This window comes from Onychostoma macrolepis, chromosome 01 (assembly GCF_012432095.1).
Source record: "Onychostoma macrolepis isolate SWU-2019 chromosome 01, ASM1243209v1, whole genome shotgun sequence".
Classification (NCBI taxonomy): Eukaryota; Metazoa; Chordata; class Actinopteri; order Cypriniformes; family Cyprinidae; genus Onychostoma; species Onychostoma macrolepis.
The window spans coordinates 6557611-6665475 of record NC_081155.1 but is presented as its reverse complement, the minus strand read 5'-3'; the positions used below and the strand labels follow the sequence as shown (position 1 = coordinate 6665475).

Here is a 107865-nt window from a genome sequence, read left to right as displayed (position 1 = left end):
TGATAGCTGTTTTACGGAGTCCTTTCTAGTTTTCCCTGTCTTAGTTCCTAGTCTCAGTTCTTAATTTAGTCTAGTCTTCTTATTGCCCGTTTCCTGATTCCTGCCTGTGTATAAATTCCTGTGCCTGTTTTGAATTAACAATTGATTTGCCGTTCCTCGCCTGGATTATTGCTTGTTTTCTTGGATTACCCCTCTTGTCAAGCCCTCAGAATAACGTTCACTGTCTACTGACTCATGCTTGGTTTGGATTATTCTTGTGTCTCGCATATGCTATACCTGCTTGCTTATGTTTAGACCCGGCCTGTGTTTTTGACCACATCTCCCTCTAATAAAACTTGCAAATGGATCTGCACGTCTCTCATCTTGTTTGTCCAGTTACAGTGTGTGTAATGTGTTATACTGGTATTCCCCTAGTTATGGGGTCGAAATGTCCCAACAGATATTACAATTTTTACTTTTTTTGAATTTTTTTTTGTCCCTATTAGGAAACAAGCATATTAATCATACAGATTTATATTTTCTGAAAATTTTATATTTGGGTAGAAAGGTAGGGTTAATGTAATGTAGTGGGGCATAATATACAGCTTGGAATGTATACCTATGAATATCCCCATAATACCGGTGTGTGTTAAAATCGACTTACACGTAAGACCTTATTTCAAAATAGTATTTTCATTTTTTGTTCAGTAGATCCCAGTGGTATTGTACATATCTGGTGACAATATTGATGATGACTAGGTAGACAAGCGGAGTCGAATCAGAGTATTTCACCACTCAAGTCAGAGTAAAAAATTGGCCAAGTCGGACTCAAATCCAACCAAACAATACTGTTTGTCATTTTAAGCTTTTTTTAACCTTTACAACTGGAAAACGAAATGTCAGTTTAAATTTAACAAAAGAAAATCTCTTGCATGTTGTCATTTTGATTTGTAATGTTGCATCATCTCATTCCATTTAATGTAGCAAAATTTATAGCTGACTTGTTTTATGTAGCCTAAGGACCTGAAATACTGAAATCATTTGGCGTAGTCTAATGGATATGTAATGCAGTAAAGATGATAACTTGTACACCTTACAATGTTCATCAACCAGTCAGATTCAAGATGTAACAGCCCTGTAGTATAATGGCAGTTTATTGCATGTATTTATGTTTTCAAAATGATTAATATTTTGGTCTGTCTTTTGCTGTCCCCCTCTATTGATTGACACTATTCTCATTTCTCTATCTTCCTGCTGACCAAGTTATTACAAAAAGAATGTTAATTTTGACATGCAATTCTCTAATCAGCCACTAGGGGTAAAATGGAAGGTTGTGAAAAATGTCCACTGTCCCCGTCTATTGATTGACACTGTTCTCATGTCTCTATCTTCCTGCTGACCAAAGTTATTACAAAAAGAATGTTAATTTTGACATGCAATTCCGTAATCAGCCACTAGGGGTAAAATGAAAGGTTGTGAAAGATGTCCACTGTCCCCCTCTATTGATTGACACTGGTCTCATGTCTCTATCTTCCTGCTGACCAAGTTATTACAAAAGAATGTTAATTTTGACATGCAATTCTCTAATCAGCCACTAGGGGTAAAATGAAGGTTGTGAAAGATGTCCACTGTCCCCTCTATTGATTGACACTGGTCTCATGTCTCTGTCTCCTGATGTAAAAGTTATTACAAAAGAATGTTAATTTTGGACATGCAATTCCTAATCAGCCACTAGGGGTAAAATGAAAGGTTGTGAAAGATGTCCACTGTCCCCTCTATTGATTGACACTATTCTCATTTCTCTATCTTCCTGCTGACCAAGTTATTACAAAAGAAGGTTAATTTTGACATGCAATTCTCGTAATCAGCCACTAGGGGTAAAATGGAAGGTTGTGAAAGATGTCCACTGTCCCCTCTATTGATTGACACTGGTCTCATGTCTCTGTCTCCTGATGTAAAAGTTATTACAAAAGAATGTTAATTTTGGACATGCAATTCTAATCAGCCACTAGGGGTAAAATGAAAGGTTGTGAAAGATGTCCACTGTCCCCTCTATTGATTGACACTGTTCTCATGTCTCTGTCTCCTGATGTAAAAGTTATTACAAAAGAATGTTAATTTTGGACATGCAATTCCTAATCAGCCACTAGGGGTAAAATGAAAGGTTGTGAAAGATGTCCACTGTCCCCTCTATTGATTGACACTGGTCTCATGTCACTATCTTTCTGCTGACTAAAGTTATTACAAAAAGAAGGTTAATTTTGGACATGCAATTCCGTAATCAGCCACTAGGGGTAAAATGAAAGGTTGTGAAAGATGTCCACTGTCCCCCTCTATTGATTGACACTGGTCTCATGTCACTATCTTTCTGCTGACTAAAGTTATTACAAAAAGAAGGTTAATTTTGGACATGCAATTCCGTAATCAGCCACTAGGGGTAAAATGAAAGGTTGTGAAAGATGTCCACTGTCCCCCTCTATTGATTGACACTGTTCTCATGTCTATAGGCCCTTTAACTACGAAGCTATTACAAAAACAGCGCCCACTGAGCTATAGCAAAAAACGAAGAAAACGTGCACTTTCCCCACGGTCCCTTACTGAAAGCTCCGCTGAGAGCGAGCTTTCCCGGCTTAATGCACATTGCGCGGCTTGTGCGGGACAGTGCTTATTATATAGAGCGAAAATACTGAAAAAGAAGGCTGTGAAACATGATCAGCTTTGCCCTTTTGTCGGTCACGCCATTTAGACTTTTTTAGGGCAAGTCGTTTTGAAGTTATTGGCGTTTATCGCTGAATGTGTCACGAATATCGAAAACAAAACCAACTTAACCCCGCTCAGAAGAAGTGAGTGTAACGTTTAATTAACCTCTATATTAATCTTTATATTAATCTTTGCAAATCGCTTGCAGGCTTCACGATGTATGTGGCTAATGTTTACATTCAGGGTACATGCATGTTTTCTATTTACGACGTTCTCAATATACTTAATAATCCCACGTTTATAATGAACAAAACGTTATGGTTATTGTGTTATTACAAACTGTGTACGCAGATATTAAAGTTAACATTATAACACTACACTAAGCTTACTTTTGTAGATGGTTTATAACGGTGTCTGTTAAGAAGTAATGTAAAAATGTAAATAAATAAAAAACAGTTATAACTGCATGAAAATTAATGGTAACACAATACCTGCAAAATACTGTTTACATCCTGCAAATGCATATGATCCAAGCCTATAAATACTCTAATTGATGTTTTTCAATATTATGCCAGAATAAGTTATGTTATCTGATCACATATTTACTTTTGTATAGGCAAGCACATCTTACCCTCAACTGTTGTCAAGGCAACACTCCACCTGTGTTGTGTCAAAAACGCCCCACAGAACAGAGGGCGGGCGAGCAAAGCTCATTAGCATTTAAAACACACGCACTAAAACCGTGTGCTGAAAACAGAGCTGTTTTGAGCAGGTAAAATGAGTGTTTTCTTACAATACTAATGAGAATTTTTAATTAAAGTATATTACAAACTTTCAATTTAGACCCTAAAGAATCATATTAGCTTGTACAAAAATGGCATTATATGACCCCTTTAAACTGCAAGTACACTCGTAAGTTTTCTTTAAGTGAACTTTACATCATACTTTAAGTATACTACTATGTCCCTATTTAGGTATTTGTATATATTTCGTTATATGAATATATGAACATGCAAAACATCAAAAGAAAGAACACCCAGTCAACAATTTGATCTCACAGTGATGTCACCATGATCTCACGGGATACTCATGATGAGGTCACAATGTGAGGTAACAGTGAGCTAAAAGTGTAACCTCACAGTGCCCTCACTGTGTGCTCATACTAATGTGAGGTCAAAGTGCACTCACTGCACAGAGACTAAGTACCCAGCATGCATTGCAGCATGAAGCTTTTGATTGTCACCATTGCTGAGATTCATACACTGATTCTTGATGTCTCTCTTTGTGTATAAACGACACAATAGTTCAAAATGTTTGTGTCTAATCATGTTTTTAAAATGCTTCATAAATGATTGTGACACTGCTGGGTCCTATAATGTATACTTGCAGAGCTATTATTATTAAAAAGTTTAGGTTATAATTCCTCACAAACACTGCATACTGAATCTAGATAATGTTTGTGCTGTTATCATCAGTAATAAACCAGTATCACCTGGTTGCAGTCTCGTTAATCCTTTCCATAAGAAAAGTGCTTTACAAACAGTTACAGCAGCCCCCAAAAACATAATGTTATAAAGTCAAGTGTCAAGAGCCCCAAACACTACTTACATTGATGGTAATGTCAAACAAAACAATAAAACATCATCATCTAAATCTCTGTTAATTCTCAATAAGCGCTTTTGTAGATGTCTGACAGAAATAAGAAATCCCCACCTCGTGCAATATTTTGAACTCACAATGAGCTCACATATTACTCACACGGTGAGTATGGTGATGATGTCACTGTGATCGTCGCGTGATCTCACGTGTTGACTGGGCAGGGTATATGCTTGTAAACAAAATCATTTTATTCTAGCTTCATGCATTCTTTTTTAAACACTTGAATGTGAGTACATTTCATAAATGAAAATAAAGAAATAAACAATATTTTGAACAAAAAGATGAAAAAAAACACTATGAATTGGATTCAGAATGATAATCAAAACATAGATGGAGTCGATCAACACCCCAAAGCTTGACAGTCATTATTACCTCTTCATTGGACGACATTTTATTCCATAACTTTACACAGTTTTGATGCTGTTTTATGTCAGACAATCGTGTTAGATTGCATATGGGAGTATCTGTTGTTTCTTTTTCTTCTTCACTTGTGTTTTGTTTTTGGAAAAGATGTGTACTAGTGCCACCTACCATATAACAATGAAAACACGGATTCTCAGAGCACAAGTATAGCTAAATATGATATATTTAGACTTTTTTGAAGTATAAGTCAAGTATACTTAATTGTAATTGTAAGTATATTTCTGAGAAGTACATTAAAAAGTAGACTAAAAGTATACTTTCCTATTATTTTTTTTTTTTAGTTTAAAAGAAGTATACTAATAGCACACTTGAATAAACTACTTTTTCGTAAGGGTTATTTTCTATTAGTGCCACTTAGTGCAAAATATATCAAATGCAAAATCAAGCCATTATTTTCTTAGTTCCCCAGGAACAGATAAATAACTGAAAACATTACGAGGAACGTCTCTAGAGACTTATGTTTTTTTTCAGTTGAAGTTTTATTTCTTGACTTAAGTCTGATGTATCTCTGATGACACTCAGTTTCCTTGATAAACCTCTTCTGCTATATGCTGTTAAGTTTCATATCCTCCTGCTAAAATATAAGGTGTTGACAACATCAAAACCCCATTACTGGTTTCTTCCTGATCATTTCTAGTGCTGTCACTGGTCATGAGTTTTGGTGAAACGGGTAAGAACATGATTTTATAATCATTCTGTAGGCTGATTATCATCAAATATCTTGTTTTGTGTGTGTGTGTGTGTGTGTGTGTGTGTGTGTGTGTGTGTGTGTGTGTGTGTGTGTGTGTGTATGTGTGCATGCTTGACTGGGGCTAGTTGTCACATATATAAGCGCTATATAAAGCGCTATATAAATGCCTCATTCATTCACATGTATCAGTTTTCAATAACTAGGTTCAAAACTTAGGAAGTGGTTTTGCATGTTGGCAGAAATCACCTAGTATTATCGATAATGGTAATTCAAACAAAACTAAAACATCAACATCTAAAGTCAATCTGGTTAGTAACGTGTGAAGCAGGTGATACTGTTTGTGGAGTTGTTTAATCATCCTCTGCTGAGATCTTGAGAGATTTAATGTCTTCTTTTATCTTGTGTTGATTTCATTTAAGGCCGTGGTTGAAGTCAGTTGTAGATCTTGTTTTTCTGCTCGTTTCGTCTCTTTTTTTCAATGGTTCAGTTTGTTAACAGCAGGTGTTCTTCATTAATGCTCAATCATCATTCAATTACTAAACTAATTATCTCATTAACTTTAACACTGCTTCAGTGTTACTTTTTTAACACTATGAGTGTGGATTATATATACACTGGGAGTGTTGATTTACACTGGAGGTTTTACTGTGTATCAGCTTGTTTTTTTGTTTTTTTTTTGTTTTCTGTTTTTGAGTGGTTGCATGAAAGTGGCTTGTTTTTTAGGTTTAAGAGAGAAATTGTAAATGTTGACTGCCTGACCAATGAACAGAACATGATTGTGTGTGTATTTACTGTGTTTAAGATCTAGAGCTGGTATTTTATTCTCTTTCTGTGTTTACTTGCGAGTCTCTGTGTTATAGATGGTGCTTGATTCACACTTTACAGAAAGAGAAAGATATCTTTAGTTCATACATTCTTAACTACAGTATGTTAACCTCATAGTTTTTTTTTTTTTTTTAACCCATACCAATGAGTCTGGCGAGGCATTAATGACATTATATACGGAAGAACTTTTCATGCACCAGCAACTATAAAGTTTATAAGGCATTGTCCTATAAAATATTACAATGAGAGTTTAAAACAAACCGCTGATTTATAAGGCACTGTGCATTTGTTGTAGGTGTTGCTATGATGATGTCAGTCAGAATGGCTCCTCATCTTCCTCTGATCTTTATGCTCATGATTCACGGTGAGTTTCTGCAGCATTTCAGAAACAATCAAGAGATTTGCATGCAGTTTTCCCACCAACTTCATTTTTGCACAAGCTGTTGCTATTTGTTTCTATATGAATTGTGTGTTTCAGGGGTTTCTGGTACTGGTTGGGGTGTGAGTTACAGTCATTCACACATCTGTGCACTAAAGAACTCATCAGTGATAATGAACTGCACTTATACATACCCTACTGGACATCAGATCATGAAAGTGTTCTGGACCAAAAACCCTGTAAAAGTGGGTGAAGAGTATCCAGATCTGTCTGAGAATCCTGAATACAGTCAGAGGCTTCAGTATCTGGGAGATAAACAGCAGAACTGCACCATCAGACTGAGTCATGTGACACAGAAGGATTCACACGAGTACTGTTTCAGATTCACTACAAATGTAACAAAAGGAAGATGGATTGGTAAACCAGGAGTGACTCTTACTGTCACAGGTGACTTTCATTTCACTCTTCTTCTGTGCATTATGTTGAATAATAACCAGTGTATGACAGCAGCACTAGATATAATGTGTGTGTTGTGTTCAGATCTTCAGGTGGAGTCTCCTGAGAGAGTGACAGAGGGAGATTCAGTCCGTCTGACATGTAAAAGCAGCTGCGCTCTGACTGACGGAGCAACATTCATCTGGTACAGAAACTCACAGCCATTAACTGAGAGAAGAGACAGAAACAATCAACTCCTGCTGCAGTCAGTCAGAAGAGAGGATGCAGGCAGATATAGCTGTGCTCTACATGGACACATTTACATCTCTCCTGCTGTTTATCTCAGTGTCACGTGTGAGTACAGATTCCTTTTTTTTTTTTTTTGAATGGTTGAGTCTATGTTTGTAATGATACACTTGATTTTTGTCTGTTTTAGACCCACCCCGGAATGTCTCAGTGTCCATCAGTCCATCTGGTGAAATAGTGGAGGGTGATTCAGTGACTCTGATCTGCAGCAGTGATTCAAACCCACCTGCAGAAATCAGCTGGTTTAAGGAGGATCAAAGCTCAGCTGTTGGATCTGGACAGAGTTTCAGTGCTCTACAGAGTGGACGCTTCTACTGTGAGGCTCACAATCAACATGGATCTCAGAGATCAGACTCTGTTACTGTCACTGTTAAAGGTAGAACAGCTCATTTACTTACATTGCTCCTTCTAAAGTGAATCAAAATAATCTGTTACCCAGTCAACACGTGACATCACACCATTCTCATACGGTGATCCTCACAGTGTGAGTAATATTGAGCTCATTGTGAACTCAAAATGTTGAGCAGGTTGAGAGGAGGCAGTTCAAATATCAGTCACCGGGGGACATTCTACTTCCTGTTTCTCAACACTATCACAGAGATATCACAGTGCTCTCACATGATGAGCTCATGAGTGCACGCCCAGCTAACAGATTTCTGTTATAAGAACCTTCTCCGAACATACAACTGACTTCCAGACACAGCCTTCGATGAAATCAACTGAAATAAAAGAATACATTAAATCTCTCATGATCTCAGCAGAGAAAGATTAAACAACTCCTCAAACAGCATCACCTGCTCCACTCATTACTAACCAGACTGACTTTATTTATGATATCTACAAAAGTGTTTATTGAGAATTAGATGTTTTATTGTTTCGTTTGTTGTTACCATCAAAGTGATTAGTGTTTGCTTTAGTTGGGCTCTTGACCCTTGACTTTATAACATTGTTTTTCTGAGGCTGCTGTCACTGTTTGTTAAGCACATTTGTTATGGCAAAAAGAGATTTGTTGTTAACATCAAAATCATCACCTATATTCAGTATGCAGTCTTTGTGTTATTAATCTGAATGTTTTAATTATAATAGCTTTTAGAGTCAAACTGTGTAATAATTTATGAATTACTTTAAAAGCATAAGTCACAAACATTTTGAACTATGGTGTCAATTAAAAACAAAGAGAGACATCAATAATCGGTGTATGAATCTCAACAATGGTGACAATCAAAAGCTTCATGCTGCAATGCATGCTGGGTATCTCTGTGCAGTGAGTGCACTTTGACCTCACATTGTGACCATAGTATGAGCACACAGTGAGGGCGCTGTGAGGTTACACTTTTAGCTCACTGTTACCTCACATTGTGACCTCATCACGAGTATCCTGGGAGATCATGGTGACATCACTGTGAGATCAAATTGTTGACTGAGTTATGTGTTTTACTTGTTTGTCTCTGTTGTAGGACGTCTGGTGATATTATACATATCCATTGGAATGGTTTGTGTAGCAGCAGCTATCATCGCAATGGCGCTGATTTGGTAAGATGTGTGTAGTATTTGATCACAAACAGAGCAATGTCTTTATTTTTTTTTGAAATATCCAGTGTAGAGGAAAGATTTGTTGACAGACTGATTTGAAGACTGATCTGATCAGAAATACTAAATGTTATTGAACAGTTTAGACAAACAGAGTTTCAGCTAAAAATGATCATACTCAATATCTTTAAGGAGGAGCAGGATGAAAAAGAGAAATGACACTCAGGAGTCTCAGGTGAGAAATGTGTTTGGCTATCTAGTGTACCGATCAGGTCAATAAATCAAGCACTGAATGCCTGAATGTAGTTGTGAATTTATAATTGTTCATCAGTATTTTTATTTTTTTTTTAATCTCGATTGTGCTTTTATTCCATGTCAAAGATGAATCATTCCAGAAGTCATCATGACAAACATGAAGCTTGTGATGCTAAGATGAATGAACCTGTTTATGAGAATGTAGGGGTACGTTTTGCTGATTTACAAAATACTAAAATCTCCTCATGAATTAAATCCTCTTCAATGTCAGTGTGAGAATATGAAATGTCTATTGACTAAATATATTGTCATTTTAAACAACAGAGAACAAGCATAAAAAGTTTTCAGATAAAGCACCATTAGCTCAGGGGGGCAGGGCTTAGCAGTGATTGGTCAACACACTAGTCTGCGGATGATACAAAGAATATAATTTACTGTTAAAGATTAAATAACAAAGGCATTGTATAACTAAGTGATTCCATACACAATTTGAAGAGTATTATTTATTAATGTTTTTTTATTAACCTGTCTTCTTTCAGCTTGATAAGAAGAGACCATAGTGTTTGGGAAACCTGGTGAAACATTTTATAGCATTTTTGTATCTCTTATGTGTGGAGCGAAAGTATGTGGAGGAGCCCTGAAAAGCTCTGAAAGTTTATATACAAGTATATGTTATTGTAAGTCTGTTTTTTTTTTTTTTTTTTTTTTTACAGTTTGTATTTTATATTTTGTTTGCTTCATTTAAATGTTTTCAGATGCTTTTTTTTTTTTAACCTTATTACATTGTTTGTGTTTTCAAGGCAGAAAATAAAGATCTGATCTGAAAGATCTGACCACAATAGTTTGCAATCTTCTGTCATTCAATTCCTCAGTATAACAGCATAAATAGCAATACAGTACATTAAGAGATTGTTAGAAGTACATACATTGTACTGTACTATGACCTACAGTACTGTTTACTGGTTAGTTGGTACTAATCTGAGGTGCATTTCCTAAAAGCAACTATGGTTGCTACTTCTGTCTTTACCAATAGAGTTCAATGGAACTTGCTACCAGCTAACAATTATTTTGGGAATGCACCCCTGGTTTGTCTCATTGAAGATGCCATATTTGCGTGTTCTTTGCACCACCTGCTGGTGACATTATTCCAAAGCAGCATAATTAACTTTCTTTCTAAAATACAAATGTTTCTGTGATACCATGCATGGCAACTGCTGTAAGTTCACAAGATCATATGCACAAGAGTTATTATTATTATTTTTTTTTTGAGAACATGAAGTCCACAAGTCAGGCTCATATATTAGTACGCTGAGCACAGAGTAAAAATGTTATTTTATTTGGGGATAAAAGGGAAACAAATAGTTTAAAAGAGAACAAAAAAACAAAATCAAAGATTTTAGTGCAAATGTCGTTCATACTGAGCAGATATAGTATTTACATAACTCTAGTTCAAATATTTAATAGTTACATTTTACAGTAAACAGTGATGTAAACAGAGCCGTCTGTAGTCAGTCCTGGTCTTATTTTCCTACATTCATGTAGAGGATCATGGAAACAACCATTGCTGCAATCTGTAAAGAAAGAAATGATGTGCAATAATATATAAAATAGATCATTTGCAGTAATAAGAATTTTAATTAGTTGTTTTTTTGGGGGGTTTTTTTCACTACCTTTTTATTTTTGTAACTAAAATGTATTTAGTTTAACCAGATTGACCGTCTTTGTGGTAAATTTTGCTTATACATTTGTGCATGCAAACCTCAATATCTCATTTTGGTCTGTGGATCAAAAATTGGTGAACTTTTATGAAATATGAGGTGGACCTTTCCTAAAATAATTCAGACCATTGGTTCTATTGTATCGCATACTACAATGTTGATCATCATGATTTTTGTCTTTTGTCATTAAGACGACTTAATCTGCACAGAGGATCTTGCATGTGTTGAATTCCTCAAGTGGAAAGTACCTTTAAAGCAGTGATTCCCAAAGCCACACCAGCGAGCAGTGCATGCTTATACAGTATCTTTACATGAAAGCCTGTTTTTCATCACATGGCATCCTTGGCATACCCAGGTGAAAAACAAGTGCACTTGAGTGTTCTAGTGTATGAAAGACAGTTCAAGTGTACTACAAGTGTTAACTAAATGCTTTTTTTTTTCTTTTCTTTTTTTCATACAGAGATAGTATGTTAAAAGTGCATTTTAGTTCATATTAATGGTGTCTCAAAATAGCACAGTTGGGTACACTTAGATGATCTTAAGTTTATCTTAAGAAGTACTAAATAACCGTTTTTAGTGTATTAAAATCATGTTACAAAATATTTTCATTCATGAATTATAAAAAATTAAGTTTGGATAGTGCACTATAATGTCTCTGTTCAAAACTGTGGGTGACAGTTAAGGGGTTAAGTACAAAATTAGTGCGCAAAAATAGAGCACTTTAAGTACATTATGGAAGTGCACTTGTTTTTCACCTGGGTAGTCACAGTTCATGATGTTACTATAGAACAACAAGTCTGTGAACAAACATGTCTTAAGAATGTTAATGTCTTAAGACATTCTTAACAGAGCTAAGAATCAATGAGTCACCACGGAAGCAGACGCTACAAAAGAAGCATGCTTTCTACTTCTTTTGTTCACTGGCCATATACATAGTGTCTTTTCATTTAATCCTTAATCACTGAAAACAGAATTATAATGTTTGTTTGATGTTAATTATATATTATTAACAGCAGGTGTTATCTATAAGGAGAGTAAATATTTAACTGAACTGTATTATTTTGGACAAGAGAGATCTAATTTAGTTTTGTGGGTCATTGTGGTACAGAGCCTGTGCTTCAGTCAATTTGACAGTGTAGTTAGCTTTGTTCATCAGACACACTCCAATACAAACACAACTGAAAAGGCACGGAGGGCTGCACTTCTGCGGCTGTTTGTCTGTCTGTGATGTGTATGAGCTGATCAATGTGTGTTGTGTTGCAGAGAGAACTCGACACTTGAGTCTCAACACTTCCTGACCCAACCCACAATATGTTCAGAATTAGAAAACCCAATATATAAATAAATAAAAATCTAGAAAAAAAGGCACTTTCTCTTGAGTTAGAAATCTTGGTGCTCAAGCCCTTGATGTCTATGTGTGCACGTGCCTGTATGTGTGTGTGTATATATATACATACAGGCATATTGCACTATTACAAGAAGATATTATTTCATTCCAACATATTTTATATTTTTATTTTATTGTCATCCACATCATCTGCATTCAAACTTTTTTGCAACAGAATGATAATGTATTTCTATGATAAAATACATGTGATATGTCTTAACAAGCAGAATCACTGAATGAAAGAGAAACAAGAACCAACTGACTTCAGCCACAGCCTTAGATGAAAATACAAGACATCATTAAATCTCTGATCTGAAAACAACTCCAAACAGCACAGCTTCACACATTACAATCTGACTTTATTTCTGTCACATGTCTATAAAAATAATTGAGAATTAGAAGTTTATTGTTATTGAACGTTTAGTGACCTCACCATTGTGCTTTTTGCTAGGGACTCTTGACCATCAAATTTTAATCTTAGTTTTTTCTGGCTGCTGTAACTGTGTTTGTAAAGCGCATTTGTTATAGTGTCCAGAAAAATGTGTGTTTTTGCTTTTTTGATTGACTGTTGATAAATGATGTGATCATTATCAGTGGCTTGATTCACTGATCTCAATCAGAGGCTGATCTTTAAAGACATGTTGGATTTTTTTTATTTGTTAGTTTGATGTATAGCTGCTATACACCCTGAATGAGATGACAACTGCTACTGAAATGACTTAAAAATGTCTATGCACAAACTTTTAGTACTAACAACTAGACACACACAGACATCAAGAATCAGTGTATGAATCTCAACAACGGTACCAGCACAGTACAAAACTCACCCATGAATCCAGTATCATTGAATAAATAACAATAAATTATGCCGCTGAATTGTCCAATTTATTGTCTTTAATTTACTATGTGCTTTCATTTTTATTTTTTTGTTGAGTTTAGTAGCATGTTTTGTGATGTTCAGAGTTGATCTGTTTATTTTTTGTTGATTGTCACCGTTGTTGAGATTCATACGCTGACTCTTGATGTCTGTGTGTGTCTAGCTGGTAGTACTAAAAGTTTTGTATTTTATTATTTTGTAGCTAAGTCATCTCATGCAGGGTCACACAGCAGCTGTACACACACACACACACACACAAAAAAGAAGATATCCACAACTTGTCTTTAAAGATCAGCCTCTGAATGAGATCAGTGAGTCAGCCACTGATAATGATCATATCATTGTCAACAATCAATCAAAAGCACACACAGTTTTTTCTGTTTTTTTTTTTTTTCATAACAAATGTGCTCTACAAACACAGTTACAACAGCAGAAAAAGCTAAGATTAAAATTTGATGATCAAGAGCCCAACTAAAGCAAACCCTGACCGCCACAATGGTGAGGTCAAACACGTTTTCAATAAAACAACTAAACTTCTGTTAATTCAAATATTTTTATAGACATATGACAGAAATAAAGTCAAAAGTTGGTAATGCTGTTTGTGGAGTTGTTTAATCAGATCTGAGAGATTTAATGAATTCAGTTGAGTTCATGGCTGTGAAGTCAGTTGTGTTCTTGTTTCTCTCATTCAGTGATTCTGCTTGTTAACAGCAGGTGTTATCTATAAGGAGAGTAAATGTTTAACTGAACTGTATTATTTTGCACAAGAGAGATCTAATTGGTTGTGGATCACCATTGTGGAGAGTAGAGCCTGTGCTTCAGTCAATGATGAGCCGCAAACTGATGTTCTGCTGCTTTATTTAAAGACAGTAACTGTAGAGTTGATAGTGATGAGCTCTTTGTTGTACTTTACCACATGCATGTGAAACTTTTGTGGACAAACTGTTTAGAAACCCTTTGTTAACTGACTGTAACAAACACTTTTACTGTAGTCAATGCAACATTCATTTAACCAGAGATTGGACACATAACCAGTACGTATCAAAATCAGTTCACTTATAGATGATTGTCATTATAAATATGACAACCAACTACAGATCATTTCTCTGTTTGAGTTAATATGAAACGAGGAACACATGGTTACAACAACCAAAGAAAAAAAACCCATCTAACACATAAGTCAAGGGTCAAGAGCCCAACTAAAGCAGACACTGATCTCTGGTTTTCAATTGAAACAATAAATCAACATCTAAACCTTAGTTAATTCTCAATAAGATGTTCTAGATGTCTGACTGAAATAAGTTCAGCACTCATAATTGTTAGTTTTAAAACTTAAATGTTTTAAGGCAATCAGTTTACTCAAACGGTTTGTTACCCTAACTGTTTTACAGTGATGAACTGTACTAACAATAGAGTTAATGTTACTCAATTTTTATAAGTAATTAGTTATGTAATTTAATGAAAATATTAGGTAGACATTACTTAATTTCTTTTAGTTTGTCATAGCTGTAAAATTTAGATTTACTCAATATATAGGATGAATCTAAAACAGATCAATTTTATTGAGTACCCAGTCAACACTGAGATCAGCGATGATCACAGTGACATCACATTATTCTCATACGGTGATCTCACAGTGTGAGTAATATGAGCTCATTGAATTCAAATGTTGAGCAGGTTGAGAGGATTCAAATATCAGTCACTGACATTCTACTTCCTGTTTCTCAACACTATCACAGAGATATCACAGTGTCATGATGAGCTCATGAGTGCACAGTTAACAGATTTCTGTTATAAGAACCTTCTAAACATACAACTGACTTCCAGACACAGCCTTCGAAAATCAACTTAAATAAACAACCACAGCTTCATATTATTCACTCATGATGTTTTATTGTTTTGTTTGATGTCACCATCATAGTGATTAGTGTTTGCTTTAGTTTTGACCCTTACTTTAACATTATATTTTGGGGCTGCTGTAACTGTGTTTGTAAGCATTGTTATGGCAAGGAAACCCAAAGAGACTGCAACCAGGTGATATTGGTTTGTTATTGATGATAACAACACAGTCATCACCTAGATTCCATATGCAGTCTTGGGAAGTTGTGGCCTAATGGTTAGAGTCAGGCTCTTAATCCAAAGGTTGCTTTGTCTCAGGCAAGGATTGTATAGAGAGATGCACAGCTCTATCATAATGACTGAGAAGCAAGGTACAGAACCCCAACTGCTACTGCAACATAATGGCTGACTGTGGGTCACTTATGGGTTAATTGCAGAGCACAAATTCTGAGTCACGTCATTTCAAATCATTTATGGAGAATTATAAAGCATAAGACACAAACATTATTAACACTCTGTCATTTAAACACAAAGAAACATCAAGAATCAGTGTATGAATCTCAACAATGGTGACAAAAAAGTTTCATGCTGCAATGCATGCTGGTATAGTCTACATGCACTGACTCACATTAGTATGAGCACAGTGCTGATTACACTTTAGCTCACTGTCACATTGTGACATCACAGTATCAGAGATCATGGTGACATGTGAGATCAAATTGTTGACTGAAATATAGAATTACTCAATTTTATTTATATTGCTAATGTTTACAAGCTGTTTGAACAAACAACTTATATACATCTCGTTGTGTCTCATTATTTAAATAATTATGTTCACTGATATGGTAGTTGTGTTAAAACAATTATGCACAGTTTGGTGGAGCAGCATCTCTGACGGATGTGAGCATTTATTCACTTGGGTATAGTTTTTATATTCACACATTCATTGGATAACTTTCTAATTATATGTGCACAAAGTTATTTGCAAATTTAATCAGCGACATCATTGTCAACATACACATTTTTTTCACAATCATCAAAATGAAGTATTGTTGTAATGTCATACTTACTTAATAATGTCAATGTAGTTAACACTATTTGCTCAATTGTCATGAATGCAGTCAATGTGTGAATATGAAACCAACTTTAAAGTAGTCAACACACATATAATTTTGTTTAATCAAGAAAACAGTCTCACTAGGCTCTTGTATCATGTTGAACTGCATCATGTATGATAATGTTACGGTATGAAATGATAATTACTTGTTTGAAGCAGATGCATCTGTGAAGTTGTCTTCAGTTGCACAACAATATATATATATATATATATATATATATATATATATATATATATATATATATATAAAACATATATATCTTCCAGATCACCTGCAGATGTGTAAAAGTCCAAATTTTTACTCATAAGTACAAGTATCTGGCAAAACATACTTGAGTAACAGTAAAAAGTAATAAAGTTTTTTTAAATTTATTTATTTTTTTCTAATGATATGCAGGAGTTTTGTTGAGAATAATAAAACAAAATGCACAGGTCAAACATGTACATCTAGTGCAACAACATTTAAATTGCAGCACAGTAACACATAAAGAAATGCATTAAAAGGAAACTGTCTGTCTTGAAACAATAAATACAAAAAATACAAACCAATATTTTAACCTCTTAACTGTCACCGTCCACCCTGTGGACACCTACTTCACTATTTTACAATTAAACCTAATCTAATCATGACAAACTATATCGTTGGAAAGGACTAAGACTAAATAGGTATTTTACCACTTTTTCTGTTAAAAATTATGTAGGAAAAGTAATAGATTAATTTATGACCAGAGGTGTCAAATCCAGGGTCAGAAAGTAAAGTCCTGCCATGTGTTTATTCCACCCATGAACTCAGCAGCTGATTTCACCAGAGGAGGAACCAACTCATTCCTTTCAAGTCACAAGCAAGTTTCGAGTCAATCCCAAGACCTCAACGAGTTGAGGTAATTAAGAGATATTGAGAGACTAATTAAATGTTGATTGTGCATTAGTGATGAACACCTGCTGTTATTGAGAATTACAGAATCAGATGTTGATGTTTTATTGGTTAAAATGATGCCACCATCATGGAGATCAGTGTTTGCTTTGGGCTCTTGACCCTTTTAGTAACTAAGAATGGATTGCTTTTGCAATTGCAACACAACAAACATTTGCACATTGCTGAATTAAAAGCTTGAGGAAGCAGATGAGCTTACACTTTTGGCTTTTATGTCACTTGAATGAACATCATGAAGGTGTCTCTTTGGTTTATTTACTGACGTCAGCTGTTACAGAACTGCAGTTTACTATTAAACAAATGCCATCGTAATATTAAATATTGGAAAAATTAAGAATTATATTGCTCAGGCTTTTAGACATGAACACTTATCATAATCCTCAACAGTGGTGACAATAATTATTCATACTGTAGTGTTACCCAGCATGCATTGCAGCATGAAGCATTTTGTTGATTGTCACCATTGTTGAGATTCACGCTGGTTCTTGATGTCTGTGTGTGTCTGAGTAGGACTGGAGTTTAAATATTTAAATGCATTAGATTTAAAATTTTTCTCTATAACACTACAGCAGTAAATTCATTGTTACTGTGGTTTCACAGAGTTGTTTATTCAAAAGCAGAACATAAATTAAAAAATGAAAATGTTGTATGTATATATATATATATATATACACACAGTATATTGGATGCAAACAGGTAAGCACCTGATGATTACCTCATCATATGAAAACAAAGTGCTCACTGCAAGCACTGATCTCTCCGCTTACAACAGCACATGCATTGCTACAGAGAATCAACACAGGAGTCAAGGGTCAAGAGCCCAACTAAAGCAAACACTGATCTACATGATGGTGGTATCATTTTAACCAATAAAACATCAACATCTGATCCTCTGTGATTCACAGTAACAGCAGGTGTTCATCACTAATGCACAATCATCATTAATTAGTCTAGAACAATCACCAGAAGAGACAACTCTAAGTGTTTTAATACTCATTCTTAGCTCTGTTGAAATTGAAAAGAATAGTGTTCCTCCTATTTCAGTCTGCTGTGGTTTATATTATTGATTTACTGATCATTATAACTGTTTAGCAAACTCCTTCCTGCACAAGTGCAATTATTTCGATTTGACCATTGTGCGATTATTGGTGGTTGTGCTAATTAAAGACCACAGCGACTGTAAATATTTAAACTGTTACTGTTAGAGAGAAATTAGTCACCAGAAGAGACAATTCATCAATGTTAAAAACTCATTCTTAGCTCTGTTGTTTAAATTAATTTTGAGGAAAAATAGTTTGTTTCACCTATTTCTAAAGTCTGCTTTTGTGTGGTTTATATTTTTGATCACACTGATGTTATAATAACTGTTAGCTTAAATTTATTAAGTGCAAGTGTTAGTTTCGATTTAAGCCATGTCGATTGTGGAAAAGATAAAAGCAACAGCTTTTTTTACTCTAGACTGTCTCAGCACTGTTCAATTGTGAGAAACAAGTGTAAAGATCATGACTTTTTCCTGTATTGAAATAAATAAGAGCTAATTAAGTATCTTTTTTCCTTTCACTCTGTTTGTCCTCTTTTCTACCTCTATCATATGTCTAAACTGTTGTAGATTGAGACCAAGTATTTACTGCTATGTAAAGATTTACATCTACTACATGGCTTTCTGTGGGTCTCTGAATTGTCATGTAACAAAGCATTCATTTGTTTTCTTTAAAAATCCATTAGCATCTTGGGCTTGACTGAGACCTGATTGAGTTCAGAAATGTTTTACTATTATTTAATGTTGTGATGGTGCTGTTACACAATTGAAAAAAATCTATTTGATACAACTCATTTGAATGTTGCCATTACTGAACATTAAAACAGATTGGTAATCAGTGACAAATTTTAATTCCTAGAATGATGTCCTCTTTGTAGGATGGCATTACTTAGTATTTGGTGATTTTTGTTCAAGACAATATACAGACTTCATGTACTAGCTTCATTTGATCTCAATATTTACCACTACTAGCACAAAATCAGGTAACCAACTTGATTTAATTTACAAGAGTACTGTTGATAACATTCTGGTACAAGCTACATATCTGGACCATTTCTTCATTACATTTACACTACATTTGCTATGTGTGACAACTTGACAAGTTACTTTTGAGAAATGGTTTTCTCCTTATCTTTCCTCTGTAGTATCCTTTTCATAATTTCTCATCTCTGAAAACGAGCTACAAACTTTATGCTCTACCTTAACTTCTGTCAGATTTGTTTGTCTTTAGGTCAGAATGAACTTCTAATCTGGTTATCTGATGTTTCGTGAACATCGGACTAAACTCAGACGGCAGAGAAAAATGGAAATCAAACAAATTTGACCTGAAGGTGTCTCTGCTCTCATCTTCTGCTGATGTCCACACTGAAATCTCACATTTAACAAGATCAACAGAGACATGCGTATTCAGAACATTTAATTCTCTCCTCTGTTTAATACCACTTCTATTACAGCTGATGACTTTGTTTTTTACAGACAAAACTAGATCGATCAGTGATGTCAAGCACACAGGAAAACCAAATTACTGCTAAATATTTTCTCCTTCTGTTATAGGCTGAAGATAAACTTCTTTAAAATACAACATGTCCTCTGAAATGCATTCTGAAAGCAATCTTTATGATTTCACACTCACATCATAACAAATCCTCACAGGCATCTTTACATTCAAGCAGGTGAAACACTCAAAAAATACATTAAACACTTTCTTATGAAAACTATAGACCTGTCTCTCTTCCATTTATTATCTAAAACATTGAATGTTGTCAACCAGGTCTCATTGTTTTTCACAGAACAAACTGACGCTAAACAGTCAGGTCAGATGGCCATTCAACTGAGACTGATTCTGGTCAAAAATTGCAAAAAGCCATTAAATCATCAGTTCATTCTGCTGGATCTATTGGGTTGAAGTCAATCATCAGATATATTTCTCATCACTGATGCTGAATTCAGCTGGTTTGAATTAACTGGTAATCTTTCAGTATTGAAAAACATACACTGGTCACTGGGGTTCAGATGTTGACTTCTTTTACTACATCACTGATCAGCATGGATTTTACCACTGCTATGCTGATGACAACAGCTCTATCTCTCTTTTCAACCAGATGATCAAGGTAAGGATCTCAGGTGTGGCAGAATGCATGATGAAAGAACATCATAGATGAAAGACTGAGCTTTTGTCTTTCCTGGAACTCTACAGCATGACATCAGATCCAAGGTTCATCACAATCAACTTGGTAATCTAAAATCTTGATGACCAGCTGATTCAAAGACCATGCAAGACTGTTATCTTGCAGGTTTTGATGAAAAGATCAGTTCTGTGAGCATGTTGCATAAACTTCTGTATGTCATTTTATTATTACTGAATTTTCTTCAGCTGACTTATCAAACACAGTCAAACCTCTACAAATGATTCAGAATCACACTGGTCTTCAAGAAAAAAGAGCATGTTACATCTCTTTATCTCATTAATATACAATTGTCAGCTGTTCAAGACACTGATGTTTGCTCAAATAACCATTAGGCTCAGCATAACATGCATTATTAAGAATTATATCAGAAGTCTGAGATCTGTTAGTGACACTGTACCATCACAAAGATCAAAATCATTAGAACATTTAACCATTCTTAAATGATTAATATTCATACTGGATGTAATCTTCAAGCAACAGCTGAAAACTCATCTCTTTGACATAGATTCAACCCACATAAAAAAAAATAAAAAATCTTCTTACTTTCTCTTGCTAGCTCAAAATTTATTTAACAATGCCTGAGACTTATGTTGCTGGCATTCATTGTCTTCAAGACAATCGCTCATGTTCAATTGTATCGCCATAAGCATTTCATGACAAATGTAAATGTAAATGTAATTAGTCTCAATTATCTCTTAATTACCTCAACTCATTGAGGTCTTGGGATTTGACTCAAACTTGCTTGTGACTTGAAAGGAATGAGTTGGTTCCTCCTCTGGTGAAATCAGCTGCTGAGTTCATGGGTGGAATAAACACATGGCAGGACTTTACTTTCTGACCCTGGATTTGACACCTGTTTATGACAAGAGTGCACCTGAAAAAATCTACATCATGACATGAATTGACCTTTGTCACAGAAAGTCTTCTTAGTTGCCTTTTTCTATCACGAATTAGAAATCATAAGAAATTATTTATCAGTAGAAAACTTAAAATTTCAAAATTCATCCTTTGAAACCCATTTTAAAATCAGACATTGCATTACCATGTAAATGGTACATTAAAATCATGTTACAAAATATTTTCATTCATGAATTATAAAAATTAAGTTTGGATAGTGCACTATAATGTCTCTGTTCAAAACTGTGGGTGACAGTTAAAAGAATGTTCACTTTGTGATTTCTGACTTAACTTGCATTATACAGATTAAAAATATTTTCATCTGAAAAAGAAAGTCATAAACATCTGATGACATAAAATTTTCATGTGAACTATTCCTTTAAATAGCCAGATGTGAATAGAAAACACAGACAGAATACAAGAATGACCATTAGACATGCAGCTCATAGAACTGCTGAATTCTGACTAGAACCAGAAAATCTGAGCATATCACACCAGTCCTCAGGTCATTACACTGCTTCCAGTTACATTTAGATGAATTTAAATTACTTTTACTCATTTATAAATCACCAATGACTGTTAAGAAAATGTTCTATAGAATTAAAATAATCTATCAGATGTATTTAATAAAAGTTCTATATAAACATTCTTTTTACCAAATGGTTCATATAGAATGGTTTTCATCATGATCATTTTTTGGATTACATTTTTGTTTTATTTTAATTACATTTTAAGACTTTAACAGCTCATATGTTTATATCACTAGAAAACTGAAATACTATAAGCAAGACATCAAGGAGTTGTGATCATTTAAGACACTTTTATTAGCAAATGACAAGCAATATATAACACAGCAATTTTGTTCAACAGTTACATGATAACATAAACCATTGTTTACAGTTATACTTAAAAATATATATATATTTTATGTCAATAAAATGTCTCCATTTTAGAAATTGTTTTTTCAATATTATAATCAACATGTCAAAATATATGTTGTTTGAAAACCACCTAAATAAACAATAATTGAATGTTAACAATCACATAATGAAAGACATTAAAAAATTATTTTAATGCATGCTGTACCAGATAGTACAAAACTCATCCATGGCAGCATGCATTGCACATATTATTTTTTTAATGGTCACCATTGTTGAGGTTCCTGCTGATTGTTGATGTATGTGTGAGTCTAATTTCACCATAGATTAAACTTTTTGGACAAACTGTTTAGAAAGTCCTTTCATTGACTGACTGTCACTGAACCTGTTTAGAATGCACTATAATCTGTTCATTCAACAAATTAGACACAATGAGTCTATGTTCATCTCTATGAGATCATCACTAATAGATGATTGTCATTATAAATATATAACAACCAACTTGATCATTTTCTGCTTTGAGAACAAACATGTTCAAGAACACATGGTTACAACAGCAGAGAAAACAAAATACTAACACAGAAGTCAAGGGTCAAGAGCCCAACTAAAGCAGACACTGATCTCTAACATGGTTACTGATTGAAACAATAAATCAACATCTAAACCTTAGTTAATTCTCAATAAGATCTTCTGTAGATGTCTGACAGAAATAAAGTCATTCTGGTTATTAATAAATGAACTGGTGATGCTGTTTGTGGGGTTGTTTAATCAGATTTTGAGATATTTAAGTATTTTATTTCAGTTGATTTCATTTAAGCATGTGTCTAAAGTCAGTTGTTGTTCTTGTGTTTCTCTTGTCAGTGATTCTGTTTGTTAACAGCAGGTGTTCATCACTAATGCTCAATCAGCACAAAATCATTAATTACTTAACTGCAATGTATATCTTATTTTAGTGAACTCAACTGTTAAGTTCAGACACTCATAATTGTTAGATTTAAAACTTAAAAGTTTTAAGACAATTAGTTTCATCAAATGGTTTGAGTTATCATGTTTTTAAGCATTTTAATTAAACTTGAGTTACTGTGACTTGTTGGGCATATATCTTATTTAATGAACTCAACTGAAATAAGTTCAGAGTACTCATAACTATTAGTTTTAAAAACTGAAATATTTTAAGACAATAAGTTTCCTCAACGGTTTGAGTTAACCTAACTTGTCAGTTTTTCAATGTTACTCAAACTTTGAGTTACAACTTGCTTTTACAGTGTACATAAAAGATATGCACTGAATATAAATATGACAAATCTAGTATTGAGTCAGTTAGAAATACTAAGGGTTCAAACAAAACAAAATCCGCTTAGCTATTATGCCACAGAAAGTTAGAACCAGCTTCCAGAAGAGATATGTGAAAACATTAGCCACATTTAAAAGACTCAAAACTAATCTGTTTAGCTGTGCATTTGTTGAATGAGCACTGTGCTACGTCCGAACTGATTGCACTGTATAATAGTTTTCTATTATTAACTGTTTTAAATTCTTCTTAAATCAATTTTTATATTTTTAATGACTATTTCACTTCCTTTTATGTAAAGCACTTTGTATTACCACTGTGTATGAAATGTGCTATATAAATAAACTTGCCTTTTATGTTTCATAAGCAATAAAATAAGCATGTATTTGACCGAAATTCCAGAATTGTCAGCAAACTGCATGTATAGCGTTTATAGAATGTTTATATGATTGTCAACCAATAGGATGCTACACTGTATTCTTTCTGACATTAAAGCACTTGAATACAACATGCTTGTAATCATGACTTCATAAGTGGGAAATAGGACATTTCTGATAGCACATGAAGGCAGCATTATTCACACTTTTTTTAAGCATCCTGTTACTATTGTGTCTGTTTTTTTAGAAAAGATTAATAAACTATTTTGAAATGTAAATAACACCAAGCAATCAGTGAAAATGAGTGTAAGAATATTAAGGTACATAAAATATAATTACAGCATATAATATCATCTTTTGAGTAATGAATCAACTGCATAAATGAAAGAAAAAATAAATAAAACAGTTGTTACAAATGTCAATTTCAAATGTTAGTTTCTTAAGTTAACTAGAGATCATGCCAACTCTAGCTTGTATCCTCTTATGAATACTTCACATGATCCACCACCTTTGAATAGATGACACCTACCCCTTCAAGGACTCCAGAACATCAACTCTGGATGATTATACAAAATGATCAATTTGTCATTGCTTTAAAATGCATATTCGTTTTGCTTAAATGCATATATGATATTTGTAAATACTGTAATTTGTAGCATCTCCAACTGTACTTTCTGATATCATGTCATAAAAGACAGCTGTGGTGTTGTAACATAGAAACCTCTGCCTTAACTACAGATACCAGAACAACAGGTCTGTGAGGTCAGCACTCGTCTGTCTGTCTCTAATTGGGGTCACATGATCACACAATAAGCAACACTAGAGAAATGCTGCAGTGAGTTTGGGCACGTCTTGTTTTGTCACCTCCTTCACTACAGAGGAAACTGTATTTATAGCCATATTTAGAGTTTCACAAGATAACCAGTGACAATAGAGAAGTGATACAAGGCCAGAGTAAGAATAAAAAGCTTAGAATATCTCAAAAGATGAGAACATTTCAAAAGAAGCAACTGTTACATAAATAAACAATATAACACATTTATTTATTTATTTATAAATTGCTATTAATTAGCCAAAGTATATCAAATGCAAAATCAATGTTTTTTTTTTGTTTTGTTTTTTTTTCAGTTGAAGTTTTACTTCTTGACTTAATTTCTGATGACTGACTCATCTCTGAGGACACTTCTGCTGTATGTTGTGAAGTATCATATCCTCCTGCTAAAATATAAGGTGTTGACCACATAAAAACCCCATTACTGGTTTCTTTCCGATCATTTGTAGTGCTGTCACTGGTCATGAGCTTTGGTGAAACGGGTAAGAATATGATTTTATAATCATTCTGTAGACTGATTATCCTCAAATATATTGTGTTTTGGATGTTGATGCCATACCAGGCTTCTTCTCCACTCCTGAGGCCTCATGTAAAAAGCATGTGTACGCTCAGGTTTGATCTTAGAGTGTGTGTATGCTTAAATCCACGCCAGCGCTCATATTTGTAAAAACTGCCTTTGACATGGAAAAGTGCTTAGCGTCACGTCAGTGTCTGAGCAGACATATGCACTTTTTCTTGTCGGAGTACTGCAGGTTTTTGGAAATTCTAAATTAAAATTAGTTCTAAATTAAATTAGTTCTAAATTAAAGAATTTGGATGATGACTGGCGATCTTTTACATGTTAATGACATTAATTAGGAGTCGTTTACAAGCAGAGAGCTGAAACCATTAATGTGCGTGCAAGTTCAAGATCATTTGCAATTCATAGATTTCACGTCTGAAAGAGACTCGTACGTGCATTTTCTGTATGTTCATTTTATGAATCACAGTACGCATCTTTGTGCGTACGCTTTAAGCTTAGTGGAACCGTAGTTACATGGGATTCAAACCGGTGCTTCTCGTCTCCTAAGTCTGTCTCTGTACTCCGTGAGCTACCGAACAAACTTATCATCTACACAGTAAAACCTCCAGTGTTAAATCAACACTCCCAGTGTATATATAATCCACACTCAGAGTGTTAAAAAAGTAACACTGAAGCAGTGTTAAAGTTAATGAGATTATTAGTTTAGTAATTGAGTGATGATTGAGCATTAATGAAGAACACCTGCTGTTAACAAACTGAATCACTGAAAGAAAGAGAAAAAAAGAGACAAGACGAGCAGAAATACAAGAACTACAACTGACTTCAGCCACGGCCTTAGATGAAATCAACACAAGATAAAAGAAGACATTAAATCTCTCAAAATCTCAGCAGAGGATGATTAAACAACTCCACAAACAGCATCACCAGCTTCACACGTTACTAACCAGACTGACTTTAGATGTTGATGTTTTAGTTTTGTTTGAATTACCATTATCGAGGTCAGTGTTTGCTTAAGTTGGGCTCTTGACCCTTGACTTAAAATATTACAATTCCATTGGCTGCCATAACTGCGTGTTTGTTTAGACGTGTTAGTTATGGCGTTCGGGTACTGATGGTTAGACTTCTATAAAGAAATCACCAGCACTTTCCAAAACTGATTTCACTCAGAGCATTGCCATTGATCAATTAATTTTTTTTGTTTTATTCATGTAAGATATAAAGCTCGATCCATCAGTTTTAAGATTAATCTGAAAGGCTTTTAAAAGTAAATCGGCACAAAAAAAGTTAAAACTGTATTATCATACAGACATCAAGACTCAGCGTATGAATCTCAACAATGGTGACAATCAACATATTCAGATAAACAGATCCTCTGTGAACATTACAAAACACGCTACTAAAAGTCACAACAAAATAGCAAAACAAAAGGAAATGGTAAGACAGCTGCATAATTTATTCATGTCGCATTGCATGCTGGGAGTCATGGATTAGTTTTGATTGGTGCTCCCAGAATGCACTGCGAAATGGAGCTTTATGTTGATTGTCACCATCGTTGAGATTCATATGCTAAATTCTTGAAGTCTGTTTGATGAAGAAAAGTACACCTTTAATACACAAGTTTCAAAAGTCTTTCAGATTAAACTTGTCTGTGTATATAATCTCAAAAACAAAATTAACTAATAAATTTAACAATGACTATACTCCAAATTAATTCAATTACTCAAGCTAACTAACTCATGATCACATTTTCTCTTGGCTTTTTTTAATTTCGCCCTAACTAACATGTTTAAACAAACACGCAGTTATGGCAGCCAAAGTAACTGTAAAGTTTTAAGTCCAGGGACAAGAGCCCAACTAAAGCAAACACTGACCTCGATAATGGTAATTCAAACAAAACTAAAACATCAACATCTAAAGTCAGTCTGGTTAGTAACGTGTGAAGCTGGTGATGCTGTTTGTGGAGTTGTTTAATTATTCTCAGCCGAGATCTTGAGAGATTTAATGTCTTCTTTTATCTTGTGTTGATTTCATCTAAGGCTGTGGCCAGTTGTAGTTCTTGTATTTCTGCTCGTCTCGTCTCTTTTTTTCTGTTCTTCTTTCTCTTTCTTTCAGTGATTCAGTTTGTTAACAGCAGGTGTTCTTCATTAATGCTCAATCATCACTCAATTACTACACTAATTATCTCATTAACTTTAACAATGCTTCAGTGTTACTTTTTTAACACTCTGAGTGTGGATTATATATACACTGGGAGTGTTGATTTAACACTGGAGGTTTTACTGTGTATGAAAACCCATAGATATGAAGCTATTCATGTAAGTCAAAAGATCAGTTTTCAAATCTCCCAGCATATTAATATTGTTTTGAAGTCATAGCATGATATTCTTCAAGTAATTGTGCGAAAATTACGCTTTATTAATCGCAACTCTCTAAATTTGTGCACAGTAAAACCTCCAGTGTTAAATCAACACTCCCAGTGTATATATAATCCACACTCAGAGTGTTAAAAAAGAAACACTGAGTCAGTGTTAAAGTTAATGAGATAATTAGTGTAGTAATTGAGTGATGATTGAGCAATGAGCATTAATGAAGAACACCTGCTGTTAACAAACTGAATCACTGAAAGAAAGAGAAAAAGAGACAAGACGAGCAGAAATACAAGAACTACAACTGACTTCAGCCACAGCCTCAGATGAAATCAACACAAGATGAAAGCAATTAAATCTCTCAAGATCTCAGCAGAGGATGATTAAACAACTCCATAAACAGCATCACCAGCGTCACACGTTACTAACTAGATTGACTTTAGATGTTGATGTTTTAGTTTTGTTTGAATTACCATTATCGAGGTCAGTGTTTGCTTTAGTTGGGCTCTTGACCCTTGACTTAAAACTTTACAATTACTTTGGCTGCTGTAACTGCGTGTTTGTTTAGACATGATAGTTATGGCGAAAAGAAAAAAAGCCAAGCGAAAGTGTGATCAGGAGTTGGTTATGTTACTAAAGACATAATCAGTGTATAGTGGCTAGAATAACTGGTTTTACTCAGAGTATAGTCACTGGTAGATTTATTAATTAATTTTGAGATTGTGTAGTTTAAGACCTGACAGTTTTAATATTAATCTAAAAGACTTGAAACTTATTCTGCACTGGAAGTTTACTTTTCTTCATCAAACAGACTTCAAGAATCAGCATATGAATCTCAACAATGGTGACAATCAACATAAAGCTCCATGTTGCAGTGCATTCTGGGAGCACCAATCAAAACTCATCCATGGCTCCCAGCATGCAATGCGACATGAATAAATTATGCAGCTGTCTTAGTATTTTCTTTTATTCTTACTATTTCCTTTTGTTTTGCTATTTTGTTGTGACTTTTAGTAGCGTGTTTTGTGATGTTCACAGATGATCTTTTTATCTGAATTTGTTGATTGTCACCATTGTTGAGATTCATACGCTGAGTCTTGATGCCTGTATGATAATGCAGTTTGGACTTTTTAGTGCTGATTTACTTTAAAAGTTTTTCAAATTAATCTTAAAACTGATGGATGAAGCTTTATATTTTATGCGATCAAAATAAAAAAAAGTAATCAATCAATGACATGCTCTGAATGAAGTCAGTTACAGAAATCACTAAATGTTGGTAATTTCTTTATAGAAGTCTAACCATCAACACCTGAATGCCATAACTAACAAGTCTAAACAAACATGCAGTTATAGCAGCCAAAGAAATTGTAATGTTTTAAGTCAAGGGTCAAGAGCCCAACTAAAGCAAACACTGACCTCGAAAATGGTAATTTAAACAAAACTAAAGCATCAACATCTAAAGTCAATCTGGTTAGTAACGTGTGAAGCTGGTGATGCTGTTTATGGAGTTGTTTAATAATCCTCTGCTGAGATCTTGAGAGATTTAATGTCTTCTTTTATCTTGTGTTGATTTCATCTAAGGCTGTGGCTGAAGTCAGTAGTAGTTCTTGTTTTTCTGCTCATCTCGTCTCTTTTTTTTTCTGTTCTTCTTTCTCTTTCTTTCAACGGTTCAGTTTGTTAACAGCAGGTGTTCTTCACTAATGCTCAATCATCACTCAATTACTAAACTAATTATCTCATTAACTTTAACACTGTTTCAGTGTTACTTTTTTAACACTCTGAGTGTGGATTATATATACACTGGGAGTGTTGATTTAACACTGGAGGTTTTACTGTGTGTGAAAGTGTTCATTTATTTTGGAAACTGCAGTGATATGTACTTATTTATGTACATGTCAAAAATCATCAAATGCCATGAGACCAGGTAGAATTGGTAAGTTTCATCAGGTTGCGAAGAAATATAGCTGAGTATCATCAGCATAACAGTGAAAGCTAACACCATTGTGTGTGCATTTACTGTGTATAAGGCAGGTATATACCCAGCTAACAGAATTTTGTTACAGAAAGTTCTCCAAATATTGTCAACTTTTCTTGACGTTAGAGGAACATTTTTAAAAGGTATCATGTTCCTCAAATATTCTTTCAACTTAATTTTGATTTAAAATTCAGCATTCTAGGAACATTGATTTGTAACATTCCAAGAACATAAAAAAATCCAGTTCCTTTAAATAGAATGTTATTTAACCCCTTAACTGTCACCGTCCACCCTGTGGGACGCCTACCTTTACTTCACTATTTTACAATTAAATCCTAATCTAATCATGACAAACTATATATCGTTGGAAAGGTCTAAGACTCCTAAATAGGTATTTTACCACTTTTCTGTTAAAAATTATGTAGGAAAAGTAATAGATTAATTTATGACCAGAGGTGTCAAATCCAGGGTCAGAAAGTAAAAGTCCTGCCATGTGTTTATTCCACCCATGAACTCAGCAGCTGATTTCACCAGAGGAGGAACCAACTCATTCCTTTCAAGTCACAAGCAAGTTTCGAGTCAAATCCCAAGACCTCAACGAGTTGAGGTAATTAAGAGATAATTGAGAGACTAATTAAATGTTGATTGTGCATTAGTGATGAACACCTGCTGTTATTGAGAATTACAGAGGATCAGATGTTGATGTTTTATTGGTTAAAATGATGCCACCATCATGGAGATCAGTGTTTGCTTTAGTTGGGCTCTTGACCCTTTTAGTAACTGAGAATGGATTGCTTTTAAGCAATTGAAATATTGCTTCACAACAAACATTTGCACATTGCTGAATTAAAAGCTTGAGGAAGCAGATGAGCTTACACTTTTGGCTTTTATGTCACTTGAATGAACATCATGAAGGTGTCTCTCTTTGGTTTATTTACTGACGTTCAGCTGTTACAGAACTGCAGGAATTTACTATTAAACAAATGCCATCGTAATATTAAATATTGGAAAAATTAAGAATTATATTGCTCAGGCTTTTAGACATGAACACTTATCATACGATCCTCAACAGTGGTGACAATAATTATTCATACTGTGGTGTTACCCAGCATGCATTGCAGCATGAAGCATTTTGTTGATTGTCACCATTGTTGAGATTCATACGCTGGTTCTTGATGTCTGTGTGTGTCTGAGTAGGACTGGAGTTTAAATATTTAAATGCATTAGATTTAAAATTCTTTCTCTATAACTGCTACAGCAGTAAATTCATTGCGCACTGTGGTTTCACAGAGTTGTTTATTCAAAAGCAGAACATAAATTAAAAAAATGAAAATGTTGTATGTGTATATATATATATACACACAGTATATTGATGCAAACAGGTAAGCACCTGATGATTACCTCATCATATGAAAACAACTAACAGTTGCTCACTGCACAGCACTGATCTCTCCGCTTTACAACAGCACATGCATTGCTACAGAGAGATCTAACACAGGAGTCAAGGGTCAAGAGCCCAACTAAAGCAAACACTGATCTACATGATGGTGGTATCATTTTAACCAATAAAACATCAACATCTGATCCTCTGTGATTCACAGTAACAGCAGGTGTTCATCACTAATGCACAATCATCATTTAATTAGTCTCTCAATTATCTCTTAATTACCTCAACTCATTGAGGTCTTGGGATTTGACTCGAAACTTGCTTGTGACTTGAAAGGAATGAGTTGGTTCCTCCTCTGGTGAAATCAGCTGCTGAGTTCATGGGTGGAATAAACACATGGCAGGACTTTACTTTCTGACCCTGGATTTGACACCTCTGTTTATGACAAGAGTGCACCTGAAAAAAATCTACATCATGACATGAATTCTGACCTTTGTCACAGAAAGTCTTCTTAGTTGCCTTTTTCTCTATCACGAATTAGAAATCATAAGAAATTATTTATCAGTAGAAAACTTAAAATTTCAAAATTCATCCTTTGAAACCCATTTTAAAATCAGACATTGCATTACCATGTAAATGGTACATTAAAATCATGTTACAAAATATTTTCATTCATGAATTATAAAAAATTAAGTTTGGATAGTGCACTATAATGTCTCTGTTCAAAACTGTGGGTGACAGTTAAGGGGTTAAAGGTTAGTATGATGTTCCTTGAACATTATTTAAATCCTTCAAACACCTGCTGTGAACAAGCACTGAAAGAAATAGACATAAGAACATAAACTATCAGAGGGGGAACTTTCAAGTCACAGGCAAGTCTTCAAGTCAAATCTCAAGTTAATGAGATAATTAAGTAACTAATTAAATGATAATTGTGCATTAGTGATGAACACCTGCTGTTATTGAGAAATATAGAGGATCAGATGTTGATGTTTTGTTGGTTAAAATGATGCCACCATCATGGAGATAAGTGTTTGCTTTAGTTGGGCTCCCGACCCTTGACCTCCTGCGTTAGATTTCTCTATGCAGCAATACATGTGGTGTTTTAAAGCAGAGAGATCAGTGGTCTACAGTGAGCAGCTACTTGTCACGAATATGGTCTGCACTCCCGTTCATTCACCACTAGAGGTCACCTGCTCACCACATGGACTTTTACACCACACATCACATGGACTGCATTTCCCATCAGCCATCTCACCAATCACACACACACACAGCTGTCACCAATCATTCATTGCACTAATCACATGCACACCTGATCACATAGCATCACTGATCACACACACTATTTAAACCCTGGACATTTTCTCTCTCGTTGCCGAGTATTGCATGCATTATCGCTGCCCTACAGAGCTCCGTTAGTTTTCCTAGTCTTGCCTTGCCTTGCCTAGCCCTGCCTTTGTTTAATCGTGTTTTCCCCTGCCTAGGCTATCGCTAACGTTTTGGATTACCTCTCCTGTCTCGCCCCTTTGGATTCTGTACGTTGATCGTCGACCCACGCTTGTCTCTGGTTACTCTTTGTCTCGTCCATATTATACCTGTTTGCCATTGTTTGACCCTGCCTGTACGACCACGTCTCTGCCTAATAAAGTCTGCATATGGATCCGTACGTCTCACGTCTCGTCAGCCCCGTAACAGAATACTCGGCCACACAAGGATCCAGCGGCTGTTCAAGTGGATCATGGCCAGGTATGGACACAGCGATCTTGTTGCTAGCCCTCAAGCAGGGCACCCGATCACTTGAGGGTTACATTGTGGAGTATTTGGCTTTGGCGAATGGCTCGGAATTACCAGACAGCATGTTGATAGACTTTTTCTGTGATGGCCTTAATCAGCCTTTAAGAACAGAAGTAATTCATGACGGTCCACGTTCATCATTGAGTAATTTCTTGGATTATGTTCTGTGGTCTGTTGGTTCAGCTTTCACTGTGGGTGTCGCGGAGGAACGCGACACCGCACTCTCTCGTTGGATAGCAGCCACACTGGAGCAGACTCACAAAATGGCGGCCACAAATTCACCCCTTCATGTCATTGCTGCCATTCACGAGTCAAGCCATGTCAAAGCTGATCTTCATGTATCAAGCCAAGACACAGCTGATCTTCATGAGTCAAGCCAAGTCAAAGCTGATCTTCATAAGCTAAGTCAAGTTACCGTTGATCACCACGAATCAAGCCAAGTCACAGCTGATCTTCACAAGCTAAGTCAAGTCACCGTTGATCGTCACGAATCAAGCCAAGTCAAAGCTAATCTTCATGAGTCAAGCCAAGTCAGAGCTGATCTTCACAAGCTAAGTCAAGTCGCCGTTGATCGTCAAGAATCAAGCCAAGTCAAAGCTAATCTTCATGAGTCAAGCCAAGTCAGAGCTGATCTTCATGAGCTAAGTCAAGTCACCATTGATCGTCATGAATCAGGCCAAGTCACAGCTGATCTTCACAAGCTAAGTCAAGTTACAGTTGCTGTTAAAGAGCCCAGTCCAATCACAGTTGGTCGTTATCAACCGACTCACGTCTCAGCTGACCCCCTAAGGTCAAGTCACCTCTCAGCTGTCCATCCAGAGTCACAGCACGTCACAGCTGTCCGTCCAGAGTCACAGCACGTCTCAGCTGATCTCCTAAAGTCAAGTCACGACACAGCTGCTCATCCAGAGTCACTTCATGTCTCAGCTGATCTCCTAAAGTCAAGTCACGTCACAGCTGCTCGTCCAGAGTCACAGCAGCATGACACAGCTGCTTGTCCAGAGTCACTTCACGTCTCAGCTGATCTCCTAAAGTCAAGTCACGTCACAGCTGCTCGTCCAGAGTCACAGCAGCATGACACAGCTGCTTGTCCAGAGTCACAGCACGTCTCAGCTGATCTCCTAAAGTCAAGTCACGACACAGCTGCTCATCCAGAGTCACTTCATGTCTCAGCTGATCTCCTAAAGTCAAGTCACGTCACAGCTGCTCGTCCAGAGTCATAGCAGCACGACACAGCTGCTCATCCAGAGTCACTTCATGTCTCAGCTGATCTCCTAAAGTCAAGTCACGTCACAGCTGCTCGTCCAGAGTCACAGCAGCATGACACAGCTGCTTGTCCAGAGTCACTTCACGTCTCAGCTGATCTCCTAAAGTCAAGTCACGTCACAGCTGCTCGTCCAGAGTCACAGCAGCACGTCACCATTGCTCGTCCAGAGTCACAGCGTCACGTCTCCGCTGACCTTCCAGAGTCACAGCGTCACGTCTCCGCTGACCTTCCAGAGTCGGGTCACGTCCGGGCTGACACACTCAGATCATCAAGGTCAGTCTTTCATTTTCCCAGTCTGATATCCAGTGTGAGGGATTCACCGCTGGTGTCTGCACGCACAGCTGGTATCCCCAAACTCACTCACTCTAACCCTCCTGTTCCTGAACTGATTCCCCTGTCTGAAACGCTTCCCCTGATGGGGATCGCATTTTGGTGTGTTTGGGCTGCATACACCACCACAGAACTCCCAGAGGTGGCGGCGTCCACTATGATGTCTCTAGAGGTGGCGGCTGATGCTGCAGAACCTCCTGAGGTAGTGGCGCTCACTGCTGTGTTCCCTGAAGTTCTCTGCAGTTTCTCCAGAGGTGGCGGTACATGCTGCAGAACCTTCTGACGCAGCGGTGCTCACTTCAGCTCCTCGTATGGTGGTAGCGCCCAGCAATGAACTCTCAGCCTGTTGTGTTACGGTCAAAGAGACCATTACTGAACTCTCCCTGTGTCCTGTGTTTACCACTGTAGAACCTCCAGAGGTGGCGGCAACCGCCGCAGAACCTCCAGAGGTGTCAGCGGTATCAGTCAATGAACTCTCGTTCTGTCCTGTCACAGCTATGGAGGCCGTCAAAGAACTCTCGTTCTGTCCTGTCACGGCTATGGAGGCCGTCAAAGAACTCTCGTTCTGTCCTGTCACGGCTATGGAGGCCGTCAATGAACTCTCGTTCTGTCCTGTCACGGCTATGGAGGTCGTCAAAGAACTCTCGTTCTGTCCTGTCACGGCTATGGAGGCCGTCAAAGAACTCTCGTTCTGTCCTGTCACAGCTATGGAGGCGGTCAAAGAACTCTTGTTCTGTCCTGTCACTGCTACAAGAACTAACTATGAACTTCCTGTGTTCCCTACCCCAGTCCTTGTGTCTGTGCATGTTCTGTCTTCTCCTTGTGTCTCCGTCCTCCCTAGGTCCCAGGCTCTGCTGTGGGTTCCTGATCCGTCGTGGTGGGCTCCTGCTCTATCTGCTCCACCGTGGTGGTCTTCTGCTCCAACTGTTCCACCCGCTCCGCTGTGGTGGTCCACTATCTGGCTCTGGTAGTCTTCTGCGCTACCCTGGTGGGCTCCTGCTCCATCTGCGCCGCCGTGGTGATCTGCTGTCTGGCTCTGGTGGTCTTCTGCACCGCCATGGAGATCTTCAGTCCCGTCTGGTCCGCCCTGGTGGGCTCCTGCTCTGCCCTGGTGGGCCCCAGTCCCGCCTGCTCCGCCCTGGTGGGATCCAGTCTCGTCCACTCTGCGCTGGCTTCCTGCTCTTCCGGCTCTACCTCGGTCCCAGATCACTCCGCTGCCACAAGGACCTGGCCCTCCATCCCTCCCCCTGTTCCGCCTCCGCTCCACCTCCCTCCTGATTATAGACTGTGTGGAGCGTCTGGAAGCCGCTCTTTGGGGGGGGGGGCTCTGTCACAAATCTGGTCTGCACTCCCGTTCATTCACCACTAGAGGTCACCCGCTCACCACATGGACTTTTACACCACACATCACATGGACTGCATTTCCCATCAGCCATCTCACCAATCACACACACACAGCTGTCACCAATCATTCATTGCACTAATCACATGCACACCTGATCACACAGCATCACTGATCACACACACTATTTCAACCCTGGACATTCTCTCCCTCGTTGCCGAGTATTGCATGCATTATCGCTGCCCTACAGAGCCCCCTTAGTTTTCCTAGTCTTGCCTTGCCTAGCCCTGCCTTTGTTTAATCGTGTTTTCCCCTGCCTAGACTATCGCTAACGTTTTGGATTACCTCTCCTGTCTCGCCCCTTTGGATTCTGTACGCTGATCGTCGACCCACGCTTGTCTCTGGTTACTCTTTGTCTCGTCCATATTATACCTGTCTATCCATATTATAGCCTGATCCATATTATACCTGCCATTGTTTGACCCTGCCTGTACGACCACGTCTCTGCCTAATAAAGTCTGCATATGGATCCGTATGTCTCACGTCTCGTCAGCCCCGTAACACTACTAGCTTTTTTTTTATATGGTGAGACAGTCATCATGAGCTGGCATAATTACAGTCAAAATAACTTCTATTTCATTTATATGTTTAGGTCTTGAATAACTAACCCTGTGAAACTACAGTATGCAATGAAATTACTGCTGTAATAGCTATAGTGAGCAAATGTTAAATCTATGTAATGTATAAAAATATTTAAACTTCAGTATTATTTAGGCACACAGACATCAAGAACTAGCATATGAATCTCAACAATGGTGACAATCAACAAAATTATACGCAGAAAGCATAAGTTGCATTTGTAGGCTGCATATGTCATGAAGAAGATCTTAATACTAACAGTTATTAATTTGACCATTATTCTTAGTTAAGCGTAAATTGTTGTAATATGCTTATGATTCGCGAATGTAATGCTCAGTTAAATGAAATAAACCAGGCTTGATGACGTATGCAGCCTGCAAATGCGACCTCCGGAGGATGCAGCCTTCCGTTTGAGAAATGGTCCTTGCGTTTCTATTTTCTTCAGTGATGTTGATTGTTAACAGCAGGTGTTCATCACTAATGCTCAATCATCATTTAATTAGTCATTTAATTATCTCATTAACTTTAACTCTTTGAGAACTTGGTATATGACTTGAAGACTTGCTTGTGACTTGAAAGTCCCTCGTCTGGTAATAACTGAAGCTGGTAATGCTGTTTGTGGAGTTGTTTAATCAGATCTTGAGAGATTTAATGTCTTTTATCTTCAGTTCATCTAAGGCTGTGTCTGAAGAAAGTTGTAGTTTGTGTTCTTATTTCTCTTTCTTTCAGTGCTTGTTCACAGCAGGTGTTTAAATGATTGAGAGAATGTTTCAGGAACATCATACTAACCTTTAAATAACATTCTACTAACATTAAGGAAACTGGATATTTTCATGTTCCTGGAATGTTACAAATCAACGTTCCTAGAATGTTGAATTTTAAATAAAAAATAAGTTGAAAGAACGTTTGACGAACATCATACCTTTTAAAAATGTTTCTCTGACGTCAAGAAAACTGGACATGTTCCCAGAATCAACACTCAATATTTGGAGAATGTTCTTGTAACATAATTCTGTTAGTTGGGTAAAAACTAGCTGGTATTTTATTCTCTTTCTGTGTTTACTTTCGTGTCTCGTTGTTATAGATGGTGCTTGATTCACACTTTACAGAAAAAGAAAGATATCTTACATTCTTAACTATCTTAAGTATGGTAACCTTTTTTTTTTAACCCATACTAATGAGTTTGACGAGGCATTAATTAAATTATATACGGAAGACCTTTTCATGTAGCCTAGCAGCAACTGAAGTTTATAAGGCATTGTCCTATAAAATATTACAATGAGAGTTTAAAACAAACCGTTAATTTATAAGGCACTGTGCATTTGTTGTAGGTGTTGCTATGGTGACGTCAGTCAGAATGGCTCCTCATCTTCCTCTGATCTTTCTGTTCATGATTCACGGTGAGTTTCTGCAGCATTTTAGAAACAATCAAGAGATTTGCATGCAGTTTTCCCACCAACTTCATTTTTGCACAAGGTGATGCTATTTTGTTTCAATATGAATTGTGTGTTTCAGGGGTTTCTGGTGCTGGTTGGGGTGTGCGTTACAGTCATCCACACATCTGTGCACTAAAGAACTCATCAGTGATAATGAGCTGCATTTATACATACCCTACTGGACATCAGATCACGAAAGTGTTTTGGAGTAAATTGTTAATACATGGTGAAGAGCCTCGAGATCTGTCTGAGGACCCTGAATACAGTCAGAGGCTTCAGTATTTGGGAGATAAACAGCAGAGCTGCACCATCAGACTGAGTCATGTGACACAGAAAGATGAACACGAGTACTATTTCAGATTCACTACTGATAACCCTAGTGTGAAATGGCTTGGTCGTCCAGGAGTGACTCTTACTGTGACAGGTGACTTTGATGAGGTTTCACTCTTCTTCTGTGCATTATGTTGAATAATAACCAGTGTATGACAGCAGCAGTAGATATAATGTGTGTGTTGTGTTCAGATCTTCAGGTGGAGTCTCCTGAGAGAGTGACAGAGGGAGATTCAGTCCGTCTGACATGTAAAAGCAGCTGCGCTCTGACTGACGGAGCAACATTCATCTGGTACAGAAACTCACAGCCATTAACTGAGAGAAGAGACAGAAACAATCAACTACTGCTGCAGTCAGTCAGAAGAGAGGATGCAGGCAGATATAGCTGTGCTCTACATGGACACACTTACATCTCTCCTGCTGTTTATCTCAGTGTCACGTGTGAGTACAGATTGAGTTTATTTATTAACTTATTGAGTTTTGTTTGAAACCACACATGTTATTTTTTGTCCTCTTTAGATGCACCAAAGAGCGTCTCAGTGTCCATCAGTCCATCTGGTGAAATAGTGGAGGGAGATTCAGTGACTCTGAGCTGCAGCAGTGATTCAAACCCACCTGCAGAAATCAGCTGGTTTAAAGGAGGAACGTTTGTAGGATCTGGAAGAATCTACAGCATCTCAAAGATCAGCTCTGATCACAGTGGAGAATACAAGTGCAAGTCCAGAAATGAACACGGAGAGAAATACTCTGATGCTGTGACTCTAAACGTCATGTGTGAGTTAATGATGGTTCAGTAGCTGTGACATTAAATTTCATTTTTTTAATATGCTTGTTATTGATTTAAATGTTTTGTTTGTTTTAGACCCACCCAGGAACGCCTCAGTGTCTATAACTGGATCTGGTGAAATAGTGGAGGGAGATTCAGTGACTCTGATCTGCAGCAGTGATTCAAACCCACCTGCTCTGAACTTCATCTGGTTTAAGGAGAATCAAAGCTCAGGTGTTGGATCTGGACAGAGTTTCAGTGCACTACAGAGTGGACGCTTCTACTGTGAGGCTCACAATCAACATGGATCTCAGAGATCAGATGCTGTTACTGTCACTGTTAAAGGTAGAGCAGCTCATTTACTTACATTGCTCCTTCTAAAGTGACGCAAAATAATCTGTTCACATGTTATATTCTTTTGTCTCTGTTGTAGGACGTCTGGTGATATTATACATATCCATTGGAATGGTTTGTGTAGCAGCAGCTATCATCGCAATGGCGCTGATTTGGTAAGATGTGTGTAGTATTTGATCACAAACAGAGCAATGTCTTTATTTTTTTGGAAATATCCAGTGTAGAGGAAAGATTTGTTGACAGACTGATTTGAAGACTGATCTGATCAGAAATACTAAATGTTATTGAACAGTTTAGACAAACAGAGTTTCAGCTAAAAAATTATCATACTCAATATCTTTAAGGAGGAGCAGGATGAAAAAGAGAAATGACACTCAGGAGTCTCAGGTGAGAAATGCGTTTGGCTATCAGTAGTGTGCTGATCAGGTCAATTAATTGGTAAATCAAGCACTGAATGCCTGAATGTAGTTGTGAATTTATATACTGAGTTGTCAATCAGTATTTGTTTTTATCTCGATTGTGCTTTTATTCCATGTCAAAGATGAATCATTCCAGAAGTCATCATGACAAACATGAAGCTTGTGATGCTAAGATGAATGAACCTGTTTATGAGAATGTAGGGGTAAGTTTTGCTGATTTACAAAATACAAAAATCTCCTCATGTTCAGCAAAAATGAATTAAATCCTCTTCAATGTCAGTGTGAGAATATGAAATGTCTATTGACTAAATATATTGTCATTTTAAACAACAGAGAACAAGCATAAAAAGTTTTCAGATAGAGCACCATTAACTAAGGGGGGCAGGGCTTAGCGATGATTGGTCAACACACTAGAAAAGATTAAATGATAAAGTCATTTTATAACTAAGTGATTCCATAAAAAATCTGAAGAGTATTATTTATTAATGTTTTTATTAACCTGTCTTCTTTCAGCTTGATAAGAAGAGACCATAGTGTTTGGGAAACCTGGTGAAACATTTTATAGCATTTTTGTATCTCTTATGTGTGGAGCGAAAGTATGTGGAGGAGTCCTGAAAAGCTCTGAAAGTTTATATACAAGTATATAATCAAATGTGTTATTGTAAGTCTGTCTTTTTTTTTTCTTTTCTTTTTTTTTTTTTGACAGTTTGTATTTTATATTTTGTTTGCTTCATTTAAATGTTTTCAGATGCTTTTTTTTAACCTTATTACATTGTTTGTGTTTTCAAGGCAGAAAATAAAGATCTGATCTGAAAGATCTGACCACAATAGTTTGCGATCTTCTGTCATTCAATTCCTCAGTATAACAGCATAAATAGCAATACAGTACATTAAGAGATTAAGTACATACATTGTACTATATGACCTACAGTACTGTTTACTGGTTAGTTGGTACTAATCTGAGGTGCATTTCCTAAAAGCAACTATGGTTGCTACTTCTGTCTTTACCAATAGAGTTCAATGGAACTTGCTACCAGCTAACAATTATTTTGGGAATGCACCCCTGGTTTGTCTCATTGAAGATGCCATATTTGCGTGTTCTTTGCACCACCTGCTGGTGACATTATTCCAAAGCAGCATAATTAACTTTCTTTCTAAAATACAAATGTTTCTGTGATACCATGCATGGCAACTGCTGTAAGTCCACAAGATCATATGCACAAGAGTTTTATTTTATTTTTTTTTGAGAATATGAATGTCTGCAGGGAGTGCACATGCTTATACAGTATCTTTACATAAAGCTGGTTTTTCATCACATGGCATCCTTGGCATACCCAGGTGAAAAACAAGTCGGTTCAAGACGGTTCAAGTGTACAAGTGTTAACTAATTTTTTTTTTTTTTAATACAGAGATAGTATGTTAAAAGTGCATTTTAGTTCATATTAATGGTGTCTCAAAATAGCACAGTTGGGTACACTTAGATGATCTTAAGTTTATCTTAAGAAGTACTAAATAACCATTTTTAGTATATTAAGTACAAAATTAGTGCACCAAAATAGAGCACTTTAAGTACATTATGGAAGTGCACTTGTTTTTCACCTGGGTAGTTACAGTTTATGATGTTACTATACACTGTAAAAAAAAAACGTAATTTTATGGAAAATAACTGATTTTTTCAGGTTGTTTTCTTTTATTTTGAATTGCATTCAAAACGCTGTAAAATTATCTCTGAATTAACTACTTGGCTATTATTTTAAGCTTATGAAATTAATGACAAATTACAATAATTCACATTTTTAATACAGAAAAACTACTGTATTTTTATACAGTACATTTTCTCTTTTCTTAACCCCTTAACTGTCACCCACAGTTTTGAACAGAGACATTATAGTGCACTATCCAAACTTAATTTTTATAATTCATGAATGAAAATATTTTGTAACATGATTTTAATGTACCATTTACATGGTAATGCAATGTCTGATTTTAAAATGGGTTTCAAAGGATGAATTTTGAAATTTTAAGTTTTCTACTGATAAATAATTTCTTATGATTTCTAATTCGTGATAGAGAAAAGGCAACTAAGAAGACTTTCTGTGACAAAGGTCAGAATTCATGTCATGATGTAGATTTTTTTCAGGTGCACTCTTGTCATAAACAGAGGTGTCAAATCCAGGGTCAGAAAGTAAAAGTCCTGCCATGTGTTTATTCCACCCATGAACTCAGCAGCTGATTTCACCAGAGGAGGAACCAACTCATTCCTTTCAAGTCACAAGCAAGTTTCGAGTCAAATCCCAAGACCTCAACGAGTTGAGGTAATTAAGAGATAATTGAGAGACTAATTAAATGATGATTGTGCATTAGTGATGAACACCTGCTGTTACTGTGAATCACAGAGGATCAGATGTTGATGTTTTATTGGTTAAAATGATACCACCATCATGTAGATCAGTGTTTGCTTTAGTTGGGCTCTTGACCCTTGACTCCTGTGTTAGATCTCTCTGTAGCAATGCATGTGCTGTTGTAAAGCGGAGAGATCAGTGCTGTGCAGTGAGCAACTGTTAGTTGTTTTCATATGATGAGGTAATCATCAGGTGCTTACCTGTTTGCATCCAATATACTGTGTGTATATATATATATATATATATATATGCACATACAACATTTTTCATTTTTTTAATTTATGTTCTGCTTTTGAATAAACAACTCTGTGAAACCACAGTACGCAATGAATTTACTGCTGTAGTAGTTATAGAGAAATAATTTTAAATCTAATGCATTTAAATATTTAAACTCCAGTCCTACTCAGACACACACAGACATCAAGAACCAGCGTATGAATCTCAACAATGGTGACAATCAACAAAATGCTTCATGCTGCAATGCATGCTGGGTAACACCACAGTATGAATAATTATTGTCACCACTGTTGAGGATCGTATGATAAGTGTTCATGTCTAAAAGCCTGAGCAATATAATTCTTAATTTTTCCAATATTTAATATTACGATGGCATTTGTTTAATAGTAAATTCCTGCAGTTCTGTAACGGCTGAGCGTCAGTAAATAAACCAAAGAGACACCTTCATGATGTTCATTCAAGTGACATAAAAGCCAAAAGTGTAAGCTCATCTGCTTCCTCAAGCTTTTAATTCAGCAATGTGCAAATGTTTGTTGTGAAGCAATATTTCAATTGCTTAAAAGCAATCCATTCTCAGTTACTAAAAGGGTCAAGAGCCCAACTAAAGCAAACACTGATCTCCATGATGGTGGCATCATTTTAACCAATAAAACATCAACATCTGATCCTCTGTAATTCTCAATAACAGCAGGTGTTCATCACTAATGCACAATCAACATTTAATTAGTCTCTCAATTATCTCTTAATTACCTCAACTCGTTGAGGTCTTGGGATTTGACTCGAAACTTGCTTGTGACTTGAAAGGAATGAGTTGGTTCCTCCTCTGGTGAAATCAGCTGCTGAGTTCATGGGTGGAATAAACACATGGCAGGACTTTTACTTTCTGACCCTGGATTTGACACCTCTGGTCATAAATTAATCTATTACTTTTCCTACATAATTTTTTAACAGAAAAAGTGGTAAAATACCTATTTAGGAGTCTTAGACCTTTCCAACGATATATAGTTTGTCATGATTAGATTAGGATTTAATTGTAAAATAGTGAAGTAAAGGTAGGCGTCCCACAGGGTGGACGGTGACAGTTAAGAGGTTAAATTACAAACAAATGTATGTAAAATTACAAAAATAATCTGTAATTAATAAAATAACAAAACCGTTAGATGATAAAATGGTCAAATTACTGGCAGCAACAGCTGCCAAACAAAAACCTTAAAATTAAAGTAAAATATCCTTATTTAAATAATCTGACAAACACTGTTATTTTACAGGTATTTCCTGAATTTTTATGATCAAACACCTTCACTGAAAAACAAAAGACAAAAAACGGTCAAATGACTGGCAGCACAGGGTGCCAAACTAAAACCTTTAAATTAAAGTAAAATCTCCTTATTTAAGCAAGCTGACAACACTGTTAATTTACAGGAATTTCATAAATTATTACAATCAAACACCTTCACTGTAAAATTAACTAATTAACTAATTAATTAATTGAACGTCACATGACTGGCAGCAACAGAACATTAAACACTAACAGATCTCTCTAGATCTCAGCATCTTCACTTATTACAAACCAGTCTGACTTTATTTATTTCATACAAAACTTCTTATTGAGAATTAACAGAGGTTTAGATGTCAATGTTTTATTGAAAATAATAAAGTTTGAAATTACCATTGTGGAGATAAGCGTTTGCTTTAGTTGGGCTTCTGACCCTTCACTTTATAATATCATCATTTCGCTGGCTGCTGTGACTTTGCTAACAAGATATTACTCTGGTCATGTAAACCTGGTTCCTCATTGATGATGAGTTAATCATCATGTAGTAGCCTGATCACATCATGAGTATTGTCTCAGAGTATGTTAGCCTTTAATGTTTTTTATTTGTATTTTTTATACAGCGTTTTTGTGATGTTATGATAGTCAGAGATTCATTTTTTTATCATTATATAGAAATTGTTTTGGTTGACAGAAACATCAAGAATCAGCACATGAATCTCAACAATGGTGACAATCAACAAAAAGCTGGTTTTGTGATGATCAGAGATGATCTGAATATTTTGTAGATTGTTACCATTGTTGAGGTTCATATGCAGATTCTTGATGTCTGTGACTCTCTACGTGCTCTCATCTAAGCAATTTCTTCAAAATACTTTGCAACTCTTAAAATATCAAAGCAGGGCCACTTTTCAAGCAATAAAATTGTAACACTACAGCAAAATGAAATTAATAAATTTAACATGTTCAAACATTTCTGATGAGGCTAGTGAGTTAGGCTACTATACGATGACAAAACCATCATCAGTACGTAAACCACTTCATCTGATCAGAATTTTTCTTGCAGATTTTGCTGTAACAAATGTGCTTTAGAAACACACAGTTACAGCAGCCACAGAAAAAAATATTGTTTAAAATTTGAAGGGTCAGAAGCCCAACTAAAGCAAACACTTATCTCCACAACGGTGACTCCAAACTTGATTAATTTCAATAAAACATCAACATCGAAACCTCTGTTAATTCTCAATAAGAAGTTTTGTATGAAATAAATAAAGTCAGACTGGTTTGTAATAAGTGAAGATGCTGAGATCTAGAGAGATCTGTTAGTGTTTAATGTTCTTTTGGGATTTAAAGGGTTTCTGTCGTCTGTGTTTTGTAGGGTCAACATTGTGCTGAAGAGTAGAGTCTGTGCTTCAGTCCAGGAGAAGACCAAGAAACAAGATGTTATGCTGAATGTATCTTTATTTAAAAGCAGTAACTGTGGAGTTGTTGATGTAGCGGTAGTTATGAGTTTTTGCACTTATGTTGTTGTTAGATGATGGTTAACTGCAAAAAAAAGTTTCACAGAGAATGTTTCACAATTATAATCCAGACAATACCTGTAAAGTAAAAAAAAAAAACCTAAGAAAAAAATAGGATGTTGTACCTTAATTTTACAGTTTTTGTTTGGCAGCTGCTTCTGCCATTCATTGACTGTTTTTTTAATAACGTTCTTTAACCGTTATTTCCATTAATGGTAAACGTTTGGCACCCTGTGCTGCCAAGCATTTCACTGTTTTTTTACATTTAATTTTTTTACAGTGTAGAACAATAGGTCTGTGAACAAACATGTCTTAAGAATGTTAATGTCTTAAGACATTCTTAACAGAGCTAAGAATCAATGAATCACCACGGAAACAGACGCTACAAAAAAAGCATGCTTTCTACTTCTTTTGTTCAATGGCCATTTACATACTTAGTGTCTTTTCATTTAATCCTTAATCACCGAAAACAGAATTATAAGGTTTGTTTGATGTTAATTATATATTATTAAGAAATATCACAAATGTATTTTTATCATAGACATTCATTATAGAAGCATTCCATAGCAAAAAAAAGAAAAAAGTTTGAATGCAGATGATGAGTGAGATGACAATAAAATAAAAATATGTTGGAATAAAATAAACAATATCTTCTTATAATAGTGCAATATGCATGTATGTATGTATGTATGTGTATATATATATACACACACATACAGGCACGTGCACACATAGCATCAAAAGGGGCTTGAGCACCTGCCCTTTTTCTAATTCAAGAGAAAGTGCCCTTTTTTTCTGGGGAGATTTTTATTTATTTTTCTAATAAATGAATATATGCATAGGTTGGGTCAGGAAGTGTTGAGACTCGAGTGTCGAGTTCCAATGCCTTTCTCCTCTCCGCTTCTCTACGCAGCACAGCAGTGTAGCACACATTGATCAGCTCATACACATCACAGACAGGCAAAGAGCCGCAGAAGTGCAGGCCTCCGTCCCTTTCCAGTTGTGTTTGTATTGGAGTGTAGGTGAGTGGTGATGAACAAAGACTAAGCTACCTGTGCCTCGAATTTACAGCCAATATTCCAAAAGACAAAAGGCAAATACAGTTAATTTGTCTCACTAACATCCATGACTCAAGAGCTAATAAATCATTCAACTAGACAGAGAAGGACCCCCAGTGTCTGTGATATGATACAATCATGGGATGAATTTAAATTGACATCAAGTGACTTTTTCAAAAGCGTTTCCCGACTTATGCATCATTAATAACATAATTGGTACAGAAGTTTAAAAACATCAGTTTGTTTTATTCATACAAATACAGCTAAATATTACAGGATGTAGGCTTTTTTATTGCATCAAAGATAATGTAGAAAATGTTGTAGTGATCTTTAATGAGCTATAGTATTCAACACGACACTGTTTTATATTAAACCTTTGGAGTCAGGCTCATTTATTAGTACGCTGAGCACAGAGTAAAAATTTTCTTTTACTTGGGGATAAAAGGGAAAAAATAGTTTAAAAGAGAACAAAAAAATATCAAAGATTTTAGTGCAAATGTCGTTCATACTGCAGCAGATATAGTATTTACATAACTCTAGTTCAAATATTTAATAGTTACATTTTACAGTAAACAGTGATGTAAACAGAGCCGTCTGTAGTCGGTCCTGGTCTTATTTTCCTACATTCATGTAGAGGATCATGGAAACAACCATTGCTGCAATCTGTAAAGAAAGAAATGATGTGCAGTAATAAGAATTTGAATGAGTTGGTTAATTGCCTTTTTTTTTTTTTTCTCACTAAAATGTATTTGTATTTTAATTGGTTTAACCAGATTGACCGTCTTTGTGGTAAATTTTGTTTATACATATGTGTATGCAAACCTCAATATCTCATCTTGGTCTGTGGATCAAAAATTGGTGAACTTTTATGAAATATGAGGTGGACCTTTCCTAAAATAATTCAGACCATCGCTTCTATTGTATCGCATACTACAATGTTGATCATCATGATGTTTGTCTTTTGTCATTCTGTGCATAAGACATATTAATCTGCACAGAGGATCTTGCATGTGTTGAATTCCTCAAGTGGAAAGTACCTCTAAAGCAGCGATTCCCAAAGCCACACCAGCGAGCAGAACTGCATTATCCTCGATCAGATTCACTAACGCCTGGAAGCAGCCCACGACAGACTACAACAACAGCAAAAACACACACTGATTAAATACACACATCAATACAATATCTGCATTTGCTTAGACAATTATGCACATGCATTTATTATTTGCAACCCAATGGGCTAAACCAATGTGTCAAAATAATGCAAATAGTAGCTTGCTGTCTTGCTGTATGACAAATTAGTGGTGTGCAGTGAGGCTATGAAATTGTCATACATTCGTTTATGTCAATAATTTCATGCATTTCAGCTTTGGTAGTAAGTTTCAGCACAAATCGTTCTGTAACATACGTCTGATCTTGCTGCATTTTCATTACAGAGTCTTGAACTGTCTGTGCAACACATGATGGGATATAATGATGCTGTAGATTCAAATGGAGAGTCCGTGAAGTCAGTGTAATTATTATATCCGCAGCATTTCAGCTAGGAAAAAAAAAAAAAAACATGCATAGGTTGGGGTTTACAAACAAGGGTCGGAATTATTAGGGATTCTAATATCAGAAAACAGCTATGTACCTCAGACATAGTGCCATTCCAGACTGAAGTGTAACTCTCATCATCGCCATATTTGCGCACAATGCTTTCAACAACTTTCTGTCCAACTTCATCCAGAGCTTTCTGAACCTGGAATGAGGATGAAATTCACTTTCAGCCTCTGATTTTACAGAATCACATGCTACATACTTGTAAAGACAGATTCATTGGAATCATAAACAAATCATATAATAAGGATGTGGATGTTATATGTATTTTTATACAGACAGAATAAACCATTGTGCTTCTTAATGTGCTGTTTCCTGTATTGTGAATATGAACTCATGGACAATGTATTTATTCAAATTAATTTAATGCACACATATTTTCAGGATCAAAGTATTATTTTAAATCCCTTCCATATAATAGCATTACTTTGTAATTTATTATTGTTATTATTATTATTATTATTATTATTATTATTAGTTTGCTGCATAGGTTTTTTGAGTTGCTAAGAAAGTGTTTTGCATTTGTGTTATTTCTATGAGCTTCCACGGTTATGAAATGCTTTGAAATATGAACATTTCTATTAGTTTGTCTAGATATGCTTGAAATATGCTAGATTTTTATTTATTTATTTATTTTTTTGTGAGAGTAATCTTCCCAAAAATCCTTATCCAATAATAATAATAATAATAATAATCCCGAAAATCAATCCAATTGGAAATCCATTGGCCAAAAGGTGTGTGAAACCTGTTAGATTTTTCGACATTGTAAACAAAATAACAATAACGTTTTACAAGAAAATGCTATTTCAGACTTCTACCTCAAAACTTCACATTTAATTCAATGAGTTACTTGCTGTTTCTTTATAATTATTTTTGACATTTGCTAGAAAGTTTTGAGTGGAAATTGTAAATCCTTCACCAATTTTTCAGAGTATACTGTATGTGCTTTTGTTCTGGTGCGGTGCATCAGCTCTCACCAAAGGCTCAAAGACGAAGAGCACTATCGCCGCTGCCACCTCCACGAGGAAGATGATGAGCACGATGCTGAAGAACTAGGAGGAAAGTTGAGAATTTGACCTTTTTGTCTGCATCTGTGGTTAAACTTTGGGAGTGAAATGTTCACAGCAGCTTAAGCTGAACACATTTGACAGAAATGGGTTCACTCACCGAAAGCAGCATGCATTTGCTTTCCTTTATGGCTCCGCAGCATCCCAGGAAGCCCATAAGCGTCAGAAACGATCCCACGCCGATCAGCACGTAGCCAATGTTTGCCAGCTGGGCCAGTTCGGGCGGCGCATCTTCAATATCCTCTAAAATGCCCAGAAGAGAGACTCTGTCCACCGCCACCCAAATGCCTACCCCCAATACGGCAGCACCTGCCAGCTGCAATGAGGAAGAGGAGGACAGAGGAAAACACTGTGTCATTTTACAGTTTAATGATGCAATAAACTGTTTTGCATTTGGAAACATGACTGAAGTGGGTGAAGGAGCTTTTATGATATTCCCTTGATAAGGGTTATTGTAACTCAGTTTAAAAGAGAACTTTACGGTAAAAGTAGTTAAGAGATAAAAGTCATAGATTTGTGCTATGAAATCTATTCTGAAAAAAAAAAAAAAATAGATTTTGGATTAAGAAATCCCGAAAAGGCCAAAACTCAACAACAATCATACTCACAAAGATGACGCCATTGAAGACGAACATCATAACTTTGAGGAAACCCTTGCAGCACATTTTGGCAGATTTCCCTTATTCCTAAAAAAAAAAGTAAAGAAAAGAAAAAAGGCAGATTAATTAATTATTTATTTCTTCATACATACATAACATAGAGGTACAAATGTCTTAACAAAAAAAAAAAAAAAAACAGGGGCATGAAGGTGAACCTCAAGAGCCTGTCATGACAAACTAAGTTTGTAAAGAAAATAACGGTATGTATTATTATTATTACAGAACTATTGAATTTACGTACAGCAATAACTGTAATAGATAATTGTATTATCTTTTATATTATTTCACCATTCAAGTATGGGGTTAGTAATGTTGTTGTTGTTTTTTAATCAATTTATTCAGCAAGGATGCATTAAATGAATCAAAGGTGACAGTAAACCCAACTAACTTTGACTAACATTCTGGCAGATTTATTTTAAACTTCTTCCAGTAACATTAATAGAACATCCAAGTATACTGTTCAAATTCATATGTTCTATAATAATGTTCTAAAAAATGTTCTAAAATGTTTTTTTCTAAAATGTTGACGTCTGTGTAACCTTTTTGTTGTTGTTGTTGTTTAATGTTACTACTTGTTTCAGAAAGTTCAGAGAACATTCAAAAATAAAATTCCCATAATGTTTGGAATTATTAATTATAAATTGAATGTTCCCTTAATGTTTGTATACTGCCAAAAAATAAAAATAAATAAATAAATAAAAATAAATAAATAAATAAAAATAAATAAATAAATAAAAGTAGACATTCTGAACATTCAGAAGAGATTCAGAAATCATGTTCTCAGAAAATCACTGGGAACATTTGCAAAATGGTCTTAGAACATATTTTTGTTAGCTGGGAAGGCATAATGTTAGAAAATAGTTTTCTTTAAAAATGAATTGTGATCATTATAAGTGTAGCTGTGTCATCATCTGCTTCTCTGAAATTACGTCAGAACTGTAAAGAAGTGCACCATTAAAAAAAAATCATAAAAAATGAGGTCAAGCACCACAATACAGGGATAATAGAAACCTGTGTCTGAAGAATTGCTGATGATCACTAGTTAAAGATTAATGGACAGCCGCTCTACTTCCTGCTAAAAGCCACTGGAATGAGTAAATACAACTTTGATATATTTGACTAACAAAGGCGATTCTGAAGTCATCAGGACGGTTTGGTTCCTCTAAATGTGGTGAAGCTCACTGGAGGATGACATTTGTTAAAATTATTTTGTTGGTGTTCTCTATAAATGGGTTTCTGGCTCATCGTGTATGTGTATGTGTATGTGTATGTGTATGTGTGTGTGTGTGTGTGTGTGTGTGTGTTAGAGAGAAGCAGTCAGAGCTATTGAGGTTTTACATTAACACAACTATTAATCTATCTTGCTTTCTGTTAGTTTGGTTGTATAAACATGAATGTATTCCTCGTCTTACAAATCTACAATTATAGAACCTAAACAGTTCGGTAGTTTTAACCCAGAAACCCTTATCATTGTTTGCTCGATGTAAGTCATATAACATCTCTGTTATGTTCTGTGTGTGAAACAGATGAAAGCAGTCTTACCTGTCTGCAGGTGAATGATGCTCTCAGGTGTGTGGGACGAATCTGAAGTCCCAAACTTCGTCAGACTGAAGTATCTGCTGGGGGCGGGGCTTAAACACAAACACGCCTCATGTTTTGTTTTTGTTTTTTCCCAGAAAGACTTCCTCATGGATGAAGCTTTTATGGCATGAGTGGTTTAGATTGAAGTCAGCTGATGATACAGTCAAGGAAATGTCACTTTTATACAATTCTGTTGAAACGGACCTTTGTACCATCTGAAGAGCAGGAAAACTCCTGTAGGCCACCAAACAAAAAACTCCAATGCCATCGACAGATGTTCAATGTTTTATCAAAATACATGTATCTATCTATCTATCTATCTATCTATCTATCTATCTGTATGTCTGTCTGTCTGTCTATCTGTCTGTCAGTCTGTCCATTTGCCTAAAATAAGATATTTCTCATTTTTCGCCACAAACCAAGGGACTCACTCGGAAAGAGGAAGTTAAATCATGTTGGTTTTCAGTACCATGATGTGTTTTAGACTGTGTTTGTGTGTGTGTGTGCCCTGATCTCATTATTTGTCATTCAGGCTTTAAGGAGCACGGTAAGACAGACTTTTGATATCTCTATGTTCTTTTGTCCCAAAGTCTCTGTTTTTGTTAATTTTTCAGTTGTTTTATCAGTTGCTCAGTACGATGCTGTCCAATCATTTAGTAAACATCAGTGTCAACAGAATTGTGAGCTGAGCTAGGTTTTATGTGGGTAACATCTTCAAACATGAAGAAATGTGAATGATAAAAAAGCATCTTACGAAAAAAGCATCATATGAAAAAAAAAAAAAAAAACCATCAGAAAAAAAGTATAAATAATCATTGTTCACTTCTTGATTCAAAGCATATGTTTACGTCATTATTTGGTTAGATTATTAAAGTTGTAAACATACAAAAGTTCAAATTTCTATTTGTATCCTCTATGATTCAAGATCCAGGACAAAGTAAAACAACAAAACCTATGCAAAAAAAAGGAATAATTTAAAATGGTTATTTTTACTAAAAAATAAAAGTGCGTCTATTTAAAGAAACAGGTATATGTTTTATTGTCTGAAGTTTAATGGGTACAGTTGATCACCCAACTTGTCCTGGGTTGATCCTTCTTTAAGAACACAGGGGTTTTCCAGCCATGATGGTAATAATGTCATAAATTATGTCATTTTAAATATCTAATGTATATTTGTTGTAGTTGTTGTATTGCTGAAGTTTGTCAGAATGGCTGCTACTATTTTGATCTTCCTGCTCATGATTCACGGTGAGTCACTGCAACTGTTCACTCTGTAGACACGGCGTAGATTCATTTTGCACTCACTGATAAAAATAAATAAATGTATAAGATATAGATTAGTATTTCATATGAAGTTGAGGATAAAATACATATACAATTATATATTTTGATTATATATCAAAGCCTTAAATTAATATAAGTTGTGCTCAGTATGAATTCTGTGTTTCAGGGGTTTCTGGTGCTGGTTGGGGTGTGAGTTACAGTCCTTCACACATCTGTGCACTAAAGCACTCATCAGTGATAATGAACTGCACTTATACATACCCTACTGGATATAAGATCAAGAAAGTGTTCTGGACCAAAACACTTAAAGATAAAAATAAAGATTCAAGTGAAGAGAAACATGAAGAGCATCCAGATCTGTCTGAGAATCCTGAATACAGTCAGAGGCTTCAGTATCTGGGAGATAAACAGCATAACTGCACCATCAGACTGAGTCATGTGACAAAGAAAGATGAACACAAGTACTATTTCATATTCACAACTAGACGTAATTGCAAATGGACTGGTCATCCAGGAGTGACTCTTGCTGTCACAGGTGACTTTGATGAGGTTTCACTCTTCTTCTGTGCATTATGTTGAATAATAACCAGTGTATGACAGCAGCACTAGATATAATGTGTGTGTTGTGTTCAGATCTTCAGGTGGAGTCTCCTGAGAGAGTGACAGAGGGAGATTCAGTCCGTCTGACATGTAAAAGCAGCTGCGCTCTGACTGACGGAGCAACATTCATCTGGTACAGAAACTCACAGCCATTAACTGAGAGAAGAGACAGAAACAATCAACTCCTGCTGCAGTCAGTCAGAAGAGAGGATGCAGGCAGATATAACTGTGCTCTACATGGACACACTTACATCTCTCCTGCTGTTTATCTCAGTGTCACATGTGAGTACATATTCATTAGTACTTAAATAAATAAATAAATAAAAATAACTAGATATTGTGTTTAAAAAAAAGATCATTTAAATTGTGCCCTCTTTAGATCCACCAAAGAGTGTCTCAGTGTCCATCAGTCCATCTGGTGAAATAGTGGAGGGAGATTCAGTGACTCTGAGCTGCAGCAGTGATTCAAACCCACCTGCTCTGAACTTCAGCTGGTTTAAAGGAAGAACATTTGTAGGATCTGGAAAAAACTACAGCATCTCAAAGATCAGCTCTGATCACAGTGGAGAATACAAGTGCAAGTCCAGAAATGAACATGGAGAGAAATACTCTGATGCTGTGACTTTAAACATCATGTGTGAGTTAATGATGGTTCAGTAACTGTGATATTTAATCCTCTGTCACCTCAAATGTATCATTATTGATAATGACATCTATGCTTTTTTTTTTTTCTTTCTGTTTTAGACCCTCCAAAAACCATCTCAGTGTCTGTATCTGGATCTGCTGAAATAGTGGAGGGAGATTCAGTGACTCTGATCTGCAGCAGTGATTCAAACCCACCTGCAGAAATCAGCTGGTTTAAGGAGAATCAAAGCTCAGCTGTTGGATCTGGACAGAGTTTCAGTGCTCTACAGAGTGGACACTTCTACTGTGAGGCTCACAATCAACATGGATCTCAGAGATCAGATGCTGTTACTGTCATTGTTAAAGGTAGAACAGCTCATTTACTTATATGAATCTTTCTGAACTGAGTTAAACTGATCAATTTCTCTTAATCTTTCATCTTGTCTCAGTACTATACTGGAAGATATCTCATACAGCCGTTGTAGTAACATTTTGTGGAATTGTAGCTGCTGTCATAATTGCATTACTAACCTGGTAAGCGTCAGAGTATTCTTTTTTTCTGTTAGTTATGTGGTTTAATATTGTGTGATAATATAAGTGTTTTTTTTTTCCTTTTCTTATCGAGCATCTGTGTAAAAAGGAACAAACTGCAGTCTGAGGTCAGTCAGTTTCACAACAATATGGGCTCAAATACATGCTTTGCCCAATAGGGGGCGCTGCAAATGAATGAGAAAAATATAGCGAAAAAACATAAAATAAAGGAAACATTTTACTAAAATGGATCTTTATTCAAAACACAATATTTTTTATTTATTTATTTTTAATTTTTTCCCCCTATAGTTGACCCACCTTGCAAACAAAATGCATTTGAGCTGTTTTAAACATTATCGCATGTGCGTTGATATTATATATGCTAGAAAGCAGTGTTGTATCCGAGTCCAATGTCCGAGTCCCACTTAAACTCAACTGATTAAAAACTAGGACTCTACACTGGACTCGGATACAACACCGCTAGAAAGCATTATAATAAAGCCATGAGTAAGAAAGAGTTAACTCAGATCACTCTAAGATGGACTTGACTAAAAGAGGTTTTCGCCGATTCAGTCTGATTTATAAAAGAATCATTCAGCTTGGTTTACTGAGGCCATTTCTCAAACGGAAGGCTGCATCCTCCGGAGGTCGCATTTGTAGGCTGCATACGTCATAAAGAAGATCTTATTTTAGAATATTAACAGTTATAAATTTGACCATTATTCTTAGTTAAGCATAAATTGCTGTAATATGCTTATGACTCTGGAATGTAATGCTCAGTTAACTGAAATAAACCAGGCTTGATGACGTATGCAGCCCACAAATGCATCCTCCGGAGGATGCAGCCTTCCGTTTGAGAAACGGCCTGAACCAGATCACTTGAGTCACTGAAAAGATATGACTCAGATGAATTATTCATTCACAAATAACTCTACACAGCAAAATCCCCGGTGTCAAATTAACACTGACGGGAGTCTATATGTGTCCACACTACAGAGTGTTAAAAGTAACACTGAAGCAGTGTTAAAACCAATGAGGTAATTAAGACATTCATTGAGTGATGATTGACCATTATTGAAGACACCTGATGTTAACAAGCAGAATCACCAAAGAAGAAAATCACAATTTCTTGACCCTTGACCTTTTAATATTACATTTTGTTTGGCTGCTATAACAGAATTACAACAGCCGACAAGCAAAGAGCAAAAGTCATCAGGTGGTGATGATTATGTTCTAGCATAATCGTTATTTGACCTGAATCTCAAAGTTAAATTTCCTTTGTTGATTACAACAGCTTTGTGATTCCACAGCGAAATATTCTATATTTTCTATAAATTTTGGAAGGAATATGGCGTTATTTTACTGCCAAATGTCGAGAGCGCATTATTGTTGTGCGAAAGCACATAAATATAATGCGCGAGCACGAATCTCTCCCAGAGACGGTGTGCGCACTTAAAACATGTCTCTCCTCTCACTCAAAGTGTGCCCTGTACACTTGCAAATCTCTCTATGCTCATGCACTAGATATTAATTATTTTCGCACCTGAATTAAACGTTGCATAAAGTTATCAACCAAGCAGATTTCAAAGACTGATCTGTAATTTCTTTACAATTTAATACTACTTAGTCATAATAATCAATTATTAGAAATCAAGTGTCTGGTTTTGTGCGAGAGCAAAGGAGCAAAGAAACGAGCAAAGAAATTTGCGCTCGCGCATTATATTTATGTGGTTTTGCGCTACAATAACGCACTCTCAACATTTGGCAGTAAAATAACGCCATAGAAGGGTTTCTTACAAGCTGTTCTGATCCCCCCCCCAAACATAAATTTTATATGTTTTCATTTTATTACTCTGATTCTCCATTCTTCTGTCTTGGATTGCTGATGGCAGCACTATTGGATATTTTTATTCTTCTTTTCAGTTCCTCACAAGCAATTCTGATGACATGAGCATAATATATGACCCTAGTCTGTTCTCATATGTGTATGAGAATGTGGTGGTGAGTGTACAGCTTTTTATTCAAGCCTAGACAATATCACTATAGTATTTTCAAGACTAGTTGTGTTTTCCTTTTTCTCCTGGTTCTCATATCTCTCTCTCTCTCTCTCTCTCTCATGAAGGCTGTTCATCCGTACAGTAAAACACCTGATCCTAAAATGAACATCCCTCTGTATGAGAATGTTACAATTTATGAGAATCTTCCAATTGTGAGTCAATAGAGAATATTTTTGTGCTATTAAATATCCTACTCTGTAATCTACACTAATGAGCCATTACATTATGACCACCTACTTAATAACCTGAAGCGGGTGAGGCGTTGATTCAACAAGGTGGCGATAGATCTCCTAGGGCAGTGGTTCCCAACCTGGGGATATGGTTTGTGGTAGGGCTGGGCGCTAATGATAACAGTAATTATAGCGATATAATTTTCCTTGATAAAATGATAACAAGAGTTCAACAAATGTTCGATATAATGTTTATGAGGCAAAAGCGGAACGAAACAGTGCTACTCATTTGAAGCACGCTACACGGACCATTTATACGCTCGGCTCCCTTTACGAAAACTAACCATATTTTGTACTACAAATAAAACCAAAAAAACATGGTTATTATAGTTAAACCAAGGTAACCACAAATTAAACACCCAGTCAACACGTGAGATCACGCGATGATCAAAGTGACATTACACCATTCTCATACAGTGATCCTCACAGTGTGAGTAATATGTGAAGTCATTGTGAATTCAAAATCTTGAGCAGGTTGAGAGGAGGCAGATCAAATATCAGTCACCGGGGGACATTCTACTTCCTGTTTCTCAACACTATCACAGAGATATTACAGTGCTCTCACATGATGAGCTCATGAGTGCACGCCCAGCTAACAGATTTCTGTTATAAGAACCTTCTCCAAACATACAACTGACTTCCAGACACAGCCTTCGATGAAATCAACTGAAATAAACAAATCACCAGCTTCACTCATTATTAACCAGACTGACTTTATTTCTGTCAGACATCTACAAAAGTGCTTATTGAGAATTAGATGTTTTATTGTTTTGTTTGATGTTACCATCAACGTGATTAGTGTTTGCTTTAGTTGGGCTCTTGATCCTTGACTTTATAACATTATGCTTTTGGGGGGCTGCTGTAACTGTGTTAGGAAAGCACATTTGTTATGGCAAGAAATGCCAAAAACAGATTGCAACCAGGTGATATTGGTTTGTTGATGTTAACAAAATTGTCACCAAGATTCAGTGTGCAGTCTTTGCGAGATGTTATATCTAAACTTTTTAATTATAACAGCTTTTTGATTATACAGTATATGATCAGGCAGTGTAATAATTTATGAAGGATTTTAAAAGCATAAGTCAAAAACATTTTGAACTATGGTGTCATTTAAAAACAAAGAGAGACATCAAGAATCATGACTTAATTTAAAAAAATTGATGAAACCTGTTGCATTAAAAACCTGTTGCTCAGCTTTTCCAAGTCAAACCAGAAATATACGACTGGGTTTATGTCAGGTGACATAAATATATATATATATATATATATATATAGGGTACAACGGGGTGAAAGGCACGACTTAAGAAAAAAGGTGCTATTCCCTGCACCTAAAATGTATAATTGCACAAAAAAAATATAAGTTTATATTGAACATTAATGGAGCAACAGATTTTGTGTGAAAATAAATCATGCAAGTCGCTTATTTTGTTTAAAAATCTTATAAATGTATGAGGTGGCAAGGGGTCATCAGCATGGGGATAAAAGGCACACGATATTGATACAAATGCTTCAGATAAAATAATGTAATTTTTTTCTAAATAACGTCTAAATTAATACTTGTTCAAAACAATCATTTTACCAAAGTTTGTACTATTTTCTGCTTATTTTGAAAAATAAAATAGTTATTTTTTGTTACATAAATATACTGTCATTAAAATATGTTAATATATATACATATACATATATATATATATTTTTTTTCTTTTTTTTGAACAGAAACAAAATAATTTTAAAAAGTAAAGATTCTGAAAGCATTGTCCCATAATAATTGAATATAGATTTACAGTAGTAACAACAAATTATATTTTATTATTGTTACGTAAAGAACGAGGATACAATCTGCAAGTAAACTGTTTATTGAAAGTCAAAATGGAATGAGATAGATCCGGGTGATGCAGGCTTTGGCACAGGGACTTTGATGGTCAGGCGTGGCGTGATGGATGAAGTGCAGCGTGCTCTGATGACGGATGACGGGAACCAGACACATAGGCGATCCAACAAGGCGTGAAACCGGAACACAGGAACTGAAGACGGGACACGAAGCACGGAAACAGGCTCAGACAACATAGACTTCATTAAAACGATCTGACAAAGGAGATGAGAAGGTGGTAAGTATTTATAGGAGGTGAGATGAGTGGCAGCTGGTGACGAAGAGTGATTGCAGCTGGATACTGATCAACGGTAACGATCCGGACACACCCACTCACATGTAAACAACAAAGCACGAGACTAGAGAGACATTGGATCTATGAACCGTGACAGTACCCCTCCCTAGGAACGCCTCATGGCGTTCCCAGAACCTACCTGTCGATTGTAATCATCGATAAGGGAGTGATCCAGAATGTCTCTAGCGGGTACCCAACTTCTCTCCTCTGGACCGTAACCTTCCCAGTCCACCAAGTACTGGAATCCGCGTCCCCTCCGCCTTGAGTCCAGCACACGATTGACCGAATAAGTGGGTTCTCCATCTACGAGTCGCGGCGGGGGAGGAACCGGTGTTGGCGGATTAATACGAGAATGAAATACGGGTTTAATTTTGGATACATGAAAGACGGGGTGAATCCTCCTGTACACTGGAGGCAGGTTGAGGCGGACTGCCACCGGACTAATGATCTTGGTGACAGTAAATGGGCCAATGAATTTGGGAGCAAGTTTATTAGACACGGAGGCGGAGAGGAATGTTCTTGGTAGAAAGCCACACTTTTGACCAGCGACGATACGGGAGGCCTAGACCGGTGGCGATCGGCTTTGGCCTTGTGCGCAACCCCACCTGGAGTAGAGTCTCACGGGCTCTAGTCCATGTGCGATGACACCTCTGGACGAAGGCGTGAGCGGAGGGACCGCGACTGGATTCCAGACTAGGAAAAATTGGTGGCTGGTACCCTCGCTACACTCAAGCGGAGATAGGCCCGTAGATGACACTGGCAACGTGTTGTGGGCGTACTCCACCATAGAAAGTTGTTGACTCCATGAGGAAGGATTCTTGGAAACCAAACATCGTAACGTTCTTTCCAAATCCTGGTTGGCTCTCTCAGTTTGGCCATTGCTCTGGGGGTGGAACCCTGAGGACAGACTGACAGTCGCCCCCAGAAGCTTACAAAATTCTCGCCAAAATTTGGACACAAATTGGGGTCCTCTGTCAGAGACCACGTCCGTCGGGAGGCCATGTAACCGAAAGACATGGTCAACGACAATCATCGCTGTCTCCTTGGCTGAGGGTAATTTGGGCAAGGGAATGAAATGAGCCGCCTTCGAGAACCGGTCCACCACGGTCAAAACTACCGTGTGACCCTGAGAGGGGGGGAGGGCGGTAACAAAATCTAGCGCGATGTGGGACCAGGGTCTCGAAGGGACCGGCAGCGGTTGGAGTAACCCATCTGGGGTCGATTGGAAGTCTTACCAGTGGCACAAACTGAGCAAGCCAAAACAAAATTGTGAATGTCACGAGCCATGAGCGCCACCAGAATCGTTGCTTGACTAAAAATCTAGTGCGAGTAACTCCTGGATGACAAGCCACATTGGAAGAATGCCCCCACTGAATGACGCTGGACCTCAGACCCTCAGGCACAAATAAGCGATTCGGTGGGCAACCGACCGGGCGTTACCTTCTAAGGCCTTCTTGACCTTCGATTCGACCTCCCATACAAGTGTGGAGATGAATAGAGTCTCCGGTAAAATGCACTCGGGAGTAGACGGGCGTTGAACGATCAAAAATGCGCGATAAAGAATCGGGTTTGATGTTTTTGGAGCCAGGCGATGCGAGAGAGTAAAATCGAAACGACCGAAAAAAGTGCCCACCGAGCCTGCCTGGAGTTCAATCTTTTAGCCGTCCGAATGTATTCTAAGTTCTTGTGATCGGTCCAAACGATAAAAGGTACCCCCGACCCTTCTAACCAGTGCCGCCACTCCTCCAATGCTAACTTGACTGCCAACAACTCTCTGTTCCCAATGTCATAATTGCGTTCGGCAGGAGATAGACGATGAGACAAAAGCAGCGCAAGGATGCATCTTGTCGTCTGAGAGAGGCGTTGGGATAACACTGCTCCTACCCCACCTCTGATGCATCGACCTCCACCACGAACTGGCGTGATGAATCAGGGGTTATCAGAATGGGGCTGAAGCGAAGCAACCCTTCAGTTTGGCAAAGCGCAGCCTCGGCTGCGTCTGACCACCTGAACGTCGTTCTGGGGGAGGTCAAGGCGGTCAGAGGTGCGGCTAGTTGGCTGAAGTTGCGAATAAAACGCCGGTAGAAATTGGCGAACCCCAGAAATCTCAGTAGGGCCTTACGAGACTCTGGACTTGGCCACTCTACCACAGCCTTGATCTTCTCAGGATCCATGCGCATTCCCTCAACCGACACGATGTACCCTAGGAATGGAACAGACTGTGCATGAAAATCGCATTTCTCCGCCTTGACAAAAAGCCCATTCTCTAGCAACCTCTGAAGCACTCGTCGGACGTGCTGCACGTGTTCCTGGAGAAGAAGAAAAATCAGTATGTCGTCCAGGTAGACATAAATGAACTGATCTATCATATCTCGCAGCACATCATTGACGAGTGCCTGGAAGACCGCTGGACTATTGGAAAGCCCGAAAGGCATAACCAAGTATTCAAAATGTCCTCTGGGGGTGTTAAACGCGGTCTTCCACTCATCCCCCTCCCTGATGCGGACCAAATGATAAGCATTACGTAAGTCTAATTTTGTGAAGATGGATGCTCCTTGCAACCTCTCGAAGGCTGAAGACATCAACGGCAAAGGATAAGTATTCTTTACCGTGATGTTGTTCAACCCCCGGTAGTCAATACAAGGTCGCAGAGATCCGTCCTTCTTCCCCACAAAAAAAAACCCCGCCCCCGCTGGAGAAGAGGAAGGGCGAATGAACCCTGTTGCTAGAGAATCAGAAATATATTTCTCCATAGCCTCCCTCTCTGGTGTCGAGAGTGAATATAACTTGCCCTTGGGCGGGCCGTACCTGGTAATAAATCTATGGCACAGTCATAGGGACGATGCGGAGGAGAGAAGCAGCCGAGACTTACTGAACACCTCCTTCAGTTCCAGGTACTCCGTGGGCACGTTAGACAGATCCACTGCCTCCTCCTGCAACACAGGGACAGAAACAGACGGACAGGCAGACAATAGACAAGACTTATGACACTGGTTACTCCACGAAGACACAGACTTAAGCTGCCAGTCCACTTTAGGGTTGTGACGGGTGAGCCAAGGGTGACCAAGGACAATGGGTGCAAGGGGAGTGTCCAGGATATAGAAAGAGATGATTTCAGTGTGGTTGCCTGATGTGATGAGGGTGATGTCTTCTGTGGCAAAAGTGATGGTGGGAAGTTCTTGTCCATTGAGTGCGTGTACAGCAATCTGATGTGTGAGGGGTTTGAGGGGATCTTGAATTGGCGTGCGAATGAGTGGTCCATGAAATTACCTTCTGCCCCGGAGTCCAAGAGTGCTTGACAGTCGTGAGTGAGTGTTGACCATCTCAGTCTTACCGGGAGAAGGGTAGATGTTGATGAGGTCTTCTCAGCAGAGATCCCACCCGACAGTAGCCTCATACTTACTATCGGGCTTGGCCTTTTACCGGACAGTTGTTAGCATAGTGTCCGGCCCCTCCACAGTATAAGCAAAGGCCCTGGGACCTCCGCCTTTCCCTCTCCTCCCGGGAAAGCCGAGCTCGACCAACCTGCATGGGCTCGTGATCGTCGACGGGGCTGACCGCGTCCCCGCCTCCAAATCGTGGACCCTCGGCACCTGCCAGAGGCGTCTACTCGTGGCGTGACCTCCCACTCGGGCTAGTCGAGCATCAACTCTGAGGGCTAAGGCAATGAGTTCATTAAGAGATTGAGGCAGGTCCAAAGCATAGATCTCTCTCTGGGCCGGTCAGCCAGCCCATGCAGGAACATGTCCCACTGCGCCTCCTCGTTCCATTTGCTCTCCGCTGCTAGGGTCCGGAACTCTATTGAAAAGTCTGACACTGACCTCTCTCCTTGCCGTAAATCAGCCAGCATTCTTGCAGCTTCTCTTCCGCCGGCTGCCCGGTCGAAAACTCTTTTCATCTCAGCGGAGAGCTCCTGGAACGAGACGCAGCACGGATCTTCATTCTCCCACACCGCCGTTCCCCATAACGCCGCTTTCCCAGTCAGGAGGGTGAGTACAAAAGCGACTTTGGATCGCTCGGTCTGGAAAGTCTTGGGTTGGAGAGAAAAATGCATGGAACACCGGGTTAGAAAGGCTCTGCAAAATTTTGGATCACCTGAATAGGGCTCTGGGGTTGGTAGGCGTGGCTCCGACTGGGATGGGCTCTCCGATGGTGTAGGGGGAGCGGCCGGTGTTGGCGGCGCAGTGGGAACTTCGTAGCTGTTGGATCTGCTGGGTGAGCTCGGACACCTGCGCCACTAACGCCTGAACAGCGCGACCAGTATCGTGTAAATTCTTTTCTTGAATGTCCAAACGAGCCATGCTGTTGCTCAAACAGTCCTCCATGGTTGGCGCTGATGTACTCGCTGTATCCATTCTTGGTCAGATCGTTCTGTTACGTAAAGAACGAGGATACAATCTGCAAGTAAACTGTTTATTGAAAGTCAAAATGGAATGAGATAGATCCGGGTGATGCAGGCGGTGGCACAGGGACTTTGATGGTCAGGCGTGGCGTGATGGATGAAGTGCAGCGTGCTCTGATGACGGATGGCGGGAACCAGACACATAGACGATCCAACAAGGCGTGAAACCGGAACACAGGAACTGAAGACGGGACACGAAGCACGGAAACAGGCTCAGACAACATAGACTTCATTAAAACGATCTGACAAAGGAGATGAGAAGGTGGTAAGTATTTATAGGAGGTGAGATGAGTGGCAGCTGGTGACGAAGAGTGATTGCAGCTGGATACTGATCAACGGTAACGATCCGGACACACCCACTCACATGTAAACAACAAAGCACGAGACTAGAGAGAGACATTGGATCTATGAACCGTGACAATTATATGATATGATTAATATCATGTTTTAAATATGATTGTTTCATATACCATATTTCATATACATATTACCATCTGAATCAAGCCATGTCATGTCAACAAACGGAAAAGTCAGCCATCTATTAATTATCATGTTAATAACTGTGCCTTTAGCCCCAACAGCGGGGCGCTTTTTACCCCAAATACCATACTTTTACACATTCTTTCGTTATTTAAAAACTGTTGCTTTAATTATTGTAAACAAATCTGAAAATCGTTAAGAAGACCTTTGTCTCAAAATATATGCATTAATTTTAGCGATTCTCATTTGCTACTTAAATCTACAACATTTAAAAAAAAACATAAAATATTAGATCAAGTTAACACAGAATATGAATATGAAAATGGCAACATGATCGTTTTATAAAGTAGGCTATTTGAGTTCATATGTGCTTCAGTAGATGGGGAACCGATTGCTCCCCCATGATATTTTGTAAACTGTATTTATGACAAAGAACTGCACAGATGGAGATATTATAACAATCTATCGATAAACACACACCTCTGTTTCACACTGCGGTCTGCGGATTGAAAAATAATGCACTGAAAGACGGGGAGGAGCCGATCAAAGTCTGCCTGGCCAGGTTGTTGGCTACACAGGCCCATACGCAGAAGGCTGCAATGAACTGTGTGCTGTGACACATCGCCCTGGTCACCACTGTCGATGATTTGTCACACTGTTGCTCTGCGGTTGCTGTGAACAATGTGCTCCCCTCTGGCATCAATGAGGGAGACACACAGATAGACGACGGTTTGTCTTTTGGCCATCCGTACACCACTTTCAAAAGCGAACTCACTACAGCAAAACGTGAACAACCCACAAGGCACTGAACACTCTACTGACCGAAAGGCAGTCCTTGTGTGATATGTATACTGCTCTGTTAACTGCACCAGTGGCACCATTTGGTCGCCAGGCCAGTTCATTGCTCTAGGCTGGGGGTGCTCATAATGTAACGCTCATCAGTGTACACCACTGCAGTATTCTGATGAACTATAATAAGCACCTTAAAAAAAATCTAAAAAGTTAAACTTTGTAAATGGCTTTGTGAATTTGTAACTTTCTTGTTTTTGTCTCGTTGGCTCAGCCTAACAGGAAAATGCTGTAGTGGATGATGGCACACACCAAAATATTTTACAGCCTTTATGCATCTCTGTGTGGGTGGAGCCCTAGATGATTAACAGAAGTGTGTGATGACGCTTTACTGGAGAATTTTTAAAAGATTGACGGCAGTGGATACAAGTGAAAGTCGAAGGCTTGTTGCCGGCTAGTAATATCATCATGTGAATATATTTTTGCTTTATGCATTGTGACTTGTTTGATTGTTTGTAATCGTTTATTTATTTGTTGGAGTTTTTTTTTTTTTTTTGTAACATTTTGGATTCTTCTTTCATCCAATAAATCAGTGGTATCAATACTAGTAGTGTTATTTGACACACTTATTTAAAACTTTTAGACAAAAAAAAAAAAAAAAAAAATTATCAATCCTGTATGCAATGCTCACTTCTCACAATCCAGTCAATGCCAGTGAATAAAATAAAGTCCCGCTTTATGCTTTATTCTTCTTTGATATGCCGTTTCACTCTGAAATGCATCACAATATGGAAGTGAAGTTGGTCACACCTTCATTTTAATGCCAACATTGAGGTAATCACTGGATCTTTACCTTTTGCTGGTCAGAAAGAATTAAAATCCCTTTCAAGGAAAGTCAGTTCGCTCTGCTGTCATATTTGTAAAACTTCTCAAAAGCTGCTGGCCAAAGTCACATTTCAATAACATTTTAAATCTGCAATAAAAATTAATATTAACTGTCTCATAAATGTTGCTTCTTACACACAAATAGCATTTAAAAAAAAGACAAAAAAACAAAACAAAACAACAACATGTATTTCAGGTTTGTCCAGCTAATGCACGTGTGCAGTCCTGAATGTGTATTTCAGAACTGTTTTTTATGGAAAGCAGAGCTTCTAACAGCAGCTGCAGTAATGCGATGACTTTACCAACTTCTGATTGGCTCTTTTGTTTAGAAGGTGGGACTTCCATATTAGGTATGTGAAAAGGCCTCAAGCCTTAAGGCCTTTCCACACTGAGCGCGAAACGAATATTCGCCTTCTGCTAATTCACACCTGCACGCTAGGTGGCGCCGACCAACAACGCATTTTTCCTCAGATATATCTCATGTATGGATTTAACATCGTCCACTGCTCAATATACAACATTAAATTAATATAGCTAAATAAATAAAATTTGGTTCTACAACTATTATAATGCTTACAAGAAAACATCTTAAACTATAAATAGAAGTATAATTAGCATCAAGCCACATTTGAAAATGTATGTTTTTTTTGTTTGTTTGTTTTTTAATGTATTTGCTTAAAACCCACTTTAAACCATCATCGAGTGCTTGTAATAACTTCCGATTGTGATCTATAGTTGGTTTTGATTCTATAATAGGCAGACATGCACTCTTTGTATGTTTAATAAAGCCACACTGCTTATTGTCATAAACATCCTTAATTGTTATGAAAATATCATGAGCTGTACACAAAACACATTCAGAAAATATATTGTCATAATCATATGTCTATTTGCTTTCATATTTCATGTGTAGAAAAATGTTTCACTCGATTTTTTCGAAGCAAAAGGACAGGGCTCTCCAGATCACATAACTCAGTGGAGAATTAATATAAATTGTATTAGGAACGTGAGAATAAATCTGTTCTCAGATACCAAAGATAACAAGAGCTCAGCATCCACTCTCTTCTCTCTCAGAATACTCTTCTTCTGTGTTTGTTTACACTGGTTTTCGAAACAGTGCCACCACTCTTGCCTTTTTACACGTGACGTAATGCTCAAATTTGATTGGACGGCCCGTATTTTTCGCTTTACGAAACTGAAAACATTCACATTTTCACTGCGCTAATGTTCGCGGCCTATGTGGAAGCATAGCAAACTATTGTTTTACTCCAGCGCGCCATCGTGTCCGAAATTCGTTTTGCTTTTTCACACTCAGTGTGGAAGCTGATAAGACTGAGTTTCTCTTCCTGAGTGTGATGTTCTTCAGCGTCACATGATCACACAGTCCACCAAAGAGTGATGCTGCTATAAAAAGGTTCACACTCAGTACAAAGGGAACTGTATTTGTCATCATATTCAGAGAAAGATGACACTTCAGAGAACAAAACCACTGACAGACTAAGAGTGTACAGACACTATCTAGCTTCTTCATCAGCATATTGTAAGTTCTTTGTTTATTTAATTTCCATTAATTTGAGTTTTATCAAATGCACAGTTATGCACAATGTTGCATGTTGCAGTCACTACCAATGCATTGCTTTCCAGTGTTTTACAATCCTGGTCCATACCATGATAGTCTACTTATGCAAATTAAAGTCAGTTATTCAAGCAGATATATTCTCTGTATTTTAAGAGCAGTTTTCTTGTTATTGTTGTTTGTATGCATCTGGTTAACTGGTTATATTCCCAAGTTTGAAAATATTATGGTCATCTTTATAGACTAATATCAAGTTTCTTATCTGCTAAAATGCTTCTTCTGCTTTATCAGCACTAGCTGAGGTGTTGAAATCATATTAAAATATAAGGTGTTAATCATGTGACATTTAGAGTGTGAAATCACCAATGCTGACTTAATCCTGATCATAAATACTGCTGTGACTGGTCATGAGTGTTGATAACCCAGTCAACACGTGAGATCACGCGATGATCACAGTGACATCACACCATTCTCATACGGTGATGCTCACAGTGTGAGTAATATATGAGATCATTGTGAACTCAGAAAGATGAGCGGGGTTCTTATTTCTGTTAGACATCTACAAAAGCGCTTATTGAGAATAAACAGATTTAGATGATGATGTTTTATTGTTTTGTTTGATGTTACCATCATAGTGATTAGTGTTTGCTTTAGTTGGGCTCTTGACCCTTGACTTTATAACCTTATATTTTTTGGGGCTGCTGTAACTGTGTTTGAAAAGCACATTTGTTATGGCAAGGAAAACCAAAAAAGAGACTGCAACCAGGTAATATTGGTTTGTTACTGATGATAACAGTGCGGCCATCACCTAGATTCAGTATGCAGTCTTTGTGAGGAGTTATTAATCTAAAGTTTTTATAACAGCTCTGTGATTATACAGTATAGGACCCAGCAGTGTCATAATCATTTATGAAAAATTTTAAAAGCATGATAAAACACAAACATTTTGAACTACTGTGTAATTTAAACACAAAGAGAGACATCAAGAATCGGTGTATGAATCTCAACAATGGTGACAATCAAAAGCTTCGTGCTGCAATGCATGCTGGGTACCTAGTCTCTGTGCAGTGAGTGCACTTTGACCTCACATTAGTATGAGCACACAGTGAGGGCGCTGTGAGGTTACACTTTTAGCTCACTGTTACCTCACATTGTGACCTCATCACGAGTATCCTGTGAGCTCATGGTGACATCACTGTGAGATCAAATTGTTGACTGGGAAAACAGGTAAGAACATACTTTTTATATTCATTCTGTCAAATATCTTACGTATTGGAGATTGGAGGATGTTTGGAGCTAGTTGTCACAGGGCTGTATCTCAAAAAAAAAAAAAACTCAATCTGTTACAGAACAATGGGCCTCATTCATGAAACACGAGCAGAATTATAATTTGTGTGTGTGTGTGTGTGTGTGTGTGTAAATTGTCCGTAAAGCTGTTCTGACGTAAATTTCTGGATTCATGAAAATGTTCGTATTTTCAAAATGTTAGTTTTGAAAGAAATGTATACCTGCTCCTTACCACATGTACATGGTGCATAAAACATTCTGTGTTCATTTTGGCAAACTGATGACACTGAATTTTGATGCACTGCCAATTTTGATGCGTTTTATTTATTTATTTATTTTTATTATTATTTTTTTTTTTTTTTTTGTGGCCGACAGTTGATAAATTGTTTAGCTTTGGGTAAAACACAGCGCTTGTCACTGTCACTTACCCAGCCGTCCAATCAATGAAGGAGGGGCATGACAAATACTACACCGACTAATCATCTTGTACAACAACTGAACAACAATAGAGAAGTTAATATTGCTGATTACTGCATTTTTATATTCAGTGATATTCTTCAAAATGAGATGCGTTACTGCCGTGGATATTCTTAATCACAGCAACCAAAGCGTCTCAGCTGGAAAAGGCTGTACCACCAAAGTGTTCTCAAGCGCCACCAGCTGGTCATTCTCAGAAAAGCACCTGGCATTTTTCAGCTGGCTAAATGATTTGATGGACATGTTAATTGAATATTTATTGATAGGCATATGGCGTATTAGTCTTTTTTTCTTTTCTTTTTGCATTTATAAAATAACCTCTGTGAATTTGGCACAAAATATACTGGATTTATGAAATATATTATGAAATATACTGGAGCCAAACCTGAGAAAGTAGACCAGGATATTCCACTGCGTTCCTGGACATGCAATTTGCATAGCTGTAATTCATAGGCGGGATTATGCTAATTGTGAATGAGAGCGCACACGTGCTCCATTTACGAATGATTGGAATTCATTAACATACACATGTTTAACTATCAAATCGGAGTTTACGAAGCGTTTGTGAATCCGGAGGAGAGTTTTCGGAAAGGTCCGTTTTACACGCAAATTACTCAGAATTTGCTCCTATATTTACGAATGTTTCATGATTGAGGCCCAATGACTGTAGATTGAAAGATTCAACTGTGTTCTCAGGACAAGGGCTGGGGCAAGTTTACTGAACTTCTCTGCTGAGCCATAGCAGTGATAATATTCAATAGACTTTTATACCCAAGGCTTTAAATTATGTATCTATACGGAAAGAGGTTTTTGAAGGTGTGACACCTAGCCCCAGTGTATATATTGTATACACTAGCAATGCACTGAACTCAGATGAGGAGCTTAAGAAAGGTTTATGAGTATGAAATTAAAAACTATTCTGGCAGCATTGTACTGTTGTCTATGGCATGCCATCAATCAAAAGTGGGCAGGAAAAGATGTTGGACAGTTACAAATTCATGCAGTAAAAAAAAAAAAAAAAAACGGAAAAAAAGGCTGTTGCAGAGTTACCATCATTTTTATTTGACAAATTAAACAGTGTTGTTTATGTTTCATGCTGACTTTAAAGCTGAAAAATTAACTACTGTGCATTTGTTGTAGGTGTTGCTATGCTGTCAGTCAGAATGGCTCATCCTCTTTCTCTGATCTTTCTGCTCGTGATTCACAGTGAGTCTCTGCAAAAGAAACACTTAAGAGATTTTGCACACTACATGTTTTATGCACAAGCTGCTGCTAATTTATTCATTGTGATTTTATTTAGGGGCTTATAGTGAGAAGGACCATGTGAATTACCCACGCATCTGTGCATTAAAGGACTCATCAGTGATAATGAACTGCACTTTTACATACCCTACTGGACATCAGATCATGAAAGTGTTCTGGACCAAAACAACTGTTAGAAATGCTGATAATGAGTTTCCAGATCTGTCTGAGGACCATCAATACAGTCAGAGGCTTCAGTATCTGGGAGATAAACAGCAGAACTGCACCATCAGAGTCATGTGACACAGAAAGATGAACACATGTACTGTTTCAGATAACCTGTGAAATGGATTGATCGTCCAGGAGTGACTCTTACTGTCACAGGTGACTTTGATGAGGTTTCACTCTTCTTCTGTGCATTATGTTGAATAATAATCAGTGTATGACAGCAGCACTAGATATAATGTGTGTGTTGTGTTCAGATCTTCAGGTGGAGTCTCCTGAGAGAGTGACAGAGGGAGATTCAGTCCGTCTGACATGTAAAAGCAGCTGCGCTCTGACTGACGGAGCAACATTCATCTGGTACAGAAACTCACAGCCATTAACTGAGAGAAGAGACAGAAACAATCAACTCCTGCTGCAGTCAGTCAGAAGAGAGGATGCAGGCAGATATAGCTGTGCTCTACATGGACACATTTACATCTCTCCTGCTGTTCAGCTCAGTGTCACGTGTGAGTACAGATTCATTAGTTCTATTTAATAACTTGAGTTTATGTTTGGAGCTACACTTTTAATTTTTATCCTCTATAGATGCAGCAAAGAGTGTCTCAGTGTCCATCAGTCCATCTGGTGAAATAGTGGAGGGAGATTCAGTGACTCTGAGCTGCAGCAGTGATTCAAACCCACCTGCAGAAATCAGCTGGTTTAAAGGAGGAACGTTTGTAGGATCTGAAAGAATCTACACTGTTAGACATTTCTGTAATTTCCAGTTATTTACTGTATATCACCCAGTATAATACTGCAAATTCCCTTTACAGTAAATAACTGTAATACCCTTTGCATCATGGGAATTTCCTGTGACGTCAGACCCCACATACAGAGACTTACTGTATTTTTTAAAATTGCTGTATACTACTGTAACGGTCTCTTTGGCGCCATTATACTGAGGTCGTTTTATTTTCCTCATTTCTTACATTTGGACTGACACAATTTGCCCTGCACCGTGTCTATAACGCCGCAGCAGCTTGGGACTGACTACACTGGATGTGTTACATCGCTTCTAATGATTGGAAAATCCGTTTGTACTTCGTGTCAGAAACAGCGCGAGTGCTTGTGGTACATCTGTATATCAGAAATATACCGGGGCATCACATTACTGTCCGCATCCACTGTAGATAATATATATAATGGGTTCTATGTTGTTTTTTATCGAGTCGCGCCTCGCCGCGCCACTTGCGTCCGAGGAAGACACGGAAGCAGTGGGCAGCGGGGTTTTCCCGGGGATGAACCCGCGAGAGTGGGAGAGCTCCGGAGAACATCTACGCTGTGTGTCGATGCACCTTACGAGAGAATAAGACCAGCAAGCAAGGTAAAAATATATGTACGTTTGTCTGTGTGTTTGTGTCATATTTTTGCACACCAGTTTACCCAGTCAACAATTTGATCTCACAGCGATGTCACCATGATCTCACAAGATACTCGTGATGAGGTCACAATGTGAGGTAACAGTGAGCTAAAAGTGTAACCTCACAGCGCCCTCACTGTGTGCTCATACTAATGTGAGATCAAAGTGCACTCACTGCACAGAGACTAGGTACCAGCATGCATTGCAGCATGAAGCTTTTGATTGTCACCATTGTTGAGATTCATACACTGTCATTTAAACACAAAGCGAAACATCAAGAATCAGAGTAGTTAATAATGTTTGTGTCTTATGCTTTTATAATTCTCCATAAATGATTATGAAAGTGACGTGACTCAGAATTTGTGCTCTGCAATTAAGTGCACACACCCAGAGCAGTGGGCAGCCATTTATGTTGCAGTGCCTGGGGAGCAGTTGGGGGTTCTGTACCTTGCTCAAGGGCACCTCAGTCATGGTATTGAGGGTGGAGAGAGCGCTGTATATTCTCTCTCCCCACCTACAATCCTTGCCTGCCCAAGACTCAAACCCCGCAACCTTTGGATTATGAGCCTGACTCTCTAACCATTAGGCCACAACTTCCCAAGACTGCATATAGAATCTAGGTGATGACTGTGTTGTTATCACCTGGTTGCAGTTTCTTTTGGGGTTTCCTTGCCATAACATATGTGCTTTACAAACACAGTTACAGCAGCCCCAAAAAATATAATGCTATAAAGTCAAGGGTCAAGAGCCCAACTAAAGCAAACACTAATCACTATGATGGTAACATCAAACAAAACAATAAAACATCATGAGTGAATAATGAGTGAAGCTGTGGATTTGTTTATTTAAGTTGATTTCATCGAAGGCTGTGTCTGGAAGTCAGTTGTATGTTTGGAGAAAGTTCTTATAACAGATATCTGTTAGCTGGGCGTGCACTCATGAGCTCATCATGTGAGAGCACTGTGATATCACTGTGATAGTGTTGAGAAACAGGAAGTAGAATGTCCCCCAGCGACTGATATTTGAACTGCCTCCTCTCAACCTGCTCAACATTTTGAATTCACAATGAGCTCATATATTACTCACACTGAGAGTATCACCGTATGAGAATGGTGTGATGTCACTGTGATCATCGCGTGATCTCACGTGTTGACTGGGTAACCCATAGTAACATTTACTTGTCAACATGGTGGTTACAGAACTTTACTGTGGTAAACTGCGCTGTCGTTTCAAACGACTTTTGTCAGCTTATTGAATTAAGTTACCGAATTAAAATTGTTTTTAACGAGCAACGCTTATCTTATATTAACATTAGGTTAACTAATGTGAAATTTAGTCCAGGTGTTTAGTTGTTAATGTTGGCCACCCAGTCAACAATTTGATCTCACAGTGATGTCTTTGTGTTTATATGACACAGTAATTTAAAATGTTTGTGTCTTGTCTTATGCTTTTAAAATCCTTCATGAACGATTATGACTTATTGCATTATACTGCATAATCACAGAGCTATTATAAAAATATCTATTTAAACTAGATTAATAACTCCTCACAAAGACAGCATATTGAATCCAGGTGATGGTTGCGCTGTTATCATCAATAACAAACCAATATCGCCTGGGTGCAGTCTCTTTTTTGGTTTTCCTTGCCATGACAAATGTGCTTCACAAACACAGTTACAGCAGCCCCAAAAAATATAATATTATAAAGTCAAGGGTCAAGAGCCCAACTAAAGCAAACACTACTCACCACGATGGTAACGTCAAACAAAACAATAAAACATCATCATCTAAATCTGTTAATTCTCAATAAGCGCTTTTGTAGATGTCTGACAGAAATAAGAACCCCGCTCATCTTTTTGGGTTCACAATGAACTCATATATTACTCACACTGTGAGTATCACTGTATGAGAATGGTGTGATGTCACTGTGATCATTGCGTGATCTCACGTGTTGACTGGGCAGTAGCCTGAGAAAATAAAATCGTGTTTTAGCTAGGTTAAACTAGTTTTATGGCTAGCTGCCTTTCTAGTTTTAGAATTAGTTTGTTATAGTTTTTAATGGAATTTAAGATTTACTGCATTTTTTTGTATTTGTGTTTTAAAGGCAACTGCATTGAAGCATCAAGAAAGACATGAGCAGGCCAGCCACCCTGAGACTGATAATTCATGGTAAGAGAACAACTATGGTTTCGAGAGATTTGTGTATATGAGGTTTGCCTTTTAAAAGTGTGCTATTTCTTCTACTTGTTTTTCAGAGAAGACATTTCTGTCAAAGTGGAGGGTGACCAAAGATGGTGGCCACGTTTTGGAGCAGCACCTGGGTTTTGCAGACGGCTATGTATTCTTTGGCTGCTTGTCTTTTTTCCCCATTTTGTTTCTGTTGCCTAAAGATTCTTTGTGAGGATAAATCACAACAAAATGCACTGCAAAACGTCCTAAGACAGGAGAAATGGTGAAGATGCACTGTTCCAGCATTGGAAGACTGTATTTTTAAGTGTTATACATGCAATGTTTTAAATAAAAAATTTGATATTTTGTAATTATTGTGTCTGTTTTAATTGAATGCCAGTAGTACCTATGTAGAGTAAAAATAAAATGAATTATATATTAAAATTATAAAATCTATATGAAATTTATATTAAAATGAATGAATTACAGTATTATACTGATAAATCAAATACAGTTTGCTACTGTAAATTGTAATTACAGTAACTTGTTGCCAGTAAGTTACTCTAAAAACCCTTTGAAATGTCTGACAGTGTACAGCATCTCAAACATCAGCTCTGATCACAGTGGAGAATACAAGTGCAAGTCCATCAATGAACATGGAGAGAAATACTCTGATGGTGTGACTTTAAACATAGTGTGTGAGTTTATCATAAAACAAAAGATGCCAATTTGATATTTTCCGTTTTTATAATTTAAGTTCACATAAGAAATTTAAAAATGTGTTAGAGGTCTTAAATAATTAGGTAACACTTTATTTTGATAGTCCACTTTAGACATTCTACTAACAGTAAGTAAATTTGCTACTACATGTCAACTAGCAGTCATTAGAGTATTAGTAGACAGTCTGCTTAATATCTTCTAACACATCATACAACATACTGACTATGAGAAACTTTGCAAGTACATGTCAACTTATTCTACTAACCCTAAACCTACCCTAACAGTCTATTCTGAGAGTTAGTAGACATGTAGTTGACATGTAGTTACAAAGTTACTTATACACAGTAAAACCTCCAGTGTTAAATCAACACTCCCAGTGTATATATAATCCACACTCATAGTGTTAAAAAAGTAACACTGAAGCAGTGTTAAAGTTAATGAGATAATTAGTTTAGTAATTGAGTGATGATTGAGCATTAATGAAGAACACCTGCTGTTAACAAACTGAACCATTGAAAAAAAGAGACGAAACGAGCAGAAAAACAAGATCTACAACTGACTTCAACCACGGCCTTAGATGAAATCAACACAAGATAAAAGAAGACATTAAATCTCTCAAGATCTCAGCAGAGGATGATTAAACAACTCCACAAACAGTATCACCTGCTTCACACGTTACTAACCAGATTGACTTTAGATGTTGATGTTTTAGTTTTGTTTGAATTACCATTATCGAGGTCAGTGTATTGCTTTAGTTGGGCTCTTGACCCTTGACTTAAAACATTACAGTTCCTTTGGCTGCCATAACAGCGTGTTTGTTTAGACATGTTAGTTATGGCAATCAGGTGTCGTTGTTTTGACTTCTATAAAGAAATCACCAGCATTTAGTGATGCACATAACTGGTTTCATGCAGATTCATATGCTGATTCTTGAAGTCTGTGTGATGAAGAAAAGTACATTTTCAGTGCAGAAAAAGTTTCAAAAGTCTTTCAGATTAAACTTTCAGGTTGTTATGTACAGAATCTCAATAACAAAGTTAACTAATAAATCTATCAGTGACTATACTCCAAATTAATTCAGTTACTCAAGCCACTATACGCTGATTACATCTTTATAAACGTAACCAACTACTGATCACATTTTCTCTTGGCTTTTTTTCTTTTCGCCATAACTAACATGTCTAAACAAACATGCAGTTATGGCAGCCAAAGTAACTGTAATGCTTTAAGTCAAGGGTCAAGAGCCCAACTAAAGCAAACACTGACCTCGATAATGGTAATTCAAACGAAACTAAAACTAAAACATCCAAAGTCAGTCTGGTTAGTAACGTGTGAAGCTGGTGATGATGTTTGTGGAGTCTATTAATCATCCTCTGCTGAGATCGTGAGAGATTTAATGTCTTCTTTCTTGTGTTGATTTCATCTAAGGCTGTGACTGAAGTCAGTTGTAGTTCTTTTATTTCTGCTCGTCTTGTCTCTTTTTTTCTCTTTCTTTCAGTGATTCAGTTTGTTAACAGCAGGTGTTCTTCATTAATGCTCAATCATCACTCAATTACTAAACTAATTATCTCATCAACTTTAACACTGCTTCAGTGTTATGCCGAGTTCACACTGCACGATTTTCAAACTCGTCGGATCGCTGTTGTTTTCACACTGCGTGACTATCTGGGGAAGCATTCAGTCGCTGCTGTGTTCACATTGCACGATGGATCGACGACAGGGGCTTTCACATTGCACAATTTCACAATAGGAAGAATCGCTGACAACTCTGTCTGATCCGCAAACTACGTTTCACAACAAAACACACGCGAGAAGTAATAAGGAAATAACGCGAGAACCTGCGTGAGTCAGACCGTTGTTCTTGAGCGAGACTGGAAGTATTAAAACAATATAGCCCGTAAATGGTCTGTGTGCTGATTTCCAGCTACAAAAACAAAAACAGATTATGCAGGAGGGAGATGCAGGGAACAGGGATTGTGTTCTGCAAAGAGTGGTAAATAATAATTTTGCAGTAACTGTTATGCTGATGTTGCGGCTGGTCAAGCGTTTGTGCTTGTTTCTGTATGATAAAATTGTACATATTAAAATACTGATATGGTCTATAACTCCTCACCGAACTTCCCTCTGCCCTGTATCTTTGTCTCTCATTGGCTGAAGGTCATCGTGATGTAGTTTTCAGTCAGAAATCATTGCACACAGCGTGATTGTGAATCGCCGACAGCTCCAGATATTTAGCATGCCAAATATTTCACAGGCGTCGGCGACATGTCGGCGATTCTCTCAGATCGCGTCTCTAATAATTCACACTGCGCGATTGTCACTCGCGTGAACGAGCTCCGATTTGCCTCCGATGTCGGGCATTTGTCGGCGATTTATCAAAACCTGCCGGCGAGTGAAAAATCGGGCTAAAATCGTGCAGTGTGAACTCGGCATTACTTTTTTAACACTCTGAGTGTGGATTATATATACACTGGGAGTGTTGATTTAACATTGGAGGTTTTACTGTGTAGTTAGTAGAATGTCTAAAGTGGACTATCAAAATAAAGTGTAACCAATAATTAATATAGTGATTGTTGTTAGCAGAGGTGGAAAGAGTACGAAAATATTCTACTCAAGTAAAAGTACCATTCCATTAAAGAAATTTTACTTAAGTACAAATAAAAGTACCAGTCTAAAAATCTACTGCAGTAAAAGTAAAAAGTAGCTCATTTAAAATGTACTCATGATGTGTGAGGTCAAAGTGCACTCACTGCACAGAGACTAAGTACCCAGCATGCATTGCATCTTGAAGCTTTTGATTGTCACCATTGTTGAGATTCATACACTGATTCTTGATGTCTCACTTTGTTTTTAAATGACACAGTAGTTCAAAATGTTTGTGTTTTATCATACTTTTAAAATCCTTCATAAACAATTATGGCACTGCTGGGTCCTATACTGTATAATCACAGATTCTTTTTTTTAATGATCCATTATTAAAAACGTTAGATCAATAACTCCTCACAGAGACTGCATACTGAATTTAGGTGATGGTTGCACTGTCATCCATAACAAACTAATACCGCCTGATTGCAGTATCTTTTTGGTTTTCCTTGCCATAACAAATGTGCTTTTCAAATGCAGCTACAGCAGCCCCCCCCAAAAAAAATTTTTATAAAGTCAAGGGTCAAGAGTCCAACTAAAGCAAACACTACTCACACTGATGGTAACGTCAAACAAAACAATAAAACATCATCTAAATCTCTGTTAATTCTCAATAAGCACTTTTGTAGATGTCTAACAGAAATAAGAACCCCACCACCCCCCAACATTTTGAGTTCACAATAAGTTCACATATTACTCACACTGTGAGTATCACCGTATGAGAATGTTGTGATGTCACTGTGATCATCGCGTGATCTCACGTGTTGACTGGGACTTGCATCGTTGCATTGGTGGTTAAAATGAAGCTTTGACAGTTTAGCAAAAGGTTTTGCACAAATTAGCCAAAAAGACAGTTGTGCAGCAGGGTGTGCGATATCATCTGTGATAATATCGTAATTATTGTTTTAACTATGTGCGATTTGACATTATCAGTATTTTGCCAAAAACCAAACAAAACACTCCTACAGAGTGCCGTGAAGTCTAGATTAGACTAGTGTGCGCGCATTTAGAGTGTGTTCTTTCACTGCATGATTCAGTGTCAAAATGCATTTAGAATGATCACAAAATTGAAGATATAGGGGCAGAAAATGTATACAGGTGCTGGTCATATAATTAGAATATCATCAAAAAGTTGATTCATTTCACTAATTCCATTCAAAAAGTGAAACTTGTATATTATATTCATTCATTACACACAGACTGATATATTTCAAATGTTTATTTCTTTTAATTTTGATGATTAGAGCTTACAGCTCATGAAAGTCAAAAATCAGTATCTCAAAATATTAGAATATTTACATTTGAGTTTCAATAAATGACCATCCCTACAGTATAAATTCTGGGTATCTCTTGTTCTTTGAAACCATAATAATGGGGAAGACTGCTGACTTGGCAACGATCCAGAAGACGAACATTGACACCCTCCACAAAGAGTCATTACTGAAAGGTGTGGCTGTTTACAGAGTGCTGTATCAAAGCATATTAAATGCAAAGTTGACTGGAAGGAAGGATTTGGGTAGGAAAAGGTGCACAAGCAACATGGATGACTGCAAGCTTGAGAATACTGTCAAGCAAAGCCTATTCAAACTTCAAAATACTTTTCAGTTGGCCAAGATTTCTAAAAATCATTTATTTGTATTGGTCTTAAGTAATATTCTAATATTTTGAGATACTGATTTTTGACTTTCATGAGCTGTAAGCTCTAATCATCAAAATTAAAAGAAATAAACATTTGAAATATATCAGTCTGTGTGTAATGAATGAATATAATATACAAGTTTCACTTTTTGAATGGAATTAGTGAAATAAATCAACTTTTTGATAATATTCTAATTATATGACCAGCACCTGCACTGTAAAACCAAACAAGTTAGGGTAACTCAAAAGTTTGAGGAAACTGATCGCCTTAAAACATTTAAGTTTTTTTAAACTAATAGTAATGAGTACTCTGAACTTATTTCAGTTGAGTTCACTAAAATACGATATACATTGCAGTTAAGTAATTAAGTGATTAATTAAGTGCTGACTGAGCATTAGTGATGAACACCTGCTGTTAACAAACAGAATCACTGACAGAAAGAGAAACACAAGAACTACAACTGACTTTAGACACATGCTTAGATGAAATCAACTGAAATAAAAATACATTAAATCTCAAGATCTGATTAAACAACCCCACAAACAGCATCACCAGCTCCACTTATTAATAACCAGACTGACTTTATTTCTGTCAGACATCTACAGAAGATCTTATTGAGAATTAACTAAGGTTTAGATGTTGATTTATTGTTTCATTTGAAGTAACCATGTTAGAGATCAGTGTCTGCTTTAGTTGGGCTCTTGACCCTTGACTTCTGTGTTAGTAGTTTTTTTTTTTTTTTTTTTTTCCTTTTGCTGTGGTTGTTGTATCTATGTGTTTTTCAAACATATTTGTTACAACTCAAAAGCCCAGAGGAAGTGATCAGTAGTTGGTTGTTATATATTTATAATGACAATCATCTATTAGTGAGCTGATCTCATTGAGAATAAACACAACTCATTGTGTGTCTAATCTCTGGTTAAATGAATGTGTTGATTATAGTAAAAGCGATTCTAAAAGCCACCGGTTCTGTGACAGTAAGTTAATATAAAGGACTTTCTAAAAAGTTTGTCCACAAAAAGTTTTAATTTACGGAAGCAACTAGACTCACACAGACAATAATTTTGCAATGCATGCTGGGTACTAGCATAGTACAAAACTCATCCATGGCTCCCAGCATGCATTGCTGCATGATTTAAAAAAAAAAAAATTTAATGGTCACCATTGTTGAGGTTCACAAGCTGGTTCTTGATGTCTGTGTCTAATTGCTGCCATAGATTAAAACTTTTTGTGGACAAACTGTTTGGAAAGTCCTTTATATTAACTGACTATCACAGAAACGGTGGCTCTTAGAATCGCTTTTACTATAATCAATATGTTAGTTCAATCAGAAATTAGACACGATGAGTCTATGCTAAAATTCTATGAGATCAGCTCACTAATAGATGATTGTCATTATAAATATATAACAACCAACTACTGATCATTTCCTCTGGGCTTTTGAGTTATAACAAACATGTTCGAAGAACACATGGTTATAACAGCCAGAGAAAGAGACGAAACAGAACTACTAACACAGAAGTCAAGGGTCAAGAGCCCAACTAAATCAGACACTGATCTCTAACATGGTTACTTCAATTGAAACAATAAATCAACATCTAAACCTTAGTTAATTCTCAGTAAGATCTTCTGTAGATGTCAGTCTTGTTATTAATAAGTGGAGCTGGTGATGCTGTTTGTGGGGTTGTTTAATCAGATCTTGAGATTTAATGTATTTTATTTCAATTGATTTCATCTAAGCATGTGTCTAAAGTCAGTTGTTGTTCTTGTGTTTCTCTTTCTGTCAGTGATTCTGTTTGTTAACAGCAGGTGTTCATCACTAATACTCAATCAGCACTTAATTAATCACTTAATTACTTAACTGCAATGTATATCTTATTTTAGTGAACTCAACTGAAATAAGTTCAGTGCACTCATAATTGTTAGATTTAAAAACTTAAAAGTTTTAAGACAATAAGTTTCATCAAATGGTTTGAGTTATCCTAACTTGGGTTTTTAAGGCAATTGGTTTACTCAAACGGTTTAACCTCTTAACTGTCACCGTCCACCCTGTGGGGCGCCTACCTTTACTTCACTATTTTACAATTAAATCCTAATCTAATCATGACAAACTATATATCGTTGGAAAGGTCTAAGACTCCTAAATAGGTATTTTACCACTTTTCTGTTAAAAATTATGTAGGAAAAGTAATAGATTAATTTATGACCAGAGGTGTCAAATCCAGGGTCAGAAAGTAAAAGTCCTGCCATGTGTTTATTCCACCCATGAACTCAGCAGCTGATTTCACCAGAGCAGGAACCAACTCATTCCTTTCAAGTCACAAGCAAGTTTCGAGTCAAATCCCAAGACCTCAACGAGTTGAGGTAATTAAGAGATAATTGAGAGACTAATTAAATGTTGATTGTGCATTAGTGATGAACACCTGCTGTTATTGAGAATTACAGAGGATCAGATGTTGATGTTTTATTGGTTAAAATGATGCCACCATCATGGAGATCAGTGTTTGCTTTAGTTGGGCTCTTGACCCTTTTAGTAACTGAGAATGGATTGTTTTTAAGCAGTTGCAATATTGCTTCACAACAAACATTTGCACATTGCTGAGTTAAAAGCTTGAGGAAGCAGATGAGCTTACACTTTTGGCTTTTATGTCACTTGAATGAACATTATGAAGGTGTTTCTCTTTGGTTTATTTACTGACGTTCAGCTGTTACAGAACTGCAGGAATTTACTATTAAACAAATGCCATCGTAATATTAAATATTGGAAAAAATTAAGAATTATATTGCTCAGGCTTTTAGACATGAACACTTATCATACGATCCTCAACAGTGGTGGCAATAATTATTCATACTGTAGTGTTACCCAGCATGCATTGCAGCATGAAGCATTTTGTTGATTGTCACCATTGTTGAGATTCATACGCTGGTTCTTGATGTCTGTGTGTGTCTGAGTAGGACTGGAGTTTAAATATTTAAATGCATTAGATTTAAAATTCTTTCTCTATAACTGCTACAGCAGTAAATTCATTGCGTACTGTGGTTTCACAGAGTTGTTTATTCAAAAGCAGAACATAAATTTAAAAAATGAAAAATGTTGTATGTGCATATATATATATATATATATATATATACACACACAGTATATTGGATGCAAACAGGTAAGCACCTGATGATTACCTCATCATATGAAAACAACTAACAGTTGCTCATTGCACAGCACTGATCTCTCCGCTTTACAACAGCACATGCATTGCTACAGAGAGATCTAACACAGGAGTCAAGGGTCAAGAGCCCAACTAAAGCAAACACTGATCTACACGATGGTGGTATCATTTTAACCAATAAAACATCAACATCTGATCCTCTGTGATTCACAGTAACAGCAGGTGTTCATCACTAATGCACAATCATCATTTAATTAGTCTCTCAATTATCTCTTAATTACCTCAACTCATTGAGGTCTTGGGATTTGACTCGAAACTTGCTTGTGACTTGAAAGTAATGAGTTGGTTCCTCCTCTGGTGAAATCAGCTGCCGAGTTCATGGGTGGAATAAACACATGGCAGGACTTTACTTTCTGACCCTGGATTTGACACCTCTGTTTATGACAAGAGTGCACCTGAAAAAAATCTACATCATGACATGAATTCTGACCTTTGTCACAGAAAGTCTTCTTAGTTGCCTTTTTCTCTATCACGAATTAGAAATCATAAGAAATTATTTATCAGTAGAAAACTTAAAATTTCAAAATTCATCCTTTGAAACCCATTTTAAAATCAGACATTGCATTACCATGTAAATGGTACATTAAAATCATGTTACAAAATATTTTCATTCATGAATTATAAAAAATTAAGTTTGGATAGTGCACTATAATGTCTCTGTTCAAAACTGTGGGTGACAGTTAAGGGGTTAAGTTACCGTGACTTGTTGGGCATATATCTTATTTAGTGAACTCAACTGAAATAAGTTCAGAGTACTCAGAACTATTAGTTTTAAAAAACTTAAATATTTTAAGACAATACGTTTCATCAAACGGTTTGAGTTAACCTAACTTGTCAGGTTTTTAAGGCAATCGGTTTACTCAATCGGTTTGAGTTACCCTAACTGTTAGGTTTTACAGTGTGTATATTTTTATCATTTCATATAGTAAATCAATATCACATGAAAAGTGCCGTTTTTTTCTCCAAAAATCAGTATGATTACATATAGTTTTTTTTTTTTTTTTTTAACTGTTCAATAAGTAAGAAGTTAATTAACCCCTTAACTGTCACCCACAGTTTTGAACAGAGACATTATAGTGCACTATCCAAACTTAATTTTTTATAATTCATGAATGAAAATATTTTGTAACATGATTTTAATGTACAATTTACATGGTAATGCAATGTCTGATTTTAAAATGGGTTTCAAAGGATGAATTTTGAAATTTTAAGTTTTCTACTGATAAATAATTTCTTATGATTTCTAATTCGTGATAGAGAAAAAGGCAACTAAGAAGACTTTCTGTGACAAAGGTCAGAATTCATGTCATGATGTAGATTTTTCAGGTGCACTCTTGTCATAAACAGAGGTGTCAAATCCAGGGTCAGAAAGTAAAAGTCCTGCCATGTGTTTATTCCACCCATGAACTCAGCAGCTGATTTCACCAGAGGAGGAACCAACTCATTCCTTTCAAGTCACAAGCAAGTTTCGAGTCAAATCCCAAGACCTCAACGAGTTGAGGTAATTAAGAGATAATTGAGAGACTAATTAAATGATGATTGTGCATTAGTGATGAACACCTGCTGTTACTGTGAATCACAGAGGATCAGATGTTGATGTTTTATTGGTTAAAATGATACCACCATCATGTAGATCAGTGTTTGCTTTAGTTGGGCTCTTGACCCTTGACTCCTGTGTTAGATCTCTTTGTAGCAATGCATGTGCTGTTGTAAAGCGGAGAGATCAGTGCTGTGCAGTGAGCAACTGTTAGTTGTTTTCATATGATGAGGTAATCATCAGGTGCTTACCTGTTTGCATCCAATATACTGTGTATATATATATACACATACAACATTTTTCATTTTTTTAATTTATGTTCTGCTTTTGAATAAACAACTCTGTGAAACCACAGTGCACAATGAATTTACTGCTGTAGCAGTTATAGAGAAAGAATTTTAAATCTAATGCATTTAAATATTTAAACTCCAGTCCTACTCAGACACACACAGACATCAAGAACCAGCGTATGAATCTCAACAATGGTGACAATCAACAAAATGCTTCATGCTGCAATGCATGCTGGGTAACACCACAGTATGAATAATTATTGTCACCACTGTTGAGGATCGTATGATAAGTGTTCATGTCTAAAAGCCTGAGCAATATAATTCTTAATTTTTTCCAATATTTAATATTACGATGGCATTTGTTTAATAGTAAATTCCTGCAGTTCTGTAACAGCTGAACGTCAGTAAATAAACCAAAGAGAGACACCTTCATGATGTTCATTCAAGTGACATAAAAGCCAAAAGTGTAAGCTCATCTGCTTCCTCAAGCTTTTAATTCAGCAATGTGCAAATGTTTGTTGTGAAGCAATATTTCAATTGCTTAAAAGCAATCCATTCTCAGTTACTAAAAGGGTCAAGAGCCCAACTAAAGCAAACACTGATCTACATGATGGTGGCATCATTTTAACCAATAAAACATCAACATCTGATCCTCTGTAATTCTCAATAACAGCAGGTGTTCATCACTAATGCACAATCAACATTTAATTAGTCTCTCAATTATCTCTTAATTACCTCAACTCGTTGAGGTCTTGGGATTTGACTCGAAACTTGCTTGTGACTTGAAAGGAATGACTTGGTTCCTCCTCTGGTGAAATCAGCTGCTGAGTTCATGGGTGGAATAAACACATGGCAGGACTTTTACTTTCTGACCCTGGATTTGACACCTCTGGTCATAAATTAATCTATTACTTTTCCTACATAATTTTTTAACAGAAAAAGTGGTAAAATACCTATTTAGGAGTCTTAGACCTCTCCAACGATATATAGTTTGTCATGATTAGATTAGGATTTAATTGTAAAATAGTGAAGTAAAGGTAGGCGTCCCACAGGGTGGACGGTGACAGTTAAGAGGTTAAGAGACTTGCCTTTTAGACACCATATTGCCTGTTTTTGCTCTATTTCGACAACAAAAATAATTCCTAACACAGCCACAGCACAGTTTTGCGTCTTTGAGCAACATGGCGGTGTTTCGTTCCTGAATGAATCAACTGTTTAAATGATTCGGTTCAGTCTCAACGACTCACTTATTAATAGTGACTTGCTGACACCTACTGGCGGTTTTAAAATGAATACATCACGAGTATCCTGGGAGCTCATGGTGACATCACTGTGAGATCAAATTGTTGACTGGGTTATATTCAACTTCCAAACGTGCATTGATCTTTGCCATGTTATATTCATTTAGTTGACTAGTGCTATATGCTATATTAACAAAAACATGAATGGCATTAATAAAAACACTTACACTGACAAGCTAAGCAATAGCGCGTTCATAATCGAATGCAATTCATCTGATTTTGCGATAATGAACGCAATATTGCGTAGCTTGTAAGTGATCTACGGCTCTGTGTATTAAATGCCGCTCCATCTGAAAGCACGTGATGGAGATTTGCTATCACAAAACCGGCTTTACTGACGAGATGCGAATGACAATCACATGCGATTTATCGTGCAGCCCTTTTTGTTTGTTTGTTGATCCCAAAGTACAAAGTAGATGAGGAAAACTAGGATGCTGGGTGTAATCAAAGTGCCGACATTACTGTCTACAGTGCGTGGAATGGTGCGCTGTGATTGGTTGAGTGGATATATTGCATTCTGCAGAAAAGAGAGACTGGCGTTTGTCGCAGTTTGTAAAAAAAGGGAGAAAACATGACAGAATAACACAGCATATACTAGTACGTCTTATAGATTCAATGCTAAAACAGCTTGCCATAAATGCAATGATGTAAGTATTTACCATACCTCTACATGCTTGCGAAGGGGTGATGTCGGGATTTTATAAGCTGCTAGTTTGATCTCCCTGAGCAAACACAGTTTACACTGCATAATAGAGCATAAACATGGCCAGGGGTTAACTTCATTTCTTTCGAGCTCAACTTCAGCAGAATACGAAGGGGTTTGGTTTTCAGCTGGGTCTGCACCATTAACGCCTGTCTTGTCCGTCTGCATTTTTCTTATGATTTTAGCGCCAGTTTGTTCTCCTGACCATTATTTACAGCAGTAGTTTCCAGGGAGCGATTTTTTTTTTTTTTTTTACTCAGTAATTAATGTGTTCTAAAATGTAGCGAAGTACAATACTTCAAACTAAATATATTTAAGTAAAAGTAGAATTACAGATTTTAAAAATTACTTTAAAAAGTAGAAGTACACAAAAAAAGCTACTCAATTACAGTAACGCGAGTAAATGTAATTAGTTACTTTCCTCTGGTTTTTAGACCCTCCAAAGAGCATCTCAGTGTCCTTCATGCAGTCTGCTCAGTTCTGGGAAGGTGAATCAGTGACTCTGATCTGCAGCAGTGATTCAAACCCACCTGCTCTGAACTTCAGCTGGTTTAAGGAGAATCAAAGCTCAGCTGTTGGATCTGGACAGAGTTTCAGTGCACTACAGAGTGGACGCTTCTACTGTGAGGCTCACAATCAACATGGATCTCAGAGATCAGACGCTGTTACTGTCACTGTTAAAGGTAGAGCAGCTCATTTACTCTTTCTAAAGTGAAGCAAATGAATCTGTTCTGGTGTTTTACTCTCTTGTCTCTGTTGTAGGACGTCTGGTGATATTACACATATCCATAGTTTGTGGAGCTTGTGGAGCTGCAGTTTTCATCATCACGATGCTGATCTTGTACGATATGTGTGTGTGGTAATATGTGGTGTATGTAAATGAGTGAGAAGGTTGTGAATTCAGTGAAACTTTTCTTTCCACACGGATAGCTACTCACTCAGGTATTGAACAAGGAAGTCTGAAGCTCACATCATTGCTGGGGTAAACAATCTGGTTACTAAGTGTAACCTTGTTTCCATAAGATAATGGGAACGAGCACTGTGTTTACCATGCTATGGGGAAACTCTGTTTTCTCTGAATACTGAAGCCCGATTTGTTAATGTTCATAGCTGCACAAATGCCATTGCAGCTCGTCAAACAAAAACAAAAACAAAAAATGTGGGGGGTTTGTGGGGAGCGGCTGACTGCCCATATAAGTGGTGCGGAGTGCCATTTCATGAGAATCTTTTGACTGATAAGTGGCAGCATTGACTTGTAACAGCTTATAGTATGGCTGGGTGTGTGATGCTAGTTCCTGTTATCTCAGGGAACTGAGGTTACATTAGTAACTGTAACATTTCCTTTTGATATTTGTGGTGTCGTGTGCTGATCGATTGAACAAGCCTGTTGTGTTTCACGCTGCCGCGCTAGCAAAATATGAGACATATTCAGTGACGTAAGAAAATGCATTAGATTGGCAGGTATTTTCTAAAATGTTTCTGGAAAGAATCGGTAAGCCCCGCCCCCCTTAGTTACTGTTGCCCGATCTAAAACATTTTGTTTACATACCTTAAACCAGCACATGCAAGTTTTTGTCGGACTGTCCTTAGCGACACACCAATACATCTTGCCGTTTCTTCTGCTGGTACGTCCAACGACTGGAGTTGTTCAAGAATGCTTGAAGCTACAATCACTGCGTGACGACTGCTGCATTCCGAGTTACTGATTCGTTGAATGACACTCTGTGCCTCATCAAACTTAACCCAAATCCTTCCATTTACTGTACAACCACAATTATCTGCTGCATTTGCAACATCTTCCCTCAACTCTAAAACTCTTCTGTATATAAAATGATAATTGAGAGGAGAATTTTTTTTCCGCAGAAATCAGTTAAAGCTAACCAATCACACTGTAAAACCCAACAAGTTAGGTTAACTCAAACCGTTGAGGAAACTGATTGCCTTAAAACATTTAAGTTTTTAAAACAAACAATTATTCAGTTGAGTTCACTAAAATAAGATATGCATTGCAGTTAAGTAATTAAGTGATTAATTAAGTGCTGATTGAGCATTAGTGATGAACACCTGCTGTTAACAAGCAGAATCACTGACAGAAAGAGAAACACAAGAACAACAACTGACTTTAGACACATGCTTAGATGAAATCAACTGAAATAAAATACATTAAATCTCAAGATCTGATTAAACAACCCACATAATCAGCATCACCAGCTCCACTTATTTATAACCAGACTGACTTTATTTCTGTCAGACATCTACAGAAGATCTTATTGAGAATTAACTAAGGTTTAGATGTTGAGTTAGTGTGACCATTGTTGAGGTTCACAAGCTGATTCTTGATGTCTGTGTGAGTCTAGTTGCTGCCATCGGTTAAAACTTTTTTTTTTTTTTTTTTTTTTTGTAGACAAACTGTTTGGAAAGTTCTTTCTATGAACTGTTGCAGAACCAGTATCTCTTTGTTATAATCAATATAACATTCAATTAAACAGAGATTAGACACACAATGAGTCTATGTTCACTGTCAATGAGATCAGTTCACTTACAGATGATTGTTAGTATAAACATATAACAATCAACTACTGATCATTTCCTCTGGGCTTTTGAGTTGTAATAAATATGTTTGAGAAACACGTGGTTACAACAGCCAGAGAAAAAGAGAAGAAATGACTGATCCTGTGTATGTAGCTGTAAGTATTTTAGCTGAGAATTTCCTATAAAACATTAAATTCTCTTCACCTTTGACCAAAAAGAAATTAAACACTCTTCAATGTCAGTGTAAAAATAACAAATGTCTAACCAATAAGTATATAGAAATTTAAATAACACAGTGCTGAATATACTTTGTCTCTTCATTCATAAAGTCTGCTCAACGCTGCACTAATATCTGTAAACCTGAACTGAACTCTTCTGTGTACGAAAATATTCCAGTAAGTAAGAACAACTACTACATAGAGACAAAAGACAATCTAGTAGCCTTTCCTAATGACTAATGTTCTCATTATTTAAATATTTCATTATTAATTTTTTCCACTTTCTTTATTTTTTATTATTAATATTTCCACTTTCTTTTTTTTTTTCCCTTTCTTTTTTCCTTCTTTTTTTGTTTTTTCCTATTAAGAAGAAAAAGAAGAAGATGTACTGTTTTGGACTCACATAAACGTTTTACAGCTTTTACAAATCACCTTGTGGGTGGATACCTGAATGACTGACAGGAGTGTCATGATATGGCTGAAGTAATTTGGTTAAAATAGCAGATAAAGGTTAATGAATTGTAAAAGTGTGTAATCACTTAGCTCTCTGGTATTGTTAATTTGGGAGTCATACTTGTTTTGTTCACGCCTGAAATGTAACTTTTTTTATTTATTTATCTTTTTTTTTTTTTAGTAAAATCAATGTAATATATTTTTGTTCAATAATATATATTTTTTCTTTTGTATTTTGAGAGAATTTCATGGTACTAATATTTATATGTGTGTATATATATATATATATAACATTCTTTCTAATATTTTCTATTACTTTTCAATTATGGCAGTATTTCATGTTAAAATAGAGACAATGCCTTTAAAATCCAATTTTTTAAGTCATCTGGTCTGATTATTACCATCTTTATGGAGTAGAATAAGAAAAATAAGAAAAAAACTTGGTTAGCCACTATGGTTTAGCCACTAGATTACTATATAGCTCTAAAAGGCTTATTAATTCCGGGGGGCGGAAGTGTGTCTAGTTTGCACTCTTGATATTTTAGAGTGTCACCCCTTCATTGCTGTGCATATTTTTTTCTGCATCATGAATGATTTGTATAATGTATACACAAAAACATTATTTGTATTTTTGCATATTTCCCATTCATTTCCAATGGCGGTCATTTTTGACAGCGAACAACACGTGTGAATATTTTTTATTTATTTATTTTTTTACAACCATTTAGCTTTTTTGAATCAAGTCCATGATTTTTTTTGTTTGTTTGTTTGTGGTCACATAGTGACTGCCATAAAAGTCATCGACTTTCATGCCATTCCGATAAATTTTCAAAATTTCGAAAACCTTTTTTTTTTTTCAGTCAAAAAATTACCGAACACCAAAGGATTAAGTGCATTTTCCTTCATGCTTTATATCATGTTTAAAGCCTACTTCATTTAGATTTTAATGTTTTTTATCTGATTTATCAGTGTATTGTTCATGTTTAGCATTAAAGTCAGGCTGTAGCTGCTCAGTTGTACACTTTTCTGTCATTAGGCTAATAGCCTCAGACCTGTAGCACTGAACCCAAAATCACGCTTCGTTTCCACCGTCGGGCCAGAAGCTCTGCAGCGCTTCACAAAAAAACACCCTTTACACACCTCTCTGCACTGATGAAAAAGTCATGAAAATAACTCATAAAAATAATTTAAGCAATTTCAACTTTTTTTTGTAAGTTATGCTAGATTCAACTTGATTTTTTAAGTCAGTTTAATGTTATTGAAATTCAAGGAGACCAATTTAATTCAGTGAACTTAACATTTTAAGTTCTAACTTACTGGCACACTGTAAAAAAAAAAAGAGTTGAGCCAACTTAAAAGTTTGCTCGACTTATTTTTGTGCACTGTAAAACCCGACAAGTTAGGTTAACTCAATCTTTTTGAGTAAACTTATTGCCTTAAACCATTTAAGTTTTTAAAACTAACAATTATGAGTGCTCTGAACTTATTTCAGTTGAGTTCACTAAAATAAGATATACATTTCAATTAAGTGATTAATTGAGTAATAATTGAGCATTAGTGATGAACACTTGCTGTTAACAAACAGAATCACTGAAGAAAAAGAAACACAAGAACAACTAACTTTAGTCACAGCCTTAGATGAAATCAACTGAAATAAAATACATTAAATCTCTCAAGATCTGATTAAACAACCCCACAAACAGCATCACCAGCTCCACTTATTAATAACCAGACTGACTTTATTTCTGTCAGACATCTACAGAAGATCTTATTGAGAATTAACTAAGGTTTAGATGTTGATTTATTGTTTCAACTGAAGTAACCATGTTAGAGATCAGTGTCTGCTTTAGTTGGGCTCTTGACCCTTGACTTCTGTGTTAGTTTTTTTCCTTCTCTTTTTCTCTGGTTGTTGTAACTATGTGTTTCTCAAACATATTTGTTATAACTCAAAAGCCCAGAGAAAATGATCAGTAGTTGGTTGTTATAGGTTTATAATGACAATCATCTGTTAACAAACTGATCTCATTGTGTCTAATCTTTGATTAAATGGATGTTGTATTGATTATAGTAAAAGTGATTCTAAGAGCCAGTGGTTCTGTGACAGTCAGTTAATATAAAGGACTTTCTAAACAGTTTGTCCACAAAAAATTGAATCGATGAAAGCAGCTAGACTCACATAGACATCAAGAATCAGCTTATGAACCTCAACAATGGTGACCATTATAAAACAAGAAAAAAAAGAAAATTCATGCTGCAATGCATGCTGGGTACTAGCATAGTACAAAACTCATCCATGGATCCCAGTATGCATTGCAGCATGATTGTTTTTTTTTTTGTTTTTTTATATGGTCACCATTGTGAATCACAAGTGATTACTTTTTTTTTTTTTTACTTGACATGATTAGTTGAAACAACTAATACTGAAACGTCCAATCAGCTTACAGAGAGCAGTTCAGTGCCAGTCAAGATTTTACAAAGTGAGTTGAAATGACTGGTATTTGTAATTTGTTTATACTTAAAAATTTAAGGCAGCCACAAAACTTAAGTTTTTAAGTTGAAATAGGTGGAAATTTTTTACAGTGTGGAACAAGTCCCGCAACCCCATCGTTTCACCACCAAAGGAAAGTTGAAAACTAATCTGAAATAAATCACTGGAACTAGCAGGATCACAAAAACGGCTATTTCTTTGCATTTTTTGTTTTTGTTTGTTTACTTAAAGATTTAAATCCTTAAGCATCAATGTTATACCAGTTTTACAATAATAAGTGATACATTTATCATAATTAATTTGTCAGAGTTGAAAATTAGTCACACAGAAATAAAGTAGTATTTACTGTTAGCCTATTTCACAAAAAGGACACATATTCAGCCGCATCTTTTTCGGTTTATTTGTAGTCACAGTACATTACATTTAGAAAGAATGATAATTTCTATGATTTTTCCATCAAAAACACGACCTGAGTAGCAGAGGGAGCACCCAAAAAAAAATATATATATATATAATTATGATATTTCATGACAAACGTGGAGCTAAATATGAACATCAGACAGTCAGGTATAAAGAAACAAGACTTACTGTGCTGACAGATAAAATATATTACTAAATAAATACACAATTCTGGTAGTCCCAAACTTCAGAGGGGTAAGGCCCCCAAAAACATAGCAAAAGCTTTTATATTCTGGTGAAAGTAAGATGATGTAAACATTCTTTGCAAATATATTTAAATCCATAACACCACATACTTTCTGCATATTATTTACAATTATATTTCATCAAAGTGTGTAACAGAAGCTACTGTACATAGTTCACAATTCTATTGCAATGAAATACATAACTATGGGAACGATGTAAACTGTGTCCGTTTTAGTAAAGAACAGATCAGCAGTCTTCCAGACAGCACCTAATGAGATGGGTGATGCTGCTTTTCAGCTGTTAAGGATTTGATGTCTGGCTGAATCGACATCAATTTAAGAAGGAGATCAGATTCCACACTCAACAGATTCCTGTACTTTGTCTTTAAGGCCACAAGCACCGAAAATCCCACTTCACACATATATGTTGTGCCAAACGGCATCAAAAACATTATTACCTTGTTGGCGAGTTCAAGGTATTCGTTTGACACATGTAACCAGAACTGAGTCAAAGTTTTCTCAGAAAAAATCATTTTCAAGGAGCTGTCACAGGAAAGATCGACGAGGCTGTCCTGTTCCTTGTAGGTGAGTCCCGCAATTAAAACCTCAGTGTGGTTGGCAAAGGGATACTGTATCCAGCTCTGATGTTTGCTGATGTCAGGGAACTAGTCCTGCATCTGAGACTTTAAAGCCAACATGTGCTCTGTCATAGAAACTGCTGCAGTGACGGGTAGTGGCCTTTCCTCCTTAGACAAAAAGTCGGACACGTTTTCGAAGGACTCATAGTTTCAGAAGTCTTCACCTGGTGTGGGGCTTTCCAGATGTAGCTATCAGTCTTGATACCTCATACGATGCTGTCACTGCCTTTTCATTTTCGCCACCCGTCACACAGGTTGACTCAATCACTTTTTACGTTGCTGGTAATCTTTCAATTTATTTCTTATGTTTGCTGATGTCAGGCTGGCAAACGACCCATGTTTTGTTTCGAGGTGACGGCGTAACTTGCATGGTTTCAGTGCCTCATTAGAAAGGGTCTCTGAGCATAGCACACAGACAGGCGTGAGTTTGTCAGCAGGACCAACACTCGTAAATCTGAAGGACAAGTACTCATCGCTGTACTTACGAGTCTTTCGTGTACTTGAAGTGCAGTTAGGTCCAGTTGATGAGGATGGATTGTCATCCTCTACTCCTCTTTTACCAAGCAGCCGCCGTCGCATTTTTGAATTGACGGTTAATTGTATCTGAATTCCTGCTAAGCTACTGACGTCAGTTTGAAAATAAGCAATGTATCTCACCTCGCTATAATAGGGAACAAAAAAAAAGTTTTTGTGTTTTTTATTTGTGTAATAAGGAGGAGGGGGGATCACATTTTAGAACAATTACAATATATTAATTATTTTAATATTTAGATTTAGCCTAGTCACAGCCCCCCTGCAATACCGCTACGGCCCACAGTTTGGGAAGCACTGGTCTATATGATTTGTCTGATTTATTCAAGCAGTTGTACCATGTTTACTATGGTAATGGTTAGTGTGCATTGCTTAGACATATTTCTGCATTGTATGGTGATCATAATCCACATCGGATCTAACAGAAGTTATTTCAAACACTCGCTGTTGTCAGAAAGCAACAACTTTTCAATAAGAAAGTGCTTTGTATATAGAAACTTACATTTCAGCTTGAGGTTTGGTTTGTATTTCCACTCCGATGATGAAAGTAACTTTATGAGTGAATAACCGACACACAGACCGAAAGCTGAACTGGATCAATGTAAAGCGGTGGAGTGGAGTGAGAGACATTCCCTTAATCACTCAAAGGATCTGTAATCAGCCGCTGCATCTCCACTCCACGTTTTCAATTTCCCGCTCCGAGCAATACTGCAGAATGAAAACACATTTCAAAAGACTTTCAAAAACACGCTCCTCACAAATCCGAGTTTCCACTATTAAAGGGTTAAAATGAAAACAATACTGCGTTTTATTCACCCTCGAGGCATGCTAGGTGTATATGACTTTCTTCTTTCAGACGTATTCAGTCAGAGTTATATTAAATTTGTCCTGGCTCTTCTAAGCTCTATCATTGCAGTGGGCGGGTGTTTTTGTTCAATAGTCCAAAACACGCTGAATAAAGCATGCGCATCCGTAATAAATGAATGAAGGCCTCCTATAGCGAATCCATGTGTTTTTAAATAAAAATATCCATATTTCAAACGTTATAAACACTTTTTTCTCACTTCCACTGACTATTGTATGCGGAAGCTGTGATTTGTCTGAAAGAAGAAAATCATATTCACCTAGGATGCCTCGAGGGTGAGTAAAACACAGACTAATTTTCATTTTTGGGTGAACTAACCCTTTAACTTACTTGTAGTGACCAAGCTAATGTACATTTGCAGTCCCAAGCATGCATCTCAGAACTTCTAACGGAAGCTGCAGTGACGCAATGGCTTTACCAACTGCTGATTGGCTATTTTATTTAGAAGGCGGGACTTCCATTACTAGAGCCGTCATATTGGCTGTGCAGTTTCTCCCATTCGTTATGAGTGAACTGTCTTGGCTATCATACAATCTTTAATATAACACTGTGGTGGATTTTGCAGTTGTCACAGTTTATTGTATAACTCTCATTGATATCAGCTGGTGAGTTTGCAGCATAACTGCAATACAGCAGCATATGTTTTTCATGTTTTACTACTGCAGTTCAGTTTTAAGGCCTCAAGGTTTAATCTGACAGAACTAATTTCCTCTTCCTCCCTGGTGTGACGTTGCTTGTTGTCACATGATCACATGATTGACATTCACGTTTTGTTTTTTGTTTTTTTCACACCAAGGTCACCACAGAGAAAACTATTTATGGCCATATTTAGAGACTTGTGATGCATTCCAGAACAAGGCTACTGACAGAATGAAAAGCTTATAAGTTCTCATACAATCAAAAACTTCAGATGAATCGATTCTGCTTCATCAGCATGTTTTACCTAGTCAACAATTTGATCTCACAGTGATGTCACCATGATCTCACAGGATACTCGTGATGAGGTCACAATGTGAGGTAACAGTGAGCTAAAAGTGTAACCTCACAGCGCCCTCACTGTGTGCTCATACTAATATGAGGTCAAAGTGCACTCACTGCACAGAGACTAGGTACCCAACATGCATTGCAGCATGAAGGTTTTGATTGTCCCCACTGTTGAGATTCATACACCGATTCTTGATGTCTCTCTTTGTTTTTAAATGAGAGGATAGTTAACAATGTTTGTGTTTTATGCATTTATGATCCTTTATAACTGATTATGAGACTGCTGGATCCTATGCTGTATCACAGAACTATTATATTTAGGAACTGTTGATTAATAAAACCTCACCAAGACTGTATATTGAGTCTAGATGATGACTGCGTTATCATCAATAACAAACCAATATCACCTGTTTGCAGTCTCTTTTTGGTGTTTCTTGCCATAACAAATGTGCTTTACACGCACAGTTACAGCAGCCCCAAAAACATATAACATTATAAAGTCAAGGGTCAAGAGCCCAACTAAAGCAAACACTACTCACCATGATGGTATGTTTCACTTGTATCTTATAACAGAAATCTGTTAGCTGGGCGTGCACTCATGAGTTCATCATGTGAGAGCAGTGTGATATCTCTGTGATAGTGTTGAGAAACAGGAAGTAGCATGTCCCCCGGTTACTGATATTTGAACTGCTTCCTCTCAACCTGCTCAACATTTTGAGTTCATAATGATCTCACATATTACTCACACTGTGAGGATCACCTTATGAGAATGGTGTGATGTCACTGTGATCATCGCGTGACCTCACGTGCTGACTGGGTAAGTTCTTTGTTTATTTCATTGATTGATTAATATAAATCCGGGAATGAATTGAAGGTTTAGTAAATGCACAGCGTATTGCAGTCTCTGCCGATGCAGTACCTTCCAGTGTTTCACAATCCTGGGTCCAGCAGTTCTCAAACCAGGACGACTGGTCTGCAAATGCAAATTATAGATATTCAAGCAATCTTTTTTTTAGTTTTTTTGTCTCTCAGGCACAGGTTCCTTGTCGGCCTTTAGTGTAATGTCATCTGCTAAAACACTTCTTCTGCTTTATCAGTACTAGTTGAGGTGTCAAAATAATATTAACCTCTTAACTGTCACCGTCCACCCTGTGGGACGCCTACCTTTACTTCACTATTTTACAATTAAATCCTAATCTAATCATGACAAACTATATATCGTTGGAAAGGTCTAAGACTCCTAAATAGGTATTTTACCACTTTTTCTGTTAAAAATTATGTAGGAAAAGTAATAGATTAATTTATGACCAGAGGTGTCAAATCCAGGGTCAGAAAGTAAAAGTCCTGCCATGTGTTTATTCCACCCATGAACTCAGCAGCTGATTTCACCAGAGGAGGAACCAAGTCATTCCTTTCAAGTCACAAGCAAGTTTCGAGTCAAATCCCAAGACCTCAACGAGTTGAGGTAATTAAGAGATAATTGAGAGACTAATTAAATGTTGATTGTGCATTAGTGATGAACACCTGTTGTTATTGAGAATTACAGAGGATCAGATGTTGATGTTTTATTGGTTAAAATGATGCCACCATCATGGAGATCAGTGTTTGCTTTAGTTGGGCTCTTGACCCTTTTAGTAACTGAGAATGGATTGTTTTAAGCAATTGCAATATTGCTTCACAACAAACATTTGCACATTGCTGAGTTAAAAGCTTGAGAAAGCAGATGAGCTTACACTTTTGGCTTTTATGTCACTTGAATGAACATATGAAGGTGTTTCTCTTTGGTTTATTTACTGACGTTCAGCTGTTACAGAACTGCAGGAATTTACTATTAAACAAATGCCATCGTAATATTAAATATTGGAAAAATTAAGAATTATATTGCTCAGGCTTTTAGACATGAACACTTATCATACGATCCTCAACAGTGGTGGCAATAATTATTCATACTGTGGTGTTACCCAGCATGCATTGCAGCAAGAAGCATTTTGTTGATTGTCACCATTGTTGAGATTCATACGCTGGTTCTTGATGTCTGTGTGTGTCTGAGTAGGACTGGAGTTTAAATATTTAAATGCATTAGATTTAAAATTCTTTCTCTATAACTGCTACAGCAGTAAATTCATTGCGTACTGTGGTTTCACAGAGTTGTTTATTCAAAAGCAGAACATAAATTAAAAAAATGAAAAATGTTGTGTATATATATATATATATACACACAGTATATTGGATGCAAACAGGTAAGCACCTGATGATTACCTCATCATATGAAAACAACTAACAGTTGCTCACTGCACAGCACTGATCTCTCCGCTTTACAACAGCACATGCATTGCTACAGAGAGATCTAACACAGGAGTCAAGGGTCAAGAGCCCAACTAAAGCAAACACTGATCTACATGATGGTGGTATCATTTTAACCAATAAAACATCAACATCTGATCCTCTGTGATTCACAGTAACAGCAGGTGTTCATCACTAATGCACAATCATCATTTAATTAGTCTCTCAATTATCTCTTAATTACCTCAACTCATTGAGGTCTTGGGATTTGACTCGAAACTTGCTTGTGACTTGAAAGGAATGAGTTGGTTCCTCCTCTGGTGAAATCAGCTGCCGAGTTCATGGGTGGAATAAACACATGGCAGGACTTTACTTTCTGACCCTGGATTTGACACCTCTGTTTATGACAAGAGTGCACCTGAAAAAAATCTACATCATGACATGAATTCTGACCTTTGTCACAGAAAGTCTTCTTAGTTGCCTTTTTCTCTATCACGAATTAGAAATCATAAGAAATTATTTATCAGTAGAAAACTTAAAATTTCAAAATTCATCCTTTGAAACCCATTTTAAAATCAGACATTGCATTACCATGTAAATGGTACATTAAAATCATGTTACAAAATATTTTCATTCATGAATTATAAAAAATTAAGTTTGGATAGTGCACTATAATGTCTCTGTTCAAAACTGTGGGTGACAGTTAAGGGGTTAAAATAGAATGTGTTAATCACATGACATTTAGGGTGTGAAAACACCAATGCTGGTTGTTGGCATCATCTTGATCATTTTTGAAGTGCTGTCACTGGTTATAGGTAAGTGCATGATCTTATAACTGTTCTGTCAAATATCTTATGTATTGGAGATTCGTTGGGGCTAGTTGTCACAGGACTGTATCTCAATAACCGTAAGGCTTAAAAGTCCAATAACAAGAATAAATAATTAAATAAATACATATTTTTTTGCAGAGGTTTTGTATGTTGATTACAAATAGCTCTGGTACAAATTATCATCTTTAACAACAGATATAATAAAGACATATTCATTATATAGATTTGTGCCCAAATTTTTCCAAATGGTTTCATGCATATAGTCGTGTTAATAGTGTCCTGTGTGAACATGTTCTGCATTTATTTCCCCCATGTTTTTTTTTCTTTCTTGAAAATCATATTTGAATGTGCGGCAACTATAGTTGCCGGTGGGTAAATATGTTGTAAGCACCCCTTCAACGGCAAATTTGAATAGGAGGAGAACATTTGGCTTCTAACTTCTAATAAATATCTGCTTTCAACAGATCAATCTTTATTCATGAACGCATTTATTATGTATAAAAGTCAAAGAACATTCGATGCAAACCCAAAAAATCTATCTTATAATCTCTTGAATATGAATATGCAACAAACAACAAATCCATGTGTCTTAAAGTGGCTGAACATAGTGCAGAACAAATTGCAGCCATTAAGTTGCCCCAACAGGGCATTGTGTATCAACAATTTAAATGAAAATAAATATATAAAAATACATAAATATGTACAGTGCCCTCCAATAATATTGGCACCCTTGGTAATATAAGCAAAGGCAGCGGTGAAAATAAATCTGCATTGTTTATTCTTTTGATCTTTCATTCAAAAAATTCACAAAATTCTAACCTCTCACTGAAGTAAAACAACTGAAAGTGTGTGTGTGTGTGTGTGTGTGTGTGGCGGATCTCATTGTGAAGTAAATGCTTTCTCTAGTTCATGTTGTCCACAATATTGGCACCCAATTATTGCATCGTCCTTTTCCCAAACTCTCAGAAATTAAGGTACAAAAGCTGTCACTGGGGGTGGTACCTTGTCAAAAGGTACATGTTTGAACCTAAAGGTTCCATTTTGGTACCTTAAAGGTATATATTAGTACTTAAAATGTATATATTTGAACCTAATAGGTACAAAAGTGGACCTTTTGAAAAGGTACTGCCCCAATGACAGCTTTTGTACCTTTATTTCTGAGAGTGCAAGATAATGCCTGAAGAGTCTGGAGAACACCTGAGAAGAGATCAGAGACCATTCTCTCCAGATCCTTTAGATTCCCAGCTCCATGTTGGTGCTGCTTCTCTTCAGTTCACCTACTCATTTTCTATAAGGTTCAGGTCAGAGTACTCTGACTGGAATCATTTTTTACAGTGTGGCATGGCCGTCCCAGTACTCTGACTAGTAAATATAGTGGATTACTCAATTTTATTGAGTAAATATAGTGAATCATTTTTTACAGTGCAGAAGCTTAATTTTGTGCTCAGTGACACATTTTTGTGTTGATTTTGAGGGTTTTTGGATTATTGTCCTGATGGAAGATCCAACCATGGCCCATTATAAGATTTCTAACAGAGGCAGTCAGGTTTAGATTTGTTTTATCAGTTGGCATTTATAATCCAGTGGAACAGGAAGTCATGGCTGGACAATTTAATGCTCCCAGTCAGCTGGGTGTGCTAAAAAATGTAAATATGACTGGGAATATACTTCATTTTACTCATAAGAATTTCTAGGGGTGCCAATAATTGTGTCCAACATGAATTGGAGAAGAAAAAAAATTAAATTTAAAAAAAAAATTCTGGCAACTTTCAATTGTTTTACTTCATTTTTTTGTGAATTTTTTAAATGAAAGATCAAAAACATAAACAATGCAAATTTATTTTCACAGCTGCCTTTGCTCAAATTTACCAATGGTGCCAATATTAGTGGAAATATTTTTTTCTGAAGAAAAGAAGACTTGCCCTGGGAAAACTCGGCACTAGGCAGTAACTCTAATCATTTTAGCATCATGTTAACAACATGCTAACAACATGTTAACACAAGAAAATGTTAAAATAAAATTAGCATGATTAGCATGTTGCTAGCATGATGCTAAAAAGCTGTTTTTAACAAGAAGGTAACATGAGCAGCATGATAGTAGCAACAGTATACCCCCATTATATATGTTATATGTACTTACAAGTCATCCCACCTGCAACTATAGTTGCCGCTTGGACTTATGACTAAGTATACAAAAAATTATAGATCTCTTGTAAGAAATGTTTTGTTTGGATGATTATAGAAACCTTCATGATTATGTAGATGTATATAAGTCAACAAAAAACACTTATTAGTAACATGAAAATGACCTTTCTTTGGGAGAGTTTGCCTTAGCCATGCTTCCTGAAAATAGGAGTAGGAGTTGAAAGCCACATGTGACAGGAAGAAATCAGGCCATTAGATAATGATTATATCACTATCAATAATCAATCAAAAGCATGTAATCACACATTTTTCTGGGTTTTCTTGCTATAACAAATGTGCTTTACAAACACAATTACAACAGCCAGAAAAAAGCTAAGATTAAAATTTGATGGTCAAGAGCCCAACTAAAGCAAACCCTGACCGCCACAATGGTGAGGTCACACTAAACGTTTTCAATAAAACAACTAAACTTCTGTTAATTCTCAAATAATTTTTATAGACATATGACAGAAATAAAGTCAAATCGTAATGTGTGAAGCTGGTAATGCTGTTTGTGGAGTTGTTTAATCAGATCTTGAGAGATTTAATGATGTCTTGTATTTCAGTTGAGTTCATCTAAGGCTGTGGCTGAAGTCAGTTGTAGTTCTTGTTTCTCTTTCATTCAGTGATTCTGCTTGTTAACAGCAAGTGTTTTCTATAAGGAGAGTGAATATTTAACTGAACTGTATTATTTTGCACAAGAGAGATCTAATTTAGTTTTGTGGATCACCATTGCGCTGGAGAGTAGAGCCTGTGCTTCAGTCAATGATGAGCCGCAAACACTGATGTTCTGCTGCTTTATTTAAAGACAGTAACTGTAGAGTTGCTGATACAGTGATGATTTCTTTGTTAAGTGCTTTGCCACATGCATGTGTGCTATAAGCTGATGATAAACTGCAACGATTTGAGTTAAAGTCATGTTTTTAGTAACTTTACTATTACAAATTAAGTGTTTGCAGTTTTATATTAAGAAATGTTCCTTCTTAGTAGAATCAAATGAAATAAGTTTACCAAATGTTTACACCATCACAACAATTTTACAGCATGCAAGAGTTTGCTGTATTTTTACAGTACATTTGTAATTATTGATTTACAGTATTCTTGTAAATTTACAGTCTTACTGGCAACCAAAATTGCCAGTAAGTTACTGTAAATTTTACAGCAATTTTTTACAGTGTAGTTAACCACAAACTAGTACATTCGCATGGAAAGTTATAATCAAGCTAGGCTTCATCTGTATGTCCAAGTATAGCAAAATGACACAATGCACAGTTGGGTATTTTAAGTAAAACTTATTTGCCATGAGTCATACGCCATGTATGATAAACTTCCTTAATATACCAAAGTGTCTACAGGCAGTGAGTTACCGTAATATTTACATTTTTGCTTTATAAAGCATTTCAAAAAGACATAAAACTAAGTTTTAAAGAACGTCAGAGTCATGAATGCTAAAATAAGCCACTGTACGTTTGTTGTAGGTGTTGCTATGATGATGTCAGTCAGAATGGCTCCTCCTCTTCCTCTGATCTTTCTGATCAAAAATGTATCAATCCTATATGCAATGTTCACTTCTCACAATCCAGCAGAGGTGGACAGTAACGAAGTAAATTTACTTGAGTATTGTACTTAAGTACACTTTTTGAGTATCTGTACTTTACTTGAGTATTATTTTTTTCTGGAAACTTGCGACTTTAACTTCACTAAATTTGAAAGACAAATATAGTACTTTTTACTCAACTACATTTATATCAAGGTCCCCAAGTCGAAAGTCGTTATATGTAGCAGTTTTTCCTGTGCGCGCATTTTCAGATTCATTTAACTCTTTTTTTTCTGCGAAAATCCGGCTTGCGATCTGCCAGGACCTTCCTGTGTTGCCAAGTGTTACAGTATTTCTAAGCCTGCAGTTTTCCACCTAGCTTTGAATGGACAATTGGCTGATTTTTTTTTACACAAATCTGGCAACCTCGGGACCTTTCCTGCTAAACTAATGTAAACGTCTGCGCTACTGCACAGCTAAAAGCGCTCTAAAAAAAAAAAAGGCATGTGTTAACCATAGACTGTACAAAAAAAAATGGACGTAATGTCCATGACGTCACTCGTAGGTTTCTGAAGAGCATTTTTGAAGCCTAAAGTGGGCGGAACCGACCGCCGCCATCTTGGAAACGCGTCACCGCGCGTCACTCCCGGATAATCGAAAATGGGCAAAAAGGTGGGACGTGGGTGAAGCTGAGCTGAAACCACGCCCCTCTATAGTGACAGCAGTGCTGCCGTGCAAAGACAAAACACCATAACTTCGTTTTTGGTCAAAAATTAGTTATTGATCATTTTGGGACATTATGACCTTTATCATGTGTTTAAGTATCATGGAGAAAAGCCCCAGAGAAACCAAGGCAGAACACAGTATAACATCAGTTACCGCGCTTTGATTTTGTTTTTGAACGCTCAAATGAAGTTACGGTGCTTTGCATTTGTTTGCATTCGTTCGTCAATACTGTGCCAGCCTGGAGTTATACAGTATTCTGCCTTTGTTTTACTTTCCAATAAAGTCTGCCATGTTTAAATTATGGTGTAACTTGTGTACTTTTATACATCTGTCGGCACTTCATTAGACAAACAAATTAGATCGCGATCTAACAAACTGCTCCATATAACAAAGCACTGTAAGCAATAACGATTCGATAACTTGGCAACAATAATTACATTTACATTTACATTTAGTCATTTTGCAGACGCTTTTATCCAAAGCGACTTACAATTTGGGGAACACATGAAGCGATTCATCTTGAAGAGGCAATCCGACAAAGGAAGAGCCTGTAACACCAAGTCTCAGGCATTGTTTAAATAAGTACAAGCTAGCAAGGGAAGGAATAAATAAGGAGAAAGAGGTTTTTTTTATGTGTAGGTTGAAGTCAAGTAGTGTCGAAAGAGATGAGTTTTCAGCGGTTGCTTGAAGATTGACAGGGATCCAGTACTCCGAATATGGGTGGGAAGATCATTCCACCAGCCAGGAATGGTGAACGAGAATGTTCTGGAGAGTGATTTTGAGCCTCTTTGTGATGGTACCACGAGGCGTCGCTCACTAGCAGATCTCAGACTTCTGGAGGGGATGTAGATTCTTAATAGTGAGTGCATGTAGGCGGGTGCTGAGCCTGTGGTTGTTCTATGAGCAAGCATCAGTGTCTTGAACTTGATGCGAGCTGCGATTGGTAGCCAATGCAATGAGATAAAGAGAGGTGTAACATGGGCTCTTTTGGGTTCCTTGAAGACCAGTCGTGCCGCCGCATTCTGAATCATTTGTAGAGGTTTGATTGTGTTTGATGGAAGTCCAGCCAGAAGAGCATTGCAGTAGTCCAGCCTAGAAATGACAAGGGCCTGGACAAGAAGTTGTGCAGCATGCTCCGTCAGAAAGGGCCTGATCTTTCTGATGTTGTGTAGTGCAAACCTGCAAGATCGAGCAGTCTTTGCAATGTGGTCTTTGAAGGTCAGCTGGTCATCAAAGATTACACCAAGATTTCTGACCGAAGTTGATGGGGTAATTGTTGATGAACCTAACTGGATCGTGATGTCATGCTGTAGAGTTGGAGCGGCAGGAAAGACAAGAAGCTCAGTCTTTGCCAGGTTGAGCTGGAGGTGATGTTCTTTCATCCATGCCGAGATGTCCGCCAGGCAACCTGAGATCCTTGCAGCTACCGTTGGATCATCTGGTTGAAAAGAGAGATAGAGCTGTGTGTCATCAGCATAGCAGTGGTAGGAGAATCCATGTGCCTGTATGATGGGACCCAGTGATGTAGTGTATGTGGAGAAGAGGAGGGTCCAAGAACCGATCCCTGAGGAACCCCAGTGACCAGTGTATGTGCTTTGGATACCTCCTCCCAGGCCACCCTGAAAGACCTACCAGTAAGATAGGATTCAAACCAGCGGTGGAATTCCAGCGATGCCCAGTGATGAGAGGGTGGAGAGGAGTATCTGATGATTGACAGTGTCAAACGCGGCAGATAGATCCAGCAGAATGAGGACTGATGATTTGGAATGGGCTTTTGCAATTCGCAGGGCTTCAGTGACCGAGAGAAGTGCAGTCTCAGTTGAATGGCCACTCCTGAAACCTGACTGTTTAGCGTCCAGTTTGTTGTTCTGTGAAAGAAACAATGAGACCTGGTTGAAGACAACACGTTCAAGTGTTTTCGCTATGAATGGAAGGAGAGAGACAGGTCTATAGTTTTCTATAAGAGAAGTGTTTAATGTAGGTTTTTGAGCAGTGGGGTTACCGAGCCTGCTTGAACGCAGTGGGGAAGATGCCTGTGAGGAGGGATGTGTTGATGATGTGTGTGAGTGTCGGTAAGAGCGTGGGAGAGATTGCTTGCAGAAGGTGTGAGGGGATTGGGTCAAGAGGACATGTTGTAGGATGGTTGGAGAGGAGAAGTTTGGATACTTCAGCCTCCGTCAGGGGACAGAAGGAGAAGATGGGAGGTTTAGCAGTGGATGTGGTTGGTTGGGGGTCCTGTGTGCGTGGAGGTGAGAACTGATCACTGATCGATCTAGTTTTGTCTGTAAAAAAAGTAGCTAAGTCATCAGCTGTAATAGAAGTGGTGGGAGGTGGTGGAGGGGGACAGAGGAGAGAATTAAATGTTCTGAAGAGATTACGCATGTCTGGAGCGCTGTTGATCTTGTTGTGGAAATGTAAGGATTTGGCAGTGTGGACATCAGCAGAGAAAGATGAGAGCAGAGACTGATACCTACTCAGGTCCGACGGGTTGTTTGATTTGTGCCATTTTCTCTCTGCCGCTCTGAGTTTAGTCCGATGTTCACGAAGAACATCAGATAACCAGGGGTTAGAAGGGGCAGTACGTGCTGACCTAGAGGAGAGAGGACAAATGTCGTCTAGACAACAAGTTAAGGTAGAGCATAAAGTTTCAGTAGCTGCGTTTACATCCAGAGATGAGAAATGGGTAGATGAGGGAAGAGAGGAGGATACTACAGAGGAAAGATGGGAAGGAGAAAGGGAGAGCAGGTTTCGTCTAAAAGTAACCGGTAGGGGAGTTGGTGGCACACGGGTAGCAAAATGTAGTGTAAATGTAATGAAGAAATGGTCCAAGATATGTAGCGGTTGTACCAGAATGTTATCTGCAGTACAATTGGGTGTGTAAATTAAATCAAGTTGGTTGCCTGATTTGTGCGTGCTAGTAGTGGTAAGGCGAGTGAGATCAAATGAAGCTAGGAGTGAGTGGAAGTCTGTAGCATAAGGCTTGTCTAGGTGAATGTTGAAATCACCAAAGACTAAGAGTGGAGTGCCATCCTCCACAAAAGAGGACAACAACCCGTCCAGCTCCTCTAGGAAGGTGGCTAGAATTTGTCCAGGGGGACGGTAGATTACCACAATCTGGAGTTTTATCGGAGCTGATACAGTAATGGCATGACATTCAAATGAGTTGTAATTGCAAAGGGTAGAGTGGGTTGAGTATTTCCAATTGTGTGAAACGAGCAGGCCAGTACCCCACCCCGACCAACTTGACGCCAAGTATGAGAGAAAGAGAAATTAGTAGAGAGCAGCTGGGGTTGCTGAGTCTTCTGGACGAATCCAGGTCTCAGTCAAGCCCAAGATGCTGAGAGTGTATTTTAAAGAAAAGGCAGAAATGAAGTCAGCTTTGTTGACGGCTGACTGACAATTCCAGAGACCCACAGAGAAAGCCAGAGGTGTAGTGGAAGATGTAGAGATAGGGCGTGGGTTAGCAGTATTACGTTGCCGTCTGCGGTGATGTTAGAGCGTGGCTGAGAGAGAACCGGAATGTTTTGGAGACACATGATAGAGGTAGAAGGAAAGAGGATAGGAGAGCAGAGTGAGGAAGGAAAAAGATACTTAAGTGTGTAGCTCGGTGTCGTTGCTCGGTTCAAGTCGCACAGGAAAAAGTCGCAGGTCTTTACACTCCTCGGTCTTCACGAGGAGGCTGAACACGACGGCTGAACGCTTCCGCAGACGCTTCGCGTCAGCGCACAAACACCTCAAACAAATACACAGTCTAGAGTGAAAAAGCTGTGGTCGCTTTTAATTAGCACAACCACCAGCCAATCGCAGGGCAATGGCTCAAATCGAAACTAACACTTCGCACTTAAGTGCAGGAAAGGAGTTTCAGCTAAAGGGCAGTTATTATAATGACCAGTAAGTGCAATCAAAAATATAAACCACAACGAAAAAGCAGAATAGAAATAGCTAGGAAACGAACTATTCTTTCCTAGCAGCAAGTAATTAATTTAAACAACAGAGCTAAGAATAAGTATTAAAACTTATTCTTAGCTCTTAATTAATCGTAAATAATCTTTAAAGTGTTTTTTATATACATATATATATATATAATGCAGATTATTCACTCCGTGTCAGTCTGGGGCTGCACACTTCTATACATGATCCACAAAAGTTTCACACTCTAGCGAGTTTCACACTCTGGAGCAGAGCAGCATTCCACCTGTCACTCAAGTGGCCACGCCCTTAATTATGCAGAACTTTAAAGCTTAATATAATTTAAACGGATGACTTATAAAAAAATTCACCCCCCTCACAGTTGTCATGAAGGGCAAAATTTGCTATATAGACCAAATCATTTTTTGCACCAGGCTGTAAACATGTTTTTTTTCTGCTGTAAAGTTGGGCATTTTAACATGGAGAGTCAATGGGATTGACTCCCTATTGCAACCAGCCTCCAGCGGCCAGTCGATGAATTGCAGTTTTAGTCATTTCCGTGTTGGCTTCACGAGAGGGAACGGGAGGTTGCCACTTGGTGTTAACTCAATAAAGCCCTTTGTAGTTGTACCTTTGTACCATGTTTTTACTATAGTAACCATAACTATGGTATTTGCAGTAGAATCACAGTATCCACAAATGTACTATTATCTGACTATAGTAACCATAATTATGCTATTTGTAGTAAAACTTCAGTAACCACAAAATTCATTATATTCGTTAAATTCATCATAGTAACTATAGTTTAATTTTTGTAGTTAAACTATGGCAATACAAATGGTAGGCTAATATATCTGTCAAAAATGTATATATATATAACCTACTGGTAAATTGCTGCTAAAAACTGGTCAGGGAAGTATATAAATTTGAACATTATTTTATTGTCAAAACACTGCACATAAATACACATATTGTTTGCAAACAAATTATCAATAAGTAGGCTAAATGATCATACAGGTCAAAATGTGTTACTTCATTTTTTTTTACAACTTTAGAATCTAAACTGGGAATTGATAAGAATTGAAATCAATAAGCAGAATCAGAATCGGAATGGATAAAATTCAAACAATACCCAACCCTAGCCACATGTTGTGAAGTTCACTGATTTCTGAGCATTTTCTGAACACTGATCAGTTGATGGCAAAATTCAAATAGACGTTTGGTGCAACCTGCACACCCGTGGCCATACTGAGAGATTATGATCCAGTTTTCTGAAGAGACTAAAGGTTTGTTTTCTTTTCAATGTTTGCTTTGTTTGCCTAAAATGAACCATATCATAGTCTTCAATATCTCTTTGAAAAAAAACTTTGTAACTTTTAAACGAGTATTAAAATGAGTTCAATGTAGTTGTAGGAGTGTTAAATAGAAAATTAAAGATGATTATCTTCATTCAGTTGTTGCATTTCAATAGGTTTTGTAGCATAAAAGCTCTTAATTCCAAAGATAATACAAGCTAATAAGTTTATTCAGTAGGTTGCATTTGTGGTATAAGTTATTGTAAGTATACAACAATGTGACAATAAAACAATGCATTTACTTTTTACTTTTGATACGTAAGTACTTTTAAAAACATGTACTTCCATACTTTTACTTAAGTAAAAATCTGTCTTTACAACTTTCACTT

The 107865-nt window shown here is 37.0% G+C and overlaps 3 protein-coding genes and 1 pseudogene across 6 annotated transcripts; 3 read left to right on the top strand and 1 right to left on the bottom strand.

Moving 5' to 3' along the window:
* Positions 1 to 2439: 2439 nt before the first annotated feature.
* On the top strand, positions 2440 to 10099 carry LOC131541225 (B-cell receptor CD22-like). The gene is made up of 9 exons (XM_058776875.1): positions 2440 to 2822; positions 6573 to 6641; positions 6756 to 7103; positions 7197 to 7445; positions 7528 to 7773; positions 8855 to 8930; positions 9120 to 9162; positions 9309 to 9389; positions 9722 to 10099. Exons 2-9 carry the CDS (start codon positions 6581 to 6583, stop codon positions 9740 to 9742), a joined length of 1125 nt encoding a protein of 374 aa, XP_058632858.1. The 5' UTR covers positions 2440 to 2822; positions 6573 to 6580; the 3' UTR covers positions 9743 to 10099.
* LOC131541073 (sialoadhesin-like) lies at positions 5413 to 40360 on the top strand. 3 transcript variants are annotated; one of them, XM_058776766.1, is made up of 10 exons: positions 25017 to 25039; positions 37515 to 37583; positions 37699 to 38043; positions 38142 to 38390; positions 38469 to 38723; positions 38812 to 39060; positions 39149 to 39224; positions 39414 to 39456; positions 39611 to 39691; positions 40002 to 40360. In XM_058776766.1, the coding sequence occupies exons 1-10, from the start codon at positions 25021 to 25023 to the stop codon at positions 40020 to 40022; spliced, it is 1407 nt and encodes a 468-aa protein (XP_058632749.1). In that variant the 5' UTR covers positions 25017 to 25020; the 3' UTR covers positions 40023 to 40360. The 3 variants fall into 3 exon arrangements, with proteins under 3 accessions (XP_058632683.1, XP_058632749.1, XP_058632598.1); XM_058776700.1 differs by lacking the exons at positions 25017 to 25039; positions 40002 to 40360 and adding an exon at positions 5413 to 5431 and having other exon boundaries at positions 39611 to 39994; XM_058776615.1 differs by lacking the exon at positions 40002 to 40360 and having other exon boundaries at positions 39611 to 39994.
* A 5882-nt stretch (positions 40361 to 46242) lies between these two features.
* On the bottom strand, positions 46243 to 51383 carry tspan34a (tetraspanin 34a). Of its 2 annotated transcripts, XM_058783820.1 has the most exons (8): positions 50843 to 51383; positions 49250 to 49327; positions 48742 to 48957; positions 48552 to 48626; positions 47609 to 47716; positions 47384 to 47515; positions 47016 to 47108; positions 46243 to 46641 (listed from the first exon to the last, which is right to left on the bottom strand). In XM_058783820.1, exons 2-8 carry the CDS (start codon positions 49304 to 49306, stop codon positions 46591 to 46593), a joined length of 732 nt encoding a protein of 243 aa, XP_058639803.1. In that variant the 5' UTR covers positions 49307 to 49327; positions 50843 to 51383; the 3' UTR covers positions 46243 to 46590. The 2 variants fall into 2 exon arrangements, with proteins under 2 accessions (XP_058639803.1, XP_058639793.1); XM_058783810.1 differs by lacking the exons at positions 49250 to 49327; positions 50843 to 51383 and having other exon boundaries at positions 48742 to 49077.
* Positions 51384 to 51934: 551 nt separating this feature from the next.
* On the top strand, positions 51935 to 86367 carry LOC131536835 (B-cell receptor CD22-like; annotated as a pseudogene).
* The last annotated feature ends 21498 nt before the right edge of the window (positions 86368 to 107865 follow it).

Coding starts and splice junctions, on each gene's coding strand:
- LOC131541225 (XM_058776875.1), top strand. CDS start 6,581: ATGATGATGTCAGTCAGAATGGCTCCTCATCTTCCTCTGATCTTTATG. Junction 7,774..8,854: donor TGTTACTGTCACTGTTAAAG/GTAGAACAGCTC, acceptor TCTCTGTTGTAG/GACGTCTGGTGATATTATAC. Junction 9,390..9,721: donor CTGTTTATGAGAATGTAGGG/GTACGTTTTGCT, acceptor GTCTTCTTTCAG/CTTGATAAGAAGAGACCATA.
- tspan34a (XM_058783810.1), bottom strand. CDS start 49,044: ATGTTTCCAAATGCAAAACAGTTTATTGCATCATTAAACTGTAAAATG. Junction 47,717..48,551: donor TCTTCGTCTTTGAGCCTTTG/GTGAGAGCTGAT, acceptor TCCTCATTCCAG/GTTCAGAAAGCTCTGGATGA. Junction 46,642..47,015: donor TGGGAATCGCTGCTTTAGAG/GTACTTTCCACT, acceptor CTTTCTTTACAG/ATTGCAGCAATGGTTGTTTC.
- LOC131541073 (XM_058776700.1), top strand. Junction 38,724..38,811: donor TGTGACTCTAAACGTCATGT/GTGAGTTAATGA, acceptor TGTTTGTTTTAG/ACCCACCCAGGAACGCCTCA. Junction 39,061..39,148: donor TGTTACTGTCACTGTTAAAG/GTAGAGCAGCTC, acceptor TCTCTGTTGTAG/GACGTCTGGTGATATTATAC.